A 112,919-nucleotide genomic window follows, 5' to 3' on the forward strand; every position below is an offset into this window, starting at 1 on the left:
TGCTTGGAAGGTATGAAATTCGAGTCTGACCCCTCGAGTCCAAGAAAATGGACTCGTTGAAACCCTAGTTGCAGAAACAGAGGTAGCTCGAGAGATGAAGACTCCGCCCCAATACCTGGATGTTGTGGTGATTCTAGTGAAGCTGGGTTAAACAGACAATATCAGTGGATGTCAGCAGCTAAACACAATATAGCATAAAGTAATAACTAAAATATCTCTGACTTTCAGTGCTTTGTTTAGTATTAGTGCTTATTTTGTAAATATGTAAATGGAATATACCTATGTCACACTGCTAATTTCACCTTATTCTGTCAAGGATTTATGATTACTACGGTATGTCGCGCTTAATGCATTACCTACGGTAACGATTCACGACCAGTGTAAGTAAATTTCAGTTATAAAAATACATGCATTGGGCAAATACGGTAAACGGCTCGAGGTGCTCAGATTTGACATATACCATTTAACTCCGGTATTGACTGTACGCATTCTAACTGAAATGTTAACATTTATTTTCTCAATACAATAATTTCAGTAGATACGGTAAGTGATATTAGAGAGATAAAAAATAGTGTTGTAAATACGGGGACAGAAGGCCTAGTTTTAGTTAGAGTACTACTAATTTGTTTTAGCATGAATTATTTGGCTGACTACAGTAATTAAGTGTATTTCGACGGGTGATGTTGCTATTGGCAACGTGCAATTTCGACATACGGAGTTAAGCCATGACCTAGAATATATGTATTGCTGTAGTGTTTACACTTAAACAAGGGATGTCGGAAGGTACATTTTTGTGCTTTACAAAACATGACAGTAACTGAGTTAAATGAATATGTAATAATGTACTAGGTCGGCGCTATTGTCATTGGCTACGCGTATATCATAAAATTACGGAGCTAAATAAATACGGAACGAAGACTGTAATTGCAAACTACACGGATTTGAATGTATATTTTCGGGTAATATGAAAAGTAGACAATACCATTTTCTAATCATTACGGTAATGTGATTCGCGTATAGACTATTCTGTGCGGTATACAACTGCACGCGGAACGGAATGTTTTATATCATTATTCAAATACTTATTCATGTTGTTGAAATTTTAAAATACAAATGTTGGCTGTTGCACCCATTCCGTGAGCGCGAATCTGAGGTTAATCTACACGGATATTCTTTAATCGGCGGACTGTCGTAAAATACTGAATAACTGACCTACATATAAATTCATCATAGCTCGAAATAATTGTATAAACTCTCGGAACTGTTTTTGTGACTAAACTGCTGGAATCTAGGCTACTGAACGAGAATCTAACCTGCATATACAGATCTAACACGCAAACTGAATAAAACTAAACAAAGACTGGGGATATACACATGAGTGTAGAAACATAGAACAGAAGCATTCGTTTGTACATGAAAAACATAAACTTGAGGAGCCCACGACGCAATGTGCATAAATAAATATCCCCGGGATATATCTAGAGCCAGCATTTACAATGGTAGGTATTTCAAAAAAGTGCTTCAATATCGTAGGAATGTTTCAAACCTGACTCTAACATTTTCTAGACAATAATTACAAAGAAATAACAAGTTAGACATAAACAAGAATAAAGTGTAAATGTTTCTTACCTTGAAACAAGAAAGGAAAGAGCTGTGAGTTCCTTGGGTTTAATTCAAGCAAGTGTGCCTGAGATGGAAGAACCCAGGATTTTATACCCCACAGCTGTACTCGTTTGTCAGTATCAAGTTTCTATAAAGTTGAAGTTTCCATATGCGTTATCTACCCTATGCTGACAAAGTATACTACACGAGGTAGGTGGTAAGAAAATGATTACCTAACAAAGTTAATTTTCTTTATGGTGTAGCCACAGTCAGCTTGCGCCAGCTGCTTAACAAAATATCTGTCAGCGCTTGACCATGGCATTAACGACAGGACAAAGAGGATGGTAGTCTCGATCTTGTTCAACAAAAGTTGATTTTCGATTACGACTTGGTTGGTGGTAGACATGCACCTGCTGCGATGGGAGTACTTATCTGCAGTGCAATCATCCACGTTGCACTCCACCTTGCCTCAATCTGTGATAGTAGCCATTGCAATCAAGGGGCTACTCCCACAGATTAAGCAGTTGGTGTACACAAAGGAGACAGCAACCCTGGACGAGGTTCATCACCAGGCACAGCTGGCCGTACAGTCGCAGGCCCCCAGTACAGCAGAGGTCGGCTTGGTCCAACAAGTTGAACAATTAACAAACTTGGTGGCCATGCTGATTACAACAAACAAGGCCTGTACTGTACAGTTAGCAATCCCTTCAACCAGCCCACAGCAGCAACAGCCCCGGGACCACCACCAACAGCAACAGCACCCATACCACAACAACCACCACCACCACCAACCAGCCCCACCACCACCCGCCAACCAGCAGCAGTACCAACCACCACCACAGCCACCAGCGCCAGCAGTACCAACCAGCGCCACCACCACAGCAGTACCAACCACCACCACCACCACCACCACCCAGTACCAACCAGCGCCACCACCACAGCAGTACCAACCACCACCACCACCAGCACAGCAGTACCAACCAGCGCCACCACCACAGCAGTACCAACCACCACCACCACAGCAGTACCAACCACCACCATCACAGCAGTACCAACCACCACCACCACCACAGCAGTACCAACCACCATCACAGCCACCACAGCAGCGGGTACCAGCCACCACCACCAGCCACCACCACAGCGGTACCAACCAGCGCCAGTACCAACCACCAGCACCACAGCAGTACCAATTCAACCACCACCACCACCACCACAGCAGTACCAACCACCACCACCACAGTAGGTCAACCACCACCACAGCAGTGCCAACCAGCGCCACCAGCAGCACAGCAGTACCAACCAACCACCACCACAGCAGTACCAGCCACAGCAGTACCAACCACCACCACAGCCACCAGCAGCAGTACCAACCAGCGCACACCACCAGCGCAATATTACCAGTACCAACCACCACCAGCAGTACCAACCACCACCACACAGCAGTACCAACCACCACCACCACAGCACCACCACCACCACCACAGCAGTACCAACCACCACCACCACAGCAGTACCAACCACCACCACCACCACAGCAGTACCAACCACCACCACAGCCACCACAGCAGTACCAACCACCACCACAGCAGCACCAGTAACCAACCACCACCACCACAGCAGTACCAACCACCACCACCACAGCAGTACCAACCAGCGCCACCACCACAGCAGTACCAACCACCACCACCACAGCAGTACCAACCACCACCACCACCACAGCAGTACCAACCAGCGCCACCACCACAGCAGTACCAACCACCACCACCAGTACCAACCACCACCACCACAGCAGTACCAACCACCACCCACCACAGCAGTACCAACCAGCCACCACCAGCAGCAGTACCAACCACCACCACCACAGCAGTACCAACCACCACCACCACCAGCGCCACAACCACAGCAGTACCAACCACCACCACAGCAGTACCAACCACCACCACCACCACAGCAGTACCAACCACCAACCACCACCACAGCAGTACCAGCCACCACCACAGCAGTACCAACCACCACCACCACCACCACAGCAGTACCAACCACCACACCACCACAGCAGTACCACCACCAGCCACCCACAGCAGTACCAACCACCACCAGCACAGCAGTACCAACCAGCGCCACCACCACAGCAGTACCAACCACCACCACCACACCACACCAGCCACAGCGGTACCACCACCACCAGCACCACCACCACCACAGCAGTACCAACCACCACCACCCACCACAGCAGTACCAGCACCAACCACCACCACAGCAGTACCAACCACCACCACCAGCCACCACAGCGGTACCACCACCAGTACCAACCACCACCACCAGCACAGCAGTACCAACCACCACCACCAGCACAGCAGTACCAACCACCACCACAGCCAGCACAGCAGTACCAACCACCACCACAGCCACCACAGCAGTACCAACCACCACCACAGCCACCACAGTACCAACCACCACCACAGCAGCAGTACCAACCACCACCACCAGCCACCACCAGCCACCACCAACCACCACCACCACCACCAGCACAGCAGTACCACCCACCACCACCAGCCACAGCAGTACCAACCACCACCAGCACAGCAGTACCAACCACCACAACCACCAGCGCCACAGCAGTACCAACCACCACCACCACAGCAGTGCCAACCACCACCACCACAGCAGTACCAACCACCACCACCCAGCGGCAGTACCAACCAGCGCCACCACAGCAGTACCACCACAGCACCACCACCACAGCAGTACCAACCACCACCACCAGCACAGCAGTACCAACCAGCGCCACCAGCACCACAGCAGTACCAACCACCACCACGGCCACCACAGCGGTACCAACAGCACCAACCACCACCACCACAGCAGTACCAACCACCACCACCACCACAGCAGTACCAACCACCACCACCACCACAGCAGTACCAACCACCACCAATAGCAGCCACCACCACCACAGCAGTACCAACCACCACCACAGCCACCACAGCGGTACCAACCACCGCCACCAGCACCACAGCAGTACCAACCACCACCACCACCACAGCAGTACCACGGCGGTGCCAGCCACCACACAGGCACCAGCACCACCAACCAACCAGCCACCACCACAGCCACCACCACCACCACCACAGCCACCACAGCAGTACTGCCAACCACCACCACCACCACAGCGGTACCAACCACCACCACCCACCACAGCAGTACCTAACCACCACCAGCAGCCACCACAGCAGTACCAACCACCACCACCACCACAGCAGTACCAACCACCACCACCACCACCACAGCAGTACCAACCACCACCACAGCCACCACAGCAGTACCAACCACCACCACCACCACAGCAGTACCAACCACCACCACCAGTACCAGCCACAGCCACCACCGGTACCGACCACCACCACCACAGCAGTACCAACCACCACCACCACCACAGCAGTACCAACCACCACCACCACCACAGCAGTACCAACCACCACCCACCACAGCAGTACCAGCCACCACCACCACCACAGCCACCAGCGCCACCACCACAGCAGCAGTACCACCCAGCCACCACAGCCACCACAGCAGTACCACCACCACCACCACCCAGCAGTACCAGCCAACCACCACCACTGCCACCACAGCAGTACCACCACCACCACCACCACCACAGCAGTACCAACCAGCGCCACCACCACAGCAGTACCAGCCACCACCACAGCCACCACCACAGCAGTAGCCCACCACCACCACCACAGCGGTACCAGCCCACCACCACAGCAGTACCAACCACCACCACCACCACAGCGGTACCAACCACCACCACCACCACCACAGCAGTACCAACCACCACCACCACCATGGTGCCAGCCAGTACCAGCCAGCACCACCACAGCGGTACCAGCCAGCCACCACCACAGCAGTACATGGCGGCAACCACCACCACAGCAGTGCCACCACAGCGGTACCAGCCAGCACCACCACCCAGCAGTACCAGCCACCACCACCACAGCGGTGCCAACCAGCGCCACCACAGCACAGCGGTACCAGCCACCACCACCACAGCCAACCAGCCACCATACCACCACCACAGCAGCAGTACAGCCACCAGCCACCACAGCAGCCACACCAGTGCCACCACAGCAGTACCAACCAGCGCCACCACAGCACAGCAGTACCAACCACCACCACAGCCAGCGCCACCACAGCAGTACCAACCAGCGCCACCACCACCACCACAGCAGTACCACCACCACCACCACCACCACGGCACCCGCCACCACAGCACCAGCCACCACCACCACCACAGCGGTACCAGCCAGCGCCACCACCACAGCGCCAACCACCACCACAGCAGTACCAACCAGCGCCACCCAAGTACCAGCCAGCGCCACCACCACAGCAGTACCAACCACAACCACAGCCACCACAGCTGTACCAACCAGCGCCACCACCACAGCAGTACCAACCACCACCACAGTCACCACAGCAAGTACCAACCACCACCACAGTCACCACAGCAAGTACCAACCAGCGCCACCACCACAGCAGTACCAACCACCACCACAGCCACCACAGCAGTACCACTCAGCGCCACAGCAGTACCACCACCACCACTGCCACCGCAGCAGTACCACTCAGCGCCACAGCAGTATCCAGCTTCAGCACCCCCTCTAGTGCCATACAGCACAGCCCAGCAACACCCACAACCCTCCCCTTACCAGCCTGGCTCCAGCAACAGACGACTGTCAACACCACAGCACCTTCGAGGCAGATGTCGCGGATGTGGTGAGTGTTTTCGGTTCCCTCACCATTGCCCGCACAGAAACACAATACACAGGTGCCCCAGTTAGCAGTGTCAGCATGGGGCAGGCACATAAAGAAGCTGTGCATACAAAATTTAAAATCTAAATTTATCAAACCTGTGTAGACACATAAGGATTTAAACTCAGAGATTAGTGACATGTATCCAACATGCATGCACGTGCCACGTTCCGTGACGTCAGTGGGTTCGTCCTTGAGACGTGCAATACGTTGTTGCACGTGCATTCCGGGAAAGAGAAACAGAGCAAATGAATGCCACACAATACTGTCACTTTTGATGCTCAACCCCTGCCCTTGCGATCGTTCAAAAAATTAAACGGCTATTGAAACGCATAGCATGCCAAGGCTCACGTCTGCACAACGTCATGGGGCCACTGGGATGGTCCGTGGGGGAATGTCTCAACGACAAGTGGCTGCACATTTCCACTGCCACCGGAACACCATTTCTGCACTGGTGAGACGCTACCAGAACACAAATGACGTCATCGATTGGCCACGTTCTGGACGTCCACGTGTAACAACGCCAAGACAGGACAGATGGATAGGGTGACCCATCTTCGCCACAGGTTTCAGACTGCAGTGATGACTGCCCGAACCATCCCAGGACTTCGCCGTATCCACCTCAACACAGTTCGACAACGTTTACATCATCACGGGATCAGACCACGACGTCCCGCCATACGGCCTATCCTGACACAACGTCATCGACAAGCTCGCCGAATGTGGTGCCGAAATAATGTCCGCACACCCTTGTTTTGGTGGAGAAATGTTGTTTTTACAGATGAGTCCAGGTTTAACATTTCCCATAGTGATGGACGTCAACGTGCCTATAGACGCGTGGAAGAACGTTATGCACAGGCCTGTGTCTTGGAAAGGAATCGCTTTGGTGGTGGTTCCGTGATGATTTGGGGTGGAATAACAGCACGCCAAAGAACTCCTTTGGTGATTGTTCAGGGCAACTTAACTGGTGTGGGCTACATGGATCAGATTCTTCGACCTGTGGCAATTACTTTTCTGCAACGTCATGGCCCTGGGTTAACATTCCAACAGGACAATGCCCGCCCTCATACGGCAAGGGTTGCTATGGATTTCTTGCAACACCACAACGTTGACTTACTGCCTTGGCCTGCAAATTCACCGGATCTCTCCCCGATAGAGCATGTTTGGGACGAGATGGATCGACGTCTACGACGTCTTCCTCATCCGCCAGATAACGTCCTTGACCTTGCAACAGAACTTGAGAGAATCTGGCGTGACATCCCACAAACCTTCCTTGCACGTTTGATAGGCTCTTTGCGTCGTCGATGCACTGCTGTTCTCAATGCCGATGGTGGACATACCCGTTATTGAGCTTGTGACATGGTCGTTTGACCCTTGTCCCGCTTGTGGACTCGTGACGTCATTGTGATTGACTTTTCAATTGAAATTCTCCCGACCTGTCATGGTCTCATGATCCCTCCATTAAAGTTTATATGTACCTTTGACAATGTTATCGTACTTATCAACTGGGATAATATTTTGACAATGCACAGTTTCTTTATGTGGGTAATATATATATATATATATATACACCAACGTTTATACCAACCCAAGAGGATTTACAGAATTCTGTCGTGAATCCATAAGGACCAAAGCTTTTGCTATTTTCCCTATTTTTAAGTGCATTTAATACTTTAGGGTACGTGAGCTCACCTTCAATCCTTTGTTTTGTAATTCATTTACTGTGTCTATTTGAAGACTTTCAAACAATTTGACCAGGAAAGTATGTTGATAACATTTTCTGTTGTATAGTTTCAGTTAAGTACAGTCGTCCAACAAGTGTCCTATACAAGTTGGTGTTTCACCTTTTCTGTTACTGATTGCTTCCCTCACTCTATTCTACGTTGAAGTTGATCTCAAGTTCTTCTTTCGTTTCATCTATTGTAAAGAAGCGATTTTCTTCTCAGATGAGTAATGCCATAACCCTCATCGTAAGTAGACGAGTTTCAAGTAGTATGTTTAAATGTTTGTTTAATGATTTTGACGTATTTTAGATATCCTAAGTGAATTGTTCGGTTTCCAATACCCGTGTGTTTTCGTGGACAAGTAATGCGAGTATAACCCAGCGTATCGAATCTGTATTCCGGATCTTGAACAGCTGAAGGAATCTGTATTCCGGATCAATACCATCTTGAACAGCTGAAGGAATATGTAGTCCGGATCAATACCATCCTGAACAGCTGAAGGAATCTGTATTCCAGACCAGTACCATCTTGAACAGCTGAAGGAATCTGTATTCCAGACCAGTACCATCTTGAACAGCTGAAGGAATCTGTATTCCAGACCAGTACCATCTTGAACAGCTGAAGGAATCTGTATTCCGGATCAATACCATCCTGAACAGGTGAAGAAATCTGATCTTGTTCGTGTTGTATGTTTCCTGGTATATCTGTCCATGGATCTGTTATATTCTTATACAGTTTCCATCATCACATCTGCAGCTTTGGTGTTATTTATGTTTATGGTTGTAAGTTTCTGCATGTTGTTTTTTAAAAAGAACCCATCAACATTGAATCGGAACATATCCTATAGTAATCTGAATCTAGCGATGTGGTCAGTCTTGTTTCCTCTAGTGTAGGCCAAAAGCCCCTTGGTACAAACGCCCCTCAGTACAAAAAAACCCTCGAAATATGACCAAAAGCCCCTCACTTTATGTATTAATGGGAAAATAAGATTAAAGACAAGGATTCTGCATCTGAATAAGAAATAAATATAATTTTACGAAAGAAGTATACAAATACACACAACAACAAAATTACATTTAAAAAACATATAATGTTGCGAAACTTTGTGAGAGCAAGAAATACCAAAGAAATACATCTTAAACAGATTTTAAGACCGCTCCTTTCACAATTTACAATGTACATTTATAAATAATGAAGAAATACACAAAAGTGCCCCTAACCTTAAGATTGGTTTTCAGTGCTCCTCTACAACCCAGTGCCCCTCTACAACCCAGTGCCCCTCTACAACCCAGTGCTCCTCTACAACCCAGTGCCCATCTACAACCCAGTGCCCCTCTACAACCCAGTGCTCATCTACAACCCAGTGCCCCTCTACAACCCAGTGCCCATCTACAACCCAGTGCCCATCTACAACCCAGTGCTCCTCTACAACCCAGTGCTCCTCTACAACCCAGTCCTCCTCTACAACCCAGTGCTCCTCTACAACCCAGTGCCCCTCTACAACCCAGTGCCCCCTCTACAACCCAGTCTACAACCCAGTGCCCATCTACAACCCAGTGCTCCTCTACAACCCAGTGCCCATCTACAACCCAGTGCTCCTCTACAACCCAGTGCCCATCTACAACCCAGTGCTCCTCTACAACCCAGTGCCCTCTACAACCCAGTGCCCATCTACAACTCAGTGCTCATCTACAACCCAGTGCTCATCTACAACCCAGTGCTCATCTACAACCCAGTGCTCATAAACAACCCAGTGCTCCTCTACTACAAACCCAGTGTTCTCCCAGTGCTCCCTCTACAACCCAGTGTGCTCCTCTACAACCCAGTGTCCTCTACAACCCAGTGCCCTCTACAACCCAGTGCTCATAAACAACCCAGTGCCCCTCTACAACCCAGTGCCCCTCTACAACCCAGTGCCCTCTACAACCCAGTGCTCCTCTACAACCCAGTGCCCCTCTACAACCCAGTGCCCCTCTACAACCCAATGCCCCTCTACAACCCAGTGCCCCTCTACAACCAAGTGCCCTACGTTTGGTGCATTCCCATCACATGTGTGACTTGTTTATAGACTTCTTGTGTACATTCCCATCAAATGTGTGACTTGTTTAGACTTCTGTGTACATTCCCATCACATGTGTGACTTGTTTATAGACTTCTGTGTGTACATTCCAGTCAAATGTGTGACTTGTTTATAGACTTCTGTGTTCATTCCCATCACATGTGTGACTTGTTTATAGACTTCTGTGTGTACATTCCCATCACGTGTGACTTGTTTATAGACTTCTGTGTTCATTCCCATCACATGTGTGACTTGTTTATAGACTTCTGTGTGTACATTCCCATCACGTGTGACTTGTTTATAGACTTCTGTGTGTACATTCCCATCACATGTGTGACTTGTTTATAGACTTCTTGTGTACATTCCCATCACATGTGTGACTTGTTTATAGACTTCTGTGTGTACATTCACATGTGTGACTTGTTTATAGATCACATTCCCATCACGTGTGACTTGTTTATAGACTTCTGTGTGTACATTCCCATCACGTGTGACTTGTTTATAGACTTGTGTGTACATTCCCATCACATGTGTGACTTGTTTATAGACTTCTGTGTGTACATTCCCATCACATGTGTGACTTGTTTATAGACTTCTGTGTGTACATTCCCATCACGTGTGACTTGTTTATAGACTTCTGTGTGTACATTCCCATCACATGTGTGACTTGTTTATAGACTTCTTGTGTACATTCCCATCACATGTGTGACTTGTTTATAGACTTCTTGTGTACATTCCCATCACATGTGTGACTTGTTTATAGACTTCCGTGTGTACATGTAGCCTTCATAGGATAACTTGACAGCGCCCTTGCATATTAACTCCATGATCAAGTTTTAGTCAAATAATTTTCACGTTTTTCCCATTTCCTTTACATTTATATTATAAGATACTTAAAATACTTTATGAAATATATAAGGGCAATGAAATACATGAATCGGGGTACTCAAATTTGCGAAAGGCTTTTGCCCAGACGGGCTTTTGTAGCAAGGGGCTTTTGGCCGGAAGCCATTTCCTCACAGGGCTGTTGGAGACGACGACCTGCGTGTAATGTACAGCGCATCTCAGATGTGATGTGATTGGCTACGACATTAGGTCCAACATGCTATTCAGATACAAACTATTCTCAGTGTTAGTCCAGTTGATAATGGCTGACTTCCCAGGACATTCAGTGTAAGCCTGATGGACATGAACAAGACACCCTGATGTAAAGAATGACTTCAATCCACGAAATCTGGCAGTGGCTTTGGTTTCTGGGTAATAGAGTTACCTCCCTTTCCTTAATGCCAATGATGATTTTGTTGGTATTGAAAATCAAGGTCGGGTAAGTTGTGATTCCAAGTACCACAGAAACAGATACAAGGTTAGTGCATGTGTACCGAGATACAGAAGCTGCTGAGACAAGGAGCATGTCCGTGAAACCAATGTAGACATGTTTGACTGTGGAAGACACAACACCAGCAGGGAACACCCTGGATCACCAGCAGATGGGTAAGCCTGCCAGTTGAGGCTGGATCACCAGCAGATGGGTAAGCCTGCCAGTAGAGGCTGGATCACCAGCAGATGGGTAAGCCTGCCAGTTGAGGCTGGATCACCAGCAGATGGGTAAGCCTGCCAGTTGAGGTCACTTCCATGCAGCCATATGGGATGACTTCTGTCACTGTGGGGTGTACCCCCAGGCTAGATCCCCCTCCCTCATACAATTGTAATGCTGCTATGAATGAAAAATAAGGAACTTCATCAAACAAACCAAACTTTATCTCTGTTTATTTCTGCCAGAAGATCTTGTCTTCAGTCAATACTAAAATGATACAAGACAGATGTAGTATCTGTGGAAACTCCCATCACAATAGCCTACTATCTCCTACAGTGCTTGTGTTACCATGGTCACTGTCAAATGATCTGTTATCAACAAGTAATTGAGCAATATTACATATCATGTTACGATACATCTGTGTCCATTCACATGCACAGCTACAGGTATGTAGTCTGAGATGAATCACAATCAGTTCTGGTTATTGAAACAAACAGGTTCTAAGTCTGGAGTTCTGAAATGTCCCTGGCCTGATCTGGGAAGAGGTAGGGGCCATATCAAAAGACTCTTCATCAGCTGGCTTACAAAGCCTATCAAAACTGAAATAAAAAATAAAAAGCCCAAAATGTGAAGACAAAATTGCCCCCCCCAAATTCATATCCTATTAAATGTTAGAGATCCGCCAAATGAGATGTAAGGGGTAACTCACTTTTCATGATTAACTTCAATATGTGGCTCCAACTCTTTTGAACAGCCTTCCAACATCTCTCAAATCTACGGACTCCAGTCTCCAGTCATTCCACTGTGACTTGAAAACCTATCTCTTCAACCAATAACTCTGTTTAATTTATTTATATTTTTAACTTTGTGAAGCACCACTGAGCAGCCACCGGTTGGAAAATAGGTGCTATACAAGTGCATTATTATTATTATATTATTATTATCCACTCTTACGGAGGTAAACAAGTACCAACCAATGGCAACCATGCTTAGTGTCGAGTCAATTTCAAACAATATCAGGGTGCACAGACAAGTTCTTTAATCATAAAAAAACTACAGAAAACAAGAACTTGGCTGAGAAATTTGTCTAGCAACTGATTACAAATACATGGCCTTTCTTAAGTATTATGGAGTGACAGAGTGGGGCTCAACAACATTTGTGGTCATACAGCAGCAGCATGATGCCACATCTCTCAAACACATGTAAATGAACACAAGACAAAAAAGAACTTTAAATGATAACAATTGTGAATATCAACATAACCTCCATAATCTACTGTGTCCTGAAAACTTGTAGGAAGAGTGAGCGAGTTGGATTGCATATTATTTTAAATAATATCACGGAATTCATCTTCGCATGGAAGAAAAGTCGGAAGTGAAGCTCACAACTGGACATAGCTGCTCCTGCTGCCATATTGAAAATATGGATTGGTTCAATGGACAATGTGCAAACAGGCTAAGACATCATCTCACTTGACTATCACCTTTCAGTGAGTTGAGCTAACATACATGGGAACAGGTGGACTTCCCCCAAACTACCCAACCTCAACACCAGACACACACCTAAATGGAGGGGACACAGGTGCACACAGGTGTACTTCCCCCAAACTACCCAACCTCAACACCAGACACACACCTAACTGGAGGGGGACACAGGTGGATACAGGTGTACTTCCCCCAACCTACCCAACCTCAACACCAGACACACACCTAACTGGAGGGGGACACAGGTGCACACAGGTGTACTTCCCCCAAACAACCCAACCTCAACACCAGACACACACCTAACTGGAGGGGGACACAGGTGGACACAGGTGGACTTCCCCCAAACAACCCAACCTCAACACCAGACACACACCTAACTGGAGGGGGACACAGGTGGACACAGGTGTACTTCCCCCAAACATCCCAACCTAGACACCAGACACACACCTAACTGGAGGGTGGACACAGGTGGACACAGGTGGACTTCCCCCAAACATCCCAACCTCAACACCAGACACACACCTAACTGGAGGGGGACACAGGTGGACACAGGTGGACTTCCCCCAAACAACCCAACCTCAACACCAGACACACATCTAACTGGAGGGGGACACAGGTGCACACAGGTGTACTTCCCCCAAACATCCCAACCTCAACACCAGTCACACACCTAACTGGAGGGGGGACACAGGTGGACTTCCCCCAAACAACCCAACCTCAACACCAGACACACATCTAACTGGAGGGGGACACAGGTGCACACAGGTGTACTTCCCCAAACATCCCAACCTCACACTGGAGGGGGACACAGACACAGGTGGACTTCCCCAAACAACCCAACACATCTAACTGGACCAGACACACACCTAACTGGAGGGGGACACAGGTGGACACAGGTGGACTTCCCCCAAACAACCCAACCTCAACACCAGACACACATCTAACTGGAGGGGGACACAGGTGGACACAGGTGGACTTCCCCCAAACATCCCAACCTCAACACCAGACACACACCTAACTGGAGGGGGACACAGGTGGACACAAGTGGACTTCCCCCAAACAACCCAACCACAACACCAGACACACATCTAACTGGAGGGGGACACAGGTGGACACAGGTGGATACAGGTGGACTTCCCCCAAACAACCCAACCTCAACACCAGACACACACCTAACTGGAGGGGGACACAGGTGGACACAGGTGGACACAGGTGGACTTCCCCCAAACACCAGGCACACACTCTCCATGACTGTACATCGGCAAATAAATTCATCTACAATTGATATTGCAAATATTTGATCTGCATGCTCTCCTTCCAGCAGCAGTTGTCAAGGGGACACTTTAACAAATGCATCACCTGTTATTCTTCACAACTTTCACAAAAACAGTCTGACCCATGAACATTTAGAACAGTTAGAACTGATCTTCAGTAACACATGCTTGTAAGAGGCAACAAACAGGATCGGATGGTCAGGCTCGCTGACTTGGTTGACACATATCCCAATAGTGTAGATCAATGCTCATGCTGTTGATCACTGGATTGTCTGGTCCAGACACAAACAGTCTACAAAATAAACACCTATCTGTCAATCTGCTGCTACTTGTTTCGTGTCAGTGACACCAACGTCAACATGGCCTGACCGGTTAGTTTTCGATGTAGTGACAAATAATATTGTTATACTTCCGTCAAATATGCAAGTATGACATACAAAATCTACACAAAAGTGGAGACTAGATTTTAAATGGCTGGCTTACAACATGTCCAGGAAGTACTGTAACTCAGTTCATGCTTGTTTTGGTCTCCAGCTGTGCAACAGAAACCTGTTTGATACTGACTAAGATTGTGCTCACTTCGTCAAAACATGAAACAGCATCTCACTCTGACAAAAGGTGTTCAAAATAGACATCAGCCGTAAGACTGGTTTTCAGGCTGACAGTTTTCAGCAATATATGGTAAGCTGTAAGCATGGTAAGTGAGTCACACCACTGAGTCGGCTGTGTACAACAGGGTCCAGTTTGCAAGTACTCTGGCTGACAGATGCAAGGCGGAGAAGAGGCCAGTTTGTCTGAAGTGCAGTAGGTATCACACTACTAGCTCTTGATACCATTACAATATTTCCAGTAGCTCATACACCTTGTCTGTTTGTCCACAGATTTTATGAGGCCATTCTGTGTCTCTTCACTTACAGTTTCCACTTGGCCGACAGTTTTTCAAAAGTACTGCGCCTTGAGGCTCTCAACATACTGTTCTGGGTATCGGACACTATTGACAACAAACTTTACCTTGTATTTGTAGGGAAATTTAAGAAACATCTAACATTGGCTGGTAGAAACTAGCTTGAGTGGGTGGCTGGTACCGATGAAACAATCTGTCCCACACTCGACACATGCATACTATCACGTAACACAGTAGTGTGGTAAGACTTTGATATAGGCACAATGTAGATATTACAGGAATTATTACATGTACAGTCATTGTGAAAATCAACATTTCAGTAATTGTCTGTTACATCTTTGAGTTCCATCTCACTCTGTCAAGATTAAAATGCCATCTCTCTGTCTACTAATGATGGTCACATGATCTGATGAGGATCACATGCTCTACTGAGGTCACATTATCAGCTAGAAGTCATTGACCTTCTCTTGTAGGAGATGAAGACAGACCAGATGAGAGACACGGCATTGCCAAACAGCACCGGTACTGGAAGAAAAGAAAATATCTACAACAGATTACCTCTACCTAGTGAAGTGATGTCACAGCCCCACCAGGAATAACAGATCACCTCTACCTAGTGAAGCCCTGACGAGGAATAACAGATCACCTCTACCTAGTGAAGTAATGTCACAGCCCCCACCAGGAATAACAGATTACCTCTACCTAGTGAAGTAATGTCACAGCCCCCACCAGGAATAACAGATTACCTCTACCTAGTGAAGTAATGTCACAGCCCCCACCAGGAATAACAGATTACCTCTACCTAGTGAGTAATGTCACAGCCCCACCAGGAATAACAGATTACCTCTACCTAGTGAAGTAATGTCACAGCTCCCACCAGGAATAACAGATTACCTCTAACTGGTGAAGTAATGTCACAGCCCCACCAGGAATAACAGATCACCTCTACCTAGTGAAGTAATGTCACAGCCCCACCAGGAATAACAAATCACCTCTACCCTAGTGAGTAATGTCACAGCCCCACCAGGAATAACAGATCACCTCTACCTAGTGAGTAATGTCACAGCCCCCACCAGGGAATAACAGACTACCTCTACCTGGTGAAGTAATGTCAAAGCACCCTCCAGGAATAACAGAATACCTCAGATAGCTGCATGTGTCAGATAGCTGCGTGTGTCAGATAGCTGCATGTGTCAGATTCCTGCATGTGTCAGATTCCTGCATGTGTTAGATAGCTGCATGTGTTAGATAGCTGCATGTGTTAGATAGCTGCATGTGTTAGATAGCTGCTTGTGTTAGATAGCTGCATGTGTTAGATAGCTGCATGTGTCAGATAGCTCCATTCTGTGTCTCTTCACCTTACAGTTTCCACTTGGCGACAGTTTTTCAAAAGTACTGCCTTTGAGGCTCTCAACATACTGTTCTGGGTAATCAGACACTATTGACAACAAACTTTTACCTTGTATTTGTAGGGAAATTTAAGAAACATCTAACATTGGCTGGTAGAAACTAGCTTTGAGTGGGTGGCTGGTACCGATGAAACAATCTGTCCCACACTCGACACATGCATACTATCACGTAACACAGTAGTGTGGTAAGACTTTGATATAGGCACAATGTAGATATTACAGGAATTATTACATGTACAGTCATTGTGAAAATCAACATTTCAGTAATTGTCTGTTACATCTTTGAGTTCCATCTCACTCTGTCAAGATTAAAATGCCATCTCTCTGTCTACTAATGATGGTCACATGATCTGATGAGGATCACATGCTCTACTGAGGTCACATTATCAGCTAGAAGTCATTGACCTTCTCTTGTAGGAGATGAAGACAGACCAGATGAGAGACACGGCATTGCCAAACAGCACCCGGTACTGGAAGAAAAAGAAAATATCTACAACAGATTACCTCTACCTAGTGAAGTGATGTCACAGCCCCCACCAGGAATAACAGATCACCTCTACCTAGTGAAGCCCTGACGAGGAATAACAGATCACCTCTACCTAGTGAAGTAATGTCACAGCCCCCACCAGGAATAACAGATTACCTCTACCTAGTGAAGTAATGTCACAGCCCCCACCAGGAATAACAGATTACCTCTACCTAGTGAAGTAATGTCACAGCCCCCACCAGGAATAACAGATTACCTCTACCTAGTGAAGTAATGTCACAGCCCCACCAGGAATAACAGATTACCTCTACCTAGTGAAGTAATGTCACAGCTCCCACCAGGAATAACAGATTACCTCTAACTAGTGAAGTAATGTCACAGCCCCCACCAGGAATAACAGATCACCTCTACCTAGTGAAGTAATGTCACAGCCCCCACCAGGAATAACAAATCACCTCTACCTAGTGAAGTAATGTCACAGCCCCCACCAGGAATAACAGATCACCTCTACCTAGTGAAGTAATGTCACAGCCCCCACCAGGAATAACAGACTACCTCTACCTAGTGAAGTAATGTCAAAGCACCCTCCAGGAATAACAGAATACCTCAGATAGCTGCATGTGTCAGATAGCTGCATGTGTCAGATAGCTGCATGTGTCAGATTCCTGCATGTGTCAGATTCCTGCATGTGTTAGATAGCTGCATGTGTTAGATAGCTGCATGTGTTAGATAGCTGCATGTGTTAGATAGCTGCTTGTGTTAGATAGCTGCATGTGTTAGATAGCTGCATGTGTTAGATAGCTGCATGTGTTTGATAGCTGCATGTGTCAGATAGCTGCATGTGTCAGATAGCTGCATGTGTCAGATTCCTGCATGTGTTAGATAGCTGCATGTTTTAGATAGCTGCATGTGTTAGATAGCTGCATGTTTTAGATAGCTGCATGTGTTAGATATAGCTGCATGTGTCAGATAGCTGCATGTGTCAGATTCCTGCATGTGTTAGATAGCTGCATGTTTTAGATAGCTGCATGTGTTAGATAGCTGCATGTGGCAGATAGCTGCATGTGTCAGATAGCTGCATGTGTTAGATAGCTGCATGTGTTAGATAGCTGCATGTGTCAGATAGCTGCATGTGTCAGATAGCTGCATGTGTCAGATAGCTGCATGTGTCAGATTCCTGCATGTGTTAGATAGCTGCATGTTTTAGATAGCTGCATGTGTTAGATAGCTGCATGTTTTAGATAGCTGCATGTGTTAGATATAGCTGCATGTGTCAGATAGCTGCATGTGTCAGATAGCTGCATGTGTCAGATTCCTGCATGTGTTAGATAGCTGCATGTTTTAGATAGCTGCATGTGTTAGATAGCTGCATGTGTCAGATAGCTGCATGTGTCAGATAGCTGCATGTGTCAGATAGCTGCATGTGTCAGATAGCTGCATGTGTGTGATAGCTGCATGTGTTAGATAGCTGCATGTGTTTGATAGCTGCATGTGTCAGATAGCTGCATGTGTTTGATAGCTGCATGTGTTTGATAGCTACATGCGTTTGATAGGTGCATGTGTTTGATAGCTGCATGTGTCAGATAGCTGCATGTGTTTGATAGGTACATGTGTTTTACATAGCTGCATGTGTCAGATAGCTGCATGTGTCAGATAGCTGCATGTGTTAGATAGCTGCATGTGTCAGATAGCTGCATGTGTCAGATAGGTGCATGTGTCAGATAGGTGCATGTGTTTGACAGCTGCATGTGTTAGATAGCTGCATGTGTCAGTTAGGTACATGTGTCAGATAGCTGCATGTGTCAGATAGTTGCATGTATGAGATAACTGCATGTGGTTGATAGGTGCATGTGTCAGATAGGTGCATGTGTCAGATAGCTGCATGTGTTTGATAGCTGCAGGTGTTTGATAGCTGCATGAGTCAGATGGCTGCATGTGTTAGATAGCTGCATGTGTTAGATAGGTGCATGTGTTAGATAGGTGCATGTGTTTGACCACTGCATGTGTTAGATAGGTGCATGTGTTTGATAGCTGCATGTGTTAGATAGCTGCATGTGTCAGATAGGTGCATGTGTCAGATAGCTGCATGTGTTTGATAGCTGCATGTGTTAGATAGCTGCATGTGTTTGATAGCTGCATGTGGTTGATAGCTGCATGTGTCAGATAGGTGCATGTATCAGATAGCTGCATGTGTCAGATAGGTGCATGTGTTTGATAGCTGCATGTGTTAGATAGGTGCATGTGTTTGATAGCTGCATGTGTTAGAGAGCTGCATGTGTCAGATAGGTGCATGTGTTTGACAGCTGCATGTGTTTGATAGGTGCATGTGTTTGATAGCTGCATGTGTCAGTTAGGTACATGTGTCAGATGGCTGCATGTGTCAGATAGGTGCATGTGTTAGATAGCTGCATGTGTCAGTTAGGTACATATGTCAGATGGCTGCATGTGTCAGATAGCTGCATTTGTTAGATAGCTGCATGTGTTAGATAGCTGCATGTGTGAGATAGCTGCATGTGTTTGATAGCTGCATGTGTCAGATAGCTGCTTTTGTTATATAGCTGCATGTGTTAGATAGCTGCTTGTGTTAGATAGCTGCATGTGTTAGATAGCTGCATGTGTTTGATAGCTGCTTGTGTCAGATAGCTGCATGTGTCAGATAGCTGCATGTGTCAGATAGCAGCATGTTTTAGATAGCTGCTTGTGTTAGATAGCTGCATGTGTCAGATAGCTGCATGTGTCACATAGCTGCATGTGTTTGATAGCTGCATGTGTTAGATAGCTGCATGTGTTTGACCACTGCATGTGTTAGATAGGTGCATGTGTTTGATAGCTGCATGTGTTAGATAGCTGCATGTGTCAGATAGGTGCATGTGTCAGATAGCTGCATGTGTTTGATAGCTGCATGTGTTAGATAGCTGCATGTGTTTGACCACTGCATGTGTTAGATAGGTGCATGTGTTTGATAGCTGCATGTGTTAGATAGCTGCATGTGTCAGATAGGTGCATGTGTCAGATAGCTGCATGTGTTTGATAGCTGCATGTGTTAGATAGCTGCATGTGTTTGATAGCTGCATGTGGTTGATAGCTGCATGTGTCAGATAGGTGCATGTATCAGATAGCTGCATGTGTCAGATAGGTGCATGTGTTTGATAGCTGCATGTGTTAGATAGGTGCATGTGTTTGATAGCTGCATGTGTTAGAGAGCTGCATGTGTCAGATAGGTGCATGTGTTTGACAGCTGCATGTGTTTGATAGGTGCATGTGTTTGATAGCTGCATGTGTCACATAGCTGCATGTGTTTGATAGCTGCATGTGTTAGATAGCTGCATGTGTTAGATAGGTGCATGTGTTTGACCACTGCATGTGTTAGATAGGTGCATGTGTTTGATAGCTGCATGTGTTAGATAGCTGCATGTGTCAGATAGGTGCATGTGTCAGATAGCTGCATGTGTTTGATAGCTGCATGTGTTAGATAGCTGCATGTGTTTGATAGCTGCATGTGGTTGATAGCTGCATGTGTCAGATAGGTGCATGTATCAGATAGCTGCATGTGTCAGATAGGTGCATGTGTTTGATAGCTGCATGTGTTAGATAGGTGCATGTGTTTGATAGCTGCATGTGTTAGAGAGCTGCATGTGTCAGATAGGTGCATGTGTTTGACAGCTGCATGTGTTTGATAGGTGCATGTGTTTGATAGCTGCATGTGTCAGTTAGGTACATGTGTCAGATGGCTGCATGTGTCAGATAGGTGCATGTGTTAGATAGCTGCATGTGTCAGTTAGGTACATATGTCAGATGGCTGCATGTGTCAGATAGCTGCATTTGTTAGATAGCTGCATGTGTTAGATAGCTGCATGTGTGAGATAGCTGCATGTGTTTGATAGCTGCATGTGTCAGATAGCTGCTTTTGTTATATAGCTGCATGTGTTAGATAGCTGCTTGTGTTAGATAGCTGCATGTGTTAGATAGCTGCATGTGTTTGATAGCTGCTTGTGTCAGATAGCTGCATGTGTCACATAGCTGCATGTCTTAGATAGCTGCATGTGGCAGATGGCTGCATGTGTCAGATAGCTGCATTTGTTAGATAGCTGCATGTGTTAGATAGCTGCATGTGTGAGATAGCTGCATGTGTTAGATAGCTGCATGTGTCAGATAGGTGCATGTGTCAGATAGCTGCATGTGTTTGATAGCTGCATGTGTTAGATAGCTGCATGTGTCAGATAGGTGCATGTATCAGATAGCTGCATGTGTCAGATAGGTGCATGTGTTTGATAGCTGCATGTGTTAGATAGGTGCATGTGTTTGATAGCTGCATGTGTTAGAGAGCTGCATGTGTCAGATAGGTGCATGTGTTTGACAGCTGCATGTGTTTGATAGGTGCATGTGTTTGATAGCTGCATGTGTCAGTTAGGTACATGTGTCAGATGGCTGCATGTGTCAGATAGGTGCATGTGTTAGATAGCTGCATGTGTCAGTTAGGTACATATGTCAGATGGCTGCATGTGTCAGATAGCTGCATTTGTTAGATAGCTGCATGTGTTAGATAGCTGCATGTGTGAGATAGCTGCATGTGTTTGATAGCTGCATGTGTCAGATAGCTGCTTTTGTTATATAGCTGCATGTGTTAGATAGCTGCTTGTGTTAGATAGCTGCATGTGTTAGATAGCTGCATGTGTTTGATAGCTGCTTGTGTCAGATAGCTGCATGTGTCACATAGCTGCATGTCTTAGATAGCTGCATGTGTTAGATAGCTGCATGTGTGAGATAGCTGCATGTGTTAGATAGCTGCATGTGTCAGATAGGTGCATGTGTCAGATAGCTGCATGTGTTTGATAGCTGCATGTGTTAGATAGCTGCATGTGTTTGATAGCTGCATGTGGTTGATAGCTGCATGTGTCAGATAGGTGCATGTATCAGATAGCTGCATGTGTCAGATAGGTGCATGTGTTTGATAGCTGCATGTGTTAGATAGGTGCATGTGTTTGATAGCTGCATGTGTCAGATAGCTGCATGTGTCAGATAGCTGCATGTGTCACATAGCTGCATGTCTTAGATAGCTGCATGTCTTAGATAGCTGCATGTGTTCCAGTGGGCTGTGTTAGATAGCTGCACGTGTTCCAGTTGGCTGACCTTGACAGGAATGTACTTGATGTTTATGAACTGGATGATGGTCCAGACTTGCCAGTTCATCTTCAGGATGTACCAGTACGTGTCTCTGATCCGTCGCATGGAGGCAGCATGACCTTGACCCTGTAAGGATCACAAAAACTTCCTCACACTCAAACACCCAGGTAATCTCATCCAACATTACCTGTACACTTGCTGTAATAAATACTATTATGAATCTTACAAATCATAATGACAAATACTGAGTTAGTGAGTGAGTATGGTTTTAACCCGCTTGTAGCAATATTCCAGCAATAACACGGCAGGGGACACCAGAAATGGGCGTCAGATATTGTACCCATAAGAGGGAATCAAACCCAGGTGTTTGGCATGAAGAACCAACACTTCAACCACTAGGCTACCCCACAGTCCCTGACAAATACTGATATATCTTCAAACTGGAAAAATAACCGTTAACGTCACCATTCACGCAACTGACAGGTCAGAATAACACAGTCATCTTCTTATTCTCCTAGCCTTCACAGAACCAAGTAGCCTTCACAGAACCAAGTACGGAAACCAGGGGAGAGTTTCCTACAGACTTTGTCAAGGACATTTGGTTTACTGATAGTGAAACATCAGCTGCATGACCATATAAATCCACACTCACTCATTCTCAATAAATAGGCGCATTTGACCATATCAAAAGCCAAAAAATAACGTTAATATATATTTATTAACTATAAGATTATGTCAGAGTAGAGTATTAGTTACATAATATACAACAAGAGTTGTCAAGTAATCTTTGTTTTAAACATACTAGTTTTCGACTCAAAGTAATGCTTCGAGTTTCCAAAAATGTAGCTCAGTAATGTACGTTACGGTGAAAGTGATACTTAAATATGTTGATTAGTATAGATATTAAAGATCTACGCAATAATTTCAAAATAAAGCATTCGCTTCTTAAACTGACTGACTGACTGAGTTTGGTTTTACGCCGCTTTTAGCAATATTCCAGCAACATCACGGCAGGGGACACCAGAAATGGGCTTCACACATTGTGCCCATGTGGGGATGTTTAGATGCATAGTTCATCAGCCATAGTACACAATCAGCCACAACCAAGATACAGAAGTATATTGACCCTAGGAGAATGGATTGTATGAACAAAACTATGTCTATGTTTCCCTTACATTCTATGAGACAAAGAATCATATTGATACCAAAGTTTCAATTACCATTTTATCATATTTTTCGCAATAGTGAAGACATTAATGCGTAGATCTGTCGCCTAAGGACTCTATGGCACGTGGTGGGTTAAAATAGTTATGTGTGCAGAAGTCGTACTGAGATGGGCAACATCGCAATAAGAACATCCGAATGTACTGGTATCATACATTCAGTGATGTACATTTCTTTCTACCAACAATTTCCCAATATCTGTTCAAACTGGTTAAGCATTAAACAAAAAATGTTGATATCGTGATGAGACCGTTAATGTTTATAAATATCATGCAAGATAAATTTGGATATATTTTGTTTTCTTTGATATTATAATAGTCACGTACATTACATCCTTAACCATACGCATTTAACAGGCCTTGTTCAAACAGGGACATGGTAGAAATATGCAAACTTTGGGGATCCACCAGACTTCTTTTCACAGCTCTTTCTCATGACTTTCTCAAACCAGATGTGTCTTACTCGCATATATCTAAAACAGTGCCCCAAATCCTTAAATAAACTAAAGGAAGCTGACACAAATTTTCGTAAATTACAAACCGGCAACAGACACATTAGACTTGACAGTAAAGTTATTTAACGTCCTGTTCAGTTTCTTTGATAGGTAAATGAAACGTTTATCATTGCAAAATACTACAGTCTGTTTACCGGGTAATCAGTAGTGAAAATTACAAACTGACTGTCCTTTAAGGTGTGAGTAGTATTTGCGATGACAGTCACGTACGTTTCAAAATTAACAATCAATTGGATATATTTACTTTATTCCCGACATGTAGCAGACACGTGTTGTTTAAATCTTTAGTAAGGGTGGTTACATGTTGCAAAATGCAAAAGAATCAACTAGAAAGGAAAGCCAGGAAAACACAGAGCACGGCGACACAAATGCGTAATGGAATATCTAGAACTGAAATATTCCAGCTCCCTCCTTCCAGCACGTCTTGCTTGGGACCTACTTTAACTCAGATGTCCCATCTAGGACTGGTTGCCGCGGACCTACTTTAACTCAGACTTCCCATCTAGCACAGGATCCTGGGGACTTACTTTACCTCAGACATCCCCTCCAGAACAGGATGCTGGGGACCTACTTTAACTCAGATGTCCCATCTAGCACTGGTTGCCGCGGACCTACTTTAACTCAGACGTCCCCCTCCAGCACAGGTTGCCAATGACCTACTTTAACTCAGACGTCCCCCTTCAGCAAAGGATGCTGGGGACCTACTTTAACTCAGATGTCCCCTCCAGCACAGGATGCTGGGGACCTACTTTAACTCAGATGTCCCATCCAGCACTGGTTGTTGGGGACCCACTTTAACTCAGATGTCCCATCTAGCACTGGTTGCCAGGGACCTACTTTAACTCAGATGTCCCATCCAGCACTGGTTGTTGGGGACCCACTTTAACTCAGATGTCCCATCTAGCACTGGTTGCCAGGGACCTACTTTAACTCAGATGTCCCATCTAGCACTTGTTGTTGGGGACCCACTTTAACTCAGATGTCCCATCTAGCACTGGTTGCCAGGGACCTACTTTAACTCAGATGTCCCATCTAGCACTTGTCGCCGGGGACCTACTTTAACTCAGACGTCTCCTCCAGCACAGGATGCTGGGGACCTACTTTCACTCAGATGTCCCATCTAGCACTGGTTGCCAGGGACCTACTCTAACTCAGGCATCCCCTCCAGCACTGGTTGCCAGGGACTTACCTTAACTCAGGCATCCCCTCCGGCACTGGTTGCCAGGGACTTACCTTAACTCAGACATCCCCTCCAGCAATGGTTGCAAGGGACTTACCTTAACTCAGACATCCCCTCCAGCACTGGTTGCCAGGGGACTTACCTTAACTCAGACATCCCATCAGCACTGGTTGCCAGGGACTTACTTTAACTCAGACATCCCCTCCAGCACTGGTTGCCAGGGACTTACCTTAACTCAGACATCCCCTCCAGCACTGGTTGCCAGGGACTTACCTTAACTCAGACATCCCCTCCAGCACTGGTTGCCAGGGACTTACCTTAACTCAGACATCCCCTCCAGCACTGGTTGCCAGGGACTTACCTTAACTCAGACACATCCCTCCAGCACTGGTTGCCAGGGATTTACCTTAACTCAGGCATCCCCTCCGGCACTGGTTGCCAGGGACTTACCTTAACTCAGACATCCCCTCCAGCACTGGTTGCCAGGGACTTACCTTAACTCAGACATCCCCTCCAGCACTGGTTGCCAGGGACTTACCTTAACTCAGACATCCCCTCCAGCACTGGTTGCCAGGGACTTACCTTAACTCAGACATCCCCTCCAGCACTGGTTGCCAGGGACTTACTTTAACTCACTGGTTGCCAGGGATACCTTAACTCAGACATCCCCTCCGGCACTGGTTGCCAGGGACTTACCTTAACTCAGACATCCCTCCAGCACTGGTTGCCAGGGACTTGCCAGGGACTTCCAGCACTGGTTGCCAGGGACTTACCTTAACTCAGACATCCCCTCCAGCACTGGTTGCCAGGGACCTACCTTAACTCAGACATACCCCTCCAGCACAGGATGCTGGGGACCTACTTTATTTCAAACATACCCTCCAGCAATGGTTGCCGGGGAACTGCTTTAACTCAGACATCCCCTGCAGCACTGGTTGCCAGGGACTTACATTAACTCAGACATCCCCTCCAGCACTGGTTGCCAGGGACTTACCTTAACTCAGACATCCCCTCCAGCACTGGTTGCCAGGGACCTACCTTAACTCAAACATCCCCTCCAGCACTGGTTGCCAGGGACTTACCTTAACTCAGACATCCCCTCCAGCACTGGTTGCCAGGGACTTACCTTAACTCAGACATCCCCTCCAGCACTGGTTGCCAGGGACTTACCTTAACTCAGACATCCCCTCCAGCACTGGTTGCCAGGGACTTACCTTAACTCAGACATCCCCTCCAGCACTGGTTGCCAGGGACCTACCTTAACTCAGACATACCCCTCCAGCACAGGATGCTGGGGACCTACTTTATTTCAAACATACCCTCCAGCAATGGTTGCCGGGGAACTGCTTTAACTCAGACATCCCCTGCAGCACTGGTTGCCAGGGACTTACATTAACTCAGACATCCCCTCCAGCACTGGTTGCCAGGGACTTACCTTAACTCAGACATCCCCTCCAGCACTGGTTGCCAGGGACCTACCTTAACTCAAACATCCCCTCCAGCACTGGTTGCCAGGGACCTACCTTAACTCAGACATACCCCTCCAGCACAGGATGCTGGGGACCTACTTTATTTCAAACATACCCTCCAGCAATGGTTGCTGGGGAACTGCTTTAACTCAGACATCCCCTCCAGCACTGGTTGCCAGGGACTTACCTTAACTCAGACATCCCCTCCAGCACTGGTTGCCAGGGACCTACCTTAACTCAGACATACCCCTCCAGCACAGGATGCTGGGGACCTACTTTATTTCAAACATACCCTCCAGCAATGGTTGCCGGGGAACTGCTTTAACTCAGACATCCCCTCCAGCAATGGGTGCCGGGGAACTACTTTAACTCCGACATCCCCCTTCAGCACAGGATGCTGGGGACCTACTTAAACTCAAACGTCCCCTTCTAGCACTCACCTCCAGGACAGACACTACATAGAGGAACAGGAAGATGAAGGGTGGTGTGAAGATCAAACGATCAAACAAGACTTTCTTCAGAGCAGCATTGGGTCTGCCCTTAGGGAAGTACTTCTCCAGGTTGACGTAGAAGTAGTGAAAGACTGGCCCGCTCACACAGAACCTACAACACACCAACTTGCTGGGTAGTCACGGTTCAGACATCTTGTTACCATGGTTACAATGAAACTTGAATATACTGTTAGGCCATAAAACACAATACTATTCCATACACTTGATTACTATTGTTATGCTTGCATTACTATTGTTATGCTTGTATTACTTTTCCATCAACTTGTATCACTATAGCATACACTCGTATTACTATCAGCTAAACTTGCACACATCATACCACAAGCTCTCACACATATGTCATCCATATATATTACAGTGGCTAATTTTATAAAAAATAAATTTACCATCTCTATTTCCACAGTGCAATATATGTAGAATACATTCACAATATACATACACTCAATATACTTTCACAAATCACCATCATACAATGAATAAGTTATCTTTGAATATGTTTGCATACTTCATCTCTGTGTACAGTGGCTAATCTTGACACCAGCAAAGAGGAATGTCTGAGATCTCACCCGGAAGAGGCATATGCGAGGGTGCTTCTCCATGATATCCTGCCCTTGGTCTGTGGGTTGGGAGCAATCAGCTGGGATATAATGTTGCCTAGGGACGACACTACAGCACTGAAACAACAAAACAACCTTGTCATGGGATATAATGTTGCCTAGCAACGACACTACAGCACTGAAACAACACAACCTTGTCATGGGATGTATTGCTGCCTAGCGACGACACTACAGCACTGAAACAACACAACCTTGTCATTGGATATAATGTTGCCTACCAACTACACTACAGCACTGAAACAACACAACCTTGTCATGAGATGTAATGTTGCCTAGCGACGACACTACAGCACTGAAACAACACAACCTTGTCATGGGATATAATGTTGCCTAGCGACGACACTACAGCACTGAAACAACACAACCTTGTCATGGGATGTAATGTTGCCTACCAACTACACTACAGCACTGAAACAACACAACCTTGTCATGGGATGTAATGTTGCCTAGCGATGACACTCCAGCACTGAAACAACACAACCTTGTCATGGGATGTAATGTTGCCTAGCGATGACACTACAGCACTGAAACAACACAACCTTGTCATGGGATGTAATATTGCCTTGCGACGACACTACAGCACTGAAACAACACAACCTTGTCATGGGATGTAATGTTGCCTAGCGACGACACTACAGCACTGAAACAACACAACCTTGTCATGGGATGTAATGTTGCCTAGCGATGACACTACAGCACTGAAACAACACAACCTTATCATGGGATGTAATGCTGCCTAGCGATGACACTACAGCACTGAAACAACACAACCTTGTCATGGGATGTAATGTTGCCTAGCGATGACACTACAGCACTGAAACAACACAACCTTATCATGGGATGTAATGCTGCCTAGCGACGACACTACAGCACTGAAACAACACAACCTTGTCATGGGATGTAATGTTGCCTACCAACTACACTACAGCATTGAAACAACACAACCTTGTCATGGGATGTAATGTTGCCTAGCGATGACACTACAGCACTGAAACAACACAACCTTGTCATGGGATATAATGTTGCCTACCAACGACACTACAGCACTGAAACAACACAACCTTGTCATTGGATATAATGTTGCCTACCAACTACACTACAGCACTGAAACAACACAACCTTGTCATGGGATATAATGTTGTCATGGGATATAATGTTGCCTACCAAGCCGACACTACAGCACTGAAACAACACAACCTTGTCATGGGATGTAATGTTGTTAGCCATGACACTAGAAACAAACAACCTTGTCATGGATGACACTACAGCACTGAAACAACACAACCTTGTCATGGGATGTAATGTTGCCTACCAACTACACTACAGCACTGAAACAACACAACCTTGTCATTGGATATAATGTTCCCCAGCGACGACACTACAGCATTGAAACAACACAACCTTATCATTGGATATAATGTTGCCTAGCAACGACACTACAGCACTGAAACAACACAACCTTGTCATGGGATATAATGTTGCCTAGCGATGACACTACAGCACTGAAACAACACAACCTTATCATGGGATATAATGTTGCCTAGCAACGACACTATAGCACTGAAACAACACAACCTTGTCATGGGATATAATGTTGCCTAGCGATGACACTACAGCACTGAAACAGCGCAACCTTGTCATGGGATGTAATGTTGCCTAGCCACGACACTACAGCACTGAAACAACACAACCTTGTCATGGGATGTAATGTTGCCTAGCGATGACACTACAGCACTGAAACAACACAACCTTGTCATGGGATGTAATGTTGCCTAGCGATGACACTACAGCACTGAAACAACACAACCTTGTCATGGGATGTAATGTTGCCTAGCGATGACACTACAGCACTGAAACAACACAACCTTGTCATGGGATGTAATGTTGCCTAGCCACGACACTACAGCACTGAAACAACACAACCTTTTCATGAGATGTAATGTTGCCTAGCGATGACACTACAGCACTGAAACAACACAACCTTGTCATGGGATGTAATGTTGCCTAGCCACGACACTACAGCACTGAAACAACACAACCTTGTCATGGGATATAATGTTGCCTAGCGACGACACTACAGGACTGAAACAACACAACCTTGTCATGGGATGTAATGTTGCCTAGCCACGACACTACAGGACTGAAACAATAAAAACTAGGTCTTCAACGAGTCCAATTTCTTGGACTTGAGTACTCAAGGGGTCAAACTCGACTTGGACCCGAGTACTCGAAATTCATACCTTTCAAACAAACGACAACGTAACTGGCATGTGATATTACACAATGTGATGATTGTTTGATCAATACTGAAGTTGGTATCTTAGTAATACACAGCTCTTTCTTCATTCCAACTTGTGACTTACATTTCCTATTGGTCAGAATGTTATATTTGGGATTACACTTTCTTAGTAAAGTACAAATTCTAGTACTTTTTCTAAATGGCATTGCGTAATCATTGAATTTTTTTATTGCCAATTGTGCTGCAGTGCACTAAAACACTTCTCCATGTTTGAATGATGACGACAGCTGTGTCCAGTAATTAGAATTTTGTCCATAGTATCTCCATTCCATTGGTTGATGCACATCTGGAATATATTTAACATAACTGATCTCTTTGTTGACTGGGAAATCAATTGGTGTTGTATAGGAAAGACTGACTTGTTCAACAACAGATGTCAATTGCTGGAGAGTGACCTCAGCTCCTGGGTGCACCTGTTTACAGACAAACCCTTTCATTGTGAATATCTGTTTAGAAATGTTGCTGTATCATGTTAAAACATTGTGTGTAATCTAATGGTGATGTGATGCAGAAGGATTCACACTGTCCAGTACATGGAGTTGCTGTATCATGTTAAAACATTGTGTGTAATCTAATGGTGATGTGATGCAGGATGCTTCACACTGTCCAGTACATGGAGTTGCTGTATCATGTTACAACAGTGTGTGTAATCTAATGGTGATGTGACGCAGAAGGATTCACACTGTCCAGTACATGGAGTTGCTGTATCATGTTACAACATTGTGTGTAATCTAATGGTGATGTGATGCAGAAGGATTCACACTGTCCAGTACATGGAGTTGCTGTTCCTACTGGTGGAACAAACAACACATCTCCATCCTCCTGTTCTGTATTCAGTGTTGGTTCGCCTCCCTTTTACTCAGTAATGAAAACTAACTAAACAAGATTATAACGAGAGAATATTACTAATGGTATCTTTGAGAAGATTGATGAATTTCATGGAGGAAAGGCTCTAAATTTAGCTACACATTATAAATGATCCCTAGATGGTGACAATTGTGCAGATCGATGCTCATGCAGTTGATCACTGGATTGTTTGTTCCAGACTCGATTATTTACAGACCGCCGCCATAAAGCTGGAATATTGCCGAGTGTGGCATAAAACTAAACTCGCTCACTCACTCATCTGGATGGTAAAAAGAGAAAACAACCAAATGCCAGCTGTGCGGTATATCAATGCCTTATGCAGGGAGTACAACCAGTACAATGAAAAGGCATTTGTTATGTAAACATCCAAATACTGATATGTTACAAAAAATCCAAGCTACATAATACTTAGCATAAACCTAAAAATAATCCTGGATAAAATTAAACAACCTGTATGATATATTGCCTACGTGTGGGCTATACATAATCAGATAGATGGGCCAATCATATGAACAGGGGCTGTACATGGGCTATACATAAGCAGATAGATGGGCCGATCATATGAACAGGGGCTGTATATAGGCTACATATAATCAGATAGATGGGCCGATCATATGAACAGGGGCTGTATATAGGCTATACATAATCAGATAGATGGGCCAATCATATGAACAGGGGCTGTATATAGGCTACACATAATCAGATAGATGGGCCGATCATATGAACAGGGGCTGTATATAGGCTATACATAATCAGATAGATGGGCCCATCATATGAACAGGGGCTGTATATAGGCTATACATAATCAGATAGATGGGCCCATCATAACAGGGGCTGTATATAGGCTATACATAATCAGATAGATGGGCCCATCATATGAACAGGGGCTGTATATAGGCTATACATAATCAGATAGATGGGCCCATCATAACAGGGGCTGTATATAGGCTATACATAATCAGATAGATGGGCCCATCATATGAACAGGGGCTGTATATAGGCTACACATAATCAGACGGATGTGACCTTAATTGGAACAATTCATTCTTACTTCCACGGACATCATACTTTTTTTTACGGCAGTGTTTAGTCGCACTATAAAGAAGAATATTCAGATGATGACTTTTTTATGAGATAAATATGTCGGCCGTATATGTCTTTTATACGTTAGCGAGATGTTGTCACAGCTGTTCATCTGATTATCGACAAAGCGTCCGAAAACCGATAATATGGCTGAAGGGGTCGTTGATGGCACGGGTACTACAGATCTGTATACAGATCTGTACCCTAAACAAAGACAAAATACAGAAACATACCCGTACCCTAAACATCCCCCCAACCCCAAATTGGAGCCATATGGATTTGTTCCCATTAACTAATTGCGAGTTGTTGTGTACATCACGAAACATTTGTAATAGCGTGTGCTCCTTTCACATAGAAAGCAACCAAATGCATCTAATACAACAGTATGACAGTTTAGATCAAGAAAATGACACAGTGCACAATGGACTCGTCCTAGGGTATGTTTCTGTTTTTTGACAGGGTACGTTTATGCATACAGAAACGTACCTGGGGTACAATATGTATAGTATGGTGCCGACAACGACCCCTCAGCCATAATATAAGGATAAATTTAACTTTCGATGTCAGATCTACAAGCATTTCCGTGAATATGTGCTCCCATATATCTATTGAACAAACATTTAGTATGATTTCTAGACGACGGATGAAAATGTGTGATAAAAGTGATATTATTTTCTGATAAGGTCCCTAGATCTAAATTCCGTTGATTTTTGGTACTCGCCTGGTACAAGCTTTAGTTATAACAGGCTTTTCTTGCAAGAGTTTCAAGTATGCCTTCAATGCCTTTTCCACAGGATTGTCTTCCTTTCTTTTACTTAAGCTCATTCTGACTGTCAACGTCTACAAACAGTTTAAACTATCACAGATGTCGGCTGATGGAACTTTGAACTCGTTTGTTTACACTCTTATGGGGGCTGACATATTGAATCTCGTGAAATCGCAAGTAGCTGCCCGAGACCTGACTGCAATGCTATTTCCTGTACTACAAATTTTAATAATAATCGACTCAAATCGAAGTGTGAGAATATATCCTTTTTATCATTGCGGTGACATCTCTTTTTAACTGAAGTCAGAATCAATATATCACACTACCTTATAATAAGTGATAGTAAAAACTTCTATATCTCCACCTAGTTTTTCTTATTATGATATTACCGTAGGGTGCCAGTCAAATCGCCCCAGCTACAAAACGCCCCAGCCAATTTGGTCAAAATGCCCCAGATTTTTGGTCAAATCGCCCCAGGTTTGGTCAAATTGCCCCAGGGGGGTAGTCAAAATGCCCCAGTGTATTTAAAATGATTAAATATATGCCATAGTTTTTGTCAACTTCCATATTATATACTTCCATATTATATACTTCGTATAATATTATATAGTAATATTTCTGATAGATTTTCTATTAGTATAAACTGATAAGAGCAAAAGTAATATTCATGTATAAACAACGCTATAATACCAATTATTTGCATGTTATTAATGCTTTTGTAAAGAATTACAAGAATAAAATGAAATGTTTGTATAAAATGTTTATTGGCCATAAATGCATAGTTTTTGTCAGCAAGTATGGTATAATACTTATCAAAACAATCTAGAGCTTTTGTTATTATTAATTAATCTTGTCAAAAGGTGAGGCCGTAAATGCATAGATTTTCTCAACAAGTATGGTATAATGCTTATCAAAACAATCTAGAGCTTTTGTTAATTAATCTTGTCAAAAAGTGTGGATAAAAACAGGCTATTAAAACATGTTCACTAATTGACATTCAATGCTGTGTTTAGTTAAAGGAAATGTTGAGGCTCGAATGTATGAACATTTCAGGCTATAAAAAACATATTCACTAATTGACCATCACCTATCGAGATTCAAAAATGTAATTTTGAACGATTCTAATATCTACAGTCATTTTGACTTAAATTTCGGTAGCAGATTTTGTCTAATCATACATTCTCGTCTCCAACTTGAATGTAGTGACCTTAATGCGCACAAATATGAAAGATTTATATCTCCGACATCATCTTGCTCTTGTGGCCATAACTATGAAGACTCTGCTCACTAGTTCTTTTCATGTACTCTTTACAACGATATACGTCAAATTATGTATTTTTATACTAAAGGATTTGACCTAAAATCAATTTTGTTTGGAAACCAACGCTGCTCCTCAATAGTAAACAAAGAACTTTTAATTTCAGTGCACTCTTTTATAAATTTAACAGGCAGATTTGATCCAAAATATTTTGTTTATATGACATATACAGTTTAACAATGATAGGCGTTATTTCTCGTTTTTGCAACATTTATATATCATTCACATTGTACATTCATCATGACGAGTTTATTCTTCCTTCCATTGTATCCCAGAGCGGTATTCATATAAGCTGATGCTTGTTTACCAATTTGGTTCCTTTCTTTGGAAATAAATATGTTTAAATAATAAATATTATACCATACTTGTTATGATTACATAATGCCATTTGTTGACCAAAAACTATTTACACCTAATAAACATATTATACAAACCTTTCATTTTACTCTTGTAATTCTTTACGAAATAATTGGTATTATAGTGTTGTTTATGTACATGAATATTACTTTTGGTCTTATCAGTTTACTAATCGAAAATTTATCAGAAATATCACTATATAATATTATATATAGAATATAATATGGAAGTTGACAAAAACTATGCATTTGTGGCATATATTTAACCAATTTAAATACATTACATTGGGGCAATTTGACTACCCCTGGGGCATTTTTGGCACCAAACCTGGGGCGGTAGCTGGGGCGATTTGACCTTACCGTACAAAATCTGGGGCATCTTTGACCAAATTGTACATTATTGAGGGGGCGTGTTTTGTAATATGGGAGACTCTTCGTGGAGTTCGTTGATTGCTTTATGACTGGCACAATTGTCTGTAAAGCAACATGCACGTGCAAGTAAGCGGAAAAGCATGCGGTATCGATCACTATAAAAAGGTAAACCTTGTGTTTAATTTTGTCATTCGTTTTTGCCTGGAAAAGATTGAAATCATCATGCAACGATTGAGTGCCGACAATCGAAACATCGCCATAGGCCGCCTTGAAGCTGGGGAGTCGCAGTCTGCAGTTGCCCGACATTTCAACGTTCATCAGAACAGAAAAGAACAGAACAGAACAGAGTCATTTCAGAGGCTTGGGTTCCTTCAACCCCCTCATCTACAGTATAAATAATACACATATAATGTGTACAGAGTATGAAGCAGGACGTGAATTATTTACGATACATACATTCTTTGATAAATGTTGCTATCAGCAATGTAGTGTTTTTATCAGTAGACTGCAACAGCTTTATAAGTGTATGTTTTGATGGACGCTCCCAAACGTAACGACTTATATATTTGACTCTATAAACATCGTACTTTTTACACACAAACAAAGTAAAATTCATCTTCAATTACAGAAATGCCATGTTCATTACACAAATCCCACAATCTATCATTTCTATGAATATTTAATAGCCACCTTATTCAATTTTGAATTTATGGGATGATATTCTTAAACGCGTTATATAAAATGAGAGACATGGAAGATAGGTAAGATATATTTAATAGAATAAATTGTGTTTAATTTCATTAAACAAAGCAAGTTTAGTACTTAAGACAATATCACTTTTCCATTTCTGTAGAAATTCATCAAGCAAACGTTCAAACCAAAATCATGTTTAAATATACCAGATTTGACAAACTTTTTAAATTCGCCCAGTTTTTAACTCCTCTTGTGCAAGATTCTAGCATGATATCATTACAGCTTTTCAAGACATGATTATTTGAACGTTGTAACTTGAACCAGTACTGTATAACTCTGACAAATCAGGTGCTATCTAATGGATATCGTCCCAGTTCCCCAGCAGCATCTGTTGATTCGGAGTGGTCTTTCAGAATTCGTTCTAAGAACGTGAAGTGGATACGTTCAGTTTCAGTAGTGAATGTTGTTCCCCATACTTCACAGCCACAGTTCTTGGTGCTTGAGACAAAAGCGTCGGACAGCTGACAGCAAGAACTTCGTGTGAAGTCCCCTTTCCGAATGTTAGCAAACAGCACGTTCATTGCTTTTAACCCTTTACCAGCGAGTGAATTCAGACATATTTTAAAGTTATAACATTTCCAAGATAGTTAAATTCGTTAACGGTCTCCAGCTTTCCATTACCAATAGTCCATGAATGTTTTAATGATGTTCTTTTTTTCAAATCTCATGACCATAGTTTTATTCACATTGAGGGTTAGACCTCACCTTTTACAATATGCATGTACTTCCAAACAGTTTCTGAGATCTTGCAAACCCTCTGCAGAATGTGACAGAAGAACCGTGTCGTCAGCAAACAAGATTAAAAAACTGACTTACGTAGTGAAGAATGATTCCATCGTTAGTGTTTTCTTTAAGCTCCTGCTCTAGATTCTCCAGGAAGAATGAGAATAATAGCGGTGTCATGACTTCGCCTTGCTGTATCCCAGCTCCAACACTGATATCATCAGATAGTGTAGAACCTTTCTCAACACACGACTTCACCTCATTGTACATGGATTTTATAACTGACCACATTTTCTCTTTTATACCATATACTAGTATACAGTTTTTCTTTGACATTTACAAATGTATGAACAGCTGATTGTAGTACGAATATTGCATCAACGGTGTCTATTGCTGATGAATTTCATTATATTTTTTAATGTCAAAATCTTTGTGATGCTAGGAAAATGCATTTATTATCCCACAAAACAAAGTTTGCAATTTTTTTGTTAATTTATTCACATCTAATGACACTAAAGAAATTATCAATTTATCAAAATTTGTATCAACAGTATCAGCCCTTATAAGAAACATAAACTGATACTAGTTACAGACATCTTGTATTATATTTTTGTATTTATATATAGTATACTATTTTAAAAAAGAAACGCATAACCCAGAAATCTGTTGCGAACATGTTGTATTTTTAAATATGTATAACTCGTCCACAAACAGACTTTAGTACATGAATTTGTACGTCAGTTTAGTAAAGGAAGTGTCTATACAACCAAGTGGATAATTTTAGATAACAGAGACGCTGAGCGCGATGGTGACGACGTAGCACGGTCCCGACGTCGGGCCTCCTGTCTCTCAGTCCAATCTCTCTCAACCTGTTCCGTACATTTTGACTGGATATCCTCTGAAGTCCAGGCACCCTGGCTGTCGTGCTCTCGCCCGTGGCAGTACGATCACGCAAATGTAGTACCCGGGTGTACCGATCTTGGGCTGCAATGGTGACTCATGGTTTGCCTGTGCGGGGACGGTAATTGTTGTGAACGGTTGGTTGTAACGAGCTGCAAGCCGTGATATCGTGCTCAGACTAACATTCAGACGTCTGGCAACAGAAGATTGGTAATCTCCACCGTGCATTCTTTGAATGGTGATGCTCCGTGTCGCAGCGTCAAGACGTGGCATAGTGATTTGACCTTGAAACTCCTTCAAAACGACTGACGATTTCCGAAAGTAATCTGGATTTTCATAGTCAGACAGTGCATGCTCTTTGCTTCACAATTTCAACTTTAAGGTGATTTATGTTGCGTTGTGGTGATGCCTTTTTAATCATTTAAAGAAATCTCATCAAAATCAACATTTTCAGGTAAAGTCGATTTTTTATTTGTGCAATTGTGTAAAATCATGTAATCAACACTTTTGTTACATATTTTGACGATTGTTTGAACACAGTAGGTAATTAATAGATTATAAAAATAACAAAACGCCTATGCGTTTCTTTTTTGGATAGTATATTAGTATTTATCTTTCCATTTGTTTTAGTATATAAAATATTGTATTCTCTCTTGTACCACCAACCGTGGTTATTTGAGAAAAAATGATTGATTGATTGGAAAGACCCTTCCTAAATCCAAACTGCACATCAGAGATACTAGTAGCTTCATTACTATCAGCCCAGATGGAGATCCTCTCTGTTAGAGTAGGTGGGAACAGTTTCGAGAAGCAACTTTAAGCGTTATACCTCTGTAATTGTTGACGTCATCTGTGGGGCCTTTCTTGTGTGAGAGGATAATCACTCCAGCTAACCAGCATCGTGGAAACATACCATAGGAGAATATCTTTTTGAATAATATCGTTAATGGTTCTAGAATCATATCACGTGCACACTTGAATATTTCATTCAGTAACCCAGCGAGTCCGACTGCTTTGTTTGTCTTCAACCTCGTCCACTGTGATCTCTACATCAAGATCATGGATAATAGAATTATTTTCGTTAATAATATGAAGCAAATGTTCCTCTATCTCCGGATTTTCAAATTCCCCCAAATCATTGAAAAGATCCCTGAAGTACCTCAGAAGATCACCTTCTTGCGGGGCGCTGTCACTTGAAATATTCCTTTCATTTTAAAAGTATTTCCAAAAGTCTTTTGGGTTTCTGTTTTTCAGATCTTCAATCTCCTGTGATTTCACACTTCGATATTAACTCCTTTTTCTCTTCGCCAGGTTCATCAGAGCACCATAACTCGCATTTGGGATCGTTTCCTGCGGACCAATTCCATCCAAGCTCGCCCGAGAAGCGGCCGTCCAAGAGTTACAACCCAAGCCCAGGACCGCTACATCCGGGCTGCTCTCTTGCGGCATCGTTTTGCCACAGCCGTGGAGACTGCACAACGCATCCCTGGTTTGAGAAGAGATTCCGACCAAGCTGTCAGAAATCGATTGCGTGAAGTGGGGATTCGACCAAGAAGGCCAGTTGTCGCCCCTGTTTTGAGAGACTTCCATCGGCGCAATCGCTTACGGTGGTGTCGAAGTCCGGAACTGGAACCTTACAAACTGGAGGCAAGGCTGGTTCACTGATGTATCACCATTATTTTCTTCTTCGCCGGCGAGATGGTAGACAGTGTGTTGACTGTCTGAGAAATGAACGTTTTGACCCCTAATTGCATTCGACAGGTCCGCATATTCGGTGGAGACAGTGTCATGGTGTGGGGTGGGATATCCAGCACATAAAGATGTAGTGGTGGTTCAGGGGAATTTGACAGCACATCAACGAAGGGAGTTGTTCCAGCGTGATAACGCTACTTCACATACATCAGGCGTCACGGTCCGCTACCTTGCCAGTTCTAACGTCAATGTCTTGCCATGGCCTTCCCGATCACCAGATCTAAACCCGATTGAACACCTGTGGGATGAACTCGATCGACGTGTACGTCAACGTCAAAACACGCCACAGACACTGGCCATCGTATTGCAGGAAGTGTGGGGAAGAATTCCGCAAGAGCGACTTAGTCGACTTATCCAGTCTGAACCAGACGGTGCCGAGCAGGAATTGCTGCCAATGTGGCCATACAAAGTACTGACTTTGACGCCATCTTGTGGACTAAAGTAAAAACAGAAACACAACAATTAATTTAAGGCTGTTGTTGTATTGGCGAACTCTTTGTCTATAGACGTGTGGATTTTCACCTTTTCACCATTGAAATTACATGAAATGATTGCTCTTAAACTAACGCAATATATTCTTCTACTTCAAAGATTAGAATATCAACGTAACTCATGTTATATTTGGGACTACACTTTCTCAGTAAAGCACAGATCGTAGTACTTTTGCTGGGTTGAGTCCCATCGATACCCAGGATTCGAACCCGCACCCTCAGACTCAGGCACCTTCTCGCCAGCACACAAAGTCAGCCCTCTTACCCACCCACTGATGGAATATCAACGCGTTCGAATGGATTAATTTGAGGGGGTAATGATAATGGTGGGGGAAAGATTTATTATTAGCCCGACATTCAAAACCTACCTGCTACTCAACTCAAAGAGATCGTAGCGCTAAGGTGATCGTAACGCCCACACTTTAACATAGACCTAGCTACGACTGTTGTAACGCTACGATCACTTTGAGGAACGGCACCCAGGGAGAATAGAAGCTGTAGATTATCCCTGGAGGAACGGGGCCCAGGAAAACAATGTCGATATGATGACACCCGGTAACTAGAAAGAAAGTAAGACGCATTCTCGGTACCGTCACAAAATACCAAAGAACTAAAATTGGAATGCGTGTATGTGTGATGCTTACAACAAAAATATATTATGTTGTATATTTATAATAAATAAGGTTCAAAGACTATGATCGAATATGACATGAGGAATCTGATGTTTCGTCGCCTATGTTGAGACTGTAATCAACAGACGACTGTTGATGTCCCACACATATGTAACTAGTTCGTAGGAAGTCTCTATCAGCGATGTTAGCAGCCATGTCGATTTCAACTCTGCAAATGATAAGCAAGTGACTACTGATGTCCGCGAGACTACAATGAAATGGAATGGTCTTTTACGTGACTTAATGCACATTGACAAGTCATAGAGTCACCTCACTCATCTCGCGACAGAAAATATGGAGTACCATTCTAGTAAAGCAGCAAACGGAGTGTGGATCGCTTGTATGTGGCTGGCCTTGGCGACAAGATTGACAGGTGGGGTTTGCTCGACAGAACCATATGATTACCGACTTATACTTAGCATAATTCGGTTGGTCGCACATGATGCTAGTGCATGTAACACCCTCGTTCAGTTAGATACAGAGTTCAATGCGTGTGAAATGCTGTCTGTGTTTCTCCAGTAAATATATATGCAGCCCAGAAGCCTACACTCGGCTCATCCATCTGTCTTAGCCTGACACTGGTGCATGTGACATGGATAGTTTATTTAATTGACACCTTGTGTCTACACAGCACCGGCCGTGTGGATTCTGTCATGTGTCATTACTTATTGAAGAAGGTGAAGTTTGAAGTAGAATGGACATGCACATCTGTAAAGTGTTCCAAGGTTCGGGTAATCACACCTCCACAGTACATCCACACTCTCAGATACAGCGGCATATACAAATCCCATCGCTGTCTAAAATAAAAGGACTTGCTGGTTCCTTAGTCATTTTATTACTTGAGATTTATATATGCTATTCTAACTGGTTATATTCAGAACTAACCTTTCCTGAGAAGTTGTAGCTTTATGCAATGTATTTTCAAAATATGGCTGCAGCCATGGTCTTGATTTAGACAAATGACTCATGAGTACTATGCAGAATGATCAAATCCTGTCAGAAATTCACATAATTGATATTGATAATTACACAATATTTAAAGTCAAGGACCAGGAGAATGTTCTGACTACATGAGTACAGATGTGATATATACCATTGTGTGTACTGTGAACACCTGTGCATGAAGTTCCTCTAGCTTGAGATGAAGTCAGAAATGCCATTCTAGCTGATGGACCTGTGTCATGAGACTGACATCTAGCCACAGAAATTAACATACTTGACTAAAATTAAGAACGGTTTCTAAATTGTATTCATAAAATATGACAAAAAGGAGCCAAGAGAATTTCTTCCTGAAACTTGGATGATCTAGACTTGCCACATATTCTAGACTTGCATGAGCTTATGTTGGTATATTTGTCTCAAGGTATGTATGACTGTGTCATGTATATATGTTTGTAGTTGAAAGAAGTAAGTTTGTCAAAGCTGTGAAATGCATACATCAATTAATGGTGTGAACAGGTGCACTCACAACTTTGTCAGGCGATAGACACTGTCTGTGATGGAAGCCTAACACGTTGTTAATGAAGAGATAATTGCAGCTGTGTCTATGTTTGTTTTAATCACTCGCCAGTGTTGGCCGACCATTGTTGTACTTGGATGTTTTCACAGGGAATCACCAGTGTTTGGATCCAGAAGAGTGCTGATATTAACATGGTGTCATTGAGTAATAGTGGTTTTAACTGATAAATAGATGTATGTTTCGATAATTGAGCATCTGAAAGTACAAATCTCATGGGCATATACAACTTTGCAGGATAGATTGTGACATTGTTCATGTAAATATCATCTTTGAAAGCATATGTTTAACTCTCTATCTATCAGCAGTTGTACACAGGTCATTTGTACAGGACACTCGTCCTGCCATCAGCTGAAGTAGAGAGCTAGTATACAGGGTATATGTATACGATTCACAGGTGGTCCCTGGTGGTGTGTGGTCCGTGATGGTGTGTGGTCCGTGGTGGTGTGTGGTCCATGGTGGTGTGTGGTCCCTGGTTGTGTGTGGTCCCTGGTTGTGTGTGGTCAGTGGTGGTGTGTGGTCCGTGGTGGTGTGTGGTCCGTGGGGGTGTGTGGTCAGTGGTGGTGTGTGGTCCGTGGTGGTGTGTGGTCAGTGGTGGTGTGTGCCCCGTGGTGGTGTGTGGTCAGTGGAAGTGTGTGGTCCGTGGTGGTGTGTGGTCCCTGGTGGTGTGTGGTCCGTGGGGGTGTGTGGTCAGTGGTGGTGTGTGGTCCGTGGTGGTGTGTGGTGGTGTGTGGTCAGTGGTGGTGTGTGGTCCGTGGGGGTGTGTGGTCCGTGGAGGTGTGTGGTCAGTGGTGGTGTGTGGTCCGTGGTGGTGTGTGGTCCGTGGGGGTGTGTGGTCCGTGGTGGTGTGTGTGGTCCGTGGTGGTGTGTGGTCCGTGGTGGTGTGTGGTCCGTGGTGGTGTGTGGTCCCTGGTGGTGTGTGGTCCATGGTTGTGTGTGGTCCGTGGTGGTGTGTGGTCCCTGGTGGTGTGTGGTCCATGGTTGTGTGTGGTCCATGGTGGTGTGTGATCCCTGTTTGTCTGTGGTCCATGGTTGTGTGTGGTCCATGGTGATGTGTGGTGTGTGGTCAGTGGTTGTGTGTGGTTCATGGTGGTGTGTGGTCCATGGTGGTGTGTGGTGTGTGGTTCATGGTGGTGTGTGGTCAGTGTGGTCAGTGGTTGTGTGTGGTTCATGGTGGTGTGTGGTCCATGGTGGTGTGTGGTGTGTGGTTCATGGTGGTGTGTGGTCAGTGGAGGTGTGTGGTCCATGGTGGTGTGTGGTGTGTGGTCAGTGGTGGTGTGTGGTCAGTGGAGGTGTGTGGTCAGTGGTGGTGTGTCGTCAGCGGAGGTGTGTGGTCCATGGTGGTGTGTGGTCCGTGGTGGTGTGTGGTCCGTGGAGGTGTGTGGTCCATTGTGGTCAGTGGAGGTGTGTGGTCCATGGTTGTGTGTGGTCCATCGTGGTGTGTGGTCAGTGGAGGTGTGTGGTCCATTGTGGTCAGTGGTGGTGTCTGGTCCGTGGTGGTGTGTGGTCTGTGGAGGTGTGTGGTCCATGGTGGTCCTGGTCCGTGGTGGTGTGTGGTCCATGGTGGTGTGTGATCTGTGGTGGTGTGTGGTCCGTGGTGGTGTGTGGTCAGTGGAGGTGTGTGGTCAGTGGAGGTGTGTGGTCCATGGTGGTGTGTGGTCCGTGGTGGTGTGTGGTCAGTGGAGCTGTGTGGTCCATTGTGGTCAGTGGATGTGTGTGGTCCATGGTTGTGTGTGGTCGTTGAGGTGTGTGGTCCGTGGTGGTGTGCGGTCCGTGGTGGTGTGTGGTCCATTGTGGTGTGTGGTCCATTGTGGTGTGTGGTCCATTGTGGTGTGGTCCTGTGCATAGACATGATAGAACTCAGGACACAGTTAGTTGAAGTTAAGCAACACTGAGCGCTGAGAGCCCTTGGATGGCTGACCGTGTTTGGCAGTTTGACTCCTGAGAGTTTCTGGGACTTCAGTCTGATACATGTGGTGTCACCTTAGGCACTTTATAAATGGCCATTATTATTACTATTACAGTACAATCAACCACAGTACAGTATAGAACTGATACACAGATGTATTGACCACAGTACAGTATTTTGCTGATACACAGATGTATTGACCACAGTACAGTATTTTGCTGATACACAGATGTATTGACCACAGTACAGTATTTTACTGATACACAGATGTATTGACCACAGTACAGTATAGAACTGACACAGATGTATTGACCACAGTACAATATAGAACTGACACAGATGTATTGACCACAGTACAATATAGTACTGACACAGATGTATCGACCACAGTACAGTATAGTACTGACACAGATGTATCGACCACAGTACAGTATAGTACTGACACAGATGTATTGACCACAGTACAATATAGTACTAACAAGAGATGTATTGACCAAAGTACAATATTTTACTGATACACAGATATATTGACCACAGTACAGTATAGTACTGACACAGATGTATTGACCAGAGTACAATATTTTACTGATACAGATGTATTGACCACAGTACAGTATAGTACTGACACAGATGTATCGACCACAGTAGAGTATAATACTGACACAGATGTATCGACCACAGTACAATATAGTACTGACACAGATGTATTGACCACAGTACAATATAGTACTGACACAGATGTATTGACCACAGTACAGTATAGAACTGACACAGATGTATCGACCACAGTACAATATAGTACTGACACAGATGTATTGACCACAGTACAATATAGTACTGACACAGATGTATCGACCACAGTACAGTATAGAACTGACACAGATGTATTGACCACAGTACAATATAGTACTGACACAGATGTATTGACCACAGTACAGTATAGAACTGACAAAGATGTATCGACCACAGTACAGTATAGTACTGACACAGATGTATTGACCACAGTACAATATAGTACTGACACAGATGTATTGACCACAGTACAGTATTTTACTGACACAGATGTATCGACCACAGTACAGTATTTTACTGACACAGATGTATCGACCACAGTAGAGTATAATACTGACACAGATGTATCGACCACAGTACAGTATAGTACTGACACAGATGTATTGACCACAGTACAATATAGAACTGACACAGATGTATTGACCACAGTACAATATAGTACTGACACAGATGTATCGACCACAGTACAATATAGTACTGACACAGATGTATTGACCACAGTACAATATAGTACTGACACAGATGTATCGACCACAGTACAATATAGTACTGAAACAGATGTATTGACCACAGTACAGTATTTTACTGACACAGATGTATTGACCACAGTACAGTATTTTACTGATACACAGATGTATCGACCACAGTACAATATAGTACTGACACAGATGTATCGACCACCGTACAATATAGTACTGACACAGATGTATCAACCACCGTACAATATAGTACTGACACAGATGTATCGACCTCAGTACAATATAGTACTGACACAGATGTATCGACCACCGTACATGTAAATTACTGACACAGATGTATCGACCACAGTACAATATATTACTGACACAGATGTATCGACCACAGTACAATATACTAATGACACAGATGTATCGACCACAGTACAATATACTACTGACACAGATGTATCGACCACAGTACAGTATAGTACCGACACAGATGTATTGACCACAGTACAGTATAGTGTAGAGGGGACCATGTAGGACATTGTCCATGTGTAGAGGGGACAATGTTGTAGGATATTGTCGATGTGTAGAGGGGACAATGTTGTAGGATATTGTCAATGTGTGGAGGGGACAATGTTGTAGGATATTGTCAATGTGTAGAGGGGACCATGTTGTAGGATATTGTCAATGTGTAGAGGGGACAATGTTGTAGGATATTGTCAATGTGTAGAGGGGACAATGTTGTAGGATATTGTCAATGTGTAGAGGGGACAATGTTGTAGGATATTGTCAATGTGTAGAGGGGACCATGTTGTAGGATATTGTCCATGTGTAGAGGGGACAATGTTGTAGGATATTGTCCATGTGTAGAGGGGACAATGTTGTAGGATATTGTCAATGTGTAAAGGGGACCATGTAGGATATTGTCCATGTGTAGAGGGGACAATGTTGTACGATATTGTCAATGTGTAGAGGGGACAATGTTGTAGGATATTGTCAATGTGTAGAGGGGACCATGTAGGATATTGTCCATGTGTAGAGGGGACAATGTTGTACGATATTGTCTATGTGTAGAGGGGACAATGTTGTAGGATATTGTCCATATGTAGAGGGGACCATGTAGGATATTGTCCATGTGTAGAGGGGACCATGTAGGACATTGTTGATGTGTTTAGGGGACCATGTAGGACATTGTCTATGTGTAGAGGGGACAATGTTGTAGGATATTGTCGATGTGTAGAGGGGACAATGTTGTAGGATATTGTCAATGTGTGGAGGGGACAATGTTGTAGGATATTGTCAATGTGTAGAGGGGACCATGTTGTAGGATATTGTCAATGTGTAGAGGGGACAATGTTGTAGGATATTGTCAATGTGTAGAGGGGACAATGTTGTAGGATATTGTCAATGTGTAGAGGGGACAATGTTGTAGGATATTGTCAATGTGTAGAGGGGACCATGTTGTAGGATATTGTCCATGTGTAGAGGGGACAATGTTGTAGGATATTGTCCATGTGTAGAGGGGACAATGTTGTAGGATATTGTCAATGTGTAAAGGGGACCATGTAGGATATTGTCCATGTGTAGAGGGGACAATGTTGTACGATATTGTCAATGTGTAGAGGGGACAATGTTGTAGGATATTGTCAATGTGTAGAGGGGACCATGTAGGATATTGTCCATGTGTAGAGGGGACAATGTTGTACGATATTGTCTATGTGTAGAGGGGACAATGTTGTAGGATATTGTCCATGTGTAGAGGGGACCATGTAGGATATTGTCCATGTGTAGAGGGGACCATGTAGGACATTGTTGATGTGTTTAGGGGACCATGTAGGACATTGTCTATGTGTAGAGGGGACAATGTTGTAGGATATTGTAAGTGTGTAGAGGGGACCATGTAGGATATTGTCAGTGTGTAGAGGGGACCATGTAGGACATTGTTGATGTGTAGAGGGGACAATGTTGTAGGATATTGTCTATGTGTAGAGGGGACAATGTTGTAGGATATTGTCCATGTGTAGAGGGGACCATGTAGGATATTGTCCATGTGTAGAGGGGACCATGTAGGACATTGTTGATGTGTTTAGGGGACCATGTAGGATATTGTCAGTGTGTAGAGGGGACCATGTAGGACATTGTTGATGTGTAGAGGGGACAATGTTGTAGGATATTGTCTATGTGTAGAGGGGACAATGTTGTACGATATTGTCAATGTCTAGAGGGGACAATGTTGTAGGATATTGTCAATGTGTAGAGGGGACCATGTAGGATATTGTCCATGTGTAGAGGGGACCATGTAGGATATTGTCAATGTGTAGAGGGGACAATGTTGTAGGATATTGTCCATGTGTGGAGGGGACCATGTAGGACATTGTCAATGTGTGGAGGGGACAATGTTGTACGATATTGTCCATGTGTGGAGGGGACCATGTAGGACATTGTCGATGTGTAGAGGTGACAATGTTGTAGGATATTGTCCATGTGTGGAAGGGACCATGTAGGATATTGTCGATGTGTGGAAGGGACAATGTTGTAGGATACTGTCCATGTGTGGAGGGGACCATGTTGTAGGATATTGTCCATGTGTAGAGGGGACCATGTAGGATATTGTCGATGTGTGGAAGGGACCATGTAGGATATTGTCCTTGTGTAGAGGGGACCATGTAGGACATTGTCTATGTGTAGAGGGGACAATGTTGTAGGATATTGTCAGTGTGTAGAGGGGACCATGTAGGACATAGTCCATGTGTAGAGGGGACAATGTTGTAGGATATTGTTAGTGTGTAGAGGGGACCATGTAGGACATTGTCCATGTGTAGAGGGGACCATGTAGGACATTGTCCATGTGTAGAGGGGACAATGTTGTAGGATATTGTCAGTGTGTAGAGGGGACCATGTTGTAGGATATTGTCAGTGTGTAGAGGGGACCATGTAGGACATTGTCGATGTGTGGAGGGACACATTGTAGGATTGTCAGTGTGTAGAGGGACCATGTAGGATAGTAGGATACCGTAAGATGTGTGGAGGGACCATGTAGGATATTGTCAATGTAGAGGGACAATATTGTGAGAGGATATTGTCAGTGTGTAGAGGGACCATGTGGGATATTGTCCATGTGTAGAGGGACATAGTAGGATACTGTCGATGTGTGGAGGGACCATGTAGGACATTGTCCATGTGTGGAGGGACAATATTGTGGGATATTGTCAGTGTGTACTTGGGGACCATGTAGGACATTGTCCATGTAGAGGGACAATGTTGTAGGATATTGTGTCAGTGTGTAGAGAGGGACCATGTAGGACATTGTCCATGTGTAGAGGGACCATGGGGATATTGTCCATGTGTAGAGGGACCATGGGACATTGTCCATGTGTGAGAGGGACCATGTAGGACATTGTCCATGTGTAGAAGAGGGACCATGTAGGATATTGTCCATGTGTGAGGGACCATGGAGGATATTGTCGGCCGTGTGGAAAGGGACCATGTAGGAGATTGTCCTTGTGTAGAGGGACCATGTGGGACATTGTCTAGTGTGTAGAGGACCATGAAGGAGGGACAATGTTGTAGGATTATTGTCAGTGTGTAGAGGGGACCATGTAGGACATTGTCCATGTGTAGAGGGGACCATGTAGGACAATGTCCATGTAGAGGGACCATGTAGGACATTGTCCCATGTGTGGGGGACCATGGGACGTGTCCATGTGTTTGAGAGGACCATGCAGGACTTGTGTCCATGTGTAGAGGGACCATGTAGGACATTCCATGTGTAGAGAGGGACAATGTTGTGGGATATTGTCAGTGTGTAGAGGACCATGTAGGATATTGTCCATGTGTAAAGGGGGACCATGTGGGACATGTGGTTGTTGATGTGTTTAGAGGGACCATGTGGGACATGTGTGGGAAGGGACCATGTAGGATAATTGACAATGTTGTAGGGACCATAGGACATTGTCAGTGTGTAAGAGGACCATGTAGGATATTGTCAGTGTGTAGAGGGACCATGTGGGACATTGTTGATGTGTAGAGGGGGACAATGTTGTGGGATATTGTCTATGTGTAGAGAGGGACAATGTTGACAGCATTGTGTCCTATGTGACATTAGAGAGGGACAATGTTGTGGGATATTGTCATATGTAGAGAGGGACAATGTAGGAGGATATTGTCAGTGTGTGTAGAGGGACCATGTAGGATATTGTCCATGTGTAGAGGGGGGGACAATGTTGTAGGATGTGTGTCCATGTGTGGGAGGACCATGTGGGACATTGTCAGTGTAGAGGGATGTTGTAGGACATTGTCCATGTGTGGAGAGGGACAATGTTGTGGGATATTGTCGATGTGTAGAGGGACAATGTTGTAGGATATTGTCCCATGTGTGGAAGGGACCATGTAGGATATTGTGGAGTATGTGTGGAGGGGACAATGTTGCGGAGGACAATTGTGATGTCAATGCAGGGACCAATGTTGCTTAGGATATTGTCCATGTGTTAGGGGACCATGTCACGATATTGTCAATGTGTAGAAAGGGACAATGTTGTAGGATATTGTCCAATGTGTAAGAGGGACCATGTAGGATATTGTCCATGTGTAGAGGGGACAATGTGGGATATTGTCAATGTGTGAGAGGGACCATGTGGGATGTATTGTCCATGTGTGTGGAGAGGGACCATGTGGGACATTGTCAGTAATGTGGAGAGGGACCATGTGATATTGTCCATGTGTGGAGGGACCATGTAGGACATTGTCGATGTGTAGAGGGGACAATGTTGTAGGATGTTGTCCATGTGTGGGGAAAAGGGACCATGTAGGATATTGTCTACGTGTGTGGAGAGGGACAATGTTGTAGGATACTGTCCATGTAGAGGGACCATGTTGTAGGATGTGTCCATGTGTAGAGGGACCATGTGAGGATATTGTCATGTGTGTGGAAGGGACCATGTAGGATATTGTCCTTGTGTAGAGGGGACCATGTAGGACATTGTCTATGTGTAGAGGGACAATGTTGTAGGATGTGTCAGTGTGTAGAGGGACCATGTAGGACATAGTCCATGTGTAGAGGGGACAATGTTGTAGGATATTGTTAGTGTGTAGAGGGGACCATGTAGGACATTGTCCATGTGTAGAGGGGACCATGTAGGACATTGTCCATGTGTAGAGGGGACAATGTTGTAGGATATTGTCAGTGTGTAGAGGGGACCATGTTGTAGGATATTGTCAGTGTGTAGAGGGGACCATGTAGGACATTGTCGATGTGTGGAGGGGACAATATTGTAGGATATTGTCAGTGTGTAGAGGGGACCATGTAGGATATTGTCTATGTGTAGAGGGGACCATGTAGGATACTGTCGATGTGTGGAGGGGACCATGTAGGATATTGTCAATGTGTAGAGGGGACCATGTATGACATTGTCGATGTGTGGAAGGGACCATGTAGGATATTGTCCATGTGTAGAGGGGACCATGTAGGGTACTGTCGATGTGTGGAGGGGACCATGTAGGATATTGTCAATGTGTAGAGGGGACCATGTAGGACATTGTCCATGTGTGGAGGGGACCATGTAGGATACTGTCGATGTGTGGAGGGGACCATGTAGGATATTGTCAATGTGTAGAGGGGACAATATTGTAGGATATTGTCAGTGTGTAGAGGGGACCATGTAGGATATTGTCCATGTGTAGAGGGGACATAGTAGGATACTGTCGATGTGTGGAGGGGACCATGTAGGACATTGTCCATGTGTGGAGGGGACAATATTGTAGGATATTGTCAGTGTGTAGCGGGGACCATGTAGGACATTGTCCATGTGTAGAGGGGACAATGTTGTAGGATATTGTCAGTGTGTAGAGGGGACCATGTAGGACATTGTCCATGTGTAGAGGGGACCATGTAGGATATTGTCCATGTGTAGAGGGGACCATGTAGGACATTGTCCATGTGTAGAGGGGACCATGTAGGACATTGTCCATGTGTAGAGGGGACCATGTAGGATATTGTCCATGTGTAGAGGGGACCATGGAGGATACTGTCGATGTGTGGAAGGGACCATGTAGGAGATTGTCCATGTGTAGAGGGGACCATGTAGGACATTGTCAGTGTGTAGAGGGGACCATGTAGGTTATTGTCAGTGTGTAGAGGGGACCATGTAGGACATTGTCCATGTGTAGAGGGGACCATGTAGGACATTGTCCATGTGTAGAGGGGACCATGTAGGATTGTGTCCATGTGTAGAGGGGACCATGTAGGACATTGTCCATGTGTAGAGGGGACCATGTAGGACATTGTCCATGTGTTTAGGGGACCATGTAGGATATTGTCAGTGTGTAGAGGGGACCATGTAGGATATTGTCCATGTGTAGAGGGGACCATGTAGGATATTGTCCATGTGTAGGGGGGAGCATGTAGGATATTGTCCATGTGTAGAGGGGAGCATGTAGGATATTGTCCATGTGTGGAGGGGACCATGTAGGATATTGTCCATGTGTAGAGGGGAGCATGTAGGATATTGTCCTTGTGTAGAGGGGACCATGTAGGATATTGTTAATGTGTAGAGGGGACCATGTAGGATATTGTTAATGTGTGGAGGGGACCATGTAGGATATTGTCAGTGTGTAGAGTGGAGGATGGTGTAGGATATTGTCGATGTGTGGAGGGGACCATGTTGTAGGAGATTGTCAGTGTGTAGAGTGGATCATGGTGTAGGATATTGTCGATGTGTGGAGTGGAGCATGTTGTAGGCTATTGTCCATGTGTGGAAGGGACCATGTAGGATATTGTCCATGTGTAGAGGGGAGCATGTAGGATATTGTTAATGTGTAGAGGGGACCACGTAGGATATTGTTAATGTGTAGAGTGGAGAATGTTGTAGGATATTGTCGATGTGTGGAGTGGAGCATGTTGTAGGCTATTGTCCATGTGTGGAAGGGACCATGTAGGATATTGTCCATGTGTAGAGGGGAGCATGTTGTAGGATATTGTGATTGTAAAAAGAGGGAAGCATGTAGGATATTGTCGATATGTGGAGGGGACAATGATGTAGGATATTGTCCATTTGTGGATTGGGGCATGTTGTAGGCTATTGTCGATGTGTGGAAGGGACCATGTTATAGGATATTGTCCATGTGTAGAGGGGAGCATGTTGTAGGATATTGTCCATATATGGAGGGTACCATGTTGTAGGTTATTGTCCATGTGTGGAAGGGACAATGTTGTAGGATATTGTCAATGTGTAGAGTGGAGCATGTTGTAGGATATTGTCGATGTGTGGAGTGGAGCATGTTGTAGGCTTTTGTCCATGTGTGGAAGGGACCATGTAGGATATTGTCCATGTGTAGAGGGGAGCATGTAGGATATTGTTAATGTGTGGAGGGGACCACGTAGGATATTGTTAATGTGTAGAGGGGACCATGTTGTAGGATATTGTCAATGTGTAGAGGGGACCATGTTGTAGGATATTGTCAATGTGTAGAGGGGACCATGTAGGATATTGTCGATGTGTGGAGTGGAGCATGTTGCAGGCTATTGTCCATGTGTGGAAGGGACCATGTAGGATATTGTCCATGTGTAGATGGGACCATGTTGTAGGATATTGTGAATGTAAAAAGTGGGAAGCATGTAGGATATTGTCGATATGTGGAGGGGACAATGTTATGGGATATTGTCCATGTGTAGAGGGGAGCATGTTGTAGGATATTGTGAATGTAAAAAGAGGGGACCATGTAGGATATTGTTAATATGTGGAGGGGACCATGTTGTAGGTTATCGTCCATGTGTGGAAGGGACAATGTTGTAGGATATTGTCGATATGTAGAGAGGACAATGTTGTAGGATATTGTCCATGTTTGGAGGGGACCATGTTGTAGGATCTTGTCGATGTGTGGAGGGGACTATGTTGAAGGATATTGTCAATATGTGGAGGGGACAATGTTGTAGGATATTGTCACACTGAGTAGTGAAATGTCCACAGAATTTCACAGTGATTGGTTGCCAGTAACATGATAAGAACAATCAAAGAAATATCCCCAAGAGGCTAGAATTGTGATGTAAAGAAATTGTCTTTAAGGTATCTGAATTATCTATCACATGTTGTAACAGAAAAAGACATGGAACTTTGTTGATACATGAAAGGTCTCTGACCATGTCAAGTTGACCTGAATAACCTAGTCAGAAGAAAACAAACGGCTCTCCACAATATATTAATTTCCATGATGCATAAAATAAGTATGTAATCATTGTGTAAAGAAAGATCCATTTGAGCACAATCTCCCACGGATTGGGGTGAAACTTCCTACTGGGCCCAGTGCTTGACAGGCCTACACACTGTGGGTAATGTCAGAGTTGTCCGACATCTGTGGAATAAATGTTGATGAAATTGACATGACAGGGAAGAAATGGGTGTGATGATTGTGTTGGCTGAATCACGGTGTTCAGCCAGGGAGCGGGATACCCCAGATAGTGGAGCCGGAGTGGAACACTGCCTGTGTTGGGATGTCTCCATGACTCACACTGATCGGTGGACGCAGCCTTCAAGCATGTAATATTGGGCTGATCATAACTCAGCCACATGAATGTTGTATTAGGAGGAAACATTCAATCTTGTTAGTGGAAATATGTGGCAAAAATCAATAGGCTCCTTGAAGTTTTTCTCCCAGGACCGTCTGATGACACTTCAATTGTTTTCACATCAGTGAAATAGAACAGTTTCTAGATATTAAGCGAAGAAATTAATATTTTCATTTTGGAACCTCCTTTATCTCTGCTGCCAAAGGATTTGGTTTGTTTTGTCATTTTTGAAGTATGGAAGAATCTCCATGTTTCCATGACGGCATGTCTGTTTGACTGGTAGCTGAAACCTGATTTGTCTGACAGCACATGGTTCTCTCTGTCAGCCCCTTGGCCAGACAAACTACTAGTTAATAGTTCTGTGTGTCCCTTACTGTTGGAGTGGACAACACATGCTTCTCTCTGTCTGCAATCAATAATGTGTAGGCACCACACAACAACAACATGTAGGCACCACACAACAACAACATGTAGGCACCACACAACAACAACATGTAGGCTCCACACATCAACAACATGTAGGCTCCACACAACAACAACATGTAGGCTCCACACATCAACAACATGTAGACTCCAGACATCAACAACATGTAGACTCCAGACATCAACAACATGTAGACTCCAGACATCAACAACATGTAGACTCCATACAACAACAACATGTAGGCACCACACAACAACAACATGTAGGCTCCACACATCAACAACATGTAGACTCCAGACATCAACAACATGTAGACTCCAGACATCAACAACATGTAGACTCCATACAACAACAACATGTAGGCACCACACAACAACAACATGTAGGCTCCACACATCAACAACATGTAGGCTCCACACATCAACAACATGTAGACTCCAGACATCAACAACATGTAGGCTCCACACATCAACAACATGTAGACTCCAGACATCAACAAAATCTAGGCTCCAGACATCAACAACATGTAGGCACCACACAACAACAACATGTAGGCTGCACACATCAACAACATGTAGGCTCCACACAACATCAACAACATGTAGGCTCTACACATCAACAACATGTAGGCTCTACATATCAACAACATGTAGGCTCCACGCAACATCAACAACATGTAGGCTCCAGACATCAACAACATGTAGGCTCCACACATCAACAACATGTAGGCTCCACACATCAACAACATGTAGGCACCACACATCAACAACATGTAGACTCAACACAACAACAACATGTAGGCTCCACACAACAACACGTAGACTCCACAGAACATGTAGGCTCCACACAACAACATGTAGGCTCCACACATCTACAACATGTAGGCTCCAAACAACATGTAGACTCCACACATCAACAACATGTAGGCTCCACACAACAACATGTAGGCTCCACACAACAACATGTAGACTCCACACAACATGTAGGCTCCACACATCAACAACATGTAGACTCCACACAACAACATGTAGACTCCACACAACAACATGTAGACTCCACACATCAACATGTAGACTCCACACAACAACATGTAGACTCCACACATCAACAACATGTAGACTCCACACAACAACATGTAGACTCCACACAACAACATGTAGAATCCACACATCAACATGTAGACTCCACACAACATGTAGGCTCCACACATCAACATGTAGACTCCACACATCAACATGTAGGCTCCACACAACAACATGTAGACTCCACACATCAACATGTAGACTCCACACATCAACATGTAGGCTCCACACAACAACATGTAGACTCCACACATCAACATGTAGACTCCACACATCAACATGTAGGCTCCACACAACAACATGTAGACTCCACACAACAACATGTAGACTCCACACAACAACATGTAGACTCCACACATCAACATGTAGACTCCACACATCAACATGTAGACTCCACATCAACATGTAGAGTCACACAACAGCAACATGTAGACTCCACACAACAACATGTAGACTCCACACTCAACATGTAGACTCCACACAACAACATGTAGACTCCACACAACAACATGTAGACTCCACACAACAACATGTAGACTCCACACAACAACATGTAGACTCCACACATCAACATGTAGAGCTCCACACAACAACATGTAGACTCCACACAACAACATGTAGACTCACACAACAACATGTAGACTCCACACATCAACATGTAGACTCCACACAACAACATGTAGACTCCACACAACAACATGTAGACTCCACACAACAACATGTAGACTCCACACAACAACATGTAGACTCCACACAACAACATGTAGACTCCACACAACAACATGTAGACTCCACACAACAACATGTAGACTCCACACAACAACATGTAGACTCCACACAACAACATGTAGACTCCACACAACAACATGTAGGCTCCACACAACAACATGTAGACTCCACACAACAACATGTAGACTCCACACAACAACATGTAGACTCCACACATCAACATGTAGACTCCACACATCAACATGTAGACTCCACACATCAACATGTAGACTCCACACAACATGTAGGCTCCACACATCAACATGTAGACTCCACACAACATGTAGGCTCCACACATCAACATGTAGACTCCACACAACATGTAGACTCCACACATCAACATGTAGACTCCACACAACATGTAGAATCCACACATCAACATGTAGACTCCACACAACATGTAGGCTCCACACATCAACATGTGAGCTCCACACATCAACATGTAGACTCCACACATCAACATGTAGACTCACACATCAACATGTAGACTCCACACACAACAACAACATGTAGACTCCACACATCAACATGTAGACTCCACACATCAACATGTAGACTCCACACAACAACATGTAAGACTCCACACAACAACATGTAGACTCCACACAACAACATGTAGACTCCACACATCAACATGTAGACTCTCAACATGTAGACTCCACACAACAACATGTAGACTCCACACATCAACATGTAGACTCCACACATCAACATGTAGACTCCACACATCAACATGTAGACTCCACACATCAACATGTAGGCTCCACACAACAACATGTAGACTCCACACATCAACATGTAGACTCCACACATCAACATGTAGACTCCACACATCAACATGTAGGCTCCACACAACAACATGTAGACTCCACACATCAACATGTAGACTCCACACATCAACATGTAGGCTCCACACAACAACATGTAGACTCCACACAACAACATGTAGACTCCACACATCAACATGTAGGCTCCACACAACAACATGTAGACTCCACACATCAACATGTAGACTCCACACATCAACATGTAGACTCCACACATCAACATGTAGACTCCACACATCAACATGTAGACTCCACACAACAACATGTAGACTCCACACAACAACATGTAGACTCCACACATCAACATGTAGGCTCCACACATCAACATGTAGACTCCACACATCAACATGTAGACTCCACACATCAACATGTAGGCTCCACACAACAACATGTAGACTCCACACATCAACATGTAGACTCCACACAACAACATGTAGAATCCACACAACAACATGTAGACTCCACACAACAACATGTAGGCTCCAAACATCAACATGTAGACTCCACACAACATGTAGGCTCCACACAACAACATGTAGACTCCACACATCAACATGTAGACTCCACACAACAACATGTAGAATCCACACAACAACATGTAGGCTCCACACATCAACATGTAGACTCCACACAACAACATGTAGACTCCACACATCAACATGTAGACTCCACACAACAACATGTAGACTCCACACAAACATGTAGGCTCCACACAACAACATGTAGGCTCCACACAACAACATGTAGACTCCACACAACAACATGTAGGCTCCCACACATCAACATGTAGACTCCACAACAACATGTAGAGACTCCGCACACAACACAACATGTAGACTCCACACAACAACATGTAGAATCCACACAACAACATGTAGACTCCACACATCAACATGTAGACTCCACACAACAACATGTAGACTCCACACATCAACATGTAGACTCCACACATCAACATGTAGGCTCCACACATCAACATGTAGACTCCACACAACAACATGTAGACTCCACACAACATGTAGGCTCCACACAACAACATGTAGACTCCACACATCAACATGTAGACTCCACACATCAACATGTAGACTCCACACAACAACATGTAGAATCCACACAACAACATGTAGGCTCCAGACATCAACATGTAGACTCCACACAACAACATGTAGACTCCACACATCAACATGTAGACTCCACACATCAACATGTAGACTCCACACATCAACATGTAGACTCCAGACATCAACATGTAGACTCCACACATCAACATGTAGACTCCACACATCAACATGTAGACTCCACACATCAACATGTAGACTCCACACATCAACATGTAGACTCCACACAACAACATGTAGACTCCACACATCAACATGTAGACTCCACACATCAACATGTAGAGTCCACACAACAACATGTAGACTCCACACATCAACATGTAGACTCCACACATCAACATGTAGACTCCACACATCAACATGTAGACTCCACACATCAACATGTAGACTCCACACATCAACATGTAGACTCCACACATCAACATGTAGACTCCACACAACAACATGTAGACTCCACACATCAACATGTAGACTCCACACATCAACATGTAGACTCCACACATCAACATGTAGGCTCCACACAACAACATGTAGGCTCCAAACAACATGTAGGCTCCACACAACAACATGTAGACTCCACACAACAACATGTAGACTCCACACATCAACATGTAGACTCCACACAACAACATGTAGACTCCACACAACAACATGTAGACTCCACACATCAACATGTAGGCTCCACACAACAACATGTAGGCTCACACAACAACATGTAGACTCCACACATCAACATGTAGACTCCACACATCAACATGTAGGCTCCACACAACAACATGTAGACTCCACACAACAACATGTAGACTCCACACATCAACATGTAGGACTCCACACAACAACATGTAGACTCCACACATCAACATGTAGACTCCACACATCAACATGTAGACTCCACACAACAACATGTAGACTCCACACATCAACATGTAGGCTCCACACATCAACATGTAGACTCCACACAACAACATGTAGACTCCACACAACAACATGTAGACTCCACACAACAACATGTAGACTCCACACACAACATGTAGACTCCACACATCAACATGTAGACTCCACACATCAACATGTAGACTCCACACATCAACATGTAGACTCCACACATCAACATGTAGACTCCACACATCAACATGTAGACTCCACACAACAACATGTAGGCTCCACACAACAACATGTAGACTCCACACAACAACATGTAGACTCCACACATCAACATGTAGACTCCACACATCAACATGTAGACTCCACACAACAACATGTAGACTCCACACAACAACATGTAGACTCCACACATCAACATGTAGACTCCACACATCAACATGTAGACTCCACACATCAACATGTAGACTCCACACATCAACATGTAGGCTCCACACAACAACATGTAGACTCCACACATCAACATGTAGACTCCACACAACAACATGTAGGCTCCACACAACAACATGTAGACTCCACACAACAACATGTAGGCTCCACACATCAACATGTAGACTCCACACAACAACATGTAGGCTCCACACAACAACATGTAGACTCCACACATCAACATGTAGACTCCACACAACAACATGTAGACTCCACACAACAACATGTAGGCTCCACACATCAACATGTAGACTCCACACATCAACATGTAGGCTCCACACATCAACATGTAGACTCCACACATCAACATGTAGACTCCACACAACAACATGTAGACTCCACACAACAACATGTAGGCTCCAAACAACATGTAGGCTCCACACAACAACATGTAGACTCCACACATCAACAACATGTAGACTCCACACAACAACATGTAGACTCCACACAACAACATGTAGACTCCACACAACAACATGTAGACTCCACACAACAACATGTAGACTCCACACATCAACATGTAGGCTCCACACAACAACATGTAGACTCCACACAACAACATGTAGACTCCACACAACAACATGTAGACTCCACACAACAACATGTAGACTCCACACAACAACATGTAGACTCCACACAACAACATGTAGGCTCCACACAACAACATGTAGGCTCCACACAACAACATGTAGACTCCACACATCAACATGTAGACTCCACACATCAACATGTAGACTCCACACAACAACATGTAGACTCCACACAACAACATGTAGACTCCACACAACAACATGTAGGCTCCAAACAACATGTAGGCTCCACACAACAACATGTAGACTCCACACATCAACATGTAGACTCCACACAACAACATGTAGACTCCACACAACAACATGTAGACTCCACACAACAACATGTAGACTCCACACAACAACATGTAGACTCCACACATCAACATGTAGACTCCACACAACAACATGTAGACTCCACACATCAACATGTAGACTCCACACAACAACATGTAGACTCCACACATCAACATGTAGACTCCACACAACAACATGTAGACTCCCACACAACATGTAGACTCCACACAACAACATGTAGGCTCCAACAACAACATGTAGGCTCCACACATCAACATGTAGACTCCACACAACAACATGTAGACTCCACACAACAACATGTAGACTCCACACAACAACATGTAGACTCCACACAACATGTAGACTCCACACATCAACACATGTAGGCTCCACACAACAACATGTAGGCTCCACACATCAACATGTAGACTCCACACAACAACATGTAGACTCCACACAACAACATGTAGACTCCACACAACAACATGTAGACTCCACACAACAACATGTAGACTCCACACAACAACATGTAGGCTCCAAACAACATGTAGGCTCCACACAACAACATGTAGACTCCACACATCAACATGTAGACTCCACACAACAACATGTAGACTCCACACAACAACATGTAGACTCCACACAACAACATGTAGACTCCACACAACAACATGTAGGCTCCACACAACAACATGTAGACTCCACACAACAACATGTAGACTCCACACATCAACATGTAGACTCCACACAACAACATGTAGACTCCACACAACAACATGTAGGCTCCACACAACAACATGTAGGCTCCAAACAACATGTAGGCTCCACACAACAACATGTAGACTCCACACATCAACATGTAGACTCCATGGACTCCACACAACAACATGTAGACTCCACACAACAACATGTAGACTCCACACAACAACATGTAGACTCCACACAACAACATGTAGACTCCACACATCAACATGTAGGCTCCAGACTCCACACAACAACATGTAGACTCCACACAACAACATGTAGACTCCACACAACAACATGTAGGACTCCACACAACAACATGTAGACTCCACACATGTACAACATGTAGACTCCACACAACAACATGTAGGCTCCACACAACATGTAGGCTCCACACACAACAACATGTAGACTCCACACATCAACATGTAGACTCCACACAACACACACAACAACATGTAGACTCCACACAACAACATGTAGACTCCACACAACAACATGTAGACTCCACACAACAACATGTAGGCTCCACACAACAACATGTAGACTCCACACAACAACATGTAGACTCCACACATCAACATGTAGACTCCATGTAGACTCCACACATCAACATGTAGACTCCACACAACAACATGTAGACTCCACACAGCTCAACATGTAGACTCCACACATCAACATGTAGACTCCACACAACAACATGTAGACTCCACACATCAACATGTAGACTCCCACATCAACAACATGTAGACTCCACACAACAACATGTAGACTCCACACAACAACATGTAGACTCCACACAACAACATGTAGACTCCACACAACAACATGTAGACTCCACACAACAACATGTAGACTCCACACAACAACATGTAGACTCCACACATCAACATGTAGACTCCACACATCAACATGTAGACTCCACACAACAACATGTATAGAGCTCCACACAACAAACATGTAGACTCCACACAACAACATGTAGACTCCACACAACAACATGTAGGCTCCACACAACAACATGAGACTCCACACAACAACATGTAGACTCCACACAACAACATGTAGACTCCACACAACAACATGTAGGCTCCAAACAACATGTAGACTCCACACAACAACATGTAGACTCCACACAACAACATGTAGACTCCACACAACAACATGTAGACTCCACAACAACATGTAGACTCCACACAACAACATGTAGACTCCACACAACAACATGTAGGCTCCACACAACAACATGTAGGCTCCAAACAACATGTAGGCTCCACACAACAACATGTAGACTCCACACATCAACATGTAGACTCCACACAACAACATGTAGACTCCACACAACAACATGTAGACTCCACACAACAACATGTAGACTCCACACAACAACATGTAGACTCCACACATCAACATGTAGGCTCCAGACATCAACATGTAGACTCCACACAACAACATGTAGACTCCACACAACAACATGTAGACTCCACACAACAACATGTAGACTCCACACAACAACATGTAGACTCCAGACATCAACATGTAGACTCCACACAACAACATGTAGACTCCACACATCAACATGTAGACTCCACACAACAACATGTAGACTCCACACAACAACATGTAGACTCCACACAACAACATGTAGACTCCACACAACAACATGTAGACTCCACACAACAACATGTAGACTCCACACATCAACACATGGACTCCAACAACAACGTAGGCTCCAAACAACATGTAGACTCCACACAACAACATGTAGACTCCACACAACAACATGTAGACTCCACACAACAACATGTAGACTCCACACAAACAACATGTAGACTCACACACAACATGTAGACTCCACACAACAACATGTGGACTCCCACAACAACATGTAGGCTCCACACAACAACATGTAGACTCCACACAACAACATGTAGACTCACACAACATGTAGGCTCCACACAACATGTAGGCTCCGCACGTCAACATGTAGACTCCACACAACAACATGTAGACTCACACACATCAACATGTAGGCTCCAGACATCAACATGTAGACTCCACACATATCAACATGTAGACTCCACACAACAACATGTAGACTCCACACAACAACATGTAGACTCCACACAACAACATGTAGACTCCACACAACAACATGTAGACTCCACACTGACAACAGACTCCCACACAACAATGTAGACTCCACACATCAACATGTAGGCTCCCACACATCAACATGTAGACTCCACACAACAACATGTAGACTCCACACAACAACATGTAGACTCCACACAATCAACATGTGGACTCCACACAACAACATGTAGACTCACACACAACAACATGTAGGCTCCACAACAACATGTAGGACTCCACACAACAACATGTAACTCCACACAACAACATGTAGACTCCACACATCAACATGTAGACTCACACACAACAACATGTAGACTCCACACAACAACATGTAGACTCCACACAACAACATGTAGACTCCACACAACAACATGTAGGCTCCACACAACAACATGTAGGCTCCACACAACAACATGTAGACTCCACACAACAACATGTAGACTCCACACAACAACATGTAGACTCCACACATCAACATGTAGGACTCCACACAACAACATGTAGGCTCCACACAACAACATGTAGACTCCACACATCAACATGTAGACTCCACACAACAACATGTAGACTCCACACATCAACATGTAGACTCCACCACACAACATGTAGACTCCACACAACAACATGTAGACTCTCCACACAACAACATGTAGACTCCACACAACAACATGTAGACTCCACACATCAACATGTAGACTCCACACAACAACATGTAGGCTCACACAACAACATGTAGACTCCACATCAACATGTAGACTCCACACAACAACATGTAGACTCCGCACAACAACATGTGGACTCACACAACAACATGTAGACTCCACACATCAACATGTAGACTCCACACAACAATGTAGGCTCCACAACAACATGTAGACTCCACACAACAACATGTAGACTCCACACAACAACATGTAGACTCCACACATCAACATGTAGACTCCACAACACATCAACATGTAGACTCCACACAACAACATGTAGACTCCACAACAACATGTAGGCTCCACAACAACATGTAGACTCCCACAACAACATGTAGACTCACACATCAACATGTGGACTCACAACAACATGTAGACTCACACAACAACATGTATGGAGCTCCACACAACAACATGTAGGCTCCACACAACAACATGTAGACTCCACAACAACATGTAGACTCCACACAACAACATGTAGACTCCACACAACAACATGTAGACTCCACACAACAACATGTAGACTCAACACACAACAACATGTAGACTCCACACAACAACATGTAGACTCCACACATCAACATGTAGAGACTCCACACATCAACATGTAGACTCCACACATCAACATGTAGACTCCACACATCAACATGTAGACTCCACACATCAACATGTAGACTCCACACATCAACATGTAGACTCCACTCAACACACACAACATGTAGACTCCACACAACAACATGTAGACTCCACACATCAACATGTAGACTCCACACATCAACATGTAGACTCCACACAACAACATGTAGACTCCACACAACAACATGTAGACTCCACACAACAACATGTAGACTCCACACATCAACATGTAGGCTCCACACATCAACATGTAGACTCCACACATCAACATGTAGACTCCACACAACAACATGTAGACTCCACACAACAACATGTAGACTCCACACAACAACATGTAGACTCCACACATCAACATGTAGAGTCCACACATCAACATGTAGACTCCACACATCAACATGTAGACTCCACACATCAACATGTAGACTCCACATCCACATCAACATGTAGAGTCCACACATCAACATGTAGAGTCCACACATCAACATGTAGACTCCACACATCAACATGTAGACTCCACACATCAACATGTAGACTCCACACATCAACATGTAGACTCCACACAACAACATGTAGACTCCACACATCAACATGTAGACTCCACACATCAACATGTAGACTCCACACAACAACATGTAGGCTCCACACATCAACATGTGTAGACTCCACACAACAACATGTAGGCTCCACACAACAACATGTAGACTCCACACAACAACATGTAGACTCCACACATCTACAACATGTAGACTCCACAACAACATGTAGACTCCACACATCAACATGTAGGCTCCACACAACAACCGTGGGCTCCACACATCACATGTAGACTCCACACATCAACATGTAGACTCCACACATCAACATGTAGACTCCACACAACAACATGTAGGCTCCACACACACAACATGTAGGACACACACAACATGTAGACTCCACACATCAACATGTAGACTCCACACAACATGTAGACTCCACACAACAACATGTAGACTCCACACAACAACATGTAGGCTCCACACATCAACATGTAGACTCCACACAACAACATGTAGACTCCACACAACAACATGTAGACTCCACACATCAACATGTAGACTCCACACATCAACATGTAGACTCCACACAACAACATGTAGACTCCACACAACAACATGTAGACTCCACACAACAACATGTAGACTCCACACAACAACATGTAGACTCCACACAACAACATGCAGACTCCACACATCAACATGTAGATCCACACATCAACATGTAGGCTCCACACATCAACATGTAGACTCCACACATCAACATGTAGACACATCAACACACAACAACATGTAGACTCCACACATCAACATGTAGACTCCACACATCAACATGTAGACTCAACATGTAGACTCCACAATCAACATGTAGACTCCACACATCAACATGTAGACTCCACACATCAACATGTAGACTCCACACAACAACATGTAGACTCCACACAACAACATGTAGACTCACACAACAACATGTAGACTCCACACAACAACATGTAGACTCCACACAACAACATGTAGACTCCACACATCAACATGTAGACTCCACACAACAACATGTAGACTCCACACACAACATGTAGACTCCACACAACAACATGTAGACTCCCACAACAACATGTAGACTCCACACAACAACATGTAGACTCACACAACATGTAGACTCCACACAACAACATGTAGACTCCACACATCAACATGTAGACTCCACACATCAACATGTGACTCCACACAACAACATGTAGACTCCACACAACAACATGTAGACTCCACACAACAACATGTAGACTCCACACAACAACATGTAGACTCCACACATCAACATGTAGACTCCACACAACAACATGTAGACTCCACACATCAACATGTAGACTCCCACACATCAACATGTAGACTCCACACATCAACATGTAGACTCCACACAACAACATGTAGACTCCACACAACAACATGTAGATTCACACATCAACATGTAGACTCCACACAGCAATGCCAGACTCACACATCAACATGTAGGCTCCACACAACAACATGTAGACTCCACACATCAACATGTAGACTCCACACAACAACATGTAGACTCCACATCAACATGTAGACTCCACACATCAACATGTAGACTCCACACAACAACATGTAGACTAACACACAACATGTAGACTACATCAACATGCCAGACTCCACACAATCAACATGTAGACTCCACACATCAACATGTAGACTCCACACATCAACATGTAGACTCCACACATCAACATGTAGACTCCACACAACAACATGTAGACTCACACATCAACATGTAGACTCCACACAACAACATGTAGACTCACACATCAACATGTAGACACATCAACATGTAGACTCACACATCAACATGTAGACTCCACACAACAACATGTAGACTCCACACATCAACATGTAGACTCCACACAACAACATGTAGACTCCACAACAACATGTAGGCTCACACATCAACATGTAGACTCCACACAACAACATGTAGACTCCACACAACAACATGTAGACTCCACACAACAACATGTAGACTCCACACATCAACATGTAGGCTCCACACAACAACATGTAGACTCCATCACAGGCTCCACACAACAACATGTAGACTCCACACATCAACATGTAGACTCCACACATCAACATGTAGACTCCACACATCAACATGTAGACTCCACACATCAACATGTAGACTCACACAACATGTAGACTCCACACATCAACATGTAGACTCCACACATCAACATGTAGACTCCACACAACAACATGTAGGCTCCACACAACAACATGTAGACTCCACACAACGGACATCCACACACAACAACATGTAGGCTCCACACAACAACATGTAGACTCCACACATCAACATGTAGACTCCACACATCAACATGTAGACTCCACACAACATGTAGGCTCCACACATCAACATGTAGACTCCACACATCAACATGTAGACTCCACACAACAACATGTAGGCTCCACACAACAACATGTAGACTCCACACAACAACATGTAGACTCCACACAACAACATGTAGGCTCCACACAACAACATGTAGACTCCACACATCAACATGTAGACTCCACACATCAACATGTAGACTCCACACAACAACATGTAGGCTCCACACATCAACATGTAGGCTCCACACATCAACATGTAGACTCCACACATCAACATGTAGACTCCACACATCAACATGTAGGCTCCACACAACAACATGTAGACTCCACACAACAACATGTAGACTCCACACATCAACATGTAGAGTCCACACAACAACATGTAGACTCCACACAACAACATGTAGACTCCACACAACAACATGTAGACTCCACACATCAACATGTAGGCTCCACACAACAACATGTAGACTCCACACAACAACATGTAGACTCCACACATCAACATGTAGACTCCACACAACAACATGTAGACTCCACACAACAACATGTAGACTCCACACATCAACATGTAGAGTCCACACAACAACATGTAGGCTCCACACAACAACACGTAGACTCCACACATCAACATGTAGACTCCACACATCAACATGTAGGCTCCACACAACAACATGTAGGCTCCAAACAACATGTAGAGTCCACACATCAACATGTAGAATCCACACATCAACATGTAGGCTCCACATAACAACATGTAGACTCCACACAACAACATGTAGACTCCACACAACAACATGTAGACTCCACACAACAACATGTAGACTCCACACAACAACATGTAGACTCCACACAACAACATGTAGACTCCACACATCAACATGTAGACTCCACACATCAACATGTAGACTCCACACAACAACATGTAGAATCCACACAACAACATGTAGGCTCCACACATCAACATGTAGACTCCACACATCAACATGTAGACTCCACACATCAACATGTAGACTCCACACATCAACATGTAGACTCCACACAACAACATGTAGACTCCACACATCAACATGTAGACTCCACACAACAACATGTAGACTCCACACATCAACATGTAGACTCCACACAACATGTAGGCTCCACACATCAACATGTAGACTCCACACATCAACATGTAGGCTCCACACATCAACATGTAGACTCCACACAACAACATGTAGACTCCACACAACAACATGTAGACTCCACACATCAACATGTAGGCTCCACACAACAACATGTAGACTCCACACATCAACATGTAGACTCCACACATCAACATGTAGACTCCACACAACAACATGTAGACTCCACACAACAACATGTAGACTCCACACATCAACATGTAGACTCCACACAACAACATGTAGACTCCACACATCAACATGTAGGCTCCACACAACAACATGTAGACTCCACACATCAACATGTAGACTCCACACATCAACATGTAGACTCCACACAACATGTAGGCTCCACACATCAACATGTAGACTCCACACAACAACATGTAGACTCCACACAACAACATGTAGACTCCACACATCAACATGTAGACTCCACACAACAACATGTAGACTCCACACATCAACATGTAGACTCCACACATCAACATGTAGACTCCACACATCAACATGTAGACTCCACACAACATGTAGGCTCCACACATCAACATGTAGACTCCACACAACAACATGTAGACTCCACACAACAACATGTAGACTCCACACATCAACATGTAGACTCCACACAACAACAACAACATGTAGACTCCACACAACAACATGTAGACTCCACACATCAACATGTAGACTCCACACAACAACATGTAGGTCCACACACAACATGTAGGCTCCACACATCAACATGTAGACTCCACACAACATGTAGGCTCCACACAACAACATGTAGACTCCACACATCAACATGTAGACTCCACACAACAACATGTAGGCTCCACACATCAACAACATGTAGACTCCACACATCAACATGTAGACTCCACACATCAACATGTAGGCTCCACACAACAACATGTAGACTCCACACAACAACATGTAGGCTCCACACAACAACATGTAGACTCCACACATCAACATGTAGGCTCCACACAACAACATGTAGACTCCACACATCAACATGTAGGCTCCACACAACAACATGTAGGCTCCACACAACAACATGTAGACTCCACACAACAACATGTAGGCTCCACACATCAACATGTAGACTCCACACAACAACATGTAGACTCCACACATCAACATGTAGGCTCCACACATCAACATGTAGACTCCACACATCAACAACATGTAGACTCCACACAACAACATGTAGACTCCACACATCAACATGTAGACTCCACACAACAACATGTAGACTCCACACATCAACATGTAGACTCCACACAACAACATGTAGACTCCACACATCAACATGTAGACTCCACACAACAACATGTAGACTCCACACAACAACATGTAGACTCCACACAACAACATGTAGGCTCCACACAACAACATGTAGACTCCACACATCAACAACATGTAGGCTCCACACAACAACATGTAGGCTCCACACAACAACATGTAGACTCCACACAACAACATGTAGACTCCACACATCAACATGTAGACTCCACACATCAACATGTAGACTCCACACATCAACATGTAGACTCCACACAACAACATGTAGACTCCACACATCAACATGTAGACTCCACACATCAACATGTAGACTCCACACAACAACATGTAGACTCCACACATCAACATGTAGAGTCCACACAACAACATGTAGACTCCACACATCAACATGTAGGCTCCACACATCAACATGTAGACTCCACACAACAACATGTAGACTCCACACATCAACATGTAGGCTCCACACATCAACATGTAGACTCCACACATCAACAACATGTAGACTCCACACATCAACATGTAGACTCCACACAACAACATGTAGGCTCCACACAACAACATGTAGAATCCACACATCAACATGAAGGCTCCACATAACAACATGTAGACTCCACACAACAAGAAGTAGACTCCACACATATACATGTAAGCTCCAGACATCAACATGTAGGCTCCACACAACAACATGTAGACTCCACACATCAACATGTAGAGTCCACACATCAACATGTAGACTCCACACAACAACATGTAGGCTCCACACAACAACATGTAGAATCCACACATCAACATGAAGGCTCCACATAACAACATGTAGACTCCACACAACAAGAAGTAGACTCCACACATATACATGTAAGCTCCAGACATCAACATGTAGGCTCCACACAACATCAACATGTAGGCTCCACACATCAACAACATGTATGCTCCACCCATCAACAACATGTAGACTCCACACAACAACATGTAGGCTCCACACAACAACATGTAGGCTCCACACATCAACATGTAGGCTCCACACAACATGTAGGCTCCACACAACAACATGTTGACTCAACACAACAACATGTAGGCTCCATACAACATGTACACTCCACACAAAAACATGTGGGCTCCACACAACAACATGTAGGCTCCACACAACAAGGCACAGGCAGTGTGCTGTATGTGCTTAGTAATTGCATACTTGGGTCACCCCCTGTCATTTTCATCCTCATAGATCCTCATCAAATCATAGACTATGTAAATTATAGACTTTCATTTTGTCTCACTTTGTCAATCAGCAGTAATCACATGTCTCTGACGTCACTAATGCACGTGCATCTCTCTTTTCGTGCTGTTCCTTTAGTTACCAATGCGCCCTTGTAACAAACTTGGAAAACGCACAAATAAATGAGGACAATTTCTTAAACGACATTTTTATTTTTGTTACAAAACTTATGCTATTTTTTTCTAGAGTTGGTCTGTTGTTTTTATTGCAGTCCGTGTTGGTTTGATTCTTTTATTGTCCCCCGCCGAAACACGGAACGGGGGACTATGTATTCGGTGGCGGCCGTCCGTACGTACGTCCCGATTCTTGTTAACGCGATATCTCATGAACTGTTGTACCCAATGTCTTCAAATTTGGTGACAGCATACATTGGGGGATTGCGCAGACACCAGTCAATTTGGGTGACCATGACCTTATTTTCAAGGTCACCACAACACTTTGACCACTTTTCAAACTCTTGTTAGCGCGAAATCTCATGAACTGTTGTACCCAATGTCTTGAAATTTAGTGACAGCCTACATTAGGGGATTGTGCAGACAGCAGTTGATTTAGGTGACCTTGACTTTATTTTCAAGGTCACCACGACACTTTGACCACTTTTCAAACTCTTGTTAGCGCGAAATCTCATGAACTGTAGTATCCAATATCTTCACATTTGGTGACAGCCTACATTGGGGGATTTCGCAGAAACCAGTTTATTTGGGTGACCTTGACCTTATCTTCAAGGTCACCACGATACTTTGACTGCTTTTTAATGCTTTCAAGGATGTTGACAGTCTACATTGGGTGATTATGCAGACACCAGTCATTTCAGGCATCTTGTCTGTGACCCAAACATAAAAAGTAGTAAATATAGATATTCCATTCTTTAGCGGCGGGGGATATTGCCATATCAGTGGCAAACAGTTGTGTCTATTTGTTTTTGTGTTAGTTTGCAATTCATCGGTATCATTTTGTCACAAACGGACTGTAGGTTCCACACATCAACAACATGTAGGCTCCACGCAACATCAACAACATGTAGGCTCTACACATCAACAACATGTAGGCTCCACACAACATCAACAACATGTAGGCTCTACACATCAACAACATGTAGGCTCTACATATCAACAACATGTAGGCTCCACGCAACATCAACAACATGTAGGCTCAACACAACAACAACATGTAGGCTCCACGCAACATCAACAACATGTAGGCTCTACACATCAACAACATGTAGGCTCTACACATCAACAACATGTAGGCTCTACACAACAACAACATGTAGGCTGTACACATCAAACTGTAGGCACCACACAACAACAACATGTAGGCTGTACACATCAACAACATGTAGGCTCTACACATCAACAACATGTAGGCTCTACACAACAACAACATGTAGGCTGTACATATCAACAACATGTAGGCACCACACAACAACAACATGTAGGCTCTACACATCAACAACATGTAGGCTCCACGCAACATCAACAACATGTAGGCTCCACACAACAACAACATGTAGGCTCCACACAACAACAACATGTAGGCTGTACACATCAACAACATGTAGGCTCCACACAACATCAACATGGTCAAAAGGCATTAACATACAACATCAACAACATGTAGGCACCACAACATCAACATGTAGGCTCTACACATCAAGCAACATGTAGGCTCCACATCAACATCAACAACATGTAGGCTCTACACATCAACAACATGTAGGCTCCACATGTAGGCTTACACACATCAACAACATGTAGGCTCCACACAACATCAACAACATGTAGGCTCCACACAACATCAACAACATGTAGGCTGTACACATCAACAACATGTGGGGCTGTACACATCAACAACATTTAGGCTCCACACAACATCAACATGTAGGCTCACACACATACACATCAACAACATGTAGGCTCCATGCAACATCAACAACATGTAGGCTCTACAGCATCAACAACACATCTGGAACATGTAGGCTCCACACAACATCATGTAGGCTCAGCAATGTAGGCTCCACACTACATCAACAACATGTAGGGTCTACACATCAACAACATGTAGGCTCCACACAACATCAACAACATGTAGGCACCACACAACATCAACAACATGTAGGCTCCACACAACATCAAGAACATGTAGGCTCCACACATCAACACGTAGGCTCTACACATCAACAACATGTAGGCTCCACACAACATCAAAAACATGTAGGCTCTACACATCAACAACATGTAGGCTCCACACAACATCAACAACATGTAGGCACCACACATATCAACAACATGTAGGCTCTACAGAACATCAAGAACATGTAGGCTCTACACAACATCAAGAACATGTAGGCTCTACACATCAACAACATGTAGGCCCCACACAACATCAAGAACATGTAGGCTCTACACATCAACAACATGTATGCTCCACACAACATCAACAACATTTAGGCACCACACAACATCAACAACATTTAGGCTCCGCACAACATCAAGAACATGTAGGCTCTACACATCAACACCATGTAGGCTCCACACATCAACAACATGTAGGCTCTACACACCAACAACATGTAGGCTCCAAACAACATCAACAACATGTAGGCTCTACACATTAACAACATGTAGGCTCCACACAACATCAACAACATGTAGGCACCACACATATCAACAACATGTAGGCTACACAGAACATCAACAACATGTAGGCTCTACACAACATCAGGAATATGTAGGCTCTACACATCAACAACATTTAGGCACTACAGATCAACAACATGTAGGTTCCACACAACATCAACAACATGTAGGCTCCAAACATCAAAAACATGTAGGCTCCACACAACATCAACAACATTTAGGCTCCACACAACATCAAGAACATGTAGGCTCTACACATCAACAACATGTAGGCTCCACACATCAACAACATGTAGGCTCTACACATCAACAACATGTAGGTTCCAAACAACATCAACAACATGTAGGCTCTACACATTAACAACATGTAGGCTCCACACAACATCAACAACATGTAGGCACCACACATATCAACAACATGTAGGCTCTACACATGAACAACATTTAGGCTCCACACAACATCAATAACATGTAGGCTTCACACAACATCAACAACATGTAGGCTCCACACAACATCAAGAACATGTAGGCTCTACACATCAACAACATGTAGGCTCCACACAACATCAACAACATGTATGCTCCACACAACACCACCAAATGTAGGCTCTACACATCAACAACATGTATGCTCCACACAACATCAACAACATGTAGGCTCCACACAACATCAACAACATGTAGGCTCTACACAACATCAGGAATATGTAGGCTCTACACATCAACAACATTTAGGCTCTACAGATCAACAACATGTAGGTTCCACACAACAACAACATGTAGGCTCCAAACATCAAAAACATGTAGGCTCCACACAACATCAACAACATTTAGGCTCCACACAACATCAAGAACATGTAGGCTCTACACATCAACAACATGTAGGCTCCACACATCAACAACATGTAGGCTCCATACAACATCAACAACATGTAGGCTCTACACATTAACAACATGTAGGCTCTACACATTAACAACATGTAGGCTCCACACAACATCAACAACATGTAGGCACCACACATATCAACAACCTGTAGGCTACACAGAACATCAACAACATGTAGGCTCTACACAACATCAAGAATATGTAGGCTCTACACATCAACTACATGTAGGCTCTACACATCAACAACATGTAGGCACCACCCAACATCAACAACATGTATGCTCCACACATCAACAACCTCTCTACACAACATCAAGAACATGTAGGCTCTACACATGAACAACATTTAGGCTCCACACAACATCAACAACATGTAGGCTTCACACAACATCAACAACATGTAGGCTCCACACAACATCAAGAACATGTAGGCTCTACACATCAACAACATGTAGGCTCCACACAACATCAACAACATGTATGCTCCACACAACACCACCAAATGTAGGCTCTACACATCAACAACATGTATGCTCCACACAACATCAACAACATGTATGCTCCACACAACATCAACAACATGTAGGCTCTACACAACATCAAGAACATGTAGGCTCTACACATGAACAACATTTAGGCTCCACACAACATCAACAACATGTATGCTACACACAACATCAATAACATGTAGGCTCTACACATCAACAACATGTATGCTCCACACAACATCAACAACATGTATGCTCCACACAACATCAACAACATGTAGGCTCCACACAACATCAAGAACATGTAGGCTCTACACATCAACAACATGTAGGCTCTACACAACATCAACAACATGTATGCATCACACAACACCACCAAATGTAGGCTCTACACATCAACAACATGTAGGCTCCACACAACATCAACAACATGTAGGCTCCACACAACATCAACAATATGTAGGCTCCACACAACATCAACAACATGTAGGTTTTATACAACAACATTTAGGCTCCACACATCAACAACATGTAGGCTCTACACAACAACATGTATGCTCCACACATCAACAACACGTGATATGTACTATAGAACATGTAGGCTCCACACATCAACAACACGTGATATGTACTATACAACATCCCCAGCTATCCCAACAAAACAGTTTCTTTTATTTCTTTATTTGTATGCTTCATTTGGTTCTCATCGCAACTGTATCATTCATTCCCCAAGCACAAAGTGTCAAGTATCTATGGTAGCACCTGTGATGGCTACTCTGGTAATGCCTTCTTTTAACCATGCTGGTCAGAGGGATTTGATCTAGGTCGTCGTGACCTAGAGGTATTGATTGGTGGCCATCCTTCTACTCCTCCTGTGTAGTCTGTGGGAGGCCATGGAGGACACGGTGTCATGTTTATTGCTTGTGTCATGAAGTAGTTCCAGATTGATGTGTTTTTGAGGTCATGAATTTACAGGACTTTCTACTGGTGCTGTAGTGAGGGAATAATATCATTCACCAGCGCCGGACTGACAGAGATAGGATGACAAGAGTTTGAAGTTCCCAATTAGAATACTTTGTAATGGCAGAAGTCAGTACTGATGATCCATGTATCAATTTGAAGTTCCGGGTTAGAATTGATCTTCAGCAACCCATGCTTGTCTCCTGTGAAGTACCGGGTTAGAATTGATCTTCAGCAACCCATGCTTGTCTCCTGTGAAGTACCGGGTTAGAATTGATCTTCAGCAACCAATGCTGCTTGTCTCCTGTGAAGTACCAGGTTGGAATTGATCTTCAGCAACCCATGCTTGTCTCCTGTGAAGTTCCGGGTTAGAATTGATCTTCAGCAACCCATGCTTGTCTCCTGTGAAGTACCAGGTTAGAATTGATCTTCAGCAACCCATGCTTGTCTCCTGTGAAGTACCGGTTGGAATTGATCTTCAGCAACCCATAATGTAATATTAACAATAATGTCCATGTATATGGCGGTAAACTCCACTGGGGCGAGCTCATAGCCCATACAAAAGTCAAGGAAAAGTAAAATCTTGGTAGCAGTACAAGGTCACTTTAAAAGTACAAATTAATGGAACAGACAAGTCTTTAAGAGACACTAAAATTGTTCCAACGCCTCGGCTTCTTTGAGAGAGCCTGGCAGAGAGTTCCATTTAGTGGCAGCTGCAACACTAAAGGACTTGTAACCAAAGGACTTTTTCTTCCATGGTGGCACTATGAGTCTCTGTTGATTCTCAGACCTGAGAGAATGTGGTAGAATGTACATACATACAAGGTCACACAGGTATGATGGGGCCAGATTGTGAACGCACTGAGGATTTTAAAGTCCACTCTCGCTGCTACTGGGAGCCAACGTAACGCCTTAAGCACCGGTGTTATGTGCATTCCTTAGGGAGATCTGGTGACTATCCTTGCCGCTTGATTTTGCACTTTTTGAAGCTTACTGAGGAGTGTTGCTGGTATGTTCACAAACTGACTATTGCAGTAGTCTGTGCGTGTCAGAATGAGGCATCGAGCGAGCACTGCAGCTGAATCCTCAGTTATGAGATGACGGATTTTCCCCAAGTTTCTCAGTTGAAAGTAACGACTTTTACATATGTTGTTCACTTGCTGTTCCATTGATAATCCAGCATCAATTAGGACGCCTAGATTCTTCACAACAGGGGACATATCGATGCTTGTCTGGTTAATGTGTAGTTTGTCTTGACACAACTTGGAAAGCTTGGTCGTAGGCCCAATAACAGCAGCTTCCGTCTTCTCCTCGTTTAGCTGAAGCATATTCAGAGTCATCCATTCTTTAACATCAGAGATGGAATGTTCCATCTTTGCCCATGTCTTGTGCTGTTCCTCCTGCTCTATTGCAAATGAGTCATACATCTGGGTGTCGTCAGAGTACAAGTGATTGTTCATTTTCTCTTCTACAAGGAGCTGACCCAACTGCGTCGTGTAGAGGGTGAACAAGATGGGCCCCAGGACAGACCCCTGGGGTACGCCACAGGATAGAGGAACTCTTTGTGAGACACCCCGACAACCTCATTCAGTCACTGGACATTGTTGATCGCCAGATGTCCGACCATTCATGGATAGATCTGAACTTAACCTTTGACAAAACAGTTGAGTCTGTGGTTGATGTCAAATGTTGGAACATGAAAAGCTATCCCAAGAGAAGCTTTTCGTAACGATTTGTTGAACTCTGACATTGTTTCACATCAGTCAGATGATCCTGAAGCATTAGCAGAGACTCATCACATCCACCTTTAGGTCCAAGATTTCTGTTGCCAATTTGAGACTTTTATTGCGCACAGCAGTTAACGCGATATTTCATGGACTGTTGTACCCAATGTCTTCAAATTTGGTGACAGCCTACATTGGAGGATTATGCAGACAGCAGTTGATTTAGGTGACCTTGACCTTATCTTCAAGGCCACCACAAAACTTTGACCATTTTTCAAACTCTTGTTAACGCGATATTTCATGGACTGTTGTACCCAATGTCTTCAAATTTGGTGACAGCCTACATTGGAGGATTATGCAGACAGCAGTTGATTTAGGTGACCTTGACCTTATCTTCAAAGTCACCATGACACTTTGACCACTTTTCAAACTTATGTAAACGCGATATCTCATAAAACATTACACCCAATGTCTTCAATTATGTCGACAGCCAACATTGGGTGTGTTGACATCTTGCTTCTCATTCATGAACGACAGAGGCATCCAAGTTGGGGTTAAAAAATATAATACAACCTTCCACATTGGTTGACGGTTACATTCGAACTGAGCATGGGAAACACATGTGCAGGTACTTCCCTTAAGGACAAAAGGGAGTTAATTGTTTTTGTCTTTTACATACCACTAAAAACAATAAATGAGAAAGTTACTGGTGCGTACGTACAATATCCACAAAGCAATACAACTGCAGTTTACTCTGACAGGGTGATTATGCAGACACCAGTCATTTCTTGTGTGTGGCCAAAAAATAAAAAGTAGTAAATATGTTGTAAATATTTCATTCTTCTTTAGCGGTGGGGGACATTGTCATATTTAATTATTGGTGGCAAACACTTGTTTCTGTATTTGTTTCCAGTGATGTGTGGCCAGATCATGGATATGATACCAGATAGCAAGTGATTCAGCAGGATAGTATCTACCCAGACAAAACATGCATGGTAGGAATGTTCTTCTGGTATGTTAATGACTGAGTTGCGATCATCAGGTTTTCAATGTCTGTTGAGGTTTTAGAATCCATCATGCACAGTATTGCTACTCTGACTGAAATAGATCGCTTATGTTAGTTGTACAACTGATTCAGTATGCAAGAGTATTCAACATGTTCAGCCAGCCAGGACCAGATCAGTCAGTCTGTCTGTGTTCAGTCTGTTTGTGTTCAGTCTGATGACTCAGCCGCACCAACACCAGTTCAAGTTGATACTTGATGGATTTTGTTGATCATCTTTTTTTAAACGAAACCTTTTCAGGTGTAATTGATTCATGGATTAGGAACATGAAGTGCTTTCTGGCCCACTCCCTCTGTATTGTGTCTGTACCCCCGGGCACACTGTACCTGCTGCCTCATCTAAGCCAGGTCATGTGTTGTGTAAGTGAGGTCATGTGTTGTGTAAGTCAGTTCGTGTGTTGTGTAAGCCTGTTCATGTGTTGTGTAAGCCTGGTCGTGTGTTGTGTAAGTCAGGTCGTGTGTTGTTTAAGCCTGGTCGTGTGTTGTGTAAATCAGGTGATGTGTTGTATAAACCTGGTCGTGTGTTGTGTAAGCCTGGTCATGTGTTGTGTAAGTCAGGTCATGTGTTGTGTAAGTCAGGTCATGTGTTGTGTAAGCCTGGCCGTGTGTTGTGTAAGTCAGGTCATGTGTTGTGTAAGCCTGGTCATGTGTTGTATAAGTCAGGTCATGTGTTGTATAAGCCTGGTCGTGTGTTGTGTAAGTCAGGTCATGTGTTGTGTAAGCATGGCCATGTGTCTTTGTAAGCCTGGTCACATGTGTAAGTGAGGTCGTGTGTTGTGTAAGCATGGCCATGTGTCTTTGTAAGCCTGGTCACATGTGTAAGTCAGGCCGTGTGTTGTGTAAGCATGGCCATGTGTCTTTGTAAGCCTGGTCACATGTGTAAGTCAGGTCGTGTGTTGTGTAAGCATGGCCATGTGTCTTTGTAAGCCTGGTCACATGTGTAAGTCAGGTCGTGTGTTGTGTAAGTCAGGTCACATGATGTGTAAGTCAGGTCGTGTGTTGTGTAAGTCAAGTCACATGTTGTGTAAGTCAAGTCATGTGTTGTGTAAGCCTGGTCATGTGTTGTGTAGTGTTGGGAATCGGAAACCAAATCCACTATCGATTATTGGAGGATTGTGGTGAATGATTATCCATTATAATCGAAATATATACATTTTTAAGGGTTTTTCCCCAGTGTTTTTTCTAATTAATGTATTAAAATGGACTCTGTCCGTCCTCCCGTCTGTACGAAACAGGGAATGTATTCTATCCATTTTTCCACCATAACCGCTCTGTGGAATTCAATGAACTTATACATGGGCTTTCTTGGGACTCTAATGGTGTGCATCTCATATTTTGTTTTTTTATTTTATTGGTTTTTTTTGTAAGTTTAGAGACATTATAACTTAGGTACATATTGCTGAATTTCTCTATGATGATAGAGTAATAGGGGATGAAGTCTATCCACTTCTCCACAAAAACTGCTCAACAGAATTGGATGAACTTCTACATGTCTTTTGTAGGGACTCTAAAGGTGTGCATTTCATAATTTTTTATGCAATTTCTTAATTTTGTCACTTTTACAGATGTTTGAACTTAGTTGAATTTTGTTCTATTCATCCAGTTCGTCCCATACAACGGGGAGTGTACTTTATCCACTTCTCCTCAAAAACTACTTTATGGAATTCATTTAGATTACACATGTGCTTTATAGGGACTTTAAAGGCGTGCATCTCATATGTTGATTTTTTATGCAATTTCTTAATTTTGTCACTTTTACAGATGTTTGAACTTAGTTGAATTTTGTTCTATTCATCCAGTTCGTCCCATACAACGGGGAGTGTACTTTATCCACTTCTCCTCAAAAACTACTTTATGGAATTCATTTAGATTACACATGTGCTTTATAGGGACTTTAAAGGCGTGCATCTCATATTTTGATTTTGTATGTTATTTATTTTTCCTATTTTAATGCCGTTTGAACTTACATAAATTTTGTTGAATTTCTCTCTGAATATAGTGTTATAGGGGGTGAAGTCTATCCACTTCTCCACAAAAGCTGCTCAACAGAATTGATTGGGCTGAGAACTACGCGTTTCATTGGGACTCTAAAGGTGTGCATCTCATACCTTGTTTCATCCAATTTCTTAATTTTGTCACTTCTACAGATGTTTGAACTTAGTTGAATTTGGTTCTATTCATCCTGTTCGTCCCATACAACAGGGGGTGTACTTTATCCACTTCTCCTCAAAAACCACTGCACAAAACTCATTTAGCTTACATATATCTTTTATAGAGACTCTAAAGGTGTGCATCTCATATTTTGTTTTTGTATTTTATAGTTTTTTGTATGTTTAGAGACATTTGAACTTTGATAAATTTTGTTGAATTTCTCTCTGAATATAGTGTAATAGGGGATGAAGTCTATCCACTTCTCCACAAAAACTGCTCAACAGAATTGATTGAGCTTCTACGTGTGTTTCATTGGGACTCGAAAGGTGTGCATCTCATAGTTGCATAGATGTTTATTGAATTTGTTCGTGAATTTTGTTCAATTATTGATCTGTATATGTCTTATGAATGTCAGCGGGGGCATCCGTGTCCCTGGACACATTTTTTTCTTGTTATAATATAAGAGCCGAAACAATTTAAGTAATCTGTCCACCAAACTCAAATTGTCTACTATGTTTAAGTTAAATATCGATTTCAGTTCATTCTGGGACATGCATTTTCCTGCGTTTTCTCAAATTAGAGTAAAAACACTAACAAAAGTCAAATCTCAGAATTAAGTTTATTTCGAGAAATCGGGGCCCGATGACCTAGGATGAACACATGACACCAGCAGATAATCATGTGACATCTTCAGAAAATCATGTGACATTATCAGATATCAGATACCGTATATTTCTGTCTACAAGCCGAATTTTGAGGACCAAAAAAAGCAGTCTGTAGAAGGGGGTCGTCTTATCCATGGGTTACGCTTTCGTCAAACTTTTTTCCAGGGTTAAGAAAACAACATCGTATCACTTCGCGGGAACAAACAACAGAAGACGACTTTGTCAGTAGAGATGTCAAATTTGAAATTAAACATCACTAGACAAGATTATTTACCTTTTAAGTTCTAAGTTGTTTTTGCTGGGCATTGTATTATTTGCAGGGATTAAGATTACCGTGTGTATCTGAGCCGGAAATAGCAATCAGCTGTGCACATGTTTCCTGGCGATCAAGTTCAAACATGCACAATAATATAACTGGACGAATTCTTACGCGAGTCATCAGTAAAATATAATACAGAATACTATTATTTAACCCAAAGAATTATATCCTAGCATTGTGTAAGTTTAATTACAGTTTTTGCTCTATAAATTAATTAAGATTAAGATTACCGTGTGTATTTGAGCCGGAAATAGCAATCAGCAGCGAACAAGTTCAAACATGCACAATAATATAACGGGACGAATTCTGATGCAGTCATCAGTAAAATATAATACAGAGTACTATTATTTAACTCAAAGAAATGTAACCTAGCATTGTGTAATTTTAATTACAGTTTTTATGTAAAATATATATAATCAACACTAAGGTTATACGGTCCCTCATGAACATGGTAAGCAGAAGTTGTACGCACATGGAATGGGGTAAAATACAGAAGCCATTTAAAATCACACATTTTTACCGATGTTACTGTAAACTAGCAGTCAATGGAAAACGAGGCGGTAATCAGTTCGTGATTGTTGAATGGGGTAAAATAAGCAAGCCAGTTCGTTGCTACAATAAATATGATATTTAGAGAAACAAAATATATTATGCATTTTCTGTCAACTACACTTAGTTTCGATCCGTGAGTAGACGCAATATATATGATTGTGAATTCTTTGAATAATGTGGACCAAAGTTATAATTATTGGTAACTGCCACTTGTATGTGGTCTGTGTTTGCCGCAATTAGGACCCCATCGCGGGGGATCGACTTATGCACGAAACATATCATTTTGACACTGATTTTAAGGGTCAAGTTTGGGGGTTCTCTTATCCATGGGGTCGTCTTGTAGACGGTCATATACGGTAATCACGTGACACCATCAGATGATCATGTGACACCATCAGATATCAGATAGTCACATGACACCAACAGATGATCAAATGACACCATCAGGCTAATGCCTTCATTGTTCAGCAAGACAGCTACTTGTCGTTCATAGAGCCTCAGTTCACAGAGATTGCTCATTTGTGTTTCTGAGGGTGAATAATTGTGTGGCAAGCAGTGGAAAAATCAATGTTTCCCACGGTTCTGTGCTCCGAGAGGTGATTGAGAACATGGCTTTTTGGTGAAAGTTGATGTTTCATAGGAACACATGTTTGGGACACTTAAGCGAGCATTTGTTACTCACTGTAGGCAGTGAACCCAGATTCCTACTGTACCACATTGTTGGCTGTGACTCCCATTAAACAGATTAACCAACAACAATGTCATACTGTTATATTCAACAGTTATACCAACATCTGTTTTACACAGATTAACCAACAGCAATGTCATACTGTTATATTCAACAGTTATACCAACACCTGTTTTACACAGATTAACCAACAACGATGTCATACTGCTTCATTCAACAGTTATACCAAAGTCTGTTTTACACAGATTAACCAACAACAATGTCATACTGATTCATTCAACAGTTATACCAACATCTGTTTTACACAGATTAACCAACAACAATGTCATACTGATTCATTCAACAGTTATCCCAACATCTGTTTTACACAGATTAACCAACAACAATGTCATACTGTTTCATTCAACAGTTATACCAACATCTGTTTTACACAGATTAACCAACAACAATATCATACTGTTATATTCAACAGTTATACCAACACCTGTTTTAAACAGATTAACCAACAACAATGTCATACTGTTATATTCAACAGTTATACCAACATCTGTTTTACACAGATTAACCAACAACAATGTCATACTATTATATTCAACAGTTATACCAACACCTGTTTTAAACAGATTAACCAACAACAATGTCATACTGTTATATTCAACAGTTATACCAACACCTGTTTTAAACAGATTAACCAACAACAATGTCATACTGTTATATTCAACAGTTATACCAACATCTGTTTTACACAGATTAACCAACAACAATGTCATACTGTTATATTCAACAGTTATACCAACACCTGTTTTAAACAGATTAACCAACAACAATGTCATACTGTAATATTCAACAGTTATACCAACATCTGTTTGACACAGATTAACCACCAGCAATATCATGTTGTTGTTTTCAACAGTTATACCAACATCTGTTTTACACAGATTAACCTACAACAATGTCATACTGTAATATTCAACAGTTATACCAACACCTGTTTGACACAGATTAACCAACAACAATGTCATGCTGTTATATTCAACTGCATAACCAGCCCTTTGCTCACTCACTCACAAAGATTGACCAAAACCATTTAGTCGATGTGCCTTGGAGACGAAGTCAGTTGCCAGCCTCTGTAGCTGTCTTCACCTTGATTCAGCTGTTGTTACAATATGGGAGGAGGAGTGGCATCCTGAGGGTGACCTGTTATTTCATCCTGTGTTCCACAGTGTGTATCCTGATGCCACGGAGGCTGACTTGTACTGAGGTTTCCGAGCTTGGTTTGTTCATGAATGTGCAGAACTTGTGGTCACTGAGGAGAGGCTGTATGACAGAAGATAATAAATGAATCATGATCAGGGTGCAGGGGGAGTTAAGCCAGGGGGAGTTAAGCCGATGTTCCTGATGTGTTCCTGATTATTTGATTATTCAGGACTGGGAACGGGGAACAAGTGTTTGTAGCCATGGACAGCTCATGTTGATGGGTCAAATGATAACTTGCAGCCTCCTTGGAGACGTTAGGTCAGGGTCTCGACAGGACAGCTCATGTTGATGGGTCCAGTGATAACTTACAACCACCTTGGAGACGTTAGGTCAGGGTCTCGACAGGACAGCTCATGTTGATGGGTCCAGTGATAACTTACAGCCTCCTTGGAGACGTTAGGTCAGGGTCTCGACAGGACAGCTCATGTTGATGGGTCCAGTGATAACTTACAGCCACCTTGGAGACGTTAGGTCAGGGTCTCGACAGGACAGCTCATGTTGATGGGTCCAGTGATAACTTACAGCCACCTTGGAGACGTTAGGTCAGGGTCTCGACAGGACAGCTCATGTTGATGGGTCCAGTGATAAGTGATAACTTACAGCCACCTTGGAGGCGTTAGGTCAGGGTCTCTGACAGGACAGCTCATGTTGATGGGTCCAGTGATAAGGGTCTCATGTTGATGGGTCCAGTGATAACTTACAGCCTCCTTTGAGACGTTAGGTCAGGGTCTCGACAGGACAGCTCATGTTGATGGGTCCAGTGATAACTTACAACCACCTTGGAGACGTTAGGTCAGGGTCTCGACAGGACAGCTCATGTTGATGGGTCCAGTGATAACTTACAACCACCTTGGAGACGTTAGGTCAGGGTCTCGACAGGACAGCTCATGTTGATGGGTCCAGTGATAACTTACAACCACCTTGGAGACGTTAGGTCAGGGTCTCGACAGGACAAGCATCTTGTTCAGTTTTGCTGAATGTTCGTGACCTGGGTATGTGTGACCTGGGTGTAGGTCACCTGGGTGTATGTGATTTTCGCGTCAGTCCAATGCTGTGAAACGGCTGAGTGGCCTGTGAGTTTTGTATGTGTGACCTGGGTGTGTGTGACCAGGGTGTAGATTACCTGGGTATGTGTGACCTAGGTGTAGGTGACAGGGTGTAGGTGACCTGGGTGTGTGTGACCAGGGTGTAGATTACCTGGGTATGTGTGACCTGGGTGTAGGTGAAGGGGTGTAGGTGACCTGGGTGTAGTTTACCTGGGTGTGTGTGACCTGGGTGTAGGTGACAGGGTGTAGGTGACCTGGGTGTAGTTTACCTGGGTGTAGGTGACCTGGGTGTAGTTTACCTGGGTGAAGATGACAGGGTGTAGGTGACCTGGGTATGTGTGATGTGGTGTAGGTGACAGGGTGTAGGTGACCTGGGTATGTGTGACGTGGTGTAGGTGACAGGGTGTAGGTGACCTGGGTATGTGTGATGTGGTGTAGGTGACAGGGTGTAGGTGACCTGGGTATGTGTGATGTGGTGTAGGTGACAGGGTGTAGGTGACCTGGGTATGTGTGATGTGGTGTAGGTGACAGGGTGTAGGTGACCTGGGTATGTGTGATGTGGTGTAGGTGACAGGGTGTAGGTGACCTGGGTATGTGTGACGTGGGTGTAGGTGACAGGGTGTAGGTGACCTGGGTATGTGTGACGTGGGTGTAGGTGACCTAGGTGTAGATTACCTGGGTATGTGTGACCAGGGTGTAGGTGACAGGGCGTAGATTACCTGGGTATGTGTGACCTGGGTGTAGGTGACAGGGTGTAGGTGACCTAGGTGTAGATTACCTGGGTATGTGTGACCTGGGTGTAGGTGACAGGGCATAGATTACCTGGGTATGTGTGACCAGGGTGTAGGTGACAGGGCATAGATTACCTGGGTATGTGTGACCAGGGTGTAGGTGACCTGGGTATGTGTGACCTGGGTGTAGGTGACAGGGTGTAGGTGACATGGGTATGTGTGGCCTGGGCGTAGATCACCTGGGTATGTGTGACCAGGGTGTAGGTGATCTGGGTGTAGATTACCTGGGTATCTGTGACCAGGGTGTAGGTGACCTAGGTGTAGGTGACCTGGGTATGTGTGACCTGGGTGTAGGTGACAGGGTGTAGGTGACCTGGGTATGTGTGACCTGGGTGTAGGTGACAGGGTGTAGGTGACCTGGTTATGTGTGACCTGGGTGTAGGTGACAAGGTGTAGGTGACCTGGGTGTAGTTTACGTGGGTGTGTGTGACCAGGGCGTGGGTGTTTGTGACCAGGGTGTAGGTGACCTGGGTATGTGTGACCTTGATATATGTGACAGGGTGTAGGTGACCTGATTGGTGCAGAAATCCAATGTCAGACTTGCCAGAGTAATTTCGGTTTACTTGCCCGTGAACAACTAGAACACTGAGGCTATAGTTTTCCTAAAATGCCATAAATATCATCAAAGTTAATTTTGAGTTATATGTTTACATCGTGAATGTGACTAAGTTACAATTACTGAATGCTGTTTACTTTCAAGTTTTGGTAAAGGAAGCATGCTTGTAATCAGTTCTTTGATTGGCTGAGTGGTACAACTTACAGCCAATCTCACAGCATTTAACTATTTGAGCAGAAGCGCACAAATAGTGTACATTAGTTTGTAAACAATTTGGATGGACCAATCTGTTATTAGACAGGGAGGCAGTTATACTGATAAATGGATGTCTGGATCTAAAATATAATCACAAGCTGAAAAATATTGTGCATAGGAGAAAGAGTGGAAAGAGAATTTCAAAAGCTTTGGTTTGATGATGATAGCATTGGTTTGATGATGATAGCATTGGTTTGATGATGATAGCATTGGTTTGATGATGATGATAGCATTGGTTTGATGATGATAGCATTGGTTTGATGATGATAGCATTAGTTTGATGATGATGATAGCATTGGTTTGTTGATGATAGCATTGGTTTGATGATGATGATAGCATTGGTTTGCTGATGATAGCATTGGTTTGATGATGATAATGATAGCATTGGTTTGATGATGATAGCTTTGGTTTGATGATGATAGCATTGATGATAGCATTGGTTTGATGATGATAGCATTGGTTTGATGATGATAGCTTTGGTTTGATGATGATGATAGCATTGGTTTGATGATGATAACATTGGTTTGATGATGATGATAGCATTGGTTTGATGATGAAGATAGCATTGGTCTGGACAACTATACTTGCAGTTCGGACAAGTGAATATTTGCCATTTACTGTAGTGCTGATGATGGCTGCTGTAGTGCTGATGATGTATGATGTCTGCTGTAGTGCTGATGATGTCTGCTGTAGTGCTGATGATGTATGATGTCTGCTGTAGTGCTGATGATGTATGATGTCTGCTGTAGTGCTGATGATATCTGCTGTAGTGCTGATGATGGCTGCTGTAGTGCTGATGATATCTGCTGTAGTGCTGATGATGTCTGGTGTAGTGCTGATGATATCTGCTGTAGTGCTGATGATATCTGCTGTAGTGCTGATGATGTCTGGCTGTAGTGCTGAGTGCTGATGATGATGGCTGCTGTAGTGCTGATGATGATGTCTGGTGTAGTGCTGATGATGACTGCTGTAGTGCTGATGATGACTGCTGTAGTGCTGATGATGGCTGCTGTAGTGCTGATGATGTCTGCTGTAGTGCTGATGATGTCTGCTGTAGTGCTGATGATGGCTGCTGTAGTGCTGATGATGTCTGCTGTAGTGCTGATGATGTCTGCTGTAGTGCTGATGATGTCTGCTGTAGTGCTGATGATATCTGCTGTAGTGCTGATGATATCTGCTGTAGTGCTGATGATGTCTGCTGTAGTGCTGATGATGTCTGCTGTAGTGCTGATGATATCTGCTGTAGTGCTGATGATATCTGCTGTAGTGCTGATGATATCTGCTGTAGTGCTGATGATGGCTGCTGTAGTGCTGATGATGTCTGCTGCAGTGCTGATGATGTCTGCTGCTAAATGTAAAATGAGACATCCACAAGTGTGATTTTGTTTCCAGTACTGGCTGCCAACAACAACTGTTTTGACTGGAAAGGCAACAAGGTAGAGAATGGGGAGAAGTTCACCCCGAACAACGAGGACCCCTGTATGAAGTGTACCTGCCACAAGGGCTTCCCCATCATGTGCCAGGACGTGGTGTGCCACCCCCCGGAACACAAGTGTGTCACCCTCATCAAGGTGGAGGAAGAGTGCTGTGAGTACCAGTGTCTGGACCCTCCCCGGTCCAATCCCGACCTCCCCGGCATGGACAACAGCACCATTGGCAATGGCGGCACAGGTAATGTTGGTCACAGTGTGTGTTTGTCACTGTCTGTCACATGCATGATGCGGGGCAGTGTTCAGTCAGTCAGTTCAGTCTTACATCATCAATCATGCCAAGCGTATCATGCATCAGCAATCATGTTTGTAAACATTCTCTATGTGAACTGTTGTAAGGAAGCCATTATTTGAATATCATTATTTAAACAGCATTTCTTGTCCAATTCTTAAAACATGGATGGTTGAATAAAAACTATGACTAAATCAACCTATCTGGTGTGGCAATGACACAATGGCATGTTCCCCAACAGTAGAGGATGACAGCATCACCAACCTGGGGCTCCGTCTGGTGGCCAGCACTGTCACCTCCTTCCTCGTCCTGGCGCTGCTGCTCTTCATGGTGCACCGACTCAGGCAGAGACGGCTCCTTCTGGCAATGAGACGTGAGTAGTGTGCAGAGACGTGAGTTGTGTACAGAGACCAGAGTGATGTACAGAGATGTGAGTGGTGTACAGAGACATGAGTGGTGTACAGAGATGTGAGTGGTGTACAGACACGTGAGTGGCATACAGAGATGTGAGTGGTATACAGAGGCATGATTGGTGTACAGAGATGTGAGTGGTGTACAGAGAGGGTAGTGTACAGAGACGTGAGTGGTGTACAGTGACGAGAGTAGTTACAAAGACGTGAGTGGTGTACAGAGACGTGAGTGGTTACAGAGACGTGAGTGGTGTACAGAGACGTGAGTGGTGTACAGAGACGTGAGTGGTGTACAGATGAGTGGTGTTCAGAGTGGTGTACAGAGAGGGTAGTGTACAGAGACGTGAGTGGTGTACAGTGACGAGAGTAGTTACAAAGACGTGAGTGGTGTACAGAGACGTGAGTGGTTACAGAGACGTGAGTGGTGTACAGAGACGTGAGTGGTGTACAGAGACGTGAGTGGTGTACAGACACGTGAGTGGTGTTCAGAGACGCGAGTGGTGTACAGAGAGGGTAGTGTACAGAGACGTGAGTGGTGTACAGTGACGAGAGTAGTTACAAAGACGTGAGTGGTGTACAGAGACGTGAGTGGTTACAGAGACGTGAGTGGTGTACAGAGACGTGAGTGGTTACAGAGATGTGAGTAGTGTACAGAGACGTGAGTGGTGTACAGAGACGTGTGTAGTGTACAGAGATGTGAGTGGTGTACAGTGATGTGAGTGGTGTACAGAGACGAGAGTGGTGTTCAGAGATGAGTGGTGTACTGAGACTTAAGTAGTGTACAGAGATGAGTGGTGTACAGAGACGTGAGTGGTGTACAAAGACGTGAGTGGTGTACAGAGACGTGAGTGGTGTACAGAGACGTGGGTGGTGTACAGAGAAGTGAGTGGTGTACAGAGTGCAGAGACAAAAGTAGTATGCAGAAACGTGAGTGGTGTACAGAGTACAGAGACGTGAGTGGTGTACAGAGTACAGAGACGTGAGTGGTGTACAGAGTACAGAGACGTGAGTGGTGTACAGAGTACAGAGACGTGAGTGGTGTACAGAGATGAGAGTGGTGTACAGAGTACAGAGACAAAAGTAGTATGCAGAAACGTGAATTGTGTACAGAGTACAGAGACGTGAGTGGTGTACAGAGTACAGAGACGTGAGTGGTGTACAGAGTACAGAGACGTGAGTGGTGTACAGAGATGAGAGTGACATACAGAGACGTGAGTGGTGTACAGAGTGCAGAGACGAGAGTAGTATGCAGAAACGTGAGTGGTGTACAGAGTACAGAGACGTGAGTGGTGTACAGAGTACAGAGACGTGAGTGGTGTACAGAGACGTGAGTGGTGTACAGAGACGTGAGTAGTGTGCAGAGACGTCAGTGGTGTACAGAGAAGTGAGTGGTGTACAGAGACACAGTTACTCCAACCATGAGATATGGATTTTGGGGTCCTTTTGTGAATTAATCTTATTCTTGTATGAACTGGTTTGCTTGCAATATCTGACTATGTACTTTATCCAACAAACTTGTAAACACTTTTTTGAAAACAGCATTGCCAGTTTAAGTTGATTCTTAGAGGATCTTCAAACACTAAACATCATAGATGTTCATTTTATAGATATTTTTAGTAGTTGCTAAATTTATATTTCACCTTCCAAACAGTTATATGAGGAAGAAATGTTCATGAAAGAATCTGTAAATGATGTGATATATGAGTCCTCCTGTTAACTGTGTCTGATGTTACCTGCAGGGTTCGAGGCACAATCACGGCGGCAGCAGCTGGATGAGAGTGATTCGGACCCCTACATCCCTGATACCTACTTTGGCATGATTGAATGTCCCCCCTATGAAGACCCGCCTCCTCCGTACTCCTCCCCCAAACCAAACCCACACATCATGCCTGGGGAGGCCCCACCTCCCTATGAGGAGGTGGATCAGAATCACCATAGCAACAATAACAATAACAACATCCTGCTCCCATCTGACACCCAGACCATCAGCAGCAGATCTCAGGGTACTCAGGCAAGTAATCAATATGGCCGGACTAGTCCCAGTCAGGACATAGGAGGAGGAGGAGGACAGCGGACAAGGCGCTCACTTTTTGGGACTGAAATCACTGACAATGACCAGAGACAAACCAGTGGTTCTTGTTCTGCTGGCAGAGTTAGATCTGAGTCCTCATCACAGAGGGGACCCAGTGTGGAGGCAAGTGGTCGTGAACCTGCTGCATATCACAGTAACTCTCTTGGCCGAGTGTCCAACAGCACAGACAGCACTGAGTCACACAACTGCAGCTGTGATAGTGAGCAGACGCTTCTGAAAAAAGACAGTTTGCCCTGACAAGTCCCACTGGACAAGTCAAACACTGCCTCTTGGCTTCTGCCAGGACAGACTGAAAGGGCGGAAGCTGAGACAAGATGTCCCATGTCCCAGGACATCCCGAAGCTGTCAAGGACATCTCAATCCAGGTGCGGACACGTCGTGGAGTCCGGCTAACAGCAGTCAGTCATTACCTCAAGAAGCAAATACATGTAATCCTGGTCAACAATATTCTTCCCTGCCTCCACGGTTACACAACGGACAAAAGGCAGATTCTGATGGCTCAGCAAGTGATGCAGGTAGAACTCTAGCAGCTGCTGCAGCAGCTTATCATCCTTTGGCTGAGGAACCACCAGAACCTGTTTTGGACTGCCCTGAGCCACCAATGGCAACTAGTCATGGTATGTCTCAGAGCTGTGTAATTCTGAGGGAAAACAAGCATGATAGGAATGATCAGGAACATCTACGTAAAAGTCTGCCGCCTCTAGATTTCTCCTCAAACAGTCCCTCGGCATCTGAAGCTAATCCTCAGGCTAAAGATGCTGAGGATCAAGCATCAGAAAACCAGCATATTAATAGTAATGAGTATCTCAGAAACATTCGTCTTTCCAATCTTTTGAACAGTCCAGTGACCTCCTTCGATGGCCCTGCCTCGCCAGGGTCTCCAGTCACAAGATCAATGCGGCGATCTCATTCGGTGACCTCGGATATTTCAGTATTTTCAGTTTGTTCAGAAACTGGAGAAAAAAGATCCAAAGCAGTCGCTGCAGCAGCAGCAGGAAGAGTGTTGAGGAATGACTCTCAGTATCCAGACATCCCAATATCTGCTCATGCCATGAGGATGGCCAGTCTCGCCCAACATGTTGAAGGTCAAGTTCATCATGACAGTCGTCCTGAGGGACAGCCGATGAACGACAGAGGCGATACCTTTTCGCCGAGTGGGAGGCCTGTATGTGATGAGGGAGGAGAGGAGATGGTGAAGCCAAGGCTGAATGCTATAGAGGAAGCTGGAGCTGATCAAGCTTCAAACTCTGTCACAATGCATAATCCAGCTGTGGATGCAATGTCCCCAAAAGTCCACCGATCTAAGAAAAAGGACAAACATAAACAGAATCGTCATTCCACAGGGAGCGTGATGCAGGGCAGACCAAAGAAGCATACCCACTCTTCCTCAGCCCAACTGCCACCTGGGGGAGAGGTGGGCAAGAGAGGTGAGACAGGCACAGGAGCCTCTCCTAGTCACAGGAAGAGATCTGACAAAGTCCATGGATCACCAAGTAGCAAAGCATCCGGTTCGCCTAGCAACAAACCTGGTACTGGCAAAGGAGACTCTTCGAAAAAGAAGCCTGGAAAACCAGTGTGTGATTCCTACAAACAATATGGTTTCATTGATGATCCCAATTTTTTACAATCAAGAAGTGGGATGGTTGAGTTGAGGTTAGTGGACGCCGATGACGTTGAATGTCCTCAGGCTCTGATAAAGTCAGGAGTTCACAATGACAAGTCTCAGTCAGGTAGTGAAAATAAGCAACACAATGTAGCCCTGGGTAAACCTGGAGGAAAGACACACTTAACAAGTGCTGACAAAAGTTCCTACAGTCCAAGTCCAACTCGACAAAAGTCCTCTCGGCCTCGATCTTTTGGCCACCTGACAGGCGCTTGTGAAGGATCCCCCGGCCTAGGTGCGGAACATTCTCAGCTACCCATGGTAGGTCAAGGTACGCCGAAACGTAGGTCTCGGAATGCAACAAAATCAAAGAAGCGAGTGTCGTATCCAGTTACAACAGCTGAGGCATCACAGGAACAAGAAGATCAATCAGCCAATGGTAACCCAGTACCACTTGAATCAGCCAATCAAGAATCAGGTAACCCAGTACCACTTGAATCAGCCAATCAAGAATCAGGTCAAAGGTCTCTACCTTTAGGTCTTATAACAGTGCGAAATGGACCTTTAAGTAGCTATGTATAGTAAAAGTAGAATATTAGTGTAGGTTGACAGTTGTGTAGAATTCATTAGCTCACTTGGACCTGTATCTTCAATCATATCATATATCATATTCATAAATGTACATGTCATTGTGATGTGTTTCAAGTGAAGAAACACTTGATGATTTTACATCAAAGATCTTAAAACAACTTGTCTTTTTTATCACAAAAGCATTATACATATTCTATATTATGGTTTTATGTTTTATACCATTTATAGTTTATTTAATCATGTTTTATGTGGGAGCGATGCTTTGTTTGATCAAGGGGAAGTAACTCCAGTTATCTCCCTTCCTGATGCCATGTTTATTTTACACAAATTTGTTGCGAATTTGTCAAAATATGTCTCCATTATAGAAACCAGTTGAGCTGCATAATTTGTGTGCATGCAGTCTCATGAAAACAGACCACACCTAATCATTGATTACCGATTCTGTGTAGCAGCATTAAACATTTTATGCACTTACTTTCTTTTCTCAAATAATAACTTGCCAGAGATTTTGTGGTTTCAGCAAACTGATCTGTGTGTTAAATGTTGGTGGACATCAGTAGAATCTTTCTGGCATTGCCCTGTGTTGGAGTTTCTTTCTTCTTAAATTTGGTATCAGATGTAGATTTTTTTGTTGTGTTTTTGTTGGATATTTAATGTCAGATATTTGTGAAGGCAATCAAAAGTAATAAGGTGATATTTGTGATTTTGCCTCTCAGATATATCAAATATCTCACAAGATGTAAGGCTGTATTGTAACAGATTTATACAAAACTCTGTAATGTGAGTCATGTTGCTATGGTGATTTACTGATGGAGGACCCGCACCTCCTCTCCTATCGTCCCATGATGCCAGGCTGGATCTGTGACCGACTCGGTGTCGAGATACAGTGTGCTCCCAGTGTTGTATCCATACATTGGAAATATTGAGATGCACATGTCATCAAGTCTTCAGCATTTTGTCACAGTCAACATTTCTGAGGTTTGTATGTTTCTCCATCACCTGTGAAGACACCTGGACTCCCTTCCTGGCCTGAGTCTGGCAGAAGCCAACAATGAATACAACCTACAAACAATGGTGTTTCTGCCTCAGCCTTGCAGCCATCTTCTTTATGTGTTGCTTCATACAGACAGACTCAGTGGACTTCCATGAGTTGTTGCACGACATGCCAGTCTTCATGAATGGTTTTAGCCTTGATAATTTACCCGAGTTGTTTGTAAAGATATTTGGCTTTAGTGAACATAGATACGACAAAATGAGATTGTAGTACAAGTTTAAAATGTAATTGATGTATGCATCATATCTTCTTGCTGTGATTGGTTTTGGCAACATGCCGCCAGGTAGTCTGTCTTATCCTGATGTGACTCAGATGTCACTGTCACTCTGATCTCAACAGATGTCACTCTCATGTCACTCTCATGACACTCAGATGTCAACAGATGTCACTCTGATGTCACTCTGATGTCACACAGATGTCACACAGATGTCACTCTCATGTCACTCTCATGTCACTCTGAGTCCTGCCAATCCTGAGCCTTATTCCTCACAGGCATCTCATACCTGTTGTAAGTCAGTGTTAAGGTATGTGAGTTACGACAACTTAGTACTAGGGTTGTTGTAAGTCAGTGTTAAGGTATGGGAGTTACGACAACTTAGTGCTAGGGGTGTTGTAAGTCAGTGTTAAAGTATGGGAGTTACGACAACTTAGTACTAGTAGTGTTGTAAGTCAGTGTTAAAGTATGGGAGTTACGACAACTTAGTACTAGGGGTGTTGTAAGGCAGTGTTAAAGTATGGTAGTTACGACAACTTAGTAATAGGGGTGTTGTAAGTCAGTGTTAAGGTATGGGAGTTACGACAACTTAGTACTAGTACAACTTAGTCCTAGGGGTGTTGTAAGTCAGTGTTAAGGTATGGGAGTGTTTAAGTCGACAACTTAGTACTAGTAGTGTTGTAAGTCAGTGTTAAAGTATGGGAGTTAGGGGTGTTGTAAGTCTTAGTACTAGTAGTGTTGTAAGTCAGTGTTAAAGGTATACACGACAACTTAGTGCTAGGGGTGAGTGTTAAGGTACGACAACTTAGTGCTAGTGTTGTAAGTCAGTGTTAAAGGTCACGGACAACTTAGTAAGTGCTGTAAGTCAGTGTTAAGGTATGGGAGTTACGACAACTTAGCTAGGGGTGTTGTAAGTAGTGTATGTAACTTAGTCAGTGTTAAAAGTATGGGAGTTACGACAACTTAGTACTAGGAGTGTTGTAAGTCAGTGTTAAGGTATGGGAGTTGCGACAACTTAGTGCTAGGGGTGTTGTAAGTCAGTGTTCAAGTATGGGAGTTACGACAACTTAGTACTAGGGGTGTTGCAATTCAGTGTTAAAGTATGGGAGTTACGACAACTTTGTACTAGGGTTGTTGTAAGTCAGTGTTAAAGTATGGTAGTTACGACAACTTAGTAATAGGGGTGTTGTAAGTCAGTGTTAAGGTATGGGAGTTATGACTACTTACGTCAGTCTTAAGGTATGGGAGATTTGATTTAAACATATTTATTCAAGAGAATGTATTGGGAACTATTTATTCCAACTAAGTTAAACCCTCTCCTATTTACAGTGCTTACATGCAAAAGTGAAACAAACTGCATGCACAGGGATAGAAAGATGTATGCAAAAGGGGTATATAACATTTAAAATAAAGTAATACATTGAATACATCAATTATTTAGATCATAAACGTTATATCCAATTACTGAACATTTTGGAGTTTGATATATATTTTTGAACTTCTTTAATGGGAGTTACGACAACTTACGTCAGTCTTAAGGTATGGAAGTTACGACAACTTACGTCAGTCTTAAGGTATGGAAGTTACGACAACTTACATCAGTCTTAAGGTATGGAAGTTACGACAACTTACGTCAGTCTCAAAGTATGGGAGTTACGACAACTTACGTCAGTCTTAAGGTATGGGAGTTACGACAACTTACGTCAGTCTTAAGGTATGGGAGTTACGACAACTTACGTCAGTCTTAAGGTATGGGAGTTACGACAACTTACGTCAGTCTTAAGGTATGGAAATTACGACAACTTACGTTAGTCTTAAGGTATGGAAATTACGACAACTTAGTGCTGACATTGTTTCATGGGACAAGGCTCAGGGTGACATGATAGGCTCTGAGTGACGTCTGTACTTCAACACATTATTTATGAAACATTCAATGGTTGTTGCCATGGTTACTATGCTTGGATTTATGTATTACCATTATGTTCTGTGAGATAAATGAAAGTATTTATGCCATAATTCTCAGACAGGTCATATTTTTGTAACTTGTTTAGGGGTAAAAGGAAACAAGATGTTCTTATTGCTCAGACATCTTAATGTCTTTCTTTCCTTAATGTGTTTTGTTCTTGAGGGTAAACAACTTCCTGTGATAGCAGTGGTCTCCCAACAGGTGTGTGACATTATCAAATATAGAAAGTTTGTTATTTTTTCTGTTGATGCAACTTTGTGTGTGCAATCAGTTCCTTAGTGTTTTGTATCGGGCCGTCCTGATAGGATTCTTTACATTGAAATAGTCAGACAATTTGGATATGTTGAGGGAGATCCTCGGAGAGTGTGTTACATCGGTCAATTAGAACTCTTCTGTGTGATCAACCGTAAGTTTCACATAACAGAAACAGGCCACAATTCTTTCACTGGAAGCAGCTGGTGGCAGGAAACTGGCACAGCAGTCAAAGGGAGGTATTCTGAACTTTTCTTCATGAATTGTCTCCCTTAATACAAATCAAAGGATTAACTTGAGGAAATGAAATTTGAGGGTGGCAGAAGGTTGTTGATGTGGTGTTCAGATAAAAATAATAGCAACGGTTCCAGGCTACTGCATGAACTCTTGTTAACATGGTTACCGGATTTTGTGCAAACTCGTACCATGGTTCCATGTTTGTGTTGCCATGGTTTGGTGTTGATGAGAGATGGGCCGGTGGCTGATTTTGTATCTCCATGTATACTGATGGCAGTTTTAACCCATGGCAGGCAATATCAGAATGCACAGCAGACGATATGAGAACCCATGGCAGGTGAAATCGACAGGTGATATCGGAACCCATGGCAGGTTATGTCAGAACCCATGGATGACCATATTGGTACCCATGGAACATGGGATTTTCTCATTCACAAGTCATCAGAGTGGTTCATGTTTTGAATTAATCTAAATGCAGATTTTTCTCAGGTACTGAATAATTTCATTGTGTTCAATATTTTAAACAATTTTTGTTTTTATCATCAGTTTTTAAGCTGTGTGAGCGATGTTTATGATGTTTTAAGGTATTTTACACTTGTTTTTTAGAAGTAATTTGAAGAATTTCAGTGTTGTGGCAATGTGTAAGGCATGTAAAAGCATGGAAATCTTGTGCCACATGTCCCGAAGACTTTATTTTATCTAATGACAAGCTGCATGGCTTCATCACAGGGAAAGTCTGTGAGCACAGGGGATGAAGACAGACATACTTTAAATGTGCTGTGTATTTGGTTTAAGTCACAACAAGAAGAAACAACTAGATGTCAGTTGAAGTTACTTAAATGTAACTGACCACATCCCTGAGTGAGAGCATTCTGTCAGTCACCCAGCCATCCCCATGTGTGGACCTGGATGGGCCCAAACCCCACCTCCCGCCTCCTGTGAACATTTTAGCATATGTCTGATGTACAAATGTCCGTGAGCCATCAATGTATTTAGATGAATCATCTGTTTTACCTTTCAAGTGGGACAAGTGTTGGTGTCACACAGTCCGATCAGTAATACCATGGTGGTTGAGGAACCAGAAACACACATCTACATGTCTTGCCTACAGCTACCTTACATTTTAAGGTTATGATTATTTTGTTGTCTATCTGTTTAATCCAAAGTCGGTTCCACTCCTCTCAGAACAATAGATTTCTTGTCAAAGTTATACTGTTTGGTCAGCTGAGTGAGTGAGTGGGTGAGTGAGTTTTACACTGATTTTTGCAATATTTCCAGCAATTTCCCGGTGGGGGACACGAGAAATGGGCTTCAGTTTGGTCAAGACAAACAAGTAGCAATAATAGTAGTGCTCAGCTTCCTTGCTGCACACCATCTTGCTGCACACCATCTTGCTGCACACGTCTTGCTGCACACCATCTTGCTGCACACTGTCTCCAGCACAACTAGAATGTCCTGCAGCTGTTGTGTCTTCTTCTTGGTATTCCAGAAGCTTGATGTAGGAATGTTCCGTCTCCTTCATTTAACATGCTTTTACCATATTATGCCCGATTACTGTTTACTGAAAGAAATAGGTTTAAGAAACCATGAAAATCTACCCTGTGTTTTTAATTTGCTACAATAGGAAAGCCACATGTTTGTTTTGTTTGCAGATAGACATTGATCATGAAGGAAGGTACTGGATTTTAAAGATAGGCATTGAGTTTTAAAGATTTTTAGGATCTGTGTTGAATCACTGTTTTAAGGATTAAGCTAAACTGCAGAGTTGTGATACGTTGTGATAATGTTTCCACTAGTCGAGCTAGAATGGGCATTTAGTGTTTGTAAGTTTCACCAATTATGCAATATATATATATATATAATGTGCAATGTGTATTACAGTGGATATCTTTCTGCAGAACAAATGATCTTGTGCAGCTTCTGTAATTGTCTGATTTCCTGTAAATATCGTCTCTGTGTTTGTAAATTGATTGGAGCACAATGGTGGTGTGTGGCTCCTGTACATTGTCAACCTCAACTCAATCAAGCACTGATGGTTCCATGGGGCAGGCTGGTTTCAAACACTTTATTCTTGACAAGGGAGACAACTAGCAGGCTTGGGGCTCAGAGAACATTCCTTCTGTTCCAAACTCCAAAGATATTGAATATCCATTGTTGACATGGTAACCACCACATGCAAGATGCGATATGAATATGTCATCAGTTAGATCATGTTCAGCTTTCCTCCAGTGTGTCTGTGTACAGCCTACACATTATAATCCTTGGCATCAACAATCTGTGTAACAAGGAAACCAAGACACAATGAGCTTGTGTAAACTTGTACAGAGTCGATGTTAAGTATTCAGTGTTCAATAGATTCCATATTACAAGGAATCCTTGTTTCAAATGTCACAAATCAGTGTCCCAAGAAGTGTTTTGAAGAAATGTTTTAGGAGAAATGTGTTAGGAGAAACGTATGTTCTGGCTTCCCTTTGGTGGGATGAGAGCTTGCAATATAGATCTAGTCAAGCTGTAATATACCATTTTTACATTTTCGTCCATACCCTCCATATACAACTCACCATTGATGGGGGAGGACTCCACTGTGGAACCTTGTCAGTTGTGGCTGTATGAAACACGACACACACTGACGAGTCCCACTCTCAGGCATCATGTGAATCACATCCGTCGACTTAATCTACACAGATGCTGGGAACAGTTGGTAAAACACATTAAATGTGAACATAAAACGACTCCTCTTTCACAATTTTGTTAAAATATGGATGAAAATATAATGATTAATTTCTTGTGACCAACATTTGTGATAGCTTGAAGCTTTAAACAGCAGATATTTTACTTTTCAAGTCATTTTCCTGTTATTACATCCCCTTTACAACTAGTTGTGTTAGGTACACATGTCCTTATGGCAGCATGATGTACAGGAGTTCCTGCAGTCATGGGTTGTCTCCCTTGGCTCACTGCCGATCATGTAGACCATCTGGTCGGTGTTGAGCACTATTCCAGGTGTATGACTTGGGCCTATACATTGTACCCTGTAGCATGATGTACAGTTCCTGTAGCCATGGGTTGTCTCCCTTGGCTCACTGCCGATCATGTAGACCATCTGGTCCATGTTGAGCACTATTCCAGGTGTATGACTTGGGTCTATACATTGTACCCTGTAGCATGATGTACAGTTCCTGTAGCCATGGGTTGTCTCCCTTGGCTCACTGCCGATCATGTAGACCATCTGGTCCATGTTGAGCACTATTCCAGGTGTATGACTTGGGCCTATACATTGTACCCTGTAGCATGATGTACAGTTCCTGTAGCCATGGTCACTGCCGATCCCTCTGGCTCACTGCCGATCATGTAGACCATCTGGTCCATGTTGAGCACTATTCCAGGTGTATGACTTGGGTCTATACATTGCTCACTGCCGATCATGTACACCCTCTGGTGGATGTTGAGCACTTTTCCAGGTGTATGACTTGGGCCTATACATTGTACCCTGTAGCATGATGTACAGTTCCTGTAGCCATGGGTTGTCTCCCTTGGCTCACTGCCCATGTAGACCATCTGGTCCATGTTGGGTTGACTTGGTCCTATCATTGTACCCTAGCATGATGCAGTTCACATGGGTTGTCTCCCTTGGCTCACTGCCGATCATGTAGACCATCTGGTCCATGTTGAGCACTATTCCAGGTGTATGACTTGGGTCTATACATTGTACCCTGTAGCATGATGTACAGTTCCTGTAGCCATGGGTTGTCTCCCTTGGCTCACTGCCGATCATGTAGACCATCTGGTCCATGTTGAGCACTATTCCAGGTGTATGACTTGGGTCTATACATTGTACCCTATAGCATGATGTACAGTTCCTGTAGCCATGGGTTGTCTCCCTTGGCTCACTGCCGATCATGTAGACCATCTGGTCCATGTTGAGCACTATTCCAGGTGTATGACTTGGGCCTATACATTGTACCCTATAGCATGATGTACAGTTCCTGTAGCCATGGGTTGTCTCCCTTGGCTCACTGCCGATCATGTAGACCATCTGGTCCATGTTGAGCACTATTCCAGGTGTATGACTTGGGTCTATACATTTGTACCCTGTAGCATGATGTACAGTTCCTGTAGCCATGGGGTTGTCTCCCTTGGCTCACTGCCGATCATGTAGACCATCTGGTCCATGTTGAGCACTATTCCAGGTGTATGACTTGGGTCTATACATTTGTACCCTATAGCATGATGTACAGTTCCTGTAGCCATGGGTTGTCTCCCTTGGCTCACTGCCGATCATGTAGACCATCTGGTCCATGTTGAGCACTATTCCAGGTGTATGACTTGGGTCTATACATTTGTACCCTGTAGCATGATGTACAGTTCCTGTAGCCATGGGTTGTCTCCCTTGGCTCACTGCCGATCATGTAGACCATCTGGTCCATGTTGAGCACTATTCCAGGTGTATGACTTGGGTCTATACATTGTACCCTATAGCATGATGTACAGTTCCTGTAGCCATGGGTTGTCTCCCTTGGCTCACTGCCGATCATGTAGACCATCTGGTCCATGTTGAGCACTATTCCAGGTGTATGACTTGGTCCTATACATTCTATCCTTATGGTCTCTCCATCCATATTTCTTAGTAATTACAAACTCTAGATAGAAATAACTTCAAAATTGCGTTCGTCTTGTGGAAATATTGTCTCCATAAACAACCATACTGACTTCATAAAGATTACAACAGAACAACTGCTTATGTCCGTGATGGGAGATGAGCTTGGGACTTTTGGCAAGATGGTCAGTTGTTGATATCACGTGGAGAAGATTCAATACAGTCACCAGCTGTATCGACAGCATCAGGTAGACTGGTCATCAGTAAATAGCAGAGGAACCCTAAAGTTCTGTGGTTTTATCTTAGGGTCCACCGCCTGGCCCTCGAACTCGGAGGATATGCTCTCATAAACAGACTGCCCCATCGAGCTATTGTGCTGTGTGTCATTTATTCATCGTATTGTGTATCATAAACCCATTGTTCTGTGTATCACACATCAGTTGTCTTTGTGTATCATACATCAGTTGTCTTTGTGTATCATACATCCATTGTGCTGTGTATCATACATCCGTTATCCTGTGTAACATACATCCGGTTGTTTTGTACATGATTGTATATGCTTCTTCCATTGTATATTTTATCTCGATATTGATGTTTATCATTATAAAGTCTCATGACATGAGCGGCATTAAATGTGATTAAAACTAACATTCTTGTTTGCTGTTCTTGGATTTGTTGTTGGTTCGTTGCTGGATCTTCACGTGTTCTGTCCATGTTCTAATACTAAAGCACCCAAGTAGTGGAAAATGCGGGATTCGAGCTGCAGTCAACACGACCAGAGATCTTGACAGACGGGCTGTCCTCTATGTGAGGGCGGTGGAAATGTTGGCCAGCTCGGCTCCTGTGAGGGTTAGGGTTAGGTTACCATAACCCTGTCCCTTGTCAGCCAGCAGACGACTTAAGGCTGTCCTCTATGTGAGGATCTGTATGACTCGGTGGACATGGAATGTGGCAACTTGACCAGTGAGGAAAGACCAGACAAATCAGCAAGTGACGATGCATCTTCATGCAAACACAGTTTAAAGATAACACTAAAATCCTACTTTCAGAACTCTGGGGAATCCCAGCAACGCAAAAATGGTCAATGATCAATGAACCTTCCTGACTCGTCCAGCACAGAAGCAGCCAGCCACAAATGTTGTCATGGAGGCAAGTAGCAACTGCACGACCTTCACAGGCAGCACCACCCTGCCACAAATGTTGTCATGGAGATAAGTATTTAATGTAAAATCAAAGGGTGATCCTTATATTGACAAAAAGTTCAAATATAAGATACGTAGAAAAGTGCATGTGGGTTTATTATACACCATGTACCGTTTCCCGGTCACGGGAGCATACAATGCGAAACAGGTTCTGTGATACCCCAAGTTTATCGGCAATATCACACTGTTTTTAACTCCATGGAATTGAATGTTTGTGCTAATTCGGGGTTTGACAGACAAAATATGTCCACATTTAGCTTGTATTTATGACGAAAGATTATTGTCAGACAGACCTTGGCTGTGACATCGCATCCGGTGCCCTTTGCACATACTGAAAAGAATCAGATTTCGCGATATTTTCTTTTCTTTTCTCTCTCTTCATATTTAACTGAAAGTGATAAATGAAGCAGTCGTCGTATGAGAAGTGAATCAGTTGGTGTAAACTTTGTTGACATTAAAATAACAATGTTTTATGCAAAGGCGCCATGTTTTCCTACGTTTGATGGAATACGACGTGGGATTTGTATGGTTCAGTGTCAAGAATATTGAACCAAAATACTTGACATTAGGTGCACATGAAATATCGGAGACGTGATAACTGAAATCGTTTCGCTCAAATTTAACTAAACTAGTGCTGAAAGTGCATAAACATTCACAAAACTAAACCTGAAGTGATCACGCCATACTGAGCCATGTCACACACGTACAGGCCCATCTTTTCCGGGAACAAACGGCGAAACAAGTTAACGAATCGCCTATACGTCGCAAACAATCCCAACGATACTGTCTGATGTAACACGGAATGCACGTGCATACTGATGGTATAACACAGCTGACGCGACACGTGACCAACACAGTAGTAAACAGAACATGACGCCGATGACGGCCGGACTCGTGTTTACAGATGAGAAGGTGAACGTTTAGCGCCGAATTGCATTCAGCAAGTCCGACCGTTTGGAGTGTGGGATGGTGTGGGGAGACTCATGATTATTCAAGGCAACCCGAATGCTCCAAGATACAATGATGGAGTTTTGCGACCAGTTGTGTTGACATTTATCCAGCAACAACTACGTGGCATTGTCTATCAACACGATAATGCAAGGTCTCATACAGCAAGACTGACAAACGACTTTCTGCATAACGCTAACATCGTTGTTTTGCCGTGGCCGCCATGTTCTCCCGACATGAATCAGATAGAACACTTATCGAACTACCTGGATCGACAAATCTATAACAACGTGTCGTAATTAATGGATTTAGATCTGATACTAAAGCTGTTTTTGCTGGAGTACCCCAGGGTTCAGTATTGGGGCCGCTCTTGTTTATTGTTTATATAAATGATATAGTAGAAGGTATAAATAGTAATATACGCCTTTTTGTGGATGATTCTTCTTTATATGCGATCATTGATGATCCCCCAATAAGACAAAGTCAATATGCTTTACTCGTAAACTGCAACCAACTCCAGTGCCGAACCTAACCATGAATGCTAATGTCATTAATTCCGTACAAAGTCATAAACATTTAGGTCTTATACTTCAGCATGATTGCTCATGGAATGAACACATTAACGACTGTGCTAAAAAAGTTGCACCAATGGTGAATTGTCTAAGAAGTCTCAAATATCGTTTAAACCGAAAAACATTAGAAACCATGTACACACAGTTCATATTACCAGTTTTGAATTATTGCAGTCATATATGGGATAATTGTACTAAACAGCAAGCAGATATACTTGAAAAGCTCAATCTTGATGCTCTAAGAACCGTGTGTGGTGCTGTTCGTGGTACCAGCCATCATGAAATATACAAAGAAACTAATTGTCACCCGTTGTGTCGTAGAAGGTACCTTCATAAAATGACTATGTTATACCAAATGGTAAATAACACTTGTTATTGATAAACCTTGTTCAGCCCAGAGTATCAGATATCGTTGGTTATAATATGCGCGGTGATTCAAATCTTCAGACTATAAACTGTAAATCTGTAAATTATGCGAGGTCCTTTCTTCCAGATACTGTTATATTATGGAATTCATTACCAGCTGAACATAGAGAATCACTGTGCCTATCAAGATTCAAAAATGTACTTCTTAATGATTCTAATATCTACAGTCATTTTGACTTACATTTCGGTAACAGATTTTGTCAAATCATACATTCTCGTCTCCGACTTGAATGTAGTGACCTTGATGCGCACAAATATGAAAGATGTATATCTCCAACATCATCTTGCTCTTGTGGCCACAACTATGAAGACTATGCTCATTATTTCTTCTCATGTACTCTTTACAACGATATACGTCAAATTATGTATTTTTATACGAAAGGATTTGACCTAAAATCAATTTTGTTTGGAATCCAAAGCTGTTTCTCAATAGTAAACAAAGAACTGTTAATTTCAGTGCACTCGTTTATAAATTTAACAGGCAGATTTGATCCAAATTAATTTCTTCATATGACATATACAGTTTAACAATGGTTGGTGTTATTTCTCGTTTTTGCAACATTTATATATCATTCACATTGTACATTCATCATGACATGTTTACTCTTCCTTCCATTGTATCCCGGAGCGGTATTCATATAAGCTTATGCTTGTTTACCAATCCGGTTCCTTTCTTTGGAAATAAATATGTTTAAATCAAATATCTTGGAGTTATTTTTGATAGAAAGTTTTATTTCAAATTATCTATATCAAATCTCTGTCAACAAGCTACTAAAGCCTTTGTATTTTGTTTTACGCAGAAGTCGAATGTTAAACTTATCAATACAATGTCAACTATATATCTTTGATTCAGTGGTGAAACCAATCATATTGTATGGTGGTGAAATTTGGGGATATGTTAATTTTTAAAAAAATGAAACTTACGTACATGTTTTATGAGAAAATTATTACATTGTTTTAAGTTATGTATGGCTTTTACAGTCTCCTATTTCATCTTCCTAAATAAAAAGTTCAGTTCAGACTGATACCGCGTGTCTTTCAGTGTCAGTCAAATGGTATTTTCGACTTTGTATGGAATGAAATTGTGTGCATTTGCTGTAGAATTGAATACTCTATTAAAATTAAAGAGGTGTTCATTTATATAATGATTTTGTAGGGTTTTTGGTCAAACACACTGTATTCTTTCTTTTGGGAACTAGTTCATATATAAAGGCTCCTGCTAAACATGCATTCCGCATTCAATCCCGTAATTCAGGTAAGTTCCAGTTTTTTTGCTTTCGGCTAGGAATTAACCAGTTGGAAAACATGGGCATGATTTTGGATGATAATGTACTTTTATCCAGTATTGACTTGCAAAATAGTGTTTCAGTTGTCCCTTATTTAATGAAGCCCCAACTGTTTGAAATGGTGATACCCCATTACTGCACACGGGCAAAACCTACTCTCGCCGAACTTATGGCCGATGTCAATCGGCGACGTCGGTTTTGAAGAGTCAAATGTACTCCGCGGCAGCTCTCTCTCTCTCTCTCTCTCTCTCTCTCTCTCTCTCTCTCTCTCTCTCTCTCTCTCTCTCTCTCTCTCTTTCGATCTTGATCTCTCTCTTTCGATCTTTTCGATCTCTCTCTCTCTCTCTTTCGATCTTGATCTCTCTCTCTCTCTCTCTCTCTCTCTATCTCTCTCTCTCTCTCTCTCTCTCTCTCTCTCTCTCTCTCTCTTTCGATCTCTCTCTCTCTCTCTTTCGATCTTGATCTCGATCTCTCTCTCTCTCTCTTTCGATCTTGATCTCTCTCTCTCTCTCTCTCTTTCGATCTTGATCTCGATCTCTCTCACTCTCTCTTTCGATCTCTCTCTCTCTTTCGATCTCTCTCTCTCTCTCTCTCTCTCTCTCTCTCTCTCTCTCTCTTCGATCTTGATCTCGATCTCTCTCTCTCTCTCTTTCGATCTCTCTCTCTCTCTTTCGATCTCTCTCTCTCTCTCTTTCGATCTCTCTCTCTCTCTCTTTCGATCTATCTCTCTCTCTTTCGATCTTGATCTCGATCTCTCTCACTCTCTCTTTCGATCTCTCTCTCTCTCTCTTTCGATCTCTCTCTCTCTCTTTCGATCTCTCTCTCTCTCTCTCTCTCTCGATCTCTCTCTCTCTCTCTCTCTCTCTCTCTCTCTCTCTCTCTCTCTCGATCTCTCTCTCTCTCTCTCTCTCGATCTCGATCTCTCTCTCTCTCTCTCCTCTCTCTCTCTCTCTCTCGATCTCTCTTCTCTCTTTCGATCTCTCTCTCTCTCGATCTTGATCTTGATCTCTCTCTCTCTCTTTCGATCTCTCTCTCTCTCTCTTTCGATCTCTCTCTCTCTCTCTCTCGATCTCTCTCTCTCTCTCTCTCTCGATCTCTTGATCTTGATCTCTCTCTCTCTCTTTCTCTCTCTCTCTCTCTCTCTCTCTCTCTCTCTCTCTCTCTCTCTCTCTCTCGATCTCTCTCTTTCGATCTTGATCTCTCTCTCTCTCTCTTTCGATCCTCTCTCTCTCTTTCGATCTCTCTCTCTCTCTCTCGATCGATCTCTCTTTCTCTCTTTCTCTCTTGATCTCTGATCTCTCTCTCTCTCTCTCTCTCGATCTCTCTCTCTCTCTCTCTCGATCTCTCTCTCTCTCTCTCTCTCTCTCTCTCTCTCTCTCTCTTTCGATCTTGATCTCTCTCTCTCTCTTTTCTCTCTCTCTCTCTCTCTCTCCATCTCTCTCTCTCTCTCTTTCGATCTCTCTCTCTCTCGATCTCTCTCTCTCTCTCTCGATCCTCTCTCTCTCTCTCGATCTCTCTCTCTCTCTCTCTCTCTCTCTCTCTCTCCTCTCTCGATCTCTCTCTCTTTCGATCTCTCTCTCTTCGATCTCTCTCTCTCTCTCTCGATCTTGATCTCGATCTCTCTCTCTCTCTTGATCTCGATCTCTCTCTCTCTTCGATCTCTCTCTCTCTCTCTTTCGATCTCTCTCTCTCTCTTTCGATCTTGATCTCGATCTCTCTCTCTCTCTTCCGATCTCTCTCTCTCTCTCTCTCTCTTTCGATCTCTCTCTCTCTCTCTTCGATCTCTCTCTCTCTCTCTCTCTCTCTCTCTTTCGATCTTGATCTTGATCTTCTCTCTCTCTCTTTCGATCTCTCTCTCTCTCTCTTTCGATCTCTCTCTCTTTCGATCTCTCTCTCTCTTCGATCTCTCTCTCTCTCTCGATCTCGATCTCTCTCTCTCTCTCTCTCTCTCGATCTCTTGATCTCTCTCTCTCTCTCTTTCGATCTCTCTCACTCTCTTTCGATCTCTCTCTCTCTTTCGATCTTGATCTCGATCTCTCTTACTCTCTCTTTCGATCTCTCCATCTCTCTCTTTCGATCTCTCCCTCTCTCTCTCTCTTTCGATCTCTCTCTCTCTCTCTTTCGATCTCTCTCTCTCACTCTCTTTCGATCTCTCTCTCTCTCTCTTTCGATCTTGATCTTCGTTCATAATGATTAGTGAACTCAGCCATTAAAAGTAGGGATGGGTATTGCAGAGAATTTTCATATTGCGATATACTGCGATATTAAAATCACTATGCTTGATGAAGCTTTAATAAAAACTTCTTGTCATGGCAAAATAAAAATGTCAATAATATTTGGAACAAATGAAACGAGGAAATGTCCGAAGATTTCCGAGTGTTACGAAGTTTTCCTAATGCATGTCAAAATACCTGTTTTCGACCAGCGTGTCGCAATACGTATCGTTTTAATGCCTGAACAGGTAAATACCGATAAAGTTGTTATATTGCGCAGCCCTTAAGTGTCATGTCATGTGAAATAAACGATAAGTGACATTTAACGCATACATGTATCTGTGTATTTTCAGATGATATTTGCAATACAATTTTAATTTTCACCATATTTGTCAAATAATTCATATTCAAACATAACAGACATTGTCAAAGAATTCATATTCCGACATAACAAAAAGGTTTCGTATTCTTGTACCCGACTTTTCTGTTCTCCTATGTTCATGCACCTTTTTATCACGTTGATGTTACATGTAATATTGGTAAAAATAAAAATGTCACCATATTTTTCAAATGATTCAGATTCGTGTATTTATCGCATTTGCGGGTGTAATATGCAATAAACAAAATGTCATAAACTTTACCGTTTCTCCTTATTTGCTGGCGGTTAGGTCCCGTAAGTCCGACTTTGGATGGGTGTAAAAACAAACTGGTTGCCGGGGTATGTCTGTAGGGTCGACTGATTCTAGACAATGGGCAGTCAATGTTTCTACAACGGTGTGGTTGCTGCTAAAATGTTCACCGAAAAATAACCGAACAAAGATCACGGTGTAAAATGTCATTTTTTATTTAAGCATTTATTGGACCGTAATTTCTATTGTCTACATAATATATAATACACAATCATAAACATAATATATTCATATAATGTTTATAGTACTAAAATAAGCAACTTTAAAGAACATAATATGCAATACGTAAACTAACACTATTTATAAAAAAAAGTTTATAGCACAACAAATGACCATTTCTTTTGGAATTAAATTAAATAAATACAACTCATATATGGTGAAAGCACAATATATGGTGAAAGCACAATATATAGGCAGCACAGATGTGCCAGAACCAAGAATCAGGAGCTCAACAGCTTCACAGAATACGAGGCATTGTCCAGGTACTAGCTCAATGTCAGGTCGTTATTTGCAAGCCCAAACTTCAAAGTGTCTAGTCGTCTCTCCAAATATCTTTTTTGGGGCAGTCTTTGGCCGGCATCCTACTGAAGTATCTTTACCTCGTTCAGTCCTTGTTCATCTGACAAGAACTTGGCCATCTCGTAGAGGCTGGGGTGTTTTCACACAACCTTCTGGAGACGGCCATGCCAACCCTCGAGGTTGTTGTTGGTGCAGGTACCGTCAGTGTTGAAATAATAAAAATGAACATATAATCGTTATTTTTGGTATAGTCGAAAAGATATACCTTGACTTGGTCCGTGGTTGTGGTCTCCAGGTATTTTGGAAATTATGTCGTTCACTGTTGAGACTGATGATTCTCAGTCTTTCTGAATGCATCTCCACGAGATCCATTCTCCCCTTTTCCTCTTGTTCACAATGAACATATAACCATTTACACAAAGGTATCTTCCATCACGAAAAGTAGGAAGACACTTACTGTGCATTTGCCATAACTGAAGATGTGTAAATGGTGATGAAAACTGTCATTTCCAACATTCTTATAGCATGCAAGTTTATGTATGAAATGGAATAACCCTCTGGTAATGAATTGAGTGACCTAAACACAATCACTAAACCCGCTGGGACACATGTCAACCCCCTGGTACACATATTCATATTTCGTTGCCTGAATGAACACATTTTACATTTTGTAGAAAACCAGTGTCTTAATCCCTTGAATCAACACCGTTGTCACAACATCAAAGAATTTTTACCTCGACCCAAAGGTCGAACTTACGGGACTAGCCCTTTGCTGGCATACTTCCATTTCTAAAACAGACTATAGCCTTAATTCCCATTGTTCTAAGGATTAGTACGGCAAAGAGAGAACACCCTGTAATAATAGATCAGTCCGATCAGTCCTAATTAGCCCAAATTCTGGTCACCACTCCCCTAATTAGATAATCCCCTGTTCTGTAGGATCATAGCACAGCGTTTGCTTTGAATTACGATCTTCTTAGAACATAGAAACATTCAAATCACACCTGAAAACCTACCTCTTCACCTCATGTTACGTTTGAACTGCAAACTCTCCGTGTATATAGACTCACTGTTGTACATATTCCCCAGGACAATTCATTGCCCAAAAGCGCTTTTGAGCAGTTTAACAGAACTGGAAATTAGCGCTATATAAATATATATTTATTATTATTATTATTATAAGGGCATAATCCTTATAACTGGTTGCTCGAATATATACTGATTTGTACTATTACCAAGTCTCTGATTTACCCTTTCTACTGACTAAACCATAAGTCTGTATAATTGTTCTTCTTTTAAATGAGTGAGTGAGTGACCTTATTACGGCGGGGTACACCAGAAATGGGCTTCACACATTGTACCCATGTAGGAATCGAACCTGGGTCTTCGGCGTGACGAGCGAACGCTTTAACCACTAGGCTACCCCACCGCCCCTCTTCTTTTAAAAGATTCTTGTAAATGACTTCTCAACTGAGATTGCGGATGTTTGAACAAAGCAATGCATATAGATATGCGTGGTTCACAATAGTTGGAACTATTACAACTGTGGCAGGTTTGCAGCAAGCAGAGTATGTCACGGAGACACAACTGGAGGGAATTTTGTGATTCCAGTGAACATAATCATCCGCCATCAGACGAAACACGACTCGGTTTCATCAGCCCCCTTCGTAAACGAGCGCGAGAAGAACCTAGCATGCCGATGTTATATCACTCTATTGCTATCTACCCACCGCCTACTGAGTCTCCTCCACGTCCCAACGCATCGGGAATCATCCTCTTGCCAAACCAGATTCAGAGATGACTGCCACCAGATCTAGAGCTGTCCAGTAGGAATTCCCTTCCCAGGCGATATGGCGGAAGGTACAGGCCCCTGGACCGTGATGACCCTGAAGTGGAGAAATGGATTCGACGGCCATCTGCCTTGCCTCTTCTTCCGTTGGCTCACGTCCAAGATGTTTGGATGGATGCTGTGGAAACCTGGCCTAATGTGCCAGCAGCTGTTCCAGTCAACGACGACAGTGACGACCTGGTTGGACGGCGGTGACGACCTGGTTGGACGACGGTGACGACCTGGTTGGACGACGGTGACGACCTGGTTGGACTGCGGTGACGACCTGGTTGGACGGGTGGACGACGGTGACGACCTGGTTGGACGACGGTGACGACCTGGATGGACGACGGTGACGACCTGGATGGACGGTGACGACCTGGATGGACGACAGTGACGACCTGTGTGGACGACAGTGACGACCTGGATGGACGACAGTGACGACCTGGGTGGACGACAGTGACGACCTTGGTTGGCGACAGTGACGACCTGTATGGACAACAGTGACGACCTGGGTTGACGAATCTGGGCTGATTCGAAAGATAGAATTCACGAATCACAAGCGGGCTTTAGAGAGGGCTACTCAACCACTGACAATATGTATATTCTCCAAAGCCTTGTACAGCGTTATATCTCACGTAAAGGTGGTAAATTTTATGTTTTATTTGTAGATTTTGCTAAGGCATTCGACTCGGTTGATAGGTACAAATTATGGAAACTACTCACCCAGAACGGCTTGAGTAGCAAAAGGGAAAACTATTATGTAATATATATAACAATGTGAAAGCATGCGTGCGTAACAAAGGTGTTATGTCATCAACATTTGATTGCAATGTTGGTGTACGCCAAGGCTGTATACTAAGCCCATTTCTGTTCATTTTCTTTATAAATGAATTAGCGTCAGTTGTGTATCAAACTTGTACAGATGGTATTCAGTTGCACCCGGACATTGTTAAGGTATTTTTGTTATTGTTTGCTGATGATGTCATCATGTTCTCAAGTACAGTGAAGGGTCTACAAAAACAAATTACCTTGCTGGAAAGCCATTGTCGTGAATCTAAGCTTAATGTAAATACAAATAAAACAAAGGTTGTTGTCTTTAAGAATGGCGTTAAATTGTCCGAATCAGAAAAATGGCTTTATAACGGAGACTACTTAGAAGTTGTTAAAGGATATAAATATCTAGGGGTCCATTTTGCCAATACGTTATCATGGTATCATCATGGTAATAGTGCTGCTTTACAGGGACGAAAGGTTTTTATGGGCATTTGCGGTAATTTAAAGAAATTGGGCAATGTAAATTTCAAAACATATTTCAAAATATTTGATACAAAAATTTAACCAATTTTGCTATATGGGGTAGAAGTTTGGGGTTTTCTCGGTTGGAAGCATTAGAAAAGGTCCACTTGTACGCGTGTAAAAAAGTCTTAGGGGTTAAATTAAATACCCCAAACGTGATGATCTATGGTGAATGCGGTCGCTTCCCACTTTATCTAGAAGCACAGATAACAGTTATCAAATACTGGGTAAAGCTCTTGAATATGCCTGCATCAAGATTTCCTAAGAAATGT

At 43.3% G+C, this 112,919-nt stretch overlaps 4 protein-coding genes and 3 long non-coding RNA genes across 7 annotated transcripts; 5 read left to right on the top strand and 2 right to left on the bottom strand.

Annotated features, from left to right (window-relative positions):
* The first annotated feature begins 2,006 nt into the window (after positions 1-2,006).
* On the top strand, positions 2,007-10,206 carry LOC124259246 (extensin-1-like). The gene is made up of 5 exons (XM_046693356.1): positions 2,007-2,486; positions 2,676-2,785; positions 5,461-5,764; positions 5,876-6,140; positions 9,377-10,206. Exons 1-5 carry the CDS (start codon positions 2,007-2,009, stop codon positions 10,204-10,206), a joined length of 1,989 nt encoding a protein of 662 aa, XP_046549312.1.
* Positions 10,207-11,947: 1,741 nt separating this feature from the next.
* Positions 11,948-16,770, bottom strand: LOC124259251. Its single transcript, XR_006893790.1, has 3 exons — positions 16,753-16,770; positions 14,083-15,413; positions 11,948-13,441 (listed from the first exon to the last, which is right to left on the bottom strand). It is a non-coding gene; the product is annotated as an uncharacterized LOC124259251 (long non-coding RNA).
* Positions 13,310-14,446, top strand: LOC124259250. Its single transcript, XR_006893789.1, has 6 exons — positions 13,310-13,387; positions 13,472-13,609; positions 13,695-13,832; positions 13,908-13,971; positions 14,113-14,250; positions 14,345-14,446. It is a non-coding gene; the product is annotated as an uncharacterized LOC124259250 (long non-coding RNA).
* Positions 16,771-16,984: 214 nt separating the features above from the next.
* Positions 16,985-33,106, bottom strand: LOC124259249 (peroxisomal membrane protein 2-like). Its single transcript, XM_046693358.1, has 5 exons — positions 32,901-33,106; positions 27,880-27,987; positions 27,242-27,404; positions 22,421-22,540; positions 16,985-17,273 (listed from the first exon to the last, which is right to left on the bottom strand). The coding sequence occupies exons 1-5, from the start codon at positions 33,002-33,004 to the stop codon at positions 17,190-17,192; spliced, it is 579 nt and encodes a 192-aa protein (XP_046549314.1). The 5' UTR covers positions 33,005-33,106; the 3' UTR covers positions 16,985-17,189.
* Positions 33,107-40,436: 7,330 nt separating this feature from the next.
* Positions 40,437-95,132, top strand: LOC124259244. The gene is made up of 4 exons (XM_046693354.1): positions 40,437-40,654; positions 88,320-88,598; positions 88,891-89,022; positions 90,799-95,132. The coding sequence occupies exons 1-4, from the start codon at positions 40,576-40,578 to the stop codon at positions 91,386-91,388; spliced, it is 1,080 nt and encodes a 359-aa protein (XP_046549310.1). The 5' UTR covers positions 40,437-40,575; the 3' UTR covers positions 91,389-95,132.
* On the top strand, positions 91,409-95,132 carry LOC124259243. The gene is made up of 2 exons (XM_046693352.1): positions 91,409-93,193; positions 93,233-95,132. The coding sequence occupies exons 1-2, from the start codon at positions 91,753-91,755 to the stop codon at positions 93,334-93,336; spliced, it is 1,545 nt and encodes a 514-aa protein (XP_046549308.1). The 5' UTR covers positions 91,409-91,752; the 3' UTR covers positions 93,337-95,132.
* Positions 95,133-101,414: 6,282 nt separating this feature from the next.
* Positions 101,415-102,313, top strand: LOC124259248. The gene is made up of 2 exons (XR_006893788.1): positions 101,415-101,512; positions 101,639-102,313. It is a non-coding gene; the product is annotated as an uncharacterized LOC124259248 (long non-coding RNA).
* The last annotated feature ends 10,606 nt before the right edge of the window (positions 102,314-112,919 follow it).

This window comes from Haliotis rubra, unplaced genomic scaffold, assembly GCF_003918875.1.
Source record: "Haliotis rubra isolate DU_JTF1 unplaced genomic scaffold, ASM391887v1 Scf715, whole genome shotgun sequence".
NCBI classification, from domain to species: domain Eukaryota; kingdom Metazoa; phylum Mollusca; class Gastropoda; order Lepetellida; family Haliotidae; genus Haliotis; species Haliotis rubra.

Bases quoted from the DNA above. Each gene is read 5' to 3' on its own strand.
- LOC124259246 (XM_046693356.1), top strand. From the start codon at position 2,007: ATGCACCTGCTGCGATGGGAGTACTTATCTGCAGTGCAATCATCCACG. The intron at 2,487-2,675 runs GTACCAACCACC...CCACCACCACAG, and splicing joins CCAGCGCCACCACCACAGCA to CAGTACCAACCACCATCACA. The intron at 6,141-9,376 runs GTACCAACCACC...ATTGGTTTTCAG, and splicing joins CCAGCGCCACCACCACAGCA to TGCTCCTCTACAACCCAGTG.
- LOC124259249 (XM_046693358.1), bottom strand. From the start codon at position 33,004: ATGAGCTTAAGTAAAAGAAAGGAAGACAATCCTGTGGAAAAGGCATTG. The intron at 27,988-32,900 runs GCGAGTACCAAA...TTGTTGTTTCAG, and splicing joins ATAACTAAAGCTTGTACCAG to TGCTGTAGTGTCGTCCCTAG. The intron at 17,274-22,420 runs GTCAGCCAACTG...TTTTTCTTCCAG, and splicing joins TCAAGTACATTCCTGTCAAG to TACCGGGTGCTGTTTGGCAA.
- LOC124259244 (XM_046693354.1), top strand. From the start codon at position 40,576: ATGGAGTACCATTCTAGTAAAGCAGCAAACGGAGTGTGGATCGCTTGT. The intron at 40,655-88,319 runs GTGGGGTTTGCT...TTTTGTTTCCAG, and splicing joins CTTGGCGACAAGATTGACAG to TACTGGCTGCCAACAACAAC. The intron at 89,023-90,798 runs GTGAGTAGTGTG...TGTTACCTGCAG, and splicing joins GCTCCTTCTGGCAATGAGAC to GGTTCGAGGCACAATCACGG.
- LOC124259243 (XM_046693352.1), top strand. From the start codon at position 91,753: ATGGCAACTAGTCATGGTATGTCTCAGAGCTGTGTAATTCTGAGGGAA. The intron at 93,194-93,232 runs GTAACCCAGTAC...ATCAAGAATCAG, and splicing joins AGAAGATCAATCAGCCAATG to GTAACCCAGTACCACTTGAA.